We start from the raw sequence: 144,179 nt of genomic DNA on the forward strand, positions 1-144,179 counted from the left end.
TGTTTCTTGCACGTACAGATTAATCGGACGCCGCTTCACAGAGCCTCTTATCAAGGACACCGCGAATGCGTTCGGGCGCTAATCGATCAGGGTGGTAACCTAGCTGCAGAAACGAAAACCGGTGTCACCGTTATCGACGCCATCTTCGCTCACATACAAGCACCGGTGTTATTTTTAATGGGCATCTTGGATTCTCGAGTGCGAATTAACAACTTTGCGGATAATAATTCATGCGTAAGGACCAAGTATAACAACAAACAAATTGTCGAGATCTCTAACGCTAGTAACTTTCTCCATTGTCTTTGTTTCATGTTCTTCGAACCAAGATCACCGTGGACTTTGACGTGCTAGCGCCGAAAGGAGAACTACAAATGGGGGTGGTCGCGACCCTCATCGCGGCAGTTTCGGACATGGAGCAATTAACGATACTGCAACATCCACTGGTGGAAACTTTCCTCTGGTTAAAATGGTCCAAGCTAAAAGTATTCTTCTCGAGTCTGGTCCTCGTCCAGGCTGTGTTCGTCTTCTCCCTGTCCGGATACTCGATAAGTTTGTTGCAATACGAGACCGATCGTACCTCGTTAAGAATGATTCTGACTCTCTGTTCGTGCATCCTATTGTTCCACAACATGGGCCAGGTGTTGATGGTGCCAAGGTTCGATCGAGACACGTTACCAGAATATTTTTATTCGTTTCTGTATATTGTCGATGATTTCAGGTATTATTTGAGACAGTTTGAGACGTGGTTGTCGTTTGCATGCGCGACGATATCGCTGGCGGTTTCGGTAAGTAGCGGTTACGCGGTAGGAATTGTGATCCAGGAAAAGGGAAAGGTATTAAACGCTCTTCAGCAACCCTCGCAATGGGTGTTGCATTCCATCAGCGTGGCAATCTTGCTTGGCTGGATACAAATGATGCTGTTGGTTGGTCGTCTACCGATGTACGGATATTACGCGCTCATGTTCTCCACGGTATTGAAGAATATTCTCAAGGTCAGTCGGATAAATCGTCGGATAAATCGTCGGGTAAAAAGACGCTCGTTTCTTATTCGTGCGCGTGCATCCGTTAACAAAATTCTAAATGTTCCTTGTTCCTGCACGTAAATCTGGTGAAACGCGCACGAATAAAAGCCAGACATATTCGAGGCCGTAAAACGTTTTCACGGCAAGTCTGAACAGGGACAACGTTAACCCTGATTTAATGCCGAGGGAGGTTTTTAATTCCGTCTCTGTTACGGAAGATCCGTATTTAGTCGGAACGAAAGGTAAGAGAGCCCAAGCCGGAGCCGGAGCCGGAGCCCTTCCCTTCGGCGAATATCGTTAGAAATGAAAAGCCGGAGAGGAGGACCAAGGTTCTAAATGTCTCCTCCTCGGTGATACGGCTCTCCCGCCAGGACCCACTTGCCTACCCTTGCGCGCGAGCCCACCACCCTCGCGATTATAACAACGCGCATCCGGAGCTTTTTATTTCCTTTCAGGTTCTCCTAGCGTTCGTCTGCCTGATTGTCGGATTCGCGTTGAGCTTCGCCGTTTTGTTCCACGGGAACGACCAGTTTCGCGATTCCTGGAGGGCCGTCGTGAAGACCGTGGTAATGATGATGGGTGAGTACGAGTACGGGGCCCTGTTCTCTGACGAGAAGAATGGGAGTTCCTTCCTACCAGCCACGAGCAGGCTCGTGTTCCTCGCTTTCGTCATGCTCGCTAGTATCGTCCTGATGAACCTGATGATCGGTCTCGCGGTCAATGACATCCAGGGCCTCGAGAAGGAGGTACGATTTGCCAATATTATTCCTCGCGTATCCAACGGTCTGCTTCGACGATCAGCCGGCTGATTCATTTTCGGGTTGTGATCTATATTCCTTCTTGAAATTAACTTCATTATTATTATTATTACATATATCCAGGGCCACATTCGCCAACTGCTCAAGCAAGCCGAATTCGTCAGCCATTTGGAAAGGCTGACGTCACACCGAATCTTTCGTAGCAATTGGCTACATCCTCGGTTAAGTTCGCTACTAGACTCGAGACGCGGCATTCCCACAAAAATTACGTTTGGCTGTCACGAGCATTATTTTCATGAATCATCGCCCGGCATCCCGATGAAGCTGAAAGAGTCGTTGTTCCTGCTGGCTTCGAGCAACATGCGCGACACAGAAAGGTGAACAAATTGAACAAACGGACAAGTTCCGTAACGGCGCGGCGCGGCGCGACGCGGCGAACCACGAGCATTTTAATTAATAATTCCGCCGTAACGATCCGAACTTCGTGCACCTTAAATAAAGCGCCCTTTTTCTCTAGTTCGATAACGAGCGGTGATTGCGAGAACAACAACAACAACAACAACGCGGAATTAACGTCACTGTTGGAACAAGTGCTGTTACAATTAAGGACATCTTATTATCCATGCGCGACCAGACCAAAGTCTGCGAGGTCCTTTAATACGCGAAATCAAACGTGTCGAAGAAAAAGTACAAATGTGTAGAGTAGGATCAAGAATTTTACGTATACTTTGTGACTTAAGTAGGTTATGGTAATACGTATTGTGCAAATTAAAAAACAGGAACATGCAATTATAAAAATTGCATGAATACGTGCACGCGTTTGTACGTAGCGCCATACGTCGATACCGAAGATATAGTGTTTTACCGACGTAGCACCATGAGTTTTGCATCGGGTACGGATCTCTGCATAGATGTCTCTGCAAGACTTTATTCTTCCAGAATTGCACTTGAATTCTCGAATAGGATTGCGGAAAGTTGCGAGCAACTTATCAATTACTAGGAATTTCCTTCGTTGTGTCATCGATACGTATAATTCTTCGACTAAATTCGATGTGTCTTTCACGTTTGATATTTACAATCGTTTAACGCGTGCCAATCGTTGCAATTTTACTTTCTATACCTGTTTCGATCTCCTTGCTCGGCTCTCCATAATTAGTACTTTCCAAGAATGTAACGAGGACCCGATTCGTGCGACGCACCCAAAGATTCGGGCTGTTTTATGTTACAGCATAATCGCAGTTTGCGACGAAATTTATTGTAAACGATACATAAATTGGAAATACGTTAATTCAGGAACGAACACGCGCACGCGAACCGTGTTCGTTGTTCAAAGAATAATTAACGCGAAATCTAACAAAGCTAGATGTATCGATTCCGGTATTTGAGGTTATTAATATGGATGTAATGTGCGCGCCTAAGTAATCGCGAACGATCACGTGGATTGTATCAATAGGATAGGACGTTATAGCGGTTTGACCACTTGTCATCGAGTCGATCTTAAATTTATTACGATACTTTGATACGAGGTGATTATCTTCTGGTCGCGCGATTAACACGCACACGGCCCGCTTTGTTCGTTCCGATCCCCGGAAACGGCACAAAAGTCAGCTTTGTTACCAGCTAATAAGAGTACTCGTGTTTTTGTCCAGATTTTAATTAAATACGGAAATCGGATAGGTCGGTGGCGGGCGCATATATTATCATAAATTATCGTTCACCCGCGGCTATAAAGAAATCACGCGCACACCTGCCTTAACGGTTGTAACGTGCTCAACCAAGTGTTTTGCGACCCGGCATTTTTTTATTTTTCGAAAACGGTATCAAACAGCATCGTTTCGTTGAATTCAACGTGCACGCTAAAGGAAGAAAGGAGGCGTCGCCGAGCCGAATAAAAAGGTTGCTTTAACAGGATACATAATGTATAGGGTCGACTTTGAAACGCGCAACGAAACCAGAGAAAAATTCACAAACGAGTTTTCTCGATTCCAAAGATTTCCAGGTAACAAATAGTATGAGAATTTGCACCTCGTACGAAATCGTTCATCGTCGCTATTGAACGGAAACTCGCCACCCAAGATGTAAAGTGGCTACGATACAGTCTTTTCTCTTCTCTTAGGTTAATCGATCGTCGAGGGATGTTGGTATCGATATACTAAAACGGTCGTTACAAATTCCCGACTTGAACCTCATAGAGATGTAGAAAAATGTACATATACGACAGCGAAAACCAACAGCTATAGACAAAACGAGGAATTTTGTGTTACAACTAAGGATAGTAGTATTAATAGCCAGGTGTGTAAGATTAATTGTTTTACGGTAAAAATAACATTTAGAATTGTACGCAAGTAAATGGTCGCCAGTGTATATAACGCAGCACCCGCGATAGGAGTATCGATGGAGATGATAGCGACGATGATAAGTATAACGGCAGCGTCGGGGGTTGGGTTTAAAGGAGGCGATAGGGATAAGAAATGATCAGTATGGTCGTTATCGAGAGAAGGAAAGTTAGCGTTCGCGGAGGGTAAACGATGTTGAAGTTTGGCAAAAAGAGCAGAGCGGTGCAGGAATGACAGTGGCAGGAACGGTGGTGTCAGTAACGGGGCGACGCGACGGTGGCATCAACAACGATGCGGTGGTGGCGATCGCGGCAGCGGCAGTGGCGCGGTATCGTCGTAGACGGTGCTAGGAGTTCGGGTGAGCTCGCACAGTTTCGGGTGGGGTCGGTTCGCCGCCTTGCCTGCCATGACTGGCCGGTCGTGGCCTCGCGGGGGGTGAGGGTGGGGGCGCTGTGGCGCGTCGGCGAGGGAAGCCACGGCAGTGAATCCGGCGTCGTGATTGGTCGTCGCGTGGGAGAGCCGCCCGCCCGAGCTCACCGTGGCCGGCAGTCAGTACCGAGCATCCAGGCAGAGTACATCGAGCCATCGGAGTCGGGGTGAGATACGGAAACACGCACCTCGGGACCTTATCACGGGCACGATGGCCGTCCGGCGCGTGCACCGTCAACATCAACAGCAAGAACAACAACGTCGTCACCGTCGTCGTAGTGCCGTACTCGTCGCGCGTGTACTTGGCAGTCGTCTGCAGACGGAATCACAGCAACAGCATCGTGCGCTCGCCAAAGTATCGTGGCCACCATCGTACGGATACGTGGCGCGCGGACTATGTGCCTGGTGCACGCAATAAGAAACGAAACAGAAAGAGAAAGCACGACGCCCCGGAAATTTGCTGCGTGCTTATTTGACACACACGGTCCGCCACTACACACTACCTACTACATCACGTTCCTTCCGCCGTTACCTCCTCTGTCCTCTCGTTTTTAAGCCCCTGTAACGCACCTCCTTTCTCTTCTTCTTGTACGCCAGACGTCCCACGCGGTCCTCGTATCTTCGGTGAGATTACGTTTCAGTTAATAAACGAGGAAAACGCGCGTCGGTCGTTAAACCTTGCCCCATTGCCATGCGTCGTTTAAATTTCTGTTGTAGAACGTCGTAAACCGAAATATATATACATACATACATACATATATAGATATATATATATATATCGTGTTTTGACTGGTGGTGCGTTTTAATTGTTCTTCGTTTCGCGATTTCGTCGGTGCAACGTTCTTGTGCCCGTTCCGGGAAGTGTGTAGCCTAACCTCCGTCGACGACGGTGGCGACGGTGGTGCGGAGGCAAAGGTGACGGTGAACCGTTTCTCTGTGCTTCGTCGTATTGTATTGTCTGTTCTGTGCGACAACAGTGAGACAGAAAAGGGCGAGTGTCCGTCGGTGGCGTCGTTTAAAAGTAACGCGCGCGCGTTGTCTCTTTAACCTAGTATTGGATCCGACGGATCGGTCGTTGAAGCTGCCGCTGGTGCGTCGTTGGACGTACGCGGATAAATCGCGGCCGGCACGCGAACACCGAGTTTTGAAATTGCCGCGGTACTCGGATCGGCCGCCTAACCTCTCGTCAGTCCTGCGGACACACCTCTCGCGTTAAGTCGGTGGACGACAAAGACAGGAACAACGGTGGCCGTCGTTCGGCCAGCAATAATGCCGCACGTGAGCAGCAGCGGCGGCGGCGACGATCTCGGCAGCGAGGACGAGGTCAAGGTTTTCAAGGATGAGGGCGAGGACGAGAAGAGGTCCTCCGAGAACCTCACCGAGGAGAAAAGTTCCCTCATCGACCTCACGGAATCTGAGGTGCGTCGACACAGCCCCTTGTTACCGTCTCTAATTCTACAAATTGCTCGCGTCGTGTGCAACGCAACGTCGTCTCAGTCTCTTCTTCTTTTATCCGTCTCTTCGTTCGTGACAGCCTAAGGACGTCGGCATTAAGTGCGTGCATGTGTGTTGCAGGAAAAGGTCTCGCTCGCCGGTGGAAGTTACGCGACGACGGGCAAGACGTCGACAAGATCGGATCTCAGCCCCGTTTTCGGTAAGCCTTCATCATCCTCTTATTTATTTCACTCTTGCACGCGTACCAAAGAATATTTTCTTGCCTCGAGTGTCACGAAGTTTGTTCGAATCGATAGGCAGCCTTAATCGCGATGCAGACGATTCGGCTTAGTGCTAATCTCGCGTATGACGAGATATTTCTATGTCTTATAAAATTTCAAATTACTGCCCGCAAAGGATCGATGCTCGAGGTTAATTCGACACGATTATTTTTTACGCGTAGGCTATCGTCCGGATAAGCATTTCGTATAGCCCGATTCTATATATTCGATCGCGACACTGATAACGTAAAGATTGGCGAGTCGTCGGACGTAATTCTTCCGTCGGACGTTTATCGCTGCTCGGCTATGAAATCTGATAACGTGTTATGGTATTATATGCATGTCGTAGGGGGCAGCTCTGATTCATATAAATTAACGTCATTGTAGGTGGTTATCTTACGATCTGGTAACGTAATCTACTCATGGCAAATCGCTTTTATGTTCTAATGATAATTTTAGACAGCTCCCGTCAGGCTAAATCGTACGTTTTAACGTTTCTGTTCGCGCCACGATCAACAATACACGTTCCAGCAGCGATCAAGAACGAGATTATACCTATTGTATTATAGTTTGTTGCATTGGATTGCTGAAAACGACTCGGTCGCGTGTTTCTGATTATTTCGTTGCCGCGCTCCCGTTGAAAACACTGGCCCACGTTCGGATCATCTCCTCGCGTTAAATACACACGTGCGTTTATCGCGAATAGTTGAACGCAATTATTCTACCGTGATTGAATCGAGTAATTGAAATTACGCAAACGTTGGGACGAAAATACATGTTCGTTGAATTCTTTCCATTCTCCACTACCGACGGACTGGATCCGAATTCGTTACATTGTTCTACGGTTCGTTGGCATTACACAGAAAACGATTTTTTACAATTAGCCACTAATTAGACTAGCATTTTTTACACCCTGCATCTCGTCGTTTCTCTCTTTTTGTGTGTTTCAAAATTCAGCATATACACGCTCGTTTAACTCTAAAAAAGAAATCGAATCTCGAAGAATTTATTCTACGAAACCTACAGTGAGTCACAGCCAAAATCGTACACCACATATGAAAATATGTTTCAACTTTACCATCCGAATGAAAAAGATTAAATTTGCTTTCGTCGGGAAAAATAACTTCTTTCCAAAAACTAAAATCCTTAGTGAAATACCGTCTTGTAAACTTCAGTCTCCTTTTCTTATTTTTATCGCTGACAAATGGTTTATTTCTTGCTTTACGCCCATGAAAATCATTCTTTCTCAGTACTCTTCTTACAATTTTCGGATTAACAGACTTTTGCAAATATTTTTCCACCTCGTTCGACAATTTAGGTGCACTCAACAACTGTTCATCGTTCATCGTACGCATTAAATTTTTTGTTCGGTGTTGTTCTTAATTTATTTGTAATTCTACTTTCTTCTCTAATACTTCTACCAATAATTTTTGCAATTTCTCGATAGCTTTTCCCATTTTGAAAGTTCTTCGCAACAATTTCTTTCTTTTACGATTTTAGCTGTGAGACTAAATACTCATTTCTTTTGTCATTATTACACAATAAATACAGATATATTCACAATAATGTCTGTCTTATTTTTTATATGTGGTGTACGATTTTGGCTGTGACACCGTATCTACGGATTGCGGTCCTGTTTGAATGTTCACCAAGTATATTGTAAATAATTTACAAGTATGACAGCAATGGATTCGCAGAAGCAACCGTAAACAACGCGATCCGACATATCATTCGCGATACGTTCCAAACTTGTATTGTATTTGTCTCTCCGTTTTCTCGAGGTTGAGAAAAACACAACTTTTTCAGACTATGAACATAGCCTGAAAAATTGTTGATAATCGCGGTATATTTTAAATTAAATTCGGGTCAATTTATAATGAATAACAAATGGGATATTATCGATACGGTGTCGCAAAATTTTCTTTAAAAAGGTCATAACCCGTCGGCAGGTTACACAACAGCTATCGTATTAACTCGTACAGAGATGTATGTACTTGTTATTAAATAGAAACTAGCGAGAAACGTGCAAGTGTCGCGCGCGTGCTTGTTGTCTTCCTCTTTGTTTCTTTCTTCTCAGTCGCATTTTTCAGTTGATCGTGCGACCAAGTAAAAGTAACTGGAAGAATGGAAAGTAATCGCGCGCCGAGGGGAAAATCGAATCGACGTGGTTAAGAGCGAAAAGGGGTTTTCGGCGAGAAACCGCGGGGAAAGTTAATTTCAATTTGCCGAGGGAAATTGACCGAAGTTTACGGAACGCTGTTATTCTCGCGACAGGTTTGAAACAAATTGTAACTCGTTACCCGACGGTATACAATGAAACACGCCGGATCTCTCGGCTGCACGGGTTCCTCCCCGAACAGACTTTGTCACTGACAAATCGATGTCGTGCCGGCGAACACGCTGTCACTGTGTTGCCAAAACACTTTAACCAGTTACCTTTCGTTTTTGCTTGATTTTGACGAGTCGTCCAACGCCTCGAAGCAACGACCACTTTTATAGAATCTCGACCAAGTGTCGCTTTCGATCGGAAGAACTTTCTATTCGGTTATTTTTCGATCACCTGTTGTGTGTAATGTCTATCGGTTGTTCAACATCTTCCATTTGTTAGTCGAGTCTAGCTATCTCTGTTTTTACCATTGGTTCTGGCCAACCATTGAATAATTTTACCAGAAAACTATTGTAATAGGTTGAAGGTAGATGTATCTCCGCCCATAATTACTATGCATAAAATATTTAATGTTCGTATAGCGGCAGAATCTTGACAGAATTACGCAAGTTTCATTCATAAATAACTAATGAAACTTTTAGATTTTCTCGTAAACCGACTCTCGACGTGTTGCTCGTAAATTCATTCGGAAATTAAAATCCATTAATTAGTTTTTTAAACCGATATGTATACGAAGCCGCAAGCAGAAGCTACTTTACACACGAGTACACGGAACAAATTTTATTCGTTGTTCGTGAATAAAATATCCGCGACTCGGCTAGGAATCGATCGGAAATAATTGGTTTTAAGTACTTGTATATTTCAGCAAATTAATTTAAAGAAACTGAATACATATACCTTGGAAAAAACGACTACTCTTTATACTGTATCTGGGTGTGTGAGATCCCTATCGTTGTACCTAAAGAAAACAGTTGCGCACTTTTACACGATTATGACACCACTGAGATCATCATCCGCCTGCAAGAAAATATGTACATGTAATCCTAGCCCATACGTGTTTCTCATTTTCTTGAAGTAACACATTAAAATCCTTCAATCCGTTCAGAAGTTATGACATTTTAAAGATTCGTATGATATTTTCCAGCAACATTTCTGGCCATAAATTACATTTTCGATTAGGAATTTTTTTCTCGGGAATGGTTAGGATTTCGAGGGTATGTCTGTTCACCAAAAATGATTGTAATTGACCCCCGCAATCGAAAATAATTTTTCCGTGAGTGATTTGAAATTTTAAAATTTATTTTTGTTAATAACTTTTCAACGAAGCCTGAATCAACAAATTGATATTCTTGATTTTCGTCTTATTTTGGCCTCTAGAATCTCCCAATAAAATTTTTCCCAGGGGTGACCGAACACCCTGTATATCGTCTTAAACGTTGTTTGTTCATAGCCAGGTTCATAAAGGCGTAAACGAAACCGCGGAGTGTTAAATTATTGTAATTTGTCTTGTCCGAACGGTAGCGACGAGCAGCAGCCCCGACACGACACGAAAATCACTTTCTGTGACGTACAATTACGCGCAAATAACGCGTGGGGATCAGAATTCGTTGCACTCGCCGGCCGGGAGAACGTGCAAAATATTACGTCGGGATCCGTCGTAATCGCTTAAGTGGTTAATTATGGTGCTTCGAGGAAGGCTAGAGGAGGCCGAGGTGGGATTAATCTTGGCATCAATTACTTCACTGGACCCTTTTTTTTTTATGCCCAGTGAAACTAGTTTTCCACCAGGAGCTCGTTTCTGAATGGAGCGTGATGCGTTGGATATCTTTTTTCCATCCATTTAGACGCTGTTTGCCACGTTCGTATCCATCGATGGTCCGCGCGTACATTTCTACGCTCGTTAGAGCGAGTCTTTTATTTTCTCCAAGTTCGGTCGTTGAACTCTCTGCGTTTTCCGATCGACGACACACGATTATTTCTGAAAATATTTTTAAACCGTGTGCTGTTTTCCAATTCTTAACTTTTCGAGGGACACGAGGATGGTTCAAATATTTCCATCGCGTGATTCGTAGCAAACGACGCGTCGGTGTAATGGCAGGAGATATGCCTCTGGTTCTCGAATAATTTCGAAATTTACAAATGCATTTAAGATCCGTTTCCTAAAACTATTGCATAATTTCTTCAGTTGCCATTACAAAGCCAATTACTCCCTTATGAAAGTAACGTAATACGAAGTATGTCGTATCGGAAGTTTGCACAGACTTGCACAATTCGTGACTGGTCGGCGCGTGTCGCTGACTTGACAAACGTTTGCACCAATTACACTCGTTTTGTTATTACGCAGATTCACCAGATTTCCTTGCTTCGTTGCGCTCTCTGTACAATGGGCTGACTATTGCTAATTATCAGACACGCCTCGTTAAACCTAACAATGACCAAGTACATTTATGTAGCGTGTTATCGAACAATATCACTAGCAACGTGTATCGCTTGGCGTCGCGACATTGACACTAGGCACCATAATGGTACAGCAAGTCGTGTTCGTGCTGTATCTTATAGAATCGTGTATTCAGTTTATTATTATAAACAATTCCGTGTACACGATGAAGTTGTAAGTACACGCCTCCAAATACCAAAAACTAGAGTACGAAAATAAGTACACACATAGAGGGTCGTCGTAAATTTGATCGTAAGGGTCGTGGGGATGAGAAAAAGGAATGGAATTGGAAAAAATGCAAGTGGTAGGGTAGCGTCGCGACCCGTTCCAAGCGGTTTGGCCATTTTCCGAATCTGCGAGCTCGTCGGTGCACGGTGACGAGATTTTCCGTGGCTGGAGCTACGGGAATCCTTTAGTAGCGAGTCGCTGTTCGCAAAAGCGCTGGCTCACCGCGGCGATATACACTTTGTCGCTACTTGGAAACTACCTCCGCCTCCGGATTGCACCTCGCCGCGTGAATATCGGGATGCAGCTCCGCTCCGGCTATGGTGGGAAGGGAAAGGAAGAAGAGCTCGAGAAAAGCGGGAGAGCGAGAAGGAGCAAGAGATAGATATACCGAGGGGAGAGAACCATAAACGATGTGTCTCGTTGTGCGAAGTAATTGACGAGTTCGCGTGTAGGCGGTTGAGCGCCTAGATCGCCTCGAGCGTACCGTAGGCTTATCCTCAGAGACGAAAAACGAAACGAAACGAAACGAGCAGCCCTAATACCGACCGAGGAGCCGTGAGGAGGCGGAAAGGGCAGGAGGTGGGTTCGCGCGGGTCGACACTGGAGGAGAGGAAACGAGACGAGGGAGATGGACGAACAGACTCTGGCCAAGGAGGGAGCGAGACGGTCAGAAATTGACAGAAGAGTCGGTTAGTCGGAAAGGGAACGAGAAGGAGATAGAAATTGAGAGTGGGTTAGCCGGTGAGCTCGAGAACGAGACGAGAATATGTGAGCGATAGAGAATTAGCAAGCGAGCGAGCGAGCGAGCAAGCAAGCAACCGACCGACCGACCGACCGACCGACCACGAAGAAGGGAAAGAGGAAAGAGAGGCTGCTGCATCACCCTGAACTTGCCCGAATACCTTCCCTCCGAACCGTACGGTGTGTATCCGCTCACCAATGCACATGGCACCCAAGCAAGTTCTCTCTTCTACCCTCCTCTTCACGCCTCTCTTGTACACCTCTCTCGCTCCCTCTTCCTCGGTCTCTTCTCGTTCCTTCGCTCGAATCTCGCTCGCCCTTTCAGTCTGCTTCCTTTTCTCTTCTTACTTCGCCTCCTCTCGGAGTTAACCCACCCATTTCTTACGCTCCGCACCGTATACCGGGTGTCGGCGTAATATTTTCGGATATAGATAGCTCGGTCGCCGGGCGACAGGGCACACGGAACTTCCGGTGCAACACGGAGGAGACGGAATTATTGGTCTTGGGCCCTCTGTAGTCCTGCGGTAGGTGGAGAGGCCACGGATAGTTTGTCATTTTACGATGCTACCGAGAATCCAGGACACCGAAAATAGACTCGTTTTCCTAATCCGCTGCTAGAAATAATTAGAGGGTCCCGTGTTTGCACAACGAATCACACGTATTAAATCCTGGGCAGGCAAGACTTCGTCGCTGACGCCTACAATTCTTTCGCAATTTCGGTACGGTGTTTATTGTCGCGAAATTATCGCAAAAGTTTAATTCCTTTTTATAATTCGGAATGCACATGGTATTTTTTAAACGTGGAAAGGAGCGAAAGATTGCACGCAAATGAAAATAGGTAAATGAAAAGCGTAAGATTACCGGAGGGTTAAACGAGATCTCGATTTCGATGGCCGTAGAGGAACCACAACTGTGAAAGATTTTTACGAGATTTCTTGGATCGCGTGAATAATCGGAACACCCGGTGTACGAATACAGACACACCAACAACAGTCAGCATTATACACCTACCCTGGCTCTCCTCTACCTACCTACCTGCTCGCTAACGAGCCTACCTGCCGGACTTCTTGCATTCGAAGAGGTTGCCCGAGAAGAGGGCCTCATCCCTGTTCAGACCCATCCCCATAGATTCGGCAACTACACCCCGCGGTGGTGCTTGCACCTTCCTTTATAAACGGTTAAACAAATTTCCCTGTAAAACGGCTTTCCTGGAAACAGAGGGAGAGAGGGGGGTGTGGGGCCGTAGGAAACTGAGACAGGTTTAGAAAATATGTTTGCTTTTGCCCGGAGTGTTTCTGGTCACGGTCGGTTCTCGCGTGAGATCGGACTTTTAAAAATTTTTATAGCCGGGCATAAATCGAATTTATTGGCGGGTAAATTTTCGGTGAACTCGCGGCATCGTGGTTCTTTCACGCGTGTCCTTGGAAGCTGCTCACGACTCGTAGCAACGATTCGAAAATTCAAGTTGCTCGCGAATCGGTTTCGGCTTGGTTTCGCAAATCGTTGCGACCGAGCGCTCGCCAGGATCAATAAATGCAAAGTTCGTAAACACAGGCTCCCTCGACTACTTTCCGGCATCGACGGACGACCACAGATCCGGTCCTTGACCTGCGACACGTGCTGGTAACGTGGGTCTTGCGATTCGCGTAGTCACGCAACGATAGCGAAAGTAGGAAAGCGCACGACGTTGCGCGTTTGTACGCGACATCTGCCGTATGGTCGTCCTCGTCGTTCTGTATTGTCCAGCTATCGAAAGAGAATCGGTCAACAGACTTATCGCGGGCCAGAGTGCGTCGACAAACATGTTGAACATTCGCGGTTCTCGATAAGGACACCGATACGACTTGGACAAACATTTCCGTCTCGAGGATCCCCGTGGTCCACGCGACGCGAGATCGAGCGGAATCGGGCCGGAAAATTCGAACGAGTCGCGGCGAGCAAACGTTTTACCGAAGCTAATCTCTGCGTAGACGCTTTGTAATCGCGTGATCCGATCGAAACTGATAACAAGATAAGCCTGTTAGGTTCGTACGGTGCGTAACCCTCGGTGTATCTTTGCTCGATCTTCTCGCCAGGGATCGTATCGTGGTTCGCGAGGTCACGTAGCGACGTGATTTTCTTGGTTGCGGGGGATTTATCGGCGTTCCTGGCTCCCTTTGGTCATCCCTAACGACATTCTCGATGATTTTGCGCCGTTTCTTCGCGACAGGCTCGTTCTGCGTTCGCGTAAACGTTGCGATCGCTCGCACGTGCAACGTTTCCCGCTTCGAGGAAGACTACCTAGGTGGCCGTTTAATAACGTTGCGCGGCTAAATCGCGCATTATCGCGCGCCGCGACGCACGGCACGCGTTGTTTACAAGAGAACTGTGTACTTTGACAAGATTAATAATAGCTGGAATTGAATAACTTGTTACGAGCGCGCGCGAACCTGCGAGCTACTAGTTGCGTCACAGCTAAACATTAACGCTATTTGGAGGATGAGATTCATTCATTGTGTACACAGACCACGCACGTTTCCTGGTTCGCGCGAATGTGTACGAATTTGCGGTGTTCGAACGTGTATCATGATTTCGGATTATGGTCGTCGCGTTTCAGAAATATAAAGCAACGTACATGCGATAGCCACTATTTCGCGATCCAACCGGAACACGTTCTCTATTATTTTCATTAATCACCGGATTAAATCGTTATGCTGTAATATATTATTTCACAAGTGAATAGAATTTACGGAATAATGTGCTTGCATACTCGATCGTTTTATTCTATTTTATTATTTACCTTTGTTATTTCTTACTCTATACCTTGCATTATTAGAAATTTCGTGCGTAGAGCGTAGCCACGAACGTGATAATACATACACGGAGACGTATCACCGTCATTAAACTTAACGTTCCCTGTGAAATAATTATATTGCTCGAAATCGAACGGTAACGATCAGTCTGTAAAGGAAAGTAATCGTTAGCCATAAAATAGTGTTGTTGGCCAAGAGCAACAAATCTCTTTACGCTTTTGTAATATCAGCGATCATCTAATTGGTGACCGTGGTACCCTAATAAACGTATTAGCGTTACGACGCGCGTTTTATTTTGAAAGAAAATAAGAGGAATCGTGCCACCGCAGAAGAATGAAAAAGCACGAGGCGCGTATGATAATCAGGCATGCCCACCGAAAATACCGGTTTCCCACTCGGGCCCGTGGTTACGATTCAGGTTTGTCCTGGCTGTTTCCGAGGCTCTGTCGAAACGATGTTCGTCAAACAAAGTCGTTCGACCGTACAGCTCCTCCAGTCAATTAACGCCACAGAAGACCGTCGTCGACCTGTTGTCGAGCCTTCCTCCCTCCTCTCGTGCGTCTCCCGAGAAACAAAAAATTTCTAAGGGCCGATGGACCGAACGAAAAAACCGACCACGAACCAAGGTTCGCGTTCCGAACCGTCGACAAGAATTTTTCGAGAAGGACTGGAAAAGGTGGAAAATTTCGAGGAACTTGTGCCGAAATGGCCGAACGACGGTCGAAGAAGCAAAGAGGGAGGAAGAGGAGCCAGCAGCCGGGGCCGGCTAAATGGGGAAGCGTTTGGAAACGACAGGGTCAAACCACACGGCGAGGTTTAGCGAACGCGACGACGATACGTACCTACACGCACGAGAGTCGAGAGACGGTAAAGCGGAAAGAGCGAGAAGAACGGCGCGAGTAGAACGAGGCGAGCAGATCGAATGGAAAAGAGCGAAGAAACCGAAGATCACGGCCGAGAGAGACGGAGCAAGAGAGATGGGGAGAGAGAGAGCAAAGGGCGAACAGAGAGTAACGAGAAAGGATCGAAGGAGGACAGGGAACGGTCGTGCAGGAAGAGAGAGCGCGACCATCCGTTGAACGAAGGCTAGCAATCTGCGTAGTGTTTTACGACAACTATAAATATGGCTGTAAAGCTCTTTGTTTAGAGCAGCTAGTCCGGCTTTCGAAACTCTGCCCTTCTGCTCGTGCGGCCATTTAGGTTCGAACGCGGAGACGAGCCTGGCTGCGTTCGTGCAACGATATCCGTTCGGAGCCTGGCGTTGTCGGGCTACCGAACGAACAGTTAGTTTTCGATCGATAAATTCTCCCTCGATCGATCTCGCGAACCACGACGATTCGCGGAGGAGCGCATTTACACGTGAAAATTATCGACGACTGGTCCCATTAAAAGGAGGCAAAAGAAACCGCTCCGTCCAGTGGCATCTGCTAACCATATGCTAAAATGACTGAGCCCGGATAACACCCTGTCACGCTAATGTCAGGTTAAGCGGCGAGAATGATTTACAAGCGGCGAGTTGGAGCGAACCGGCAACGTTACACCGCGCTTTCGGAACGGCAGGGCTCACTCGCACCATGATACTCGTTACAACAACGTTATTGCTCGGGCGCAATTAACGTCCGCTAGATACGCCGCGTCGATAGGTTAAACGCGCGCGAGACACGTCGCGTGGACACGACGCGTTGAAATAATTTATGCCTTCCCGACGCGATCGGAACGCGTTCCGGATGAGTCTGTTTACGGACGTACTGCGAATACGGTTTCGACACCTTTTTACCTTACAGAAACCGCGAATCGCCACTTTGGTCGTTCCACCACGACCAAACGCTAACAAGGAGAGTACAAGTACAGATTTAGTTTAAATATTCCAAACTTGTACATCTAGTAATCCTGTTCACGAGAGTGTAACATCATGAAACACGACTCGATCATTTTTCACTCTCAATTACCATTTTAGTTTGTTGCTAACGTACCAAAGTGGTACTTACAGTCTCGGCAGTTTTCTTTTTCAATCGACCAACAAATAACGGATAACGAATATTTGGGATATTAGCTGTATGTAACGCGCAACGAAGGTATATACGCGGGTCTTGGACGATTCGTGCAACCGGCGTATATCAAAACGTGTCTCGTATAAAAGCAGGAAGCAGCGGTATGATAGGCGAGAGGGTTTGGGGAGGAGAGGAGCGCGCGAAAAAGGTGATACGGCGCGGAGACAAAGGCGAGAGACGGTGAAGAGGGCCTGATCAATCGGATCCTCTGCCATCCGGCGGTGAGTTAACTAGAACTAAATAAGGTAGCTGCCCGGTCTCGGTAAATAATTGTATCTCGTAAAGCGACTAGGTACCGAGGATTTATATGGGCGTAGCCGACGGGGCCAACACTTGCTCCTTCGGTACACGACGGCGCGTACCAGTCCTCGCCCCTCCTCTCCTCCTCCTCTCCTCTTTTTTCTTTCCTTCGGTCGAACATAACCTGCAAGCACCGCGGTGCACACGTGGCACGAGACGATCGTCGAGGGGGGGACCGCGGTCCCCTCCGCGCCGGGTAATGTTGTATCGAACGCTAAACTTGAATCATGCAAATTAACCGGCAATAACGGTGCGAACGGCTAATTATATTTCCGAGATTTGATCGTTTTGTTGCGACTCGTCGCTTCGTAGCGCGGAGAAAACGTACGATTATGATTCGGTGACGCGCGTCGCCGAGTTGTACTCGTACGCGGTGGGTAGGTGGCGGGAAAAAAATAGCTCTCGCGGGAAGAAAAAGAAAAGGCCTCCGATCGTTGATCAACGATCTGGGAAATTAATTATCGTGCACGAAGAAGCCTCTCCGGGAGATTATTAGTCACGGCTTGTCCGTGCGGCCGCTGCCTCTGCGAAGGTCCTTTTGCGTGTTCTCGCCGATGAGTTCACGCTCACGGACTCGCTAATCTTATCTGTGCCAAGATAGCGCCCCGTTCCACCGATAAAAAACTTCAGGTTTAATTCCGATCTTTAAAAGTTTGTCCTCCTTTGTGCGTCGTTAGGACATCGATCCCGCGAAGGGACACGGTGGTCTTTCATTCGCCAGAGACCGTTTTGCAAGCGTTTAATTTATTCGGTGAAAATCTATTCCCGTGTAGACGAACTGGCATGGCGGAAGTCACGCGTCTACGTGTCACGTGCCACGCCCGACCATCTTTTCTAGCTTCTAAGGTCCCCGATTACGTTTCCATTGTCGTCTCGGTGACGCGCGACTCGACGATTGCGAAATCCCCGGCGACATAACGATTACTTCCAGTTGGCCAAAATTCCAATCGAAATTTTCCTCGTAACGATACGCGCTCACGGACCGAACAGACTCCCTCGAAACTGGTTAATTCCGATACCCGCTGGACTCGCGCTATTAGGCCCCCGCGAGACCGGAAGGCTCTGCGCCGATCGCCGAACCGAAACCCTAATTTCGGACTTTATCCTCTGGTTATCCGAGCAGTTGGTTACGACGCGTAGGACAAAGTTGATCTTACCTTTTATTCTACGTATTTGTAATGAAACTTGTTGTTAATATGAACACGGTTTATCAGAGAAATTTTATAGCGTTTCGTCCGCGCCTTAAACGTCCAAGTATTGGGTCCTTTACCTTACTACGTACACGCGTACGCGTATAAAAGAGAGGGAACGAAGGCACACGGATATACGCAGAGAGATCGAAAGCGAGCGAATGAGAAAAAGGGGGAAGAATCGAGAAGGCAGGCAGGAGAGACACGCGAGCGAAGAGAAACAGAAACAGAAGTGGCGGTGTCGGAAGGAACGAGCTGCGAGAGAGAGGAAGAGGGAGTGATAAGTCCTGGTAAGAGTGGGTGCTCGTGGGTCCCCTTGCCCCTCCCGATGGACACTCGGACCCAGTGGGGCCCCTCGTACCCTCTGCTCGTTCCGCAGGCAGCCCGAGGCCAAGAACGCAGGGCCGTAGGCCCCGGCCACGGTACCGTCGGCTACTCGTACCTTTGCGGCGTTGCCGAGTCCTCTTCCGATCGGTCGCATCTTGCACTCTCGTTTCAAAGAGAAGGGCCCACTTTTGCATAAATTACACGTACGTGCTCGGCTAAGAGCTCTGTCTCTCGTACGTCTTCGTAGAACGCGCACGTTCCCTTCGGACACGAGAAAATCGATTTTCAAACCGTTCGAAAGATTCCTTGGCTACGATCGCGCGCGCTTTAGCTTCTCGACGTCCATTCGATCAATTTTCTGCGGAAGCAGAAGCGTTGCAAAATTAATGGAGAGCGATAGTGTCGCAAAACTCGGTGGCGCACAGCTGCAGGCTCCAGCAGGTGTGCGTTTGCGTGCTCGTTAACTCGTAATGGAGATTGCCACCTTAGATTCCCGACCACCCGGGTTTCCGTCGAATTTCGCATATTTTTATTTCACAACTACGACAGTCTGTCAAACGAGTTTCCTCCTAGTATGTACTTGCATTTAGCGACTCGTGGTCCTGAGGGGAAGACGCGAGCGTTCTCTTTTAAATTTCGCGATGGCTCTCGATCCGATCTGTCAAAACTCCAAACTCGTACGTCTGATCGGGCAAGCTGCCGCTACTTTGGCGACAATATGGCGAAGAAAGTGCTCCGTTCGAAGGGGCTTGTCGTGACGCGAACGACACGGATATTTCCGATAGATGCGAGGCTCGTCGACGAGGCGTTGAGGCACGCGCGCACGCGGTAGTCCAAGTCACCTTTAACACACCGTACACAGAGTTTTCACACAGGTTACAGCGTCGTTCTGAATGGCTCACGAATCTCGAACAATGGATCGTGAGTGTCGCTTAATCGGTGTATCGATGTTCGAAACCTTTTCTATTTCGACGGTGCGCCGGTTTCTCGGTCGTCCTCTTTTTTCTCGAATAAAAATTATTAAGAACGAAAAGACTCCAAGATCGAATTAGCAATTTCGTTGGCGCGAATAGCAAGGGCAAGCGGGGAGGTCTGGTCTTAGCCGGCGTTCACCCCAGGAAATAGGGAAAAACGTTAACCTCGAGCCTGGGTTCTCTTTGATCGGCCTAAAGAGATCTTGGCCGATTAAAAACTCATCGCTGAGCAATAACGGCTAGCTACTTTCCTTTTTTAACCGTTATCGTAGACGCGCGTCACGCTCTCGCTTTCTTCTTAAGGCGCACCCGGTTATCTCAGTTTTATCTCGCCCCATTACCATCGTAAAACCCTCGGCCGTGAACGGAGAGGGAGAAGAACGCTCCGCTTTCTCGTGTTATTACCGCGTTCTTCTCGTACTCTCCTTCTATCTTGATCTTTTCAGCGGAATGCGCACCGCGCGAATCTCGTAAACTCGTCAAAACGAGAAGGAGCGTGTAAACGCGCGTTGACTACATTCGTGTTCCTCCCGATCGGGCTGCTGGAGTACCCGGTGTCTGTTCCGATTCGATACTCGTACACCCCTCGATTCGTCGAAAACGCGTTTACGTTTGGAAGAAACGAACATAATTTTCTCGATTTTTTCGGTGTACTCGGTTTCGATCGGGAAACGACATTGTGGTTCGATTCGATAGCGAACCGTTCGAATATTCGATCTTTCCGACGCGTCTTGGAAGAACCGCGCGATAAATATGCAGAGGGCTCGCGGGGAGAATCCAGCGATTCCGGTGATTCCGGCAATCGTAGATGGTGTTTCGAATCGTTGCGCGGACTGGCCAAAGCAGCCTTGGCAGAAGGCGCTGCCACGGCACCCATTGTCCGCGCCGTCTCTTGTTACGAGACGAGACGAGCCGAACCAGCCTGGAGGAACAGAGAAGGCCCAACGAGAACGAGAGGGAAAAGGCCAATAGAGAGACAGAAACGGTCCCAACAGAGAAAGAGAGAGAGAGAGAGAGAGAGCCGGTCGACCGGCGGTCAAACAGGCAGACCCAGGCTCTTTCCTCCTCGTTCCTTCCTTTCCCTTCCATCTTCTTCTTCTTCGGGTTTCCGTTCTCCTCGTCTTCTCCTTCTTTTGTTGCTTTCCTTCGCGCGGGTCTTGCCATGCCGAGGACCGTGCCGAGTCAAAACCACCTCCTATGTGCCTGGTGAGGCCCCCGGCAGTAGGTCTGTTGCCTCGAGGCCCTCGGTCTCTTCTCTCCCACCTCCTCTGGACCCTCGTCCCGCGCGGGAGATTGCAACGAGGCTCCTTTGCCTGGCTCCAACTTGACCTCCGGTCAACCCAGGACCTCGAATTTTCGTATGCGGTTCTACCGAGACCGATGATAGAACTTTAATCTTCTTGGAGATATTTTTAATTTTCTGGTCCGAGCACGTCGTAATTTCTTTGGAATATCGTATTTCATATTTCCGAACATCCATTCGTGGCCGATCCACAGGACCTCCAACCCCCCAGGTCCAGGTATAACCCGTTTGAAAAATCTGATCGTGTCGAGGGAATCGATGGACTCGCGAGTGCTTTCTTTCGATTGCTTTTCGATCGTTGCGCTGACCGTGGCTGCTGAGCCGCGGTCTCTCGGATTCTAACCAACTAGCACGTCGCAGGCCTCGAGTACGTGACAGCGGGTCTGGCCTCGGGGCCTGTCAGGAATCTCTCCAGGGTCCCATTACGAGGGTGCGCCTACTTGGCCGATCTTTTATACGACGAAAACCCGTTTCGTTGTCTCGTGATCATCCGGCGCACGTGCGCTTTTCCGACCGTCTTCCATCGCGGACGTCATCGCGGGAACTAGTTTCGCCCGGCCGCCTTTATATTATGCAAATCCGCGGGCACGATAATGAGATTCCGTCTTCGCCTCGGTTGATAAATAATCGCGCGCTCTGTACAATGAAAATTGCAGCGCGGTTCTTCGCGCGGCTTTCGCATCGGGCCGACTACCAGCGATGCTTCGATCTCCGGAGCAGCTCGGACCCTTCGAACTCTTGATTTCGTCGATAGAACCGACAAAGGGGACACAGATTTCCGGGGAAATTCATCAGAGTCAACAAGCACGCCGTGACCACGACATGGCACTTGTTGCACAAAGCGTGTCCGGAGACGAAATCTGTGGACGTCCTTTCAGCCCCCTCTCCTATCCCTCGCTCGTACCCTCTGATTTCTTCTAGACGGACCTCCCGCGTCGAGGGTCACCAAGTTACAGGCTGCTCCTGCTGCCACGCATTTCACCAAAAGCGTCTCTTCCGTGCTAGTAACCTGACTCCTGAATTTCGGAGAATCGTTTGTTCGTTCGAGATATTGTATGTATATTGGTTGAAAAGTTCCTACCATCGACTTTGTAAACGTTGCATACTCGAACACCACCGGATACATATTCTATCTTTCGTACTTTTGCCTCCCGGATTTACATTTCTAGGGCTGCTGCATATTGATATCTTCCATTCGTAAACTAGCTATCGATAGATTATAATTTACGAATCGATCTGCAAATCCATGTACAGGGACGAAGGAATTTCAAATTTTTGTTCGTCGTACAAAGAGTGCTCGAAGGACGAAAATTCTTTTCGCTACTCCCGGTATCCTATCCACAAGGAACACAGGAGTCCCGCGTCGAGAGACGCAAGTGCAGATTTCTATTGACACGAACCAATAGGTTCCGCTGACCTCCGGTCTCCGCAGGAATCCGTGCAGTCCTTTTAACGTTGCAGCGTCCGAAGGGGGGGGTACCGTAATCCTTGGCCATTCCATTTTGTCTCCCGCCACTCTGTTCCTACGTCGTTTCCTCCCGTGGGAGACGGAAGAACCCGACAAACCTCCGGCCAAAGATTCTGTCAAGGAAATCGTATTCTCGGCACGCACCGACTCGCAAAATTAATTCGTATCCGTGACAAGTTTCACCCCCATCGCGTTAACACGCTTCGTGGCGAACCAATTTTTGGCAACTTTCCGTTCGCGCCGCGTGCCCCTGGAATTTGTCCAATTCCAACCGATCGTTCTGGAAAATTTACCGCGCAGGAGAGTTTTCGATCGATCGAATATTTCCATTTGTTTGCTCGTTCGCGTAAAAGTCCCGAAAATGATCGCAAAGGTTTCACGGGTCGGGCGTGGATTTGAGAACCGCCGGGCTCTACGGTGCAGTGTCGGCAGGTCGGGGTAGGTAGGCATATAGCGTTGATGGACCAGAGCTAATCTAAAAATCGCCGGAACTTCACAATTATAGTAATTTACCAGCCGACAACAAGCTGTACACACAAGCTCGGCCATAATGGCATTAACGGCACGCTCTTTCGCTCCTGTGTCCTTTTTAGGCCCTGGATTTCGGGCCTGATTCGAGGCCCGAAACAGACGAGACTTTACGATCGAGGTTTGACGCGACTCTCCCGTGTCCAGGCAACCCAAGTGCCACTTTACAACGTCCGAGAAACATCGTTTCCTCGAACTCCGCGATACTCGATCGGGACGGTGTAATTGCGTGTGGTTTTCGTCTATCGGGCAGATAAATTCGTTCAGTCGAGCGTCGCAACGCGTAGAACATTTTTGTAATCAGAGACATTCGTTGGAAATTCCTTTATCCCGACCAGTCATCGCAGCCACAAACGAAAGTCTACCTCCTGCGCCTCGTTACCGTACACCATGATGATCATTGTCGTCCTCTCAACGGCGGATTACAGGAGAGAACCGAGGGAACGGATAGATTTATCGTTTGTAACATAGCCGCGCCCCATTGTGCGCGCGCGCGCGTGTGTTTTTTTTTCCATCAAACGAAAATAATCCTCGGCGCAGACAATGCTCGCGAGAACGCTCGGCACGAAATCGAGGGCACTCGGAACATATGCAAATCCATAATAATCTCTTCGCGGCTTCCGCTCTTTGCCTCTTCTGTTCTAATGGCGCCTTTCCAGGAATCGTCGATGCAGAATCGCGAATAACTCGGGACGCGGATATTGTTTAAGTACCCGTGTACACCCTGCGGGATAGTTGGAATCCTCCTGTAGACCGTGTGCGATCGCGTGGAGCCCCGTCGAGGTATACTTACCCAAAAAATTTTATTCTCTCGCGTGTTTCTCCGTCGTTTTTATCAATTACGTATACTAGATTTTATCTTTACTATATTTTCATTCAATTCTGTTGGTTTTGGGATTAAAGTGAAATTTACGTAGTAGTTTTAATTAGATAAAAATGTAAGAAAATACTTTTCTTATTGGTATATATATCATAAAGAAATGGAAAAGGTTGAAAATTGCTGGCCTAGATCTGCCAGCGTTAAAGAAACATCTGAATCCGACCAATTCCCTGATATGTATTACGATCGAAATGTCGCCTCGAATGCATAAATTGTGATTCTTCCGGGGAGGAGATAGCCAGTCAGCCAAGCTGCCTTCCAGTTGTCGGCCCGGCAAACGCGCGACCAAGTCGTCGAGCATTGTGTGCCCGGGGTGTCTATAATTACCGTCCCATGGTATTATTCCAACAAGACTGCGAAGTAAACAAACCTGCAGGAGAGGAGCGAAAAAGAGAGCGTAGACCGGGCGGGCGAGAGAACACGGGCACGAAGTTTGAGTCGGTAGAACACGCTGCATGAAAGACCGATGGAACGCAGCAGGACGAGAGGCGTAGGAGGAGGAGGAAGGAGGGCAGGGCGCACACTGATCGTAATGGAAAGGTCGGTGGGAACCGAAAGGACGAAGGGGAGCGGGTCGGCTGGCAATAAACTTTGGCGCGAGTGTGGCGCACATGTGCACTCAGGATATGCATTCGGAAACAGAGCCTGCCGTGCCCGAATGCGGGACAACGTTTCCCTTTTCTTGCTACCCGAGCAAATATTCGATACGGATTCGTGCGGAGGATCTTTCCACCGGATCTATCGAGTCTCCAAGATTCTTCTTTAGACATTACCTTCTTCTTATAGGAAATTAATTTCGACAGGATTCGTGTACTGTGATTCGACGTTCAGGTTGTACTCGATTTATAACTAAATCGCTTGTACGCGGTGTACCTCGAGCGACCTGTCGTTGGTCATGTTTTATTTAACATATATGAGTACGATTTACCAAGACATCTTGGTGTGCATCGTGTTGTTGTTTTTCTCAATTCACTTCAAACGTAACTATTATAATTGTCCCCGATAATCTCCGATTTACGCGTATAGATAAACCACAAGTTTTGGACCCGCGCAAATACTCGAGAAAAATTCGGGAATTCCAAGATTCGATGACGCTTTTATCGCGAGACGCGCGGCGTGTTAATCCCGGGACCGTGCGCGTCGTCGTCGTAAACAGATAAAAGTTTCATTAAAAGCGAAGCCTATTTGCTCGCACGATCGGCGGCGCAGCGAAATACGGTCGGTCGGTCGGTCGGTCGGTTTTCATCGACGCAGTCGCGATAAAACGAGGATCGTGCGCGATTCCGTCGAAATACGGCCCCGGTATGCGTGCGTGTGTCGCGTTATTTATAGAGTCGCGTAGCTGACAATTTAATCGTCCGCAGTCGTGTGAATTGCGCCGATGCGTACGGTTCGGTCCCGTCCCGTCTCGTCGCGTCGCGTGGTAGCGCGAACCAGCGACGCGGACTCCGTTCGCGTCTTAATAAGTTCGGACGAACGAGTGCTGTGTGTGTCTCGCTACTCGGAAAAGGTCAATGGTCTCGCGTTGGGGGACGATCGAGATCATCGCGGAGAGGAGCCTCGAACGAAGAATTAACTCTTTCATGGTCGGTGGTGCGCGCGGTCAACGCGGCTGCTAGCGGCGGCTGCACCCGCGTGCGTGCAACCGCTCTGCCAAAGTATTAATTAAGCACGCGGTTCTCTGGCCGCTGCTACGCGGCTGATTTATCGCCGTTTACCGCTAGCAGTCCGCTCGCGTTGGTTTCGTTGCGGTTCGTTGCGCCGCTATTACGACCCATTTTCGAGCCCCGATAAGAAATCGCCGGCGCTTCGCCGGAATTTCTCTGGCCCGATCCAGCCCGTCTCGGACCAGCCGCGTCCATCCTCTCTTATCTACGATACCGGTCACGCGTTTATTCCTTGCAATTTTCACCTTGCACAACACACGATAATATCGATTGCCCTCCACCATTAGCTCCGCGGAGCTTGCGGTTCGAAAAGTTACGCGATGTATTCGAACGTATTCGTTCGTGCTCGTTCGCGATGCTCGTCTCGGTTTGGACGTGTATACCTTTGCGCGAACAATGCTCGGCCGTGGTACGCGATCGTTCCGCGACTCTACGACTCGGTAGAGAAACGCTTATCGCGGTTATATGGCGCAATATCCTTTGTGAATTTTTCTAGTCGCACGTGCGTGCGAACCTGGCTCGTTGAACGGGCCGACAGAGCCGTTTATATTACTCCATTGTCGAGCATTATTGCGGCGTGGAATCTATCGCGAGTTAATAGAAAGACGGGGAAATAGTCGTCGGCTACCGTGTTCGGGGAAGCCCGGTGATAGTTTCTCCCCGCGGAATAATGGCGTTGCCGATCACCTAAAGATCCTCGTTGACTCTGGTGATAAGATCTGGCCGGGACGGAGTCGGTGATGCTAACTCGGACTAGCCGGGTAGATCGAAAGGCGATACTTATCAGTTCGAATCCTGAAAGCAGGTTTCTACCTCTCGAAACGATCGAGTTTCGCAGAACGGAGGAACTCTCTCGGGTGGTGGTGGTGGTGGCGGTGGTGGTTCTCCAGCGGGGCAGGATCTCTGCGTTGAACGGATCGGGACGTGGTTCGACGCGACGCGGCGCGGTGCGGCTCGACGCGGTACGGAGCGGAACCGAGCGGTAAAGATGATCGGTATCGCTCGAAGAGTCCTTCGTGCGGATTCTTGTTGCTCGCTGCGATCCAGTTTCGCGGAACGGATAAACTCGAATGGTTTCTCAAACACCAGCGTCCGTCCTGAACGTTAAAGGACAGACCTTGGTGCGGGTAAGAAGGAGGGAAGGGCTGTGTGGGGCGTAGAGGTTGCACCGTGAAACGATCCCTATCGTTTCGTATCCTTCGAGCAGGTTCTCGCGCGCGCTCCGAGAAAGGTTTTCCGCGCGAGCAGGAATCGGTCTCGACCACGAGCCACGGGAACCGAGTCCGTTTAACGGAACTGGTTTAACGTAGACGTAATAGTGGAGGCGAGATTGCCGGTTAGGAAAAACCGTCCGAGTCTAATTACCGTTGGATTATTCCGAGCGTATTTGCGCGAATCCGATCGATAAACGTGTAAAAATGAATGTCGATAGGCGAAATAATTGGAGCTCGTCGCATTTCACGGCTGCCAGCCAGTTTCGACCGAGTTTATGAATCCTCGTTTTACGGCCGAGCAATTAATGCCGACGACGCGACTGGCAGCAAAGATTCATTTCTTTTTAATCGTTCGTCGAATTGGATGTTTATGCGTTCTTGTTGCGCCAACAGGTAAGGTGGATCCGACGCCGCATACCTCGTCGTTCAACATGGGCTACCTCGTCTCGCCGTACCCCTACCCCAATGGCGCCGGAGGACCCATTCCTGTCTCTATGGTGAGTGTTTATTACTTTATTTTATAACAACTCTTGCTACGCCTTTAACCACCGGGATACTTTAAGAATGGTAACGAGGAATTCGCCTCGTTTATCGACGATGGTTCGAGAACCGCGAAAAACTTTACCCCAACGTTCGATTGAAAATCGGATTACGGATATTTTGCTGTTTAAAATGATCGTTGATAAAACGTTTGTCCCTAGCGGGATCCTTTCAACAAAGATGTCGCAAAGTTATGGAACGGTATTCCCGATCCTATTAAAATTCTAATTGCGAAGATCACTTTCGGAGCAAACTGTGTCTCCTCTTTTGTTCTCCAAGACTCCAACTCCGAGGCGTTCTGTGCACCCTTTGAATCGTGATTCTGGTATTGATTTATGATGCCCGCAAATTGGATTCTCGATTTATTTACGAGCGAACGTTCGCGCGTCCGCGACCCATGATAAAGTGCAGTTGAAAGCGGCACTAGAATTGTTTCTCTTTCCGTGATGCGCGCGTACCCGCGCCTACCCGCGCCTCTTTAAATAATTAATCGCGCGTAACGCGGAGGTTAACGCCTCAGTCGTTGGTCTTATATCGGAGTTTTTCGCGCCTCGGTTCTTGGTCGACTCGTATATTTTCATTTCCGACGGGGTATGTCATCGTCGAACTCTTATTCAACCGTGTGTAAGCGTTTAACGGAATAAGGGGGAGGGTATCGCGGCGTGTCAGACGCGCGCAATTAGCGTTATCGGCGATTACGCGAATGCAATGCGCTCGGCAGTCGAGTGTGACCCACCCGTGCTCCGTAACTCTCTTCTCTCTCGGTGTCTTTTAAAGTTCCGCGGCGGATACGGCGACAGAAATTTCGAGAAGAACGCTGCTATTTCCTAGAACAATGGTAACAATTTTCGACCGTGCACGCGAACCGACCGATCTTCAACTTAGTTCGCTAAGTAAGGCGAAGAGTTAGTGCACACTCGGGTAAAACTTGTTTTGCGAATGATTTACATCGAAAGTACGCGACCGTATAGCAATTTAACGAGGGGCGGCGTGAAATCGGGAAGAGAGGAGAAGCGACGGTGTTGCCGGTCGATGATGTTGGGGAGGAATTAAAAAAGCTGCGCCGGTTGGGTAAAATCAAGAGGACGTCTCCCTCTTTCTGTCGCGCGACGGGATGAATGAAATTTGCAGATTCACGTGTACACGCTTGCGAGGGAGCGGTATTGTTGCACCGAATGGATTCGCAGACCGCGTATGCGCGTACGGACGCACACACGCCGTTCGCTGTGTTTGCACAGACGGCTAATTTGACTGCGGTGTAGCATGGCGTCGCTAAATAGTGGGCAAAATTGGGCCGATTCGGTGTTAAAGAGAGCGTGGTGCGCGACTGATCTCTGCGTCGCGCTGTTGCGTTTCAGAAAATCTGGAACATGCAAAGTATCGCTGACCATTGTTTCCCCTCTCTCTTCGAGCAGCGTGGTTCCGAACCGCGGATGCAAACGTAACCAGTTAATCAAATTATCGATTGGAAACGAAAAATGTCCAATAATCGTTCGGGATAAGATAAAATAACAGGAGACTTTATTCCCTCGTGAAACCGAATTAAATTACATTGAGTTTCTGCATCGTACTCGTTTGGATATAGAATATTAGCAGAGATATGTTCCAATAGAGTGGCTCGACGGGTGTAAGATATCATCCCTCGTTTAACGGCAATCGAGGCAAAAAATTCTATCGCTAAAAGAGTTTAGGCGGTTCTATTATCGATAGCATTTGCTACTCGTCCAGTCGCCACTGTAATTGGCTAGAAGACTCGTTCTTGCGTTAGGGAAGAGCATCGATTTCTAGAAAACTGGCAGCCAATGCACTTTCCGTGAATTTTCTAATGGGATCGCACCTGGTCATCGGTGGACGGTAATGAACCGTAAATAAAATTAGACCGAGTCGCCGATAAAGGGTTGCGTGACGTAGCCTCAGAACTCGAGAGTGCTTATTGAGCTCTCTTCAACTCCTCGGAACTTGATGAACCACTGGCCTACCCAGCGATGGTCAGCAACGCTTCCGACTCGCTGCGGCGGTGGTACACAAGCACACAGATGTCTCTCTCTCTCTCTCTCTCTCTCTCTCTCTCTGTATCTATCTATCTTTCTCTCCCTTCCTCTCCTTTCTTACTGGAAGTGTATCCCTACCCAGACCCAGGGACCCACTCTGGTTTCTCTTTCCTTCTCGCTCGTTTAATCCCTACCTCGTCTTGGATTTACCTACCTCGGGCACTCATCTTGTACCATGTCATTATGTCGTTATTTCCGACAACGAGCGTGTCTCGGCTGACCCTCGTACGCTTACCTCCAACAGAAATGGGCGCGAAAGCAGTTTCGCCCGAAATCCGACTACAAACACCGCTCGTGAATGAATCGCTTTAGCTGTCGTGCTCGATCTTTCGGAATAGAACTACTAGACCACGTCAATGGGGAACGCTCCCGGCGCCATTATTTCTTTTTCTTTTGCTTTGTGTCCACGACATCGGAAACGTTCGTTCTTCGATCCCTAAATAGGGATTCTTCTTATTGTTTCTACGAAGTTGTTTGATACTTTTTCTCTTCACGTTCGTGATTCGCGAATATGTGGTTTAATAAAATTGATATCTATACGTTTGCTCAACGATACAATTATGTAGAGCTAATATTTGAATTTTTATAAAAATATCGGGTCGAAAAACAGTTAGGGAACTTGCACCAGATTGAAATCGTCGAGAAAATAGCCGGTTGCAGGCAACAGTCTTTGCGTGAAACACGCAGTCGTTAAAGTGTTAATAACATTAGCGGACCTACCTCGACCCATAAGGTTACTCGATTAACATGAAAGCTGTTAGAAAAACATTCGAATACTTTAAATATACGATCAGATAGTCAAGCGTATAACCGAATGATATTTTGTCGACGTAATTTATTAGAAAATATAAAGTGAAAAATTGGTCGATCAGCCTTGGTCTCTCCTATTACAAGTCCCTTTCTATTTAACAGTGAATGGGCACGACCATAGAAATATATGTTTTGGGTTCTAAAACGGTTCTGACACGCTAACGAGGAGACCTCTAACTCGTAATCTCTCCTCGATGCTCCTTCGCAGAAATCCTACGACGGGGGTTGCACAGTTGATAAGTTTTATGTGCGGTCCTCTGATTGCTGGTCCGACACGGCTACGAGGAGACCGTCGGGAGTGGCGTTTTCGTCGTCCCAGGTTTACGACCAATTGTTCATTTTTCCTAAAAGGAATTCTTGCTTATATTGCCCATATTTGGGTCAACGCGTTATCTACTCACGCGTCCCCTACCGCGCGAGGGCCAGGAACCAAATTATAAGTCGCGTACTTTTAATTTAAAAAGCAATTCGTATCACTAAATTTTCTTTTCTAATTAAAGTATAAACGGACGAACCTTGTTTCGTTACAATGTCATTTTCTCCAAGATGTATCGCCACTTATTCTACTCAGTTTCCACTGCTATGGAGGTACAACAAACAACGATTTTACCTTTAATTTAATGTTATTCATCTTCGGTATACACGTTATGTATTTAATATTCATTCTGGTAATACTGCTGAATCATTTACTCCGTTCGAATGTAATAAATCTTATAAACGCTTCGGCAAGAAGTCTCGGCGATGCAGGCCATTTATTTTCTCTCGACGTGCAGAGACGAAGCCCGAGTATCTTACATTAACAGGCCGGAAAGGTTGATGTTTGGACGTACCTCGATTTTTTTTTTTTACTCGTATCGAGCGTGGGCTCCTAAATACTTGGAAAGTAGAGTCGTTTCGGAAGAGATGCACCACATTCCGCACTGTGCTTATAACTTTTTAAATAAAAACAACCAAAGATTCGAGCACGCGTAATTAAATATACGGTATTGCTTCTACCAAAAGTGTCGAAAGACATCTTTTTAAAATTTTAACTTGAAATTATTTCCCAAGTATAATCGTTTGGCCAGAATGGAGGGAAGAACGGAGGACTTGAGCCAACCATTGTTTCGGTATTGACGATATAACGAGTGGTGCACCACTCCTAAAATGACCCTCTTTCCTAAACAATCCATACGTTGATTACGAATCCGAGGTGTGCTCGTTTTTTGGCCGATTATCGTAAAGATCGATCCACATGGATGTCCGTTGCGCTCGAAAGAAAAAATTAATATTCCTGTCTCGTAAAAGGAGAAAAAAAAGAAGGAAGGAAGGGAAGAAGAAAAACGTTCGGTCCTTGAAGCCCCGGTGGGCCTCGTATAGCGATTAAAGGCTCGTTAACGATTCGACGCAGCGATTTGAACGCGCTCGAAAGGAATGTTGGAACACGCGCTATCTGAACCACGTGCGCTGTTTGGCTGCAGCGTCACGAGATCGAACTGTTTCGAGCGACTGTCAAGTATGTAGCGGTGTGTTCGGGCCGCAGGTGCGATCTTCGCTGATCAAGCACCGCGGTAACGACAATTTGCTAAACAACGCGTGTTCTGTGCCCGTGCTCTTTGCGGAATACAAAGTGCCTTGGCAACGCCATTGAGAGGCGCATCAACCGAGGTTTCGTGGCCGGAGCTTTCACGGTAAAAGACCTCGCGTGAAATGGCAATTAGGTGACCAAGAATCCGCCAGTGGATTCTTGGGAAATTGCGAGCAAATTGGACTTGCGTGGTTTTCCATGGTCGTTTTATTTTTTCCCCTCTTTTTCTTCTTCTTCTTCTTGTTCTTTTGATGCGTTCTTATATATACGAGGTGCAATGCATTTTACGGTCATTCGACCAAAAATGTATTGCTATTAATCGCACAACAGATGACGGTAATAAATTTAGATTTTTCCAATGCGAATTCAGAATGTTTTTAAAACTGCTTCGTATCGAGGTTTTAAATTGCTTCTTCGTCGATAACAAATGAATTATTTGAAAAAATAGTAGATTTCGAGTACGTAGCTCGAGTTTCGACCCAGCGTGCGATTACGGTGACTCTGTCGAATTCGCGACGGCATCGACTTAATGTTTCTCCTCGGGCGAGAAGGTACATATATGTATATGTAGTTCAATACGACCGGTGACAAAGCAGGAACGATGCCTAGAATTCGTGCAGCCGTCAAAAAACAACAGGGTAGAGAGAAAGGCGCGCGCGCGCACGACTTGGCGCGAAGCAGAAGAGAAGGGAGGAAACAAACACACGTACACCCGTAAAAAAGAAAAAAAAAAGAAAAAACCGAGGGACGCTAGGGCGTACGTGTTGTACGCGCACGGAAACGAGCAAACGTCCCACCAATTAAAAAGAACTCGATTCGACGGGGTTGCTGAAAATAACGGGCGTATCGGAGCGCAGTTTCGCGGGAAAAGGGAGGCGAAGAGGAACGAAGGGGCGCGAGGAGAAACGAAGAGAGAGAGAGAGAGGACAGGGGCTGGTCCGTAGCGTGGAGAACTACGAACGCAACGACCTGCCGGGGGTTGCGGCGCAGGGAACGATGAAGAGAGAGAGAGAGAGAGAGGAGAAGGGAGGTTTGGGGTCGGTGGATGCACGTGAAATCCAAAACCCTTATATTAAAACACAGCCCAGCCAACCAGTCACGGCGCGCTTAATTCAAAACAATATAATGGGCGCAGCAACACATAGCTGTTGTTGCTCCTCTCGTTCCTCTTTTTCTCTGGTCCATCGTGTACGTGCACGTCACACGGAACCACCGGTGAAAATGTTCGTATTAAGAGAACGCTTATAATGCTCTGTCGGGTTGCCGGTGGTTGGTGGCGAGCAGCTCTGGTTCCTTGGCCGAGCCAGAGCTGCTCGCCACGAGGACGAGTACGCGGACCGACGAGGATGGTGACGATGGCGAGGATGGTTTTGTCGTGGAACGGGGCTTTGTCTGTCCGCCCCGGCGGAAGACCAACGGCATTGTTCTCATTGTTTTGTGACACGAGCGCCAGAGAAGGACGCGAGAGGGACGCCGATGGGGGCTGTCGGTGGCGTAGAGGGGCCTCCGAGGTGTATCGTGCACGAGCAAAGATGTCCGCGCGATACATGCCTGTCCCGTGTTTAGTACTTCATCGTGCCCTTCTCGCACCGCGGCCACCGTCCTCTTTGCTAATTGTTTGCCAATCAGTTCTTGCGAGTCTAGCTCGTGGGAAGAGAGCTCGCTAGGCTTTTCTTAACCATATTGGGTAGCTCGTTGTATACCGACCGGATCGCACCGACTCGAACCTACATCTCGAGAAACTACGATCGAGGTTTCCTCCGGAACGCACCATTCGGATCGAGACCAATCGAAGTAGCAATTATTTGAATGGATCTATCTCAATACGCGACTCTTGTTTTCGTACAGGAAAAAAGTCTTTCCTTGATAAACGGCTCGCGAAAAAGGTTCTGAATCTTCTGAATTATAGATCGGAGGATGGAACACGAGATAGAAGAGCTCGGACCGATATTCTACGACCGCAAATTTTACCTGGTGCGAAGGCGCCATTAGTTTCGATGTTCGTGGTTAAGTACTTTTATGCTTAAGTACCTGACCGAGCTTCTCCGCCTTCCGTGGAGGCACACAAACCCTGGGGATTGTCCTTTTTCGAGGGATAATACCACGTGGCCCGTTAGTGCCAAGATTGCTGCGCGATACGCGACTCCATTACGTACGCTACCTAGTCCCCTGTCCCTGGAACCCTGCTAATTGTTGTCCTGTCCGTTCCTTTAACGTGGGAATGTTTGCGAGATGCGCATTCGTAGATACGAAACGCGCGACGTAAATTTAATCCCAAAACGATGCGCGCTGGCTTCTCGGAACACAAAAGATACAACAAAGTTCCATGCGTTCAAACGAAAAACATCTTAGCCAAGTTTCATCGATTCCTTTATTTCCGTACAACTATTAGTATACTTTGATTTTAATTAAAAGTTTGTCAATCACGTTTCCACTCATCTTTTTTATAACCTAGTTGTAACTTGCACAATCGTCGTTTCAGTTCTCGTTTCAGCCGAAAATTTGTGCGGAAAGAGAATTTATTTGACTTGGTTCGAAATTTACGTCGAGCGGTCGGCGCAAAGTGTTATATTTCAGTAACGTGAATTTCATCGAGAGTGGCGGGCAGCGGTTTTTTTTTTAAATTTCCTGGCAGTTTGTAGCGCGATTGTTCGGTTACCCAAAGTTATTTTTACGCGTAACGAGAATCTCGCCCGAATCGTCCGGCTTGACAAATTCTGTCGCTCGTTAGAAGCGACAATTGAAGGAGCATGCGCATCTCATCGGGAATACCCGGCCAGTAGTTTCCTTCCCGCGCTAGGATTGGATGGTCGTTCGTCTCGAATCGAAATTCTCTCTTCCTGTGGATGGTCGTTGGACGCAGTCCGCGAGCTGAATCTTAACTCTTCGGCTGCAGCTGTCGCGCGTACGTGACTTTACCGTTTACACCGACTTTATCGATAGTTCTACAAAATGTGTTAACATCGTAGTTGGTATTATAAACGCTTCAACATAGTTCTTGCCTCGCGTAGAACCGAAGCAACGCACGGTTAAAGTTTGTAAGTCGGTTCGATTCTTTTTAGTCCGATCGTGCAAAGATGATCTAGTTTTTAAAGAATGTTTTAAATTTTCTGGTTCCTTCGGCCGGAACGAGATATTTTTTTCGCTCGCCTCGCGTCGAAATCGACGAAATTTCTGGACGAGCGAACTCGAACGTCTCGCATTAACGTCGATTCGCTACTCCGTTTTTGGTTAACACCTGAATCCTTGGAAGGGTTTCGAGGGGACTCGGGAAGGGACCAAGAAAGGGTCTCGGTGCCTCGAGTCCGCCTCGAATGACGCGGCAGTTCCTACAGGACAAATGAGCCAGAATAAATACCGGGGAGGGCCGTGAATATCGGAGAATGTCCAGAACTAACCACCCTGAAAACGGAAGCTGAGAATGTTTGCGAACGCCAGGGTTACTTACGGACACTCGTACGAAAAGGGCAACGCAAGATCGTCTCACGATGACTTTTTCTTTCTAAACACAGTGTGACCAGTATCCCTCGTAAACAGTAATCGTTTGCGTTTCGATGGACCCTTCGAACCTTGCGTTCTCCTCGATCGAGCCTCCACACGATTCGTGCCAATTTAAAGTTTGTTTTAGTTTGTTCCTGTCCAGATTCATTTTCCTTAACGTCTAAAGAATTAATCTTGTTAGCTATTGGCACACGAACGGAATCATGTACGTTCGAAAGATGAAAAGTTTAGCGTACTCGTGATACTTGCAAGGGTTGCTGGGGAAAACGAGATCATTTTTACGTCGACGAGCAACTCAATTTAAACGAGATCCTTCGCTAAGCACCTTCTAGGAGGGCGTCGCAGTAGGAAGGATCCAGAAGTTTTCACCTGAGCGGCCAAAAGAGGGTTAGTAGAAGGGTTCTTGGAAGTGGTGGTAGGAGCCTCCGAAAAAAGGAAAGGAGAGAGTTTGTCCGGATGATGCGGCATTCTCCAAGGGACGAACGGTCCAAAACGAATACCAAGGAGGATCATAAATATCGTAGCGAAAAGGGATACGAGACGCGGGACTGTCCACTCGGGGAATAATTAATTTATTTACCTATCTGTTTAGGTACGATTCCAGGTTGGTCTTGGATGCAACCGAACATTATAAAAACTCGTTGGAGCTAGGACACCGGTCCGAGTATGCACGAGTTCATTTACATTTAATTGGGAAATCAATCTAGCGCGAGGCATCGTTAACGGAATATTTATAGGGGCCGGTGGCGCGCGGGTAATACGGGTTTCAATTTCGCGCGCTCGTTCTTCTTCGGCCGATCTTTTCGCGCGACTTCTTTAATCTCGCGCGCGAAACATGTTCGCGCCCTTTTGCCATTTTCTGATTAATAATTCAACGTACGACGAAGAATTACCATCGAATACGCGCGTACACACACGGACCCGTTGGACGTGTCTCTTCCGTGTCTTTCTCTCCGGGTGGCGCGCGTGTTTGTGTATGCATATGTGTCGCCATCGATACGCATGCATATTAGTCCATCGTGCGCCCTCCGAGCCATTATATCGGCGCGCTTCAAAGCAGCCTCGCCATTATTGTTCCTCGATGCATGGTATCGCGCGCGGCTAGCGTGTTGCCACCATCGCGTCGCCTCGCCTCGCCTCGCCTTGCATCGTTTCGCAGTTTCTGCGCCGGGAAATATAATCGTAATTCAATGGCGCGTTACGCCTCGTTAAACGCGACTTACCGGATCGGAGACCCGCGCGGCACGCGAAAAACTTGTCGTCGAGCGCCACGCCGCGAGTAAATCGCGTTATGCATTGTTGGAACGCAAAACGGAGAAGGGAATCCGTTGGTGTCGCGACTGTCCGGGAATCTGGGACAATGTCGACCATAATTCTAAACTGCCAACGAGCGCGCGATGCCGGGAATGCACTCGTCGCGGCGCTCGGCTGCCCGCCACTGCCTAGACCCGCGCCTCTACATCGTATATTTATTAATCGATCGGTCGATCCATCGATCGACGGCTACCGCTGCTACCGTTACCGCGCGTTATGGGCAGGATCAACTGGGTCACGTCCATGCCGGTCGTGGGACTTGCGGCCACGTGACAACGATACTCGGAGATAATCCAACCTCGACAGCTGCGAGCGCGTCCAACGATTTCGATCGATACGATTTCGCAGCTCGCTCGACGAGAGATGTACGTTCCGAAAGTTACGGGAGACCTTTTATCCGAGTTAAACAGGAATTTCAGTTGGTTCGTTGGCCGAGGGTGAACCCCTTTAATCGATGTACGGAGAACGATCCGCCTCGCCCTTTCTGTTTCTTATTTCTCGACGTGGTTATTTTAAGCCCGTTACCGCAGGAAGTTTATAGCGTCGCACAGTTTTCGGCACGAAGAGGCGAGCTTCCACTTTCACCCTTTCGAAACACGGGAGAAGACTGGGAATGCGTTTCGTACAGAAGCTGACACGTTCTCCTCGCGTAATCTCCGTCGCTGTTCGATACTTTTATTTCTGATATGCATCGTTGATAGTCACCGGACGACTATCTATCACGCCTACGATTTTTCTTCAGTCTTTACCGCGAGACAATATCGTATGACCGTTCCTTTCCCAAGAATCCCAAGGAGCCTGTTTTCGATGGCTTTTCCGATTGCGCTGCGAGCAAAAAACGAATCGAATTCCCGGAAAAATCGTTACTCTCTGAAAGATCCGAGCAGCTTGTATAGTCTGAGATATAGCGAATGCATAGATCGCGAGTAGGAATAGAGTAAAATGGTTATCGGTCCGTTTGATTGTTGGTCACGGAAAGCGTAAGAAATACCCTCGGTTCGATTCCGTCACGGTTCGTCAAGACCCTCGTAGAACTTGGCGGAGAAGGTAACGCGAGAGAGAGGAACGGAAGGACCGGTCAGTTTCGAGAAATCGTAAAGCACAGTTTTTACGAGGGGGACAGGTGGGTGAAAAGCAGCGGCAAGGTGGATGATTGTCAAGGGGTGACAGGGTTGCAGGGGGGCTAGACGTTTTACGCGGGACTTTGGCATTTTGCCTTGTTTAAATTGTCGGCCGAGCGTCGATACCTTCCCGTGGACACAAAACAAGCCCATGCTTGTAGCCGCTTTTTCATTCGAAAGGAGGAAAAAAAGCAGAGCGATCTCGCCGGTGGAAATGCTACTCGCCAAGTATACACAGAGGCGGGGTTGATTCTCCCTCCTACCCCCGGTCGGTCGCTCGTCCCTTTTCTCCTTCTTTTTTCCAACGTTTTGCAATGGAAACGGCTCGACGAGGCTCGGTTATTACAGCGCGAACTCCCAACAGCCCGTTTCGACTACGCGCCTTGCGCACAGAAGCGGTTTCAAGCCGCAGACACGAGAGAGGAGGAACACGGCAGAGCCTTTAAGGGGCTGTCGCGACCTCGGGAATCTCGAGGCGACAGCGGAACTGTCGCGAGACCATGATCGATCACCGCCTTCCGACACGGACGGACGAAAAAAGGCCGCCGTATCCCGGGCACGATTTCGACCATGGTCACCCCAGCGGTATCGGTTCTACGGAGGCGGAGGCGACAGGGCTGGGAAAGCAAATGGAAAGGACGCGTCGGTTATCTCGCGGAGCGGAGATTAAGTCGTTAGAAAGGCAGCAGAGTTCTAATACGCCTCGGAGACGAGGTTTGTTCGCGGGGATGTCGAGGGATCGAGAGGACCGAACGGTAGACAGACGGGTGCTGGCGAATCGTTTCGCGCGATTAGATAAAAATAGTATTGTCGTTTGTTTATTGGGTTCGCCGGGGAGAAGTGAACGGATGCAACGAGCCGCACGCGGCTGAAAGACCGTCGACCGCATTGGCATTTGCATCATTCACCTTGAGAAGTGAATATAGTACGGTGGAAAGCCTTGTGTCGCGCACCGGGGATTACGTTTGAAGGAATTTATTGTGCGGTTGGTAACGACCGCGCGCGCGACGTTCTCGACGCTCGCTCGGGAGCATGAGCGCGTGTACCACCACGCTTATGGAATACGTCGAACTAGCAGGGTAATTCGAGATCGACGCCGCTCTCGTCGACAGACGCGTCCGGACGCATCCTGGATTCCGAGTCGACGACCCTGACGATGCGAACCGCCGCTGAATTTAGCGAAATTTCTCCAACGGTTCTCGCAACGACGCGCTATCGCACGACCGGAAACCTCGATTCGATATTATCCGTGCACGAAACGGATCCGTTCCGTGTTAGGTAAACGCATAAAAATGCATCGAGCAAATGTTTGTCGTGTAATTATTATTCCCAGGGGGTAAAGTTTGATCGACGGGTATGGTCCAGCAAAAGAAAAATATGTATTCGTTTTCTCGCCTTTCAGCGATTTATTTTTCAAGAAATCCCTGCTCGTTTGCTCGCTTTGCGAGTCGAGATAAAGGCGCGACGTTTGATACCGCTCGAGTAATTTCGTCGCCCCGGTGTAAAAAAGGCAGCAACGGCACAAACAACACACAGCCCCGCGACGGCCGAGATTATTGTTGGCCGGGAAATAACGGCGTTTCGCGTTTCCGGAGGTCGCCGAGGGCTGCGAGAAAGGCTGCACGCGCGATGTCCACTTTGTTTGTGCGAATCGCAGATACCGACGCAACGCGCGGAATTACGTAAGCGCCCCGGTAACGCAATCGGGACGATCTTCCAATTAAAATATTCTGTCTGGTGGGTTTAAACAGTTTCTGGAAGGGGGGGTTACCGCTAAAAAAAACGCGCGCGGCATTACCGGAGGCGCGTTCCGCTTTCACGCAAGGGCGGATTCTTTTTGTTGGCAGCGAAACGACAGAGCGAGAGAGAAAGAAGTTTTGTCGGCGTGTAACTGAAAAAAGAATCGCGTCGCCTCGCTCGTAACAGACTTCTAACTACCGAACAAGTTTTCCCTCGCAGCCAGTTTTCTGTCGTGGCGCGGCGCGGCGCAACGTTTCAAGATCGAGCAAAAAGAAACGAAAAAGAAAAGGTCGGGCAAAGGGAAAAACACGCCGGAAAGAAATTTCCCTAACTGGCGGGTCGGATTATCCGTAGGGCCCCCGGGTGCAGTCATTTAAAGTTTAAGTCATTAGTCACATAACTACTTGCTTAATAACTGTGAAATTGTGCGCGTTTTTTGTCCCATTGAAAATTACACGGTATTGGAGCGCGACAAAAAGCTGGGCCGACACGGTACGCTAGCAAAATTATTCAGTGTCGCGGCCGAGTGGCGTCAATCCAGTTAAATGGTCCTCGATACGCGTTCCACCCAACTGTTTTTATACGTACTCGCGGAAATCTATTCCGCCGCGCCACCCGAGTTGCGTTTCCTGCCCTGACATTTCATTCTTACCAACAAATAACGCGTTTCTATTCCTGTTGATCCTGAAACCGAAATTTAAAATTAAAAATTTCCTACCACTTTCGATTTTGTGTGCTTTCCTCCTCCTTCGCGTTTAAAAAAGATTAAACCGAGAGTGTGAAATTTCGGTTTGCCGCCTTGTCCCGAACAGCGTAGCTGCATCGAGAAGTCGATGTACTCGCGATTACCGCTCGCGCAAAACTGTGCCATTCCGTTCGCGTTGAAAGATTCAGAAGTTCTCGGAATATCGGTGATATCGAATCGACACACGCCTCGGAGAGACGGCTACTCTATCCGAGGATCGGTGAGAAAATGTTGGTGGATGTAGACCTGTCGTGTAGATTCGCGAGAAAAATGATAATCGTTGGCGAGGTCGTGTCGCCGCCACGCCGGTAGTAAGGCGCGCACCGGGCCGAACAGAGAGCCGAAAGAGAAACAGAGCTACAAGAGGGAGCTTAAGCGACGAGAAACGTATATCAGCGTGTGCTGGTGAACGATGAGAGGGGCGTGCCAGTCACGGTAATAGCTGGTAAGCTGTGCTATTACGAGCAGCCTGCAAAAAAAGTGACGTCACGCTAGGCCACTCCTGTGGTTGACCGAAAAGAGAAGAAACAAAAAAGTGCATTACAATTCGTCGCTTCTTATTGTTTACCGCAATTGGCCGCTGCTCCCTTCCCCGTCCCCGTCCCCGTACGTGTTATTGTTCGCCCGTACGCGTTTTCCATCGCTTCATTATGCCCTTTGTCCGCGCGCGAGCTTTCCGTTGTCTCTTTAATATTTATTCCTTAGCGGGGTATGCTCGCGATCAATTCACCTGGCACCGTGCACGACATCGCGCGATCGCGCGACCGGCTTATCGGGACCATCTGGTGGTTCCTCGAAAATTCCACGATTATCGTTGCTTCGCGCTCCTCCTCGCGATTATTTTTGTCCACGCGCGATTGACCGTACGAATGACGAGGTTGGCGTCATTTCAGTCGAAACGTCAACTATCTTCGCGCCTAACTAACGCTTCTTCGGCGCATTTTTTATTCCAAGATAAAAGTTGAAAAGCGCTCGAACGATATCCGTCGCCCAACAGTGTCGGATCAATCTTTTCAACGCTGCTGCTCGAGACCCATCGGCGTCGGTGTCGGCAGTTACGCGCTCGTAACTGTTACGAATCGAATGCCAGCCTCGTTTCGCTTATGACATCCAACTTGCAAGAAAAAGTAAACCAACGATACGATTTCTCTGTCATCGATCGAAGAACGCCCGCCCTCCGCCTCCCCCCCTCGCACGGATCCTCCGGTACACTCGATCGGTTCGCCGGATAATTAGAAAATCGTTTGATAGAATTTTACTTGCATACTCGTAAAATTCTATAGCGTTTCGTCCGCACCTTAAACGTCCAAGTCTTTTACCTTACTCGGAAAACGTTTTCTTGCCAGAGAGCATCGACGCAAGCTCGTTTCTGCGACAGTTTCGCCCACGTGAATCGTCTTAAGGTTAACAGTCGCTGAAATTAGCAGTTTCTTTGAGAAACGTTTACGCGTTTCTTAAACGACTCGAAAGAAGATTACGACGGGGAGCCGAGAGTCGCGCGAATTAATATTTATAGAGCACCTCGACGAACCGCCCTCTCGTTCTTCGTACGTTCCCCTTTCTTTCGAGAATCCGAACGCGACAATGTGTGCCACGCTGTAGGAATATAAATCCCCGGTTGTTTCTTTACACTGGAACGTGGTACGGTGGATCCATTAAAACTGAATGCGTGAAAAATCGATCGGTCCGTATGTCGCGTGTGTGTACAGTCTGCGACGATACCAGCGAAGCTAAAGAAACGCTACCTTATCCGAACGATGCACGGCGAATCTTCCGAGATTTAACCCTTTATGGCCGATGGATTTTTGCGCTTCGTGGAAAGGTACGAGATCTTGTCGAGGCAATTTTATTGTTCTCTGTCACTGTCTCCGCGAACATTCTTAAGACGGACGCGACCATCTCGCGGGACAACCACAATATTTCCTAACCCGTGTTTGGCTGTTTTTGGTACAAGATCGAATGCATCTATTATTATTGTTCTTCTTCTTCTTCTTGATATGCTGTTTACCAGCGTTTTACAACATATTCGCATCTTTCCCCAAGGGTGGTAAAAGCTCAACCAGCGAACTTTGGATCAAATTTTTGCTTGGATCCTGGAATCTTTCGATTATGACAAGTCACAAAGGAACGGTCGTTTTCCCTTTCCTCGTGAATCGTGAAATTCATCATTATGCCGCTGAGAAATTAAATAGCCGCGAAGACCGTGGCGGGAGGTATATTTTCTTGCGCGACTGTGCGTAAATTACCGGCCGGCCGGCGTCTCGACACGTTGTTAGAAACAGTCTCACCGCGTACATTGCTGAATCGTTGAAATGCCGGTGCGTTGTTGACAAATGACTTAGCTGCGTCTCTCGAACGTGTTCGCCAAAGGGTCGCGGAGAGATCCGAACCCCGAGAGTCGAACCTGTCCTCCTGAACGCGAACAGAACTTTCCGACATACCGGTTTTCTGCGGACTAAACGTTTCGTATATAGGTGTTTGCCGCGTGACACAAAGATGACAGCTTGGCCGTCTTTAATTAACGACCGTCCCTAAGTCGATTAGGGGAGTCCCGGTGCCGCGCGGATGGGGTAGATTTCGAGGGGTTGTTCCGCGGTCGCGTGACTCGTATCTCTATTTCCCGGCGACTGTTTTACCTGTCCTCGCGTCACGTGACGCGTCCACCCTGTTCACGGAATCGCCGCGAAACGCGGAAACCGCGAATCGGATGGTTCGAGCGTCGATTCGTTAAATCGGCTGCGTCTTCGTGATCAACGCGTTAATTAATTCCAGAAATCCGTCGAAACATACGGAATTTGCACACCGTCCGTCCGGCTATCAGCGGGTCGAAACGTGACGGTGCTGTGCGGCGCGATCGCGGTTAAATTATATAAATTCCCGTTTAATCGGATTTTCGTATTAATACATCGACGGAGATCGTTACCATTCTCGTCGGTTGTAATTATCGCGGCGGTAATGTCCGTTTGCACGTCGCAGGAGTCATTACGTCCAGGTAATTACATTCGCGTCGTCGGCTTAATTAAAAGGGAGTGACAACACGAGCGCTCGCTGGGGCGTCTTAATTCCCCGCGGCCGGCCGGATATTGAAATCGAATGGCTCTCGAGCGTCTCCTCCGAGCTAACGCCAAGTTAATAAACGCCTCGAGAAATTTACCCCAAAACCCCTCATTTAAGATTGTTTATCGATACTTAAGTTGCGCCTCGCGGATGGGCTTGGACTGGTATTGGGTGGAGCGAACGGGGCTTTTTGGCGGCGATAAGAGCTATTGGTGAAATTCAGCGGTATTCCTGTCCGGGGTATGGGTGGTGCACGGGCAGCAAGCATCGTGCTCCGGTCTCGAAGCGTGTTCCGATGAGCAGCAACCGATATGGTCGCTATTAGTCTGGTGCTCAGAAGCACTATACTCTACGGCCCATCTCCTGTCCAAGTGAAACGGAGGATGAGGCGAATGAACCACCGAGGGACGGAACGGGGCAACAGGGCTTTTTGGGGCGTAGATAATAGCGAGAGAGTGGCCATTAAGGCCGAATTGCGTAGCAGGAAGAAGGCTTCGCGAACCTTCGCACCTGCCTTTCCACGCTTCGAAAACATATTCGAGAATCGATCGCTTGCTTATTGCTTATTACCTATTCTATTCTCATCCTTTGTTTGTTTGTTTGTTATTTTATAGCGAATCGGGTACGCGTTCCTGGTCGTTGCCCAGTCAACAACCATCCATTTTATCGCTTTACGATCCAACTTGTAAATACGTTTTTAATTCGGATCCTTCTCTCCGCGCGGAGCGCGTTCCGTAGTCGCAAGTGGCCGAGAATAATGATATTATTGCAGAGCCGCTTACGGCTTACAGCAATTAAAACTTTGGTAAATGCTGTGGCGAATTACGTAATTACGTAATTACTACATCGTGCAGTCTGCCAGTGCGTCGTTACAACGCCGTGTAATATCTTGTTTTTTGCTCGCCTTCGACTGCCTCCCGATGTCGTTTCTGATTACCCGCAACGACCGTCGTTCGTTCTAATTAAGACTGGCCAGCAGACGGTTTTATAATTCCGTCAAAACGAGATTTTACCCCTTTTATTCGACTTTGTTCGATCGCGATCAAACTGCTGCGATTCGATTTCCGTTACGCCTTCCTTCCTTCCGTTCTGCAATTTCGCGCGCGTAAATCGAAAGTGTTAAATAGAATTTGAAATCGAGAGATATAATCAGAGGATAAAACCTATAAATAATTCCGGCTTGCAATATTACTCGAAACTATTCGAGCTACCTAATATACGTATATTATCCGAACAAAAGCGTTTGTTTATTTTTCATATTTTTACTTCGTATGGATCGTCCGCGTTTCCGCGCAATTTTCATCTAAATCCAACCGATAAGCGTCGTGTTCGCGTTTCCAGGATTTCTCGCTCCGTCGCTCAACTATTCGGGGTCGAGACAACGCTATCGTTGTTATCAGGATATATGCCCTCCGACGACTACGTCATAAATGTTGGCAGCTTTAAATCGTTTCGTCTCGGCGAGAGACTGTTAACTGTCCTTCACGGTTAACCGGGACTCGCGCTGTACAATCGTCTCTTTGTCGATTACGCGACAACTCGCGTTAGGATCGAGATCAGATTCTTAAACCCGATCGGTCGCGATCGGCACGATCGCGCCGCGTAATCGTAACGATTTGTTGCGACGCAATTCCTGGAAAAACGTGACGAATTACTGTCCGAGGTGTCGGAACATTAATATTTCATCGCAGTCCTCGATCACTACGCGCGCGATTGAATTTCATCGACTCGTTGATTCGCTCGTGTCCGGTAATTATACGGGACCATGGAGTTTTATTTACGATTCGATGTATCTCGAAGAGGACAATGGATCGGAGACGTTGCTATCGATTATCGATAATATTAAATTGTTTCAATTTCTCTCGTATGATTAAAAAAAGTCGCGTTAAAGACTTTTTGTTCGTTCATGAAAGTTGTCTTCTTGACGAAAGGATCATCCTCCCCAGGTATTTGGAAACGGTAATCTGGACAAGCCACTATTTATAAAGAAATACCCGGAACCGAGGCACGAATGTTCAAAAGAGTGAAAGAGCGAAGGGGGAGGGGGCAGGAGGAGGTGAGAGAGAGAGAGAGCGATTACTCGACTCCCAGAATAGATGTTCGCAAACGACTTTCGACCTTCGATTGCGCGTACGCGAATGGCCTACCTTACCCCGTAGGTAACAGCCGTACAAAATTGTCAAGAGGCACGCACGTGTGCATGATGCGTGTACGCGACGACATACCACTCTCGGAGGTCTGTTTATATCGACGCCCGACGAACTTCCCGGCCACGGCTTTATCATTATCGGATGTGACTAATGTGCCGTTTAACGCAACCTCGTGTTAGTTATTATTATAGCCCTTGGCAACCGGGCCCCAGCTATACCCTCACCCTCTGTCCCTGTTTTTCTCTCGGCCTCTTTCCCTTTTTCGTTGTATCGCGCGTGGACGAAACGCCCTTTCGACCGAGTCCACATGGCCTCCAGGCCCCGTGCGAGCTCTCTCGATCTCTAGACACGCTGGTTTATTCATTCAGTGAACCAGGGACCGACCGGGCGACCGGTCGGCAGGTTTCGATTATTGTTTCTCGGGTTCCACGGGGGAGAAGTGAAAAAAGAGAACGTCCGTGGCTCGGCATCCACGAACATTCGGTCGCGGGATCGAGCCTCCTTGTTGGTTTTCGTCGAAATTCTACGCCCTGACGACCACGGGTCCCATTGTTTTTTATTGACCATGGATCGGTGACTCCGGAGACCGGTGATTTCGGAGATCCTTAAATTTTGCGGAAATCGAAACGATTTTTCGTACAGAGTACGGTTTACGATTACAGCCGTCCACATTGCACTTTGGAATTCGTAAATAACTCAAGGTTTGCGGGGTAGTTGAACAGCTTTGCGACACGTATATTTTATACCGTGCGAGGCTAATGATAGAAAAAATTATTCGAGACAAAATGAATCGTTCGATTTCATAGAGAAATTACTGTGCATCAAATTAATATTCGGACAGTAGTAAAGTTTGGAAAAAATTAGATTTCGAGCCATCGTCTGTATTCGTGTCCCTGTTTTTCGCTGGCCGCGCGTACCGTGCGAAGAGTGTTGTTTATTCATCGTCGGAGACGCCGGGGGACGTTAGCTCTGTTCCGCTTGGTGTTATCGAGCGTTACCGCTACTGTTTACGCATATCTTCCGTGTTATCGGCATTGAAACGAACGTGTGACGCGCGCTTATCGGCTGGAGTCGTTCGTTGAAATTATCCTTCTCCCCTCGCGCGACTCGACCGTTGGTTTCTTAGCGAGGCACCCGGTAGATCGGAGGGAGCGAGTCGAGACAGCGTGAAGAATCCTCACGCTACCGTGACTGCTAACACGGGTTAATCTTGCTTAATAACACCCGCAGCGCCGTGTATGTCTCGCCCTTTGGCATCGTTCATTATCGTTTGCATAATTTTTTTACGGTTCTGCCTGGAATAAACGATATTAATAATACCGGTAATTAGACCAAGATAATTACCGAGGTGCATTTGTTAATTATCGAATGGCATCGTACGATAACAGAGCAGAAGAGAGGGAGAGATCGAAAACGTAAGGCGATACCGCAACTTTTTGCGGGCTAGTTGAACTTTAAGGTGCTCTTTCGTCGTGACGGAGCTATCGTGTTACATTGCTCATGAACATTAATTACGCCCAATTACCGACCTCCGTACGTTTATTATACGTTTTTGATTAAATCCGTCGGCGATTTGCCATCGTAGTTCTTCGGCACCGGCAGGGTCACCTCGAGAATTAAGAATAATGCTGGAAGTTACGAGGTATCTCGCTTATGCCAACGTGAGTAAGACCCGAGCGTATGCAGCTCGTGGTTGCCTTGATTGTTTGGTCCGCACGCGAATTACGCATTCGCGTAGCAACGATTTCACCGGATCGAGTCGGCTCACTCGGGATTCTTCCAACCGTCATCGAGCGTCTCGACGAATCGAACAATTTGCGCGTGTCTGGCTAGCTGGCTGGCTGAAACGACGACGCAAGATATCGTCGAGGCTTTCACGGTCTCTTTGCCCGTTAGTACGGATAATCGCACGTTGCACGCGTTCATTCACCGACGTCTGACAAACGAGAAAATCCTCTCTGTATAATCGGTTGGATGATAAGTTGGCCGGTGGCGAGCACCTACCGACGTCTCGATGCCCCGCTAATTAGTTTAAATTGCTGTTTTCGTAGCCCGTCGTTCCTTCTTGTTCCGTTCATTACGGCTGTTTAACGTGGGAGTGTTCGAGGGCGTGAAGGGAGAAGAGGTTCGCTAGGTGGGAAACGCGAGAAGACGATGTTCGAAACTTTATTTCTCCAGACGGGAACCTTGTCTCGTTCGCTATTAATTGTCCAGGCATTCGCGAACCGCGTCGCTCGGAACAATTAGAGGACTTGTACGTTTCTGAACGAGTCGGGCGAATCAAGCCGGATACTAACGATGAAAGAACGCTGTATATTTAATACGTTATTTAACTATTATTGTCGTTTATTAAATTTAAACAAATACGAGATTGTTAAATACTTTTTTTTACCAAGATTTAATTAATTGGCATATACATTTTATCGACCTGAAATTTTGCATACAAAATGTGTGGGAGGGGTGGAGGCGTATTATAACATTTGTCCCTTTATTCATCGAACGGTCCTAGGTACGTAGACAGGAATGCTTCGCGAATTGATCTATTTTCGAACCGTTTCGATCGTGATTTCGCTCTACCGTTGCCGTAGATTTTGTTCCGCGTGACGTTTCTTGCGACAGCAGCGAGTTTGTCGCGGTTGAAATAAAATGACGCGTTACCAACAGGAAGTTGAAACATACTGTTCGCGCAAGGGTGAGGAAGAGAGGGGGGTGGGGTGTTGAAGAAAAAGGTCGCGCGAACAGTGCACCGCATAAATCCTTGGAGCTTATTACGACGAAGAACGTAACGCGGCTTACGCGGTTTATCGATATTGATTTATTCATAACCGAAGCTCTCCTCGTTTCAGCGTCTCGTTAATCTTCCGCGCCGTTGATTACCGATCGGCCGCGCGCGCTGCCCGTTGCTCCGCTCTGCGAAAATCTTTGCCCTCCTACACGAGGTTCGTCTTAAATCACTACCGTCCGATAATTGAGGGGGTCCTTGCACCGCAACGGCACCTCGTTTCAGGCGCACCCCGCGAAATTGGGAGAACGAGCGATGGCCGCGCCCTTGTCCCGCCCTTCGTGCGTCGGCGCCAAGCTTCCGTGATGCTGAACTCTCTCCCTCTCGCACACACGCGCACACACTCTGTCTCTCTCTCTCTCTCTGTTCGTAAAACTATGGCTAAATCGTTCCTCTTGGACGCGCCGGACATCTCGGGATACTTTGCTCGTTTCTCGATCGCGATCGAGAAACTTGTTTCGTTTAGTACGGTGGCATTCTCACCCTCGAACACGCGGACCATTTTAACGAATATCATAATTGCTGAAATTGTTACAATAACTTTGCTGGTGTCTTTCGGCGGGTAAACGCGCTCGAATCGAATATCGTTCCGATAACGATCGTCGCCAGGCAGCGCGGTTCTTTTCCTCGTTCTCGTTTCCCCAGTTTCCTCGACTCGTTGAACGGATAATAGAAGGTGGCGACGCGAGATCGCGTACCGGGGAATTTCACGTGTCATTAGCTGGCGATGCGTTTCTTCGGCGCGGTGTCGCAGCCAGCAGCCGGCGCTGTCGGTAGGACGAGGCGGAAACAAATTGCGAAAGCCGAGGAGGGTTCGGCCGAGAGGGAACCGTACGCAGAGAGGCAGAGAGGCGACGCACACATTTTTGCCGCTTTCGCTCCTTTAATGGCATCGGTGTGTGCCCCTCGCAATTTGTTCGTATCGCTGGTCCCCAGGTATTCCCGGTGCTCCCTTGCGCGCGTTTCCTTCGTTGCTTTTTGCCGATTCCGCCGCGCCGGCACGTGGTTACACGCGGTCGAAACCTGGTCCCGGTCGCGCCGCAGTCGGCCGACCGGGCACCCGGATCATTCGTACTCGCTAAAAAAGCTTCGTTTTACAGTAGACCTGCATTAAATGCTAATGATCCGCCGAGGAAGCCCACCGGAACAACCCACGCTTCTTTCTTCAGGCGATCGCAATCGCCTCGCGACCTTACCTCCGCACATTTATAACCCTTACACGGTGGTAAGCGATTATTCCATGGTTACGATAAAAAAGGGAAATGTCTATTTTCGGTTATTACCTACCGGAACCCGTGATCGTTACGTGCAGAGCACGTTTCTATGATTTCGATCATTATCATCTCTCAACATTTGTTATCGTTAGACATTGTTGAAATTATTAGGGAAATGTTTAACGCGCATCGTTGATTAATAAATATATTCTCAGACGGTGGATAGATTTTAACGATTTTAACGATTAACAAATAAAAGTTTTGCTGGTTAGTCCCGAGTTCTTTTGTAACCGGTCGACTCTTTAGGATTCCTGCCCCTCCTTAGACAATTTGCCGGTCGCCTCCATAAACGGACGCCGGAGTCCGCTCGCATAGTCAACCTATTTCCTGTCATTAACGCATTAAAGGTTCACCGTCGAGGCGAGTATCTATCGCGCTGCTATCGAGATCGACGAACGTGATTTTACCGGGCTCTTTCATCGAATTATTCCCAGTTCTCCTAATCGATTCCACCGTTCGGGACACCAATTCTATATCTTGTAACACAACAATATTAATAATGCTAAAATTTTTATTCAACGCTATTGTAAATTACTTAAATTGGCTAAAATTCATGAGTCTTGTTTTTAGTTTTCTTAACATCCTAACTCTTCAGGTACGATGCAACGCTCAATCTCAGGCGATATGATTAAGCTTGTCCTACTGCATAAAGAATATAGAAGTATAGGAAAGAGTTGCCTAGAATAGTGTCCCCGACGACGTATTTCAAGGCGGAGTCTCGTCCGTGTAATTATCTCAAGACGATCCCAATCTTGTAATTTCTCAACCCTCTGGAAAACCGTCGCTCGGAAGAGATTGCATTCCGAAGCATCGATCGCGAGTAGGGAAAAAGGCGAGAGGGAACGATCCAACGCGGGAAAAGTTGTCTGACGGAACGCGAAGAGGTAGGTCCGAGTCGAGTCGCGGTGGCGCTCTCCTGATGGCGGTTAGCCTCGGCGTTAGAAAAGCAACTAATTAATTAGTTTGCGCGGCGTGACGCTATCTCGCGCAGCATGTATCGCGGCGGCGGTGGCGGCGGTGGCGTCGGAGGTGGCGGCAGAACGACGGAAGAGAGGCGGCGGAGGCGGCGGAGGAGAAGCTAGGCGGTGGAATAGGAGGAGGAGGAGGTGGAGGAGGAGGAGGAGGAGGAGATTGGTGGTCGTCCGGAGTGCGCGGCGTTGCCATACCTCGCGCACGCACCAAATATTTGACGCTAACCATCGGTGAAACACGCTCTCCGATCCCCCTACCCGTCATACTAGCCAACTCGAAAACATCGCCGCCTCCTGTTATTTGCATTCCCCTAGCTGGCCGGTCGCGCGGTATGCGTGTCATTGTCTCTCGGTCCCCGAGTCTTAGCCTGTCCTCGTTGCTTCGTGCATCTTCCTCTCTCCGTCCTTAACTGGCCTCCTCCTTGCTCGAGCGTCGTCGAGCCTCCTCTTGGTCTTTCGAGTACACGCGGAGATCGCACCGCGCCGCGTCTCGACGAGATTCGCTCGCAAATCGAGTGCTCCCTGAATAGGAACAGTCAACGTGTTGTCGTTCTACCGAGAAAAGTCGCATCCGGGGATGTTCCTTTCGCCCGGTCCAGACTCCTTTCGATATATCGATGGATCGATACGGGGGTTGTACCAGCTTCGCGCAACTTTGCTCTTTAAAATCAAACATTTACCGCGATAAACAAATACTAATAGAAAAATCCCATTGCTCGGAACAGCTCGGAAAATGATCGGTTCCAATCGAGTCTGATTCTCGAAAGTAGATATCTCTCGACTCGAGAACGTCGGGATTCCCAAGAATTTCGAGAACCCGAATCACGTTTCGAGACTGTTGTTCATTGAATACGACTTTTATCTCAGATTTTTAATCTTTGAAATGTTTTCGAATCTCGTATGTCACAAGATTATAAAAGGTAGAGCAGAGAACAGAAATAGAATATTTTATTTAAAATTAATATAGAAAGAATCCAATTCTACTTCACCAGAGTCGAGTAAAACCTATAGAGAACTTGTTAAAATAAAAAAATATCAGCTATCGTAAAACTGACAAAATTATTTGCTACTGGCGAAAAAGGTTGAAATACGATAAATTTTCTGCGTTATTTGTACGACGGATATGTTGTAAATGCAATTTTTCTCTCGAATTTTATAGAACCTAATCACCGGCGCAAGTACACGTATAGAACGTCTACTCCAACGAAGCGGACGGTGAGTCAACGATCGTTACGAGCGCTGTTCCTGTCGTTCGTAAAGCGTAGACTCGATACAGGTTTTTGATTTCCGTACGATCGCACTCGGCCGTTTGATTCAGCGCGCATCGTTGGCGCGTTCTTGAGTCGAGTGCTGGCTCAATTAAGTATATTCGCGAGCAGATAAGCGGATCGATCGCCGTCACTCGTGCCACCGGTGTCGTTTCGAGTCAATTGCGCCTCCCGTTTTCGTCGAGCGCCGAAACAGGCCAATTAGTTGTCGCACGAACTTGTTACGTCATTATCGCAAAAACATCGAGTAGTCATTTACGACTGTTCGGCCGATATTTCGTTGCCGTGTGAGTTGTCACGGAATTTATCCGAGAACCACCTTGCCATTTGCTCTGTTCACCGAATTCACTGTGCTCGAAAAAGAAGACGCGTCCGAGCATACGCGAGACGTCGATGCACCTCGAAAATTGCTTGTCCGCGTGTATCGGTGTCAAAAGAGTAAAAAAAACGAACCGCCTTGGATAATTGAACTATACCTGCATATCAAGTGATAAAAACGAGGAATTGGACCATTCTTATGGGTGTTAACGAACAATTTTTCGAACAATCTTAGAATTTCGAACCATTCTTCGCCAAAATACGCGTGGTTTGCATTTTGAAACATTAAAATCCTCCAATTCGTTCAGAAGTTAGATGAAATTTCGGTAGAATATCCTTTGACGTATCTTTTGGTCAGACATTGTATTTTCGGTAAACAATTTTTTTCTCTACAATGGTTAGGATTTCGGGGGTATGAGTATTCGCTAAAAGTGATTGCATTTGACCCTCGCAGCCAAAAATAATTTTTTTAGAACGATTTGAAATTTTTTAATTTCGACGAAAAATTTGTGCGCCTGTCTCCTGTCGATTTTCTTTTTCAATTAGTTTTTCATTTTTAATAAACACAACCACGGGGTAATGTAGTAATAGAATTTATTAATTTAAAAATAAAATATAACTTGTATTGTATTAGAAGTGGATTCGTTGGGTTTTCTCGAGGTCTTGGTTCGGTTCGAATTTCGAACCGCTCGAACCGTATTTATGCTCGCGCGAACTGAGAGGAGCCGGCTATAGTAATTTACGAGCGAAACGTTGGTCGAATTCTCGGATGATATTTTGACTCGCCGGGCAAGGTTTCTCGGGGCGGACGGAGCCGGTCGACACAGCTGCAACAGCGCCGCGTATCGCGCCTCCGCCGATTTCGACGCCTCACGGCAAACCCACCGAACTTTCGAGTTTGCGTACCAAAGCATTCCGAATAAGCAGACGAGCGAGTCCGCAGCCCGACTATCGTTCGATCGATGCAGCTTCGACGAAAGATCGGAGACGATACGGGGCGAGGATTTCGAGCGAGGACATCCGGCCCGGGCCGAGTCGATTTGGCCCGGCCCGGCCAGGCCCATGCCCGGAGGCCTCGCGTTAATCGTTCTTGGCAGATGTCAGCTCGCTAATTTGTCCGGTCAGCGGCGTGGCTAATTACGACATCTTCTTTGTCTCGCTAGCCCCCAAGGCGGTGCGCAGATTCGAATCGGGCAGGTTTTGATTTCTGGGCCGGTCGAACGCGCCTGGACAGCTGCGCGACGCGACAGCTGGACGAACTTTTCGCTTCGAGGGCGGATTTCGATGGTCGATCGGACGACACCGTCGCAATATTATGGCGCCGACGAGAGGTTAATTAACTGCTAAATTAGTCGAATTCGACGCTCTTCCCGTTCAGACGTAATCGCTAGAACGAGTGGAATATAGTTAATGGGATTCGCAACTCGACGTCAGTTTCTTCGGATGCGTTCGGGTTGGCGAACGTCGTCCGGGAGTTTGACGATCCATAAACAACAGGATCTCGATATTCCGTGGGTTTCCTCGCGCTTAGAGGGAAGGGAAATGGTGACGCGTTTACGGTCGAGCCCGCGGGACAACGCCGAAGATCGTCCACTCGACGACGGTCGTTGGACAGCACTCGGAACACGCGGCACTTAGGCGGAGGAGTAAGAGGGACGAGTGCAGAGGGGACGGATAAAAAAGAAGAAAATCTGGTAGCTTCTGTCAACGTAGGGAGAGGAGGGGGTGGCTCCGCGAGCGTGTACCAGCCAGAGTGTCGCGCATTTAGATAATGCGCGCGTCCCCTCTCTCTCGCGCGGTGCTCTCGGCCGATAAACCTCTCTTGGTCGCTCCGTCTCTGTTCACACTTCACCGACGGCCGCCCATAAAAGCTCGAGGCATGCATCCTTTTATCCTCTTGTAACCATTGGTGCCTTCGCACTTTTCGTTATGCAGCCTCCTCTCGCGGGGAGTCGTGTGACGCCATAACGCCGCGCCATTAACAGGCGTAATTGCGCCGAAACACCGGAGCGAAATGCAGCTGTGCACACGCACGACCGCCGCGTCGCGACGCTACGTGTCAAGATGTCGTCGCGATACGCGATACGCGATACACGATCCGTGATTCGCGATCCACGATAATCCACTCGTCGATAGTCGCGCGGATACAAACGAGTGTCCTTTACGTCGACTAAATTTCCAAACTTTGCTTTGTAACGGCTTCATTAGCGTTAATAAGATTTCCAAACAATTGGATTTGTTTGCTTCGTATACTATGTACCTGCGACCAAGTTATTTCCGGCAATTTCCGAAACTATCGACACGGTCCGAGCCGCCGTGTTATCTGCAAGTTGTGATCGACGATGGGTCAGGTTACGCCCCCGACACGTGTTTATAGGCACGAGTCGCGCCGACGATCAAACGTTAACTGTGTTTTATTCACTGTCGCTGTATCTCACAGTCGTCCCCGATGCGAACAGCAGCCAGCGTACCGGAACAATCAGGGCGATAAGTTTCGTCCATCTCCCTCGCAGGCTGCGACAGCCTGGTCCGGCCCGAGTTACAACCTAATTTCCTACCTATATTTGCGTCGATCATCGGTGACCGGAGATTCGCGATAAATAACAATTTAATTCTTTCGCTCGTAGCTCGGTTCCGATCGTTTTAACCGTTACAACCAAAATTAAGAATAGTTGCGTGGAATCTGCGTGAGAAATGGCATAAACGCTATTCCCCCTCACCGGCGAGAAATTGTTTCTATCGCCCTCGGCCCAGAAATGGATTTGTCCTTCTTCCTCGTACCACATGGTGGTCGTTATCGCGCCATACGTTCCATAAATTGCATCGTACTCGTGCGAAAGCTCGCGATTTATCTCGCGAGCGCTTCTTCGACGCGCAAATGGCTCGTTGTCTATTCGCTTTTTGCGATCCCGATCGAACGCTTCTTTCAAGTTGGCGAGGATGCTTTTAAAAGTGCCGGCCAGACCTTTGAAACCGATAGTGGCTGGGGATGCGTATCAAAAATTTATTCCCGTTGCATCGAGTCCGCGGTTCCCACCGTCGCGCTTCTCATTTTAAAGTTGCTCTTGCTCTTGCTCGAGGGAGCAATTACCAATGACAACAGTCCTTATACTTACCAGAGACCTTGCCTTTGCATATGGTATCAGTGACATTTGATTTTCTCTCGGCTAACGAATGGATCATCGTATCGTCTAACGTTGTCTGCTGTGGGTGTCTTGTCGAATTCGAACGCGAGAGTCCATCGGCGGGGTCCATTGACGAACCGAGTTTAGCGGACTTTGAAGTGGGTACGGATTCGGTCGATTAACATGCATCGAATGGCTGGGGTAGTCTTTCAGTTTCGTTAAATCGCCGGGCAAAGAAAATACGTGGTTCCGCTGTTCTTCTCGCACAGCGATAAATCCCGTTTTAACGAAGCAGTCTCGGTTTCCTCATTATCTTTGATCGAGTGCGGCCTTTCGATGCAGATCGCGCCGGATGAAAAGCCGCGAGTATCTCTAAACATGGAATAAAAACGGCCGGTGAATACGTATCCATAATGGAAGCAAGGAAAAGCGGATCCGTTGGAGCAACAACAACCACTCTGCGAGGCTCAATTATATCGCATCTACTCGTAGTCGAGCGCAATTGCGAGTTCCGTCTCGAGTCCAGAACCGACGGATTGTTAAATTTCAAGAGATCCGCTTCGAATCGAAGCAGAGTCTTTGTGGCCACGTCCTCCTTTCGTCTCGTTTCGAAGACCCTGGGGATAGTGCACGCGCAAATCGAACGCCGTACACCCGTGCATAAACGTTCGAAAGTTTCCATTCGAGAACCGCACGGATCTTTGGGTCCAACGCGGTTCTCGCGCGTCGTGGGCTACCTTTACGACCTTAGTTTTTTAAGAATTTAAGAAGAATTGCCGATCCATTCACAGTTTTACTCTTAAAAGATAAATCGACGTAAAGCCATTGAAAAACGGATAGCTGGTTACGAATGTTAAGGGGTTGCCCACCTATAGCGAAACAGGATATAACGTAAGTAAAGTTCGTGGCTCGGGGAAATCGTTTGGAATCCGCGCAGTTAGACCGAAGGCCGTCGATGGAAACGAGTCGTTGTAAAAGTGCGCTCGTTAATCGCGCGGGCATTGTTATTCGGGCGTCGCGTTGACAGGCATGTGTGGAAAGGAGTTCGCGTTTCGGTTTCGGGTCCGGGTCCGGGTCGCGGGAGAGACCGCTGGCGTCGTTGCCGGGTACACTTTCGCGTAATTGCATTTCGCTCGCCACACCCCGCTTCTCTGGTTCCCTCTAGATCTCGACCTCGACTCGCCTAATGGTAATAAGCGGGGCTCGGTTCGCGAGCAGTCCCGCGCGGATCGCCGCGCTTTCAGCGCTGCTGGCAAACGGATCGCTCGCCAAATCGCTAAATCAGTTCCCGTATACCGAAACGGAGATTAGGCGATCCAGAGCACTCGCTGCACGCGTCTGCTCTATGTGATCTCCAACAGAACGGATGATACTTTATCTAACTTCGTAACTTGGTAAATGTTCGTTAGTCGGATTTAAAATAACCTTGGGACTCTCCACCGCGATACAATAGATGAGAAATAGATTTTTCCCTCGCAGCTGTGAACAGTCGAACTGAAAATTGTTGGGCCGTGTCGTGATTTTTTTTATCAGGTTCGCCCCTCGTTCTTCCACGTCGACCTTGTCTAGGAGTGGCACCTGCCTTGCGATTTCGTATTGCGTAACACAGAAACTGGAGTAGTCGGATGGGATGGGGGTGGGGTTGGTGGTGGGGGTTCCGATGGAAGGCGCGACGGAGGGGGGTTGTAAAGGGAAGAACGGTGCCGAGAGTCGAAGAGGAGAAGAGCGTAGGTGTCTCGTTTCCATGTGGGCCCCACCGGTCGAACGCTATTATTTGGGCCGAGGGTCGAGGGATTCGCGTTATAAGCGAGAAAGAAGCGAAGAAGGGTCCCGTTAGCGAAGGGTCAAAACTCCTCCGCCCTCTTTTTCGAGGATACCTTTCGTGTTCCTCCTACTTGTATCGTTCCTTCTCGTTCCCGTCGACTCCGCGGGAGAGGCCGATGCTTTCTCATCTCGTTCTCGAAGGCGAAGACTGAAGGCCCCAAGGCAGGTATAATATAACCTCTTGTTCCCTCCTTTTCTCTCCCGTTTCCATCGCGCTTCTGCCCTTGTTTCTCCGCCTCGAACCCGCGTCTCCTCTTCCTCCACCGACGGTCCCCTCCTCGGCTAGCCGAGAGGTTATTTATTACAGGTTTGGCGTTTATATTGGATTTACACAACTTAAATACCGAGACCCACTGGCGCGCAGCATCAACATAAATATTGTATTTCCTTCGTCGTCGATCGGCTCTCGGTCGGAACCATCGTCGAAAGATTCCCGTCACGCCTCCTCCGCCGAATCCCCTGATCGGACTCGTAACTACTTCCGGTAAAAAATCCACTAAAATACTGGATATTGACTGCGCAGGGACCGCGCATAGACGTTTCGTGGTCCGTAGTGAACTGGCGAACCCCCGCACCCCCTTAGCAAGCAGCGAAATAAGACCAGACAGGTTTGGTCCGATAGGAAATTAGTCGTGACCGTGTCCCAGTCACGGTTTCTCACGATCCCCTGAACGCGTCCTTTCCGATGTTGCACGGGCGTCGTTCGATCCGCGGTAAGTTCGCCATCTCCGACAAAGGCGATGATCCTCGAGGGCTCCGTTCGGTCGTCGGAATCCCTTAAACGGGTGCGCTAACATATTCCACGGGCCAACTCGCGTGGCTCGGGAACCGCGTCGGATCAGTTTTTGCGATAAGTGGCAACAACGACACCGGCTACCACCGCTGGGAGACATCGGTTGCGCGTAACCAGAAGGAACACGTCGGCGATCCGAGTGTCTCGGTTGCCGCGGCACGTTGCTAAGGCAACTGCGCCAACTGCAGCAGCTGCAACGGTGCGGATCCGAGCGCACGCCGAGAGAGCAGCAGCAATTCCCTCGGCGCGCGTTTAGAGCAAACCAGCCACGTATAGCAATCATTCGTCTCCTTATCTAGCGACGGCGGCAAACGTGTAGGCATTCATCCATCATCCAGTAGCGTGGAAAGCACTCGTTTAGCTGCTCCGCTTTCAGTGCTCCGGCAAACCTCGAGTCCCGCGAGGGATATCCGGCACGAGGCGAGCGCGCGCTGCGTACAACGCGCGTTCTACGGACCGCCGATACCGCTCCAACACGCCGAGGGACGAGCAGAGTACGCAGCCTCGCGTCGCCTCGGGTCGCGGGTACTACCTGGCTGCTTGCCTGCTCGTGTTCGCTGCAGGATCGTTCTCCTGCCGATAGACCCGAAAGAAATGCCTAACTATCCAAGCTTCGATCGAAGGATCTTTCCCTTGTAAAAAGCACCTAGTTATCCGTGCTCCATGGTCCGTGGGCACGAGACAAGAAATTTTCTACGCGGGTCTATTCGATCGAACCAATTTGGTTACGTCTGCTGCGACGAATCACAGACATCGAGTCGGTTGTTTCGTTTATTGGTTCCGCAGCTTGGTCGACTGCACCCGTATCGTTCGTTCGACGTTCGTCTATTGTTTTCCGAGGCATCGGCAAAGAGACGTCGTAACGATGCAAGGTGCACGTGCGCCGCGCCGGTCGAACGCGCTTCGGTCTCTTTATCGACGAGCCCAAATAAACCTCGGATTTATTTATCGAGTCGAGTAACGTGGTTTCGTGTTCCGATAAACTGTTACGAAGTGGCGACGCCCACGCGGCTCGAGCTTGCGGGCTAGCCGCACCGTGTCTGACGCTTCAGAAAAGTTCGATGCGCGTTAACACCTACCGTTTCTCCGCCAGGTTAATCTCGTTCTCTCCATCTGTTTGCCTCTTTCTTCGAAATAGTGTCAAGAACGATCGCTTTGTCGCTGGAAAATGTAAATGAACTTTAACCGTTAACCGGTCGCCCACGGGTTTGTTCGGTTCCGCCTTGGAAAAGGATCGAACCGCTCGCGCGAAGGATCGTCGGGGACCCGACCAAGACGGTGCCCCGCCATTCTAAAACGGTGATGCCAACCCGGTGGTAATTACTTTTATTTCGATATTGCAGCAAGTTCGGGGCGAAAGATTGGTAACGTGATTACGATAAGAAGAGAAGTTAAGTCCAGCGTGAATGACAGTTATTTCCAAATAATCGAGCAATGTCTTTGCAAGAAGATCGAACGACCCGTCGGTCTCGGACGCTTAGCGACCGTCCTGAAAGAATCTCGTTGTTAGTTCCTAATTCCGGCAAGTCGTGATCCGCTGGAAGGCTCGAAGCAGCCTCGAACGCGATCCCATCCTCTCTCGGGCGAGCGATTCAATTAGCCGCGCGAGCGCAGGCGTTGCAAATCGCGAAGCACGAGACGAATCTGTGGAGTGGCACTAACGGGCTGCATACGCCCCTGGGTTCGCGGCGGTGCCGCGCGTCAGACGCGGCAACATTGTAAACGAGCAGAGTATCGGCCAGTCTCGCGCGAGAGATAGCGAGATGGCGTAGAACCGTAGAGAGAAGAGAGAAAGAAGGAGCGCGCGCGCGATCGAGAAGAGGACCAGCGCGAAAAACAGAAAAGGACAAATTTCGCGGACCGACGAACGGTAGAGACGAAACGAGATAAATGGTAACGCGCGAAGAAATATGGCTAGACCGCGTGGAAGAGGCTCGTACGGAGAGAAAGGAAGGTGCCGAAGAAGGAGAATATGCCGGAACGGAGGCCAGGCAGGCAAGCAGGCAGGCAAGCAGGCAGGCCGGTGTGTGTCTTCGACGAAGGTGTGTGGACGCGTAGTGGGTGTCGCCTCTGCTGCTGCTGCTGCCGACGTCGCTGCCGTTCCTCGTTACCGACGCAGTTGCTGGACGCCCTCCGCCAGCCCTCGCGACACGATCTATCAGCCTTTTCTACAACTACTCTCTCCTCTTGTCCCTCTTCGGTGCGCTCTCTTTGTCCTCTTTCTTGCACGCTCGTAAGCCGCTCCAGGCGGCGGCGGCGGCGGCGGCGGTGGCGGCGGCGGCGGCAGCAGCAGCGCGCTTCTCGCCATCCTCTTCTCTGCACTCTCCAAAGCAGCAGCCACACTCCGCGGGCCTCTCTTCGGCTTGAAAATAGGGAGAGCTTGATAAGCTCCCTCTGCTTCGAGATTTTATTCGGATCTCCCGGTAACCACCACGGGGCTCTGGAAGGTGGTAATTGGACTCGAGGAGTTTCGTGCCGAGGGCCACCCGTGGGGGAGGATCAGTTTAGTTATGCTTTCCAGATTATGGGATTAGTCGCGACAAACTTTAACTTGGTCGCGACGTTGCGAGCGTAACAGTACTTTTGTACGGAAACTCGAAAGGCAAAGGATCGGTTCGCGGAAACGTCGCGCGTCGGTTCTCTTAACTGCTCGCGACGCGACGTCTTTCTCGTATCGCTCGTCCACTTTGGAGCAGCGGGTCAACTGCCACAGCAGCGTCGCCCGCGACTCGAAATAAAATAATACGTTACACCTGCCCCTCTTTTTACACGGTGAAAGCGTATCGTGTAAAAAAAAAATGTTATGCAAATACTGATCAACAGAAATATACAAGTCTTGTTTTAAAGGATGCAAACTACACGAGTAATTTAATTCCGTGTAACGATATCGAGTAAAAAGAGAGACAGGTGTACTCTCGTGCACGGTGAACAACATTGAATTTAAGAATATCTTAGGAATACGCGTGCCTCGATTTGCTATATTAGGAAAGGTCTTATACGTTCGAGTCCATAAATCGATGGAAAAAGTTGAGTACCGTCGATGTTTGTCTCTTCTCTACCTCGGAAGCAACAATCTACTTGGGATGATCGATACATATTCTAGCCCAAGGTTCAAAGTGACCAAGCCTTTCGGAACCTAAAAGATTCGTTGCGAGAACGCGAGTACCGCGCGTTAGGAGGAGGGTCGTGAACGAAACGAAATTAAATGCGATAATCTGAAGATCGTCCATGTTTTTCGTAACGAAGAATGCGTTACAGGCTGGTTAGAAAAGTAGAAAAGAGGAGGGCTCGCAAAAATCCGAGCACGGGCCTGCGCGGTTCCTCCCGCGTTGCCCTTCCCCTGTACCATCGTACTTTGCCCCTCTCCCTTGCCTCCCTTTTCCCGTTTCCTCTGTTCGCCTCCGCGGACGTCTCCTTCGGCCCTGCTTCGACGAGCCAGTCCCCACCGGACGTGCCGTGCAGGGGTTCCCAACCGCGGCGCCGAGGGACCACGAGACCGACCAGACCGGCCCCGGCCGTGTCACGTGCCGGCGAACTCGTTAACTACCCTAACGACCAGGATTCCACGTGGCCGGCGCGGTCTCGTCGACAATTGGCGACGGGCCGGCAAATTGCTGCTTTTTCGATATATATTATACGAGCGCGCTCCGGTACTTGGCGACACGCGGATTCGTTCAGGCTGAAGAGAGATACCGATCGCTCGGGGGAATCGTCTAGACGTTTTCTTTCTGCTTAATTCTCTATACGTTTGAAAATCTGTATTCCTAATGCCCCTTTCGATGAGATTTCTATTGGCAATACAGCGTTTTCGATAACGCGTACTCCATGAATTAATAACTGGATGCTCTGCCTGTTCGAGGCACAGATCGGACGTGTTTCTCGGCTAGCAAACGTCGTCAACGATGCCGATAACGCGTCTCCAGGCAACGGCGCAAATCGGGGGAGAGCCGCGCGAGGTCGCGAATATTACATACGCGAAACGCATAAATCTTGCAGCGAGGTAATACCGGCGACACGGTATGCGCGCCTAGTCTGAGAGCTTTCGGTGCAGTCAGCCACCGACGGAGCAAAATCTATGGCGCAGGCCTATTAATTCTTAATGCTTAATCGGTGCACCTTATCGCGTCCGCGCGCGCGAGCGAACACTCGCACACGCTTTCGCCTCGCCCCGACCCGCCTCGCTCTCCCAGTCTATCTTCGTGGCCCGGCAAGCCCGCCTTGTAAATAGAGGAAACGCGTTTGCCGCCTATCTGGCATCAAAGAGACCGACACCGCGACGCTTTTATATACTTAATTTATGAACAATATACACCGATGTCGACCTACCTCGATTCTGGCACCTTCTACCTTTTCTCTCGCTCCCTCTTTCGCAAAACACTCCAACCGAGAGAAACCCGTGTCTGCCGATAAGAAATTCCTACCCTTTATCATTAGCCGTACACCGTACGGCGTTACCGTACGACGCCCAGTTATCTCGTTGTCTGCCGCGTTTCTCCGCCCGAGCGTGGCCAATTTGATTGCCGTCGCGCGCGCCTGCCGGTTCCGACGCCGGCTTTTGCCGTCGTTATTACGTTATTCCAGATTTTGACCCACATATCGGCACATCGATCATTCTTCTTTCGAACACGGTTACCGACACTGCTCGCGATCGCCGCGCATGTCGTCGAATTTTTGCTCAAACGTATTCCGGGGCCGCTTCGATTGTCCACGGGTCGTTTCTGACTTTTTTTTTCGCGCAAAACGATCCCGAAACTCCGTTAGCTTCGCGATAAACGATAATTGGGATTAATTGGAAGGAAAAAAAAAAATTTGCTCGCTGCGAAAAAGACCCCTACCCCCTACCCCCTATACCCGATCCCCGAGCCCCGACTGCTGCCCTTTGCGTACGTAACACGCGCGCCGCGCCATTTAAATCTGCATCGCGGATAATTAATTAATCTCGTATCGTCATTTCCATCGGTGCGCGTAAAGCGCGGTAGTGCATTATTTTAAAATTCTGTTTGCATAATTTTTCAAACGTGAATAAACGAATTCCGCGCCAGAGTCGTTCCCCGTAAAAAGCTCGGCTGTCGAACGGGGGTGCTCGCGTTTTTCGGATCCGCGGCACCCCGCGGCCGATTCTCTCTTGCCTACGCCGCTGGCTTTTATCGAAGGCCGTCGACTAACTGGCTTTTTGGCGCATTTTATTATATCGCGTAATGAGTCCCTGCGACTCGCCCGGTCGCGTTATGCCCCGCATCTCAAAGGGACGCCCCATTTTGCTCGAAAAGTAGCGCGCGGACCGAGACGGGCGGGAGGGGATCGGTAACGACGGCGATAAAATATGATGTGCCTCGCACAGTTTCTCGGTCGTAGCCTCGCTGGAGCCAACGTAGCCGGCGAAAGCAGCGTCGAGGGTACGCGACCCCGTGTTCCCTTCCAACGGGGACCGGTCGTGTCCGTTTCCATTGTTCGCTCGCATTGTTTCGCTGGAATTTCGACGTTTCTCGGCGTCCTTAACCTTTTGCCTTCTTTATGTCTGTTTCAGGTAAGTGCTTCGACAGTCTTATTCGTACAACGTGCGCCGCTACGAAGCTCCTCTCGGGTAAGCGACTCTTACACTTTCGACGCCCTACGTGCATAACACGCGTCGTTGAAAACTGATTCATCGGAGGCTTTCGTCCGGACGATGCTCGATCGTTTTTACCCCGTCTCAGTTTTTTTTTGGCAATTTCCCCTCCAAGATAGATACACTGGCTGGGTGATCATCGAAAGATCCATTAATGAAGGGAAGGGTCGTAGAGTTTACTCGTGTTACGCAATCTCGAGCGAATCTCGATTCTAAATATTTACCTATGCGTCGTGCGTGTAACGAGCTTCCAGCACGAATCGAATAGAAACATAGAAGCCTCGGCTGGTCGTTACGATTCTTCTGGATGATTGCGAAGAGAAGAGATTCGGGTATCCCACGACGAGAGGGTATTAAAACTATAACCGGAGCAGCAGCCTGGTCGGTAATACGGCTATGGGGGGCTTTGTCCAAGAGTCGATGGACTCTTACTTAGCCTCGATATAGGTTCGTCAGACCGTAATAGAATGAGAGGCCACGAGAGTGTTGGTCGAGCACGGTGGGAAGGGTGCATTAGCCTAATCCCGACGATCCTCGTCGACTGTGAGAAGTATCGTATTCACCCTACCGAATCAATCAGCATCTATCCGTAACGTCTACCTTCGTGGGTGGCCGAGCAGAATAGTAGTTTTCTCCAGCGTGCTGTAACGGCTGTTAAGTGTAACCTGGTGTGGTTACGAGCCTGTTCCGTTTCTGCGAGTTTTGCTTCGAGGGTCCCGATTTGCATAGAGTCTCGATACCGTCGCGTCACGTCGGTATCTTCACCGAACACGAGACGCCTGCCGTTTCGTTGGAACTTCCGGCATTGTGATTCGATCGATCGATCAAATTGGTTCTTTGATCTAAAACCTTTTTCGCCTGGATGAATTTGTCGATTTAAAAACACAAGATGAATCGTAATTTACGAACGAATCGAAAAATTTAACCAATCTCAGCTTATCGTTGACCGTGTGTCTATCTCGATGCTGTTCCTGAACAGCATATCCAAGATCGATTACGTTTCCACGAACGTTTGCCCGTTCTTTCGGCGGGTTTCTACTAATCCGAACAAATCGTTCTTTTTCTCCCCCATGTATCGTTTCTCGTTCGACCGACTGTGAGAAGTATCGTGTTCACCCCAACGGGCGTCAAAACGGCCCACTTTGCGTGGACTACAATGGGACCGTATCGGGCAAGGGAAGAGGGCACCCTAAGCCACCAGCAGAAATAATAACTCGTGTAATAGTCGCGCCCACGGAACCCCCTTGGCCCGGCCGCGTATTAAATAAATATAACACCCGCGTAATACGGCTGTTAGGAAAGGCCGTCAGGCGCGGTCGACCCCGTTTGCACCCCATCAATTGCATGCGGTTGTCTATCATCCCCTCCTTTACGCTCTCACCGCAATATAAACCACTATCCGCACGAGGCGCTCGACGGGGGTGGATCGTCGCGCAGCTACTGCCGTATCCATCTCGTTTAACGCCAAAATACCATCGAACGGAGTATAGCTATCACGATATTACCTGAACCGAGCTCCTCGCGACGCATTGCTCGAACCTCGAAACACCGTTTTCCTCTATCATAAGTTGAACAATTTTCCCATATATTTATAATAAATATAGATAGTTGAGGTTAGCAAGATTCGCTTTCTATCGACGAGGTCGTTGACATCGTATCGCTCGAGCGATGTGTGTCAGGCATGATACGGAAAGCCTGATACACGTATAAGTTGCATCAACTTCGTCGAATCGGATCGTTTACGGAAGATTAGGGAAAACGTGAACAAGTAGAATTATTCGTAGGAGGCCGACAGGTTCTCAAAAACTGTATTTGGTTTATCGAGTAACGCGCGTTAAGGCGCAACCGGATGGAAAATTGTAGGAACCTGTCGTAGAGCACTTGTAATTTTCGCTTGATCTGAGATCGCCGGGTCGCGCCGGCACTGTCCCACGAACGGAACACCGAAAGCAGCCGGGCGGAAATGGTCGTTGTGTGCCCCGTTGTTGGCCCGTTCGACGAGCCGTCACGATTATTCGCGGCGATCCGTGATCCATGATCCGTGAATGGGAGTCTCGGGTAAATACGGCGTGTCGGGGTGATCCACCGGTTCGCCACGATGCGCGTTCCCCTCTCTTTCTCGTGGAATATGAATATGATATCGCACCCCGCCACTTACGAAATGATTTATCAATTGAGCACCGGCAACCCCAGGGTACTGGTGTTGAAATATTATAACATCATTCCCCCCACGGCTCACCCTAATATTATCCCCCCCGGTCGTTCGCCATTAACATAACAATGGTCGACCTAATTGCGGCCTAATCGGCGCCAGGGGCAAAACTCTGATCGGCTACGCCGTCGAATCCTCGTTGTATTTCTTTTGCTATCTTCGCTTCAGTTTTCTCTTTGCCGTTCTCTTTTTATCCGCTTCCTCCGATTTAAGTGTTTCCTTCGGTTCGGTAAGCCGTTCCCTCCAACACACGCCGCGGCGTTTCTAATTACGCGATCTCTCTCTTTTTCTCTCGCGGTCTCTCTTTCCAGTCGGTCGATCGACCGATCGCGAGGTACCAGCCTTTAGTGACAAAACAACATCTGGAATATTTATTACCGGGCTCGTAAAAGTTAATCGACCGGCCATTTAACGCATAAGGTAAGTGCACCGAGTACGGTCTCTCGGTAGTATTTTTCACGCGTGAAATTACGCGTCGAAGGAAATCCAGCCTGCCGTGCCGATCCGATCTCGAACGATCCGTTTAGCCGTTGGGTTTTTCGTCGGGAACGGAGGAAAATGAATGCGTGGTCCGCGGAGGAGATGATCGATGGGAAACGGTAACAAATGGAACGTGGTATATAACGATCGACGAAGAGCATGGGCACGAGTTTGCGGTCGCGCGTACTCGCAGGGAATCAGCGTTGCGGCGAGGTCGAATAAGAATCTTTTCGCAGCTCTTTTCTTCTTCCTCTCCGCGACGTTTCTTCTTCGTTTATTCGTACCCCAGAGACCACTTACCGCAATTCCAGCTGCTATTCCCGCGAACCTTTTTCCCCCCTTTTCTCCTGGTCGACAATCATAATTCGGAATTTTTCTCGGTTTGCCTACCGCCGGATAGATATCTAGCCGCGGTAATAATTCTAGCCAGGTTCTTTGCTTTTATCCCCCTCGATTTTTGCACGTAACTGCGGAGCTTGGTTTCCGATCGCGGAGATTTTCCCTGGATTTTACGAAGCAGAAAAACACGCCCGTCGCGAAAGCCTCGCGAACGGAAAAGCAGAATATTTTTCTTCGTTGTCGCTTTTTTCCACCTTCTGACGGAAATAAATTTCTGCGCGGGCGAATTAAATGTTGAGAATCGTCGATTAATATCGTTCGTTTAACCACTGGTTCCCTCTTCCATATTTTATTCAAAAAACTGTTGAATATTCTTAAAAATTATTATATCGGTACGAGGATCGTGTTGGACTTTACGAAACTGAGGTTACCTTCCGTTGTGGCTGGCCTGTACGTAAAAATGGTTGCGCGTTCGGTGTCGATCGGACAGCCCGCGAAAGCGTCGATAAAATTTTTCCAACCATTGTCTACCGTTCGGTATCTTCCGGCCGGAAAACTCATTACCAAAGACAAAGCTTATTTGGAACGGCATACTGCACGCTCGATAAATCCCTGTAAAATTCATACCAGTATCGGGAGGAAAACGCGTATATCTGGCGGAGCGCGTTTATGTTGTAAACACTTGAATAATTCAGCGCAGAAAATTTCGGCCTGCCGGGTGCCGTTGGGGCGATGCAACGTCATTAAGTTAATTATTGTCCAGTAATCACCCGTGTGTTACGCTCTCCGCTGATATTTTTTTTCTATTTTTCGTGCTTTTTGTCTTTTTTTTTTTTTTTTTGGTCCGTTGACCGCTTCTCCTGCACAAAGAACGAGCAAATAAAAACAGTCGCACCGTGTTAGCCGCGTTTGCGGAACAGAGAGGGCACGGCCGAAGGGGAAACGGGGAACAACGGGGTCGAGTTTAACGAGTCAACGGTGTCCAATAAATAATCAATTTAAACGTTAATGTACAAAGTAAAGCTCGCGTCAAGCGTTTCTAACGATCGAACGCGGAAACGTATTCTGCGTCGTCGGTCGGAAACGGAAGAGAACGTATGCACGAATCAAAAATGAAACAGATTTTCTTACGAACTCGATACTTTGCTGAAACGTCGCTCCATCGAGTTCCGTTCGATCTTTGCTAGCAATAATTTTCCAGGTTACGTTTTATCCGGTACCGAATCCGTTAACCGGAACCAACACATTTTACATGCTCCCGATTATTCTTTCTTTGATCTGCCGCCGCAACCCTGGCCAATTACGAAACGTGGCCAGGCCACGCGAGGATAGACGGTTATTTTTACAGAGGCAAAAGTGTCTTATCGACTTCCGTGGGCTGCGCGTCTCGTCTCGGATGCGCGTGTCTTTGGGCCTGCTGTTGCAGCGCGCATAAATAATCCCGGAGAGTGCGCGCGTTTTCGGGAAACAGTCGGCGTTTTCCCCTTTGCGACGAACCGAACAACCGGGAGGCTCGTACTTTAGCAGCGACTCGCGAGCTCTGCCGTCCCATTTCGCGGCCCTTTTCGTACCGCGACAACCCCCTTTCAACCCCTATCTTCTCGTTTCGAACGTTGCAATTTTTATGGAATCGAAACAAAATCCATCTCTCGAACCTCGCCGATTCTCTTGGCCTTTCAAGCAGGAGGAATGGCATCGCAAAGTCGTGTTTCCAACATTTGTAATTTGTAACCATCGATCGGGAATCTATGTAGGAATAATTTGTTATTCCGTTACGCGTCGTTGCGAAGAAGAAAGTATCCGGTCGTTACCGTTCTGTATTAATCGGTGGATCGGGCTGGTCGATCTCCGAGACGACACGCCCAGCATCTCGAACGAGCTTACCGTCGCATTTAATCTCGGTCGCGCGACGTATACTCGCCTATTCGAGCCGATATACGTGTACCAGCTATCGTCGTATTTAACTCGGGCGTCGCGAAACGGTCGATCCGCGCGAACCAAGTGGATCCTGATCGTCGATGATTCGATTAATCCGACGTAAAGCATCGCGAGTTCGCGCAACGATCAAGCTCCCGAGCCGTGATTTATTATATCCTTTGCGGATGTGGCTGGGGCTGTGGTCGCAACCTACCGCTACCAGGGCGACGTTTATATCTTTGGCGACGTTTACGATGACCACCGGACGGTCGATCCTAGAAAGAGGACAGCGCGTAAGAGACGAGACGAGGCGAGGCGAGGCGAGGCCACGAGCACGTTACGCTCGCATGATGTATCCCCGGTATATATGCAGATAATGGATGCGGGGGAATACAGTCGGACGTATAAAGACCCCACGCAGGAGATACGACGGAACGGAGACCATCTCTTCACCCTCCGTCTCCCTTCTTCGCTCCTCTGCTTTCCTTTACACTCCTCCTACGCGTTTTCCTCCTTTTCTATCCCAAACACTCGTTCTTATACTCTTGCTATTCCGTTTTCTCTCTCTCCGTCTCTCTGCCGCACGCATACTCGTTGGTGCACTCGTGTTTATATATAGGAAGCAGAAGATCAAAGAGCGAACCTTCGCTTAGCTTAGCATCAACGCCGCTTCGCTCGGGGAACCGGCCCATCGTCACCGAGATAGCTTGGGTGCTGCGGATGATGACGATGGGTGGTAGCAGCGTCGGTGGTGGCGACGGCGACGCCTTCGCCAAAGGGGTTCGGGAGGTACAGGGTTACCGATATAAATGTTACGTCGGAAGAGTACAGGTTCGCGCGCGCGACAAGAAGAGGGGAACGAATAAATGGGCGGCAAAGTCATTGATCTAACGAGTCGCACACATCCGTCGGAAAGATTTTGAAATTGAAGCAGACATCGCGCCGTCGCGTCGGGACGCTGGAACACCCGGCTACTTCGCCGTTTCTAATTTTCTTCCGCCATCCGCTCGCTCCAAAGGGGTTTTACTTTGAAACTTTCGGACGAACCCTCCTCCTAGAAACTACTACTACCTATCGATCAGAGCTTCGAAACCTTCCCAAAATAACTGTTTTAAACTGTTGTGCAGGGTGCTACCTCGATTTTTCACCCTCTTACAACCACTCGACGAAAATTTAACCACTTTGGTTCCACGAGGCATACTTTTCGAACGTAACTTGGCTTTTGTTTTTTTTATCCAGTTGAAAAAGTTACGAATTGGAAACAACTAGACTGATGTTTTTTTTTGCAACGAAACGATAGATTTGCAATTTCGGTATTCGACTTTACACATGGTCGAAAAATTCTCTCGTTGAATACTTCTGTATATTGAATCTATTGGGATTTGCCCATTGAAAACACGAAACAGATTCGATCGAGTGGCTTTTAAATATACCTTGCAATTCTCTACGCGTAGGTTGAAAACTTGTTTTAACCGTGCAGCGAATCAACGTAACGATTAGTGTTTCTTCGTCGAGAACGTTTTGGTGCAAAGAAGTATAGTCCAGGCCGCGATATAGCAAGGCCGTAAACTCGGGTAGGTGTCAAAGTTTACACGTTTCAGCTCCCTGAACAAGTGAATTGACAGAAATACGAGCAGCTAGGGGCCGTACAGGTAAAGGTCTTACTCAAGTCTTTAATATCTTAATTTACCTGCTTATAATATATGCACGTAGAAAATGAAAAACGTAGTGGAGTTACGGACACAGAAAGCCATTCAGACATTCAGCCCTAAGTGCTGCAGCAGTAGTCGGTCCCAAGCCTCAAGATTTTAGTTCACGACCTCGCTATATCGTGGCCCGAACTACACATCGTATACTTCGTTCTTCTTTCCATCAGGCGTATTTGTCCGATACGAGACGTATCTGAACAAGCAATGTAAACGAATCTTTAGCCATTTCGGTTTTCGATCGGCCGCTGGATGGCCGGTTAGGTTCGTCCGTTTGAGATTCCAGCGATGCGTTTCTTTGATCTTCTCGTAACGCGCGACACTTGGTTCCAAACGCTTAAGTCGCTGTACTTGGTTAAGCCGTGTTCCCGGTGACGCGACGCTCGGCAACGCGCGTCGCGGGGCACAATTAAGACGCTTCTTTGGAACGCGATGCCTTTTAAAAGCGATCCTTTTAAAGCGCGTAACCTGTGTTCCGCGGGAACGCAGCCTTAGAAGCGCAAACGTGGCTTAAGAGCAACGAGCGACGGGTTCTTTTCCGCGATCGCGTTGCATGTTCGCGATGATTATACCCGTCGAAGCGGTTTAACCGTGCGTGAATTCGAGCGGGGAATTAGCCTACCATCGCAGTTGGATTACCGGATAATGGAGTTGTAACGCGCGCATTCCTGCGCTCCCATTGTTTATGCAGATTGCTTGGAACGGCATTGGTGGTTACGTAAGTTGGAAATTAACGTCCACCGACACCGAATATAATCGGATGCGCGGCTATAATTCGATGTCGCCGAATTTGCGCCGCGATACGCGGCTTTTACGACCTCTCCGCGGAGTAAATCGGTAATTCGAATCGTCGATCCCGGGCGAAAAATTCATTTACACCCGGGTCCGCAAAAATGATTAAACGGGCCGGTCGCGCGCGCGCGATCCCACGCTCTGGAAAACAATATCTACGAAAACGCCTGACCGGCCATGAAATTGAAAATCAACGTTTTAAATCACTCCGCGTCCTCGCTTTTTGTCCGTTAATCTTTGCGCGTCGAAAAACATTCGTGCCCCTCCAAATGGACAGCGTGTGCGTGCCGAGTAACGTTATTATTCGTTTCGCTCATCCTCGAATTGCTAGTCTCTCCGTGCTTTTACACTTTGAATACCATAACGAGTTTCAGGGTGAGACCAAGTCAAGTTGTTCCGATATTCTTATTTTCTATTCTTAACACGGAAAAGTTCCTCACCACGTATACCGCGCAATAAGCGATAAAGTTATCGCCAAAGTGGAAAGTACATCGTTAGCGATTCGCGAATTGTTCGAAGAAACAAAGTACGAGTAATTTGGTAAATCTAGTGTTAATGTAATTAACAACTGGAAAAACAACTCGATATCGAATTTGGCGCAACACAAAGAAAGAGCGAGGGGTGGAGCGTGTTGGAAACGCGCGATAGCTGCGAAGTGGTTGCGGGGGTGGAACGTGTGCGCCGGGGTTGCGCGAACCACGGAATACGAAAAGTTTGATCGCGGCAGCCTGCACGGAATAATTCGATATCGTTAAAAAAAAATCGAGGATCGCATTCCGGCGCGTCGCACGCATTCTTGTTATTTTGTACGCGATTCTTTGTCGATCGGAGATCGGTACGGTGCATAAAATGTGTCGGCAGCCGGGCAGCGACGCGACGGCCGGATCCGCCCCCGTAATTGCTGGATTAATTTCGGGCGAAACTCCTGGCACTCGTGGAACTCGACAGAATTCGCGGCGGCTGAAAAACGACGGAGGGGCGTACCGGTGGGCGAAAATAAAGCGAACGAACGCGAACCTGAACGCGAACGCGAACGCGGAGCAGCAGCAGGAGCGCGCGGGTCGGTCGGAGCGGCAAACCCCGAGGAGCTTGAATTTTAAAGCTAAATGATTACGAAGGGTTCCGCGTAGGCGGGCATAGAACCGTTTCCGTACAAAACGGAGAATAAAATAGTCACGCGTTTGTATTTATTCATCCACTCCTCCTTCCGACGCGGATTCTATTCCGTCGATTCTAGCTGATGTGTATTCAGCAGCGTTTCGCCGCCGGAATGAATGGCTGTACACATTCTGCTGCATGAATCGGTCCTATTACCGGGCCGTTTCTCTCTTTTACGGGGCCGCGGCTACTTTTTCGCACGCGTCTCGCCCGGCGCTGCCGGGTTCCGGGCACGTCGTTAAAAATACCGTTTCAAGCGGTATTCGTCCAAAGCCTCCGGGCTTTGTCGATCGTTCGATCCCGTCGTACGTTAATAATTGTTGACTAATGGGGCCGGCACCGCGAACGCTGTACTTTAAACGGGCGCGATCCCTCCAACGAGGAAAAGTTACACAAACGTCGCGAACCACTCTGCACACGTATATAGTCCATCGGCGCGGAGGAACGCGCATCGTCTCTCTAGCGAATTAATTAATATCGAGTCGGACTATGCTCGGCGGCGGGAAATCTGAGGGAAATCCTCGTAGCGAACGATTCGTTTACAAGACCCTATGGCGGAGAAGATAAGTGCGCGCGCGCGAGCGCCTCGTCTGGAGACCGGGATCTCAACGACGTGCTAATTACACGATGTTCCGCGTAACGAGATGCGGGTCCCGAGGGGGTTGCCCTTTTCGAATTAGATGCCAGCCAGCCCAGCCAGCCAGCCAGCCCGAGAGACGGAAGGAGGAAGGCCAGTCGGCAGCCCTAACAGTTCCTGGTATATACGTATCTCCCCCCAGCCCTCGAAACACCGAGGACGCCCACCTACGTCTTTCTTTCGCGGCCCACTTAGGCGAATATCCTTTTACTCCGGTTCTCACCGTGTGTTTTTCGGTCGGATCCGGTGCCGCGAAAAAATTCGCATTTCGAGCGAGCGAAATGATGGGCTACGGAACTCGAGAAACGCATCGACCGGGTCAACTCGGCCCACGGGATCCTCCTCTTAGCCGTATAATTTATAGCGGAAGAGCAGGCGTACCTCGACCCTTCCTTCCTTCCGTCGCTCCTCCGGAGCTGTTGCCGTCGACTGCTGCTGATCGTCCCTCCGTCCCCGATCCTAAAACGCACAATTGACGCTGGCTGTCGCGAACCGCTGCACCTATCATCCTCGAAAAGTCTATCGGTTCGATTAAAATCGATCCCGGTCGCGTGCAATTTTCCGACTGGAGACTGTCCGAATGGCAGCGTAGCAGGACTGTGGAGCGTCTGGGCCGGGTCCCAGGGTCCACCGGGTAACGGGCACGGCCCTGGACGGCCTCTCGGAAGCCGACAAACAACCTGCTGCTACCGACACTGCCGATGGAGGTCGCGTATTACCCTCTATTAATATCATAATATAAACATAACTCGTGTGTGCGAGTCAGCGAGCCCAACGCGAGCGGAGCCGCACGATGAAGCGAGACGTCGTTAGACCGCAGGGAGAGGAGCGCGTACAGCCGGGTTGATTTTCTGGGGTCGATCCCAGGCCGAAGGGGCACACGGGAGGGGAGCAAGTGGCGCGTGATGAGTAGGGTGTGTTACACGCACATTATGCGTGGTCCTGGCTGCTGCTCGCACTCCCGTCGTCTTCCCTCTCTTTTACGCGCAACCCTGATCCTGCGAACGCGAGCCCCCTACGAGCCCTGCTCCTCCGTCGCCAGTTTTATATATCGATGAACCCTCGAGGGTTACGACTATATCGGGTAATCGTTTCTGCGCCGGAACCCTCCACGGAACACGCGCTACCAGACCGACTCGGGCCCCCGAAATCCTCGCCTACCCCCTTTATACGCCAGACGATGAATTTATTGGACGATCGTTCAGGTGGTTTATCTTTTATCTACAGTGATTTCGTAAAAGTCCATTGATCTTGGAAATTTGGGGAGCTGGTCGATTCATCCTCGCGGATCGAATCGTAGCGGTTGGTCGTATCGGATCGTACGCGTAAATGACGGGATAAATGGTCGTGCTGGTCTATGCGCTCGGTTCATCGTCGCGTTTCACGGTTTTGCCTCGACAATGCGACCGCTCTTCTATTTGCCATTGGAAAATTAAACCGATCGCGTCGCAAGTAACACGGGCTCGCGTTCGAACGACGAGAAGTATCATCGACTGTCGCGTTCCCGCAGCGCACAGCACGCGCTCGAAAAATCTGGATGATCTCCACTCTCGCCCCCTCTTCCCGTCCGCGCGTTGTTTTAACGATCCTTTACAGTCACCCGGTACATGAGCTCGCGCAGTGGCGCACTTGACTGTAGCACGCACTCCATGCACGCAGGGGTTGAGGGTTCCATACGTTGCGGTATGGATTAGTTAGGCGGACACAATAATTTTGCCAGCACCCACGGGCGATATTCTCTCTCTCTTTCTCCGCGTCTCCGCGTCTCCACGCGTCTCTCCGTCTCTCCGTCTCTTCTCTTGGTCTCTTGGCGAAGCCGCAACCTTTCCAAGGGGTTCTGCCCCGAGTCCGCCCCCGCGATGGCGCGCACCGCGTCCCGCGTGGCCACCGATTTATCTGGATCCGCAAAAATGCATTAATGTACGCGTCAACCCCCATCGATGCTCCTGCTATATCTACCGATCCGCGATCCTTCGACGATTGGCATTTTATTTGTTTCAACGTGTTTCCCCGTGACGCCGCGACTCATCGACAAAATTAATGAAACTCGAACGATCAGCGTCGTGAACTGCGAGAAAATTGCGACGGAAACAATAAAATTACGTACGCGTGACAGTGGGCAATAGAAGCGTCGAGAGTCATTATCGAGAGTAAGAGTTGTTTCGCGCGAACAAACGCAGCCGCAGCAACAGCAGCCTTCGTGCTGTAAATTACCTCTCGTCGCTCGTAAGGTCGGCTCCCGCGAATTCGTACGAAAGAACATTTACTTATTGTTACCGATGGGCTGTTCGAATCTCGGCTATTAACTCTTTAGAGTTCTCTTTTACCCGTTAGCCTGTTTCGCGTTTCCAGCGATTCCTTGGCCGCGTCCGCCATAATGTTCGCAGCGAGCGTGGAAAGTTTGGCGGATGGGAGGCAGAGGAGTGGACGACGGCGGGGGCGTCGATATCGCGAGTATTCGTTACCGATAGATGCTCGTGTCGCGATATTCGGCGAAATATCTATCCGGGCGACGCGTCTCCATAGTGTGGTCGAGGCGAGCCAAAAATAAAGTTGCAAACGGAGGGACGGTGCTCGTTCGGTCGTTCGGTCGCGCGCGGCAGCTGCGGGCATTTGGTCATATAGGAGGCAAAACTTCCGCTTGATAATCTTCATCTGGCTGGACGTGTTCGCGGGGAGAAAGGGAAAAAAGAAAGAAATCGGCAAGAAGGGCGACGGTAGTCCCCGACGATACGAGTCTCGAAAGAAGGGACACGTGAACGAACCTGGATCGGTGAACCGAACCAAGAAGCGGGGGAGAACCCCTGGCCACCCCTTATTAAGATTCCAGCTGTGGAATTCTACCTGCGCCGAGCTCGCTACTGGTCTTAAGTAAATAAAACACGACCGAGCCACGTCGCCTCCGCAACGGCTTCGCTCTCGCTCGACCGGGTTGCCGTAGCTGCTCTTCGTCGTTGCTGTTCCTCCGGGTGGTTTGCCTTCTTCGTTCCTTTCGCCAGAGACCTCTCGTTTGCTCTTTCCGTTCGTTCCTGTTGCTCTTGCTTCGCCACGTCTCGCCTCGCCTCGCTTCGCCTCGCCTCGCCTCGCCCCGCCTCGACTCGACTCGTCCACGTCTCGTTTTCTCGTCCATTATTACGGCTGCTTTGCCTACGTTTCGCTCCTCTCCCTTTCTTGCTGCCCCTCTTGCCCTCTCTTTTGCTCCCTTCCTGTTTGCGCTCGCGCGCGAAACGCCCTGAGCGCGTCTCTCGACCGAGAATTCGGGACTTCGATTTGGCTCGATCGACCCTCAAGGACATACCAGAATTCCACAGGATCTGGCCCTCCTCGGTGCGTACCGGGCCGATCGGAAGCGTTTTCGCTCAGCGAAACGCGCAGCCCTTTGAAGCTGTCGCGCGCCTAAACTCTCAGCCGAATATTAGAACACAGCATTCCTTTCCGCCGCCGACGAGGAGTGCTCGTTCGTGCCATAATACGGTTAATTGTTTTTCAAAATCGGTATGCACTTGATACCGGGGTGCGGTATTCGGTTCGGAGCTCTACCGTAGACCACAAGGAGAGTCAGATTCTTGTCAACGGTGAATTACTCGCACAACGTTTACGCTTCCATCGAGTCCAGTCGTTGGTTGTTCGTCGATCTCTGCGTGATCGCGACGATCGAAAGTTCGCGCGAACGCATCGTCAGGCCGCGGCGTCAGGCTCTCGGCGAGCGGATAAGCATGGACGTCGACGCGCGTTACACGTCCACGGACGAGTTTGCTGGGAACCGATGGCGATGACACAGAACCGCGGGGCTTGTTATTCGTCATGCTTACGTGTTACGGCAGCGGTGGCGCGAACGCCAGCATCCCTTCCTCCTCATACGTCTTCCAGCGCCCGACGGTGTCCCACGGAACGTTTTTAATATTCCCCGGGGCGGTGTTTGCGCCACTGTCATTCAACGTTTTCCCTGGTACGCCGACGAGAGAGAAAGAGAGGGCGGGAGCGGGATAGCCAGAGTCGGAGCCGGAGCAACAGACACGTCCTCCGTGCACAATGCATCGGTCCGTGACGGTGACGACGAAGGACTGTTGCTGATGCTGGTCGGTACGCCTGCCGCCTTTAGTAATGCCAGTTGCTGCCTGCTACTACCTCTACCTCTACTTTTACCGCTACCGCTGCTGATGCTGATGTTGATGCTGATGCTGATGCTGATGCTGATGCTGATGCTGATGCTGAAGTTGATGCTGAAGCTGATGCTGATGTTGATGCTGATGCTGATGCGCGCGAGGATCCGCTCGGCTCGGTGTGTCTCGATCGCTCCGGGCTCTCGTGATAACGGCACGGCAGCGCTAGGCGCGCGTGTCGTCCTTCTTACACAAGCCTAGCCTGCCACCGTCCCTGCACCGTGTCTGCCTGTGTTTGTCCGGAGAATCAGACACGGAGGACACACGAATACCCCGGCAGATAAAGAGAAGACTTCCGGGCATAATCCGGAGCGTCGCGCGGCGTGGCGAGGCGAGGCGAGGCTAGGCGCTAGAACAAATCAAGCCGCTTCATTGTTCCCAGCCCCGAAGTCAGCTTTTCTTTTTTTCTCTCTCTTTCCTTTTTTTTTTTTTTTCATTTTTTCCCCTCTTTTTTTACTCGCTACGACGATTGGCGCGAACAGGACGGGGCCACCCGTTTCTCTGCTCCGCGAGCGACGAGAAATTTCGCGCTCGCTGTCTTGGCCTCCCTGAAACACTTGACGCTCGATCGCGTTCGTCGATTCTTCGATGTTTCGCGAAATACAGGGAACTCGTGTATCCAATTATATAGAAAGAGTTGTACGATTTTTCCAGCATTCGCGTTGATCCGATGAAAAAGACCTTACAACTATCCGCCGTACAATGATTTTTCCTAGTTTCTTCGTAAGGTACAGAGTCGATTAATTCCCGGAAATGTCCGGCGGACCGTCCAACGTTTTACAGCGTTATCTTTCGTCGGCAGAACGCGAGTATAAGTGGTTCGTCGGTGTCGATCGGACTCGACAAAGCGACGAAAGAGAGCGGATCCGCCATGCGTGTCTCTTCTCCGGAGCTAGCTAATTGCCATTCTGTCTAGAATCCCGCGACGGCTCTCGGAAGATTTCTCCGCGCGGAAGATCGACCGTATAAGGTCGTCCCCTCGTTCGATGACATTCTCGATATCTCGCCGAGGCGAACAGATAGATTCCGAAACGCCTTCTAATCTCCACGGCTTTGTCTTATATAGATCTATCCAACTTGGTTGCTTTCTCCGAGTCATTCTTCGACGACGCGACAGAAAAATTCGAATCGTTTATCGACCACGCATTCGATCGAGACGTTGGAGTTTTACGGACGAGGTTCGATCGATTCCTCGAACGTAGCGATACTCGTTCGTCGAATTTTTCGTCCGGGAGAAAGCCAGCCAACTTCGCCTAACTGTCCCATAAAAAATGCGTAGGACGAAGGACTTTGGCAAACGGTAGGGGAGCGACCGTGACACGGGATGGGGCCACGGTATGCAGCATTGTGTCCCGACAACCGAATCGGCGAGGGGCCCCGAAGGTTGGGACTCGTAGGAATTACGGACGTTACGTCCAACTGGAAACGTTGGAGGTTTTCGAATTACCTACCGGAAATATCATCGCGATGGTGCTCGCTCGGTCCGTCCATGTACCTATATCCCTTTACATAGAAGCCTATTTTTTGTTGTTGGTCGTCCGACCTCGTTCGGATCGCGGATGCCATCGTATTTTTACCCTGGCGGGTGACGAGTGCTCCGAGAAGGCTGGTGATTAATAAGGACGAAACGAAGGAGCGAGAGGAGGAGAAAGACGGCGTGTAATCTTCAATCAACGACGAACCGACGGTAGACCGTGCAATTATGAATTAAGGATGAATCGCGACAAACAGAAAAGTAGGCAGGCGGGGCCCGAGATACTCTAGCAAGGGTTCGCTGCTACGGACAGGGAATCACGATACGTCGGCCCCCGTAACAGTTTTATTGTCCGCGCGAGCGCTCCTGGTTCTGTATGGGTGAACGTCTGATGCTGCTGCTGCACCCTCGATCGCGGTGGAGCACCAGCTCGGAGACTGATTGGGCATCACCTTGCGAGGCTTCGATCCGCTCTGCTCCCTATAATAAATCTCCGGAAATTTCTCATCTCTTTGCCTCGTAGATCGGCTCTCCTTGCCTCCTTCTGCCCCCCCCTCGCCCACTTTGCTGCTTTGTCTTCCAGACGGTCGGCTATTATCCGCCACGCGAAACGGAAACAAATAGAAAAAGCACGCCAGGACCCGAACACGATCAATTTTAAATAAATCTTTCTAATCCGCGTCGCGTTGGTACGTATATTCTTCGAATCGGAATCGATGGGATAAGAAGCACGAGTCGTACGATCAGTTTATAATTATGCCTTACCTTTGCACCGCAACGAATATCAACCTAGTATACCGTAGGGCCCGAGTACCTGCTGAGACCTGTTCAAGGTCTTCGGTTCGCGTAAACCCCCGGACGGGCGATAACGCGGCGTTTCCCGCGTTGCTCGTCTCGTTTAGCTTTCATCGAGCCGGGAAGAAAGAGCGATAGAAACTTGTAAAAATAAATGGGAGAAAAAAGCGTGTACCGGTAGGTAGAACTAACCGGCGCTCTCGAGCATCGGGAGTCTGGTATTTTGGCAAATTACCGCCGACGGCGCTCTCGGTTTGAAAATCAATGCCACCCTCAGCCTCTGGACCGGCGATATGGTGTAACGAGCGCACACAGAGGGTGGAATAACGTAGGAAAAGAAAGGTGGCGCAAGGGGTAGGTTGCGAGGGAAAGAGAGATAGAGAGGGGCTGAGAGAGCGGAGCGGCGTGGTCGGTATCGGCTGGGGTACTCGAACGAGAACGTGCACCAATGGCGGGAGGCTGGGTCAGGAGGGACGAGAAGAAGAAGGGGTGGCAGCAGGTCGTTGAACATAAAAGTGGGCACGGAACGAGTCACGTGTATCGGGCGCATTGAGACGGATCGACAGGAAAACGGTGCGCGACGTTAGCAGCGGCAACAGAAGCGGTCGAGTGCCGTTCCTGCACCGGCAGCTCCACGAGCTTATGCTACCAACGTAGGCTAAGCTGGCTGACTGGTTGGTTGCTTGACTGACTGACTGACTGACTGACTGGCTGGCTGGCTTGCTTGCTTGCTTGGTTGCTTGCTTACTTGCTTACTTGCTTACTTGCTTACCTACTTGCTTGCTGTTAACTTCTCTCTCGCTTACTCGCCTCCTCCACCTCCTTTTCCTCCTGGCCCCTGACTACCCCCCTACGCCCCTACCATAGCGGTGTTTCTCTCGCTCTTTCCCTCGCGAGACTCACGAGTCCCCCTCCGGGTTGCGCCACCAGTAATTGCTTCCTTTGAGTAGCTCCGGAGGTGTAATTTAGTCCCAGACCAACAACCTTAACTAATTAACACACCGAGTAGCGAACGAGTAAGCGAGCGAACGAGCGACGGAGAACGAGCCGCGACGGCTTGACTGACGGACTGGCTGGTTGACTGGCGGGTTGGCTGGCTGACTGATTCCTTCTTCTTTTCCCTTTTACTTCCCCGGCTCGATGCGTTCCATTTCTTTTCACCTTTCCGCGTTCTCCTTGGACCGTCTCCTTCTTTCTTTCGCGTTACCGCTTCTCGATAATCGAAGCCAGACGAGAGTCCAACAGCCGCATCGCGCCACGCCACACCACGCCACGCCACGCCGTGGGGCGTGCGTTTTCTCTCCCTGCCAACAGGCGCCTTCGACTTCTCTCGCTACTCGCCACCTTTTCCATAAACGAACGCGCCTCTCGTGACCTCGCGTGTCGCGTAACCGCGGCACTCGACGCTAATCGGTTGCTCGTCGGGCATCGGTCGAACCGCGTCACCGCGACGTTCGCGTCCCATGATAATTGCAGGTGTTCGACACGTCACTTCACCGTCGTCGGGCTTCTCATCGCAACTGGCTAGTCTTTCTTCGCTTTTTCTTCGCTTTTTCGAACCATCGTTTCTTCTTCTCCTTTTCGTTTAACGTTACATTGCCGAGAGATTACAGAAATTACTTGTATCGTTAGATTTGCGAGAAAACGCAACCCTGTGGCTGGGTCGTGCCAAGCTACGAGCACGTATTCGAATTCGTAGGTTCGCGCCTAACGATCCGAGTGACGCACCTGTCGGCCAGTGTGGCCTCGGCTTAAGTTCCTCCTTCCTCTGTTCGTTTCTCGAGGACTGGCAGTGCCGATACTCGGCCTCGTAAGAAAACGAAGGCGAGGCGCACGCGGCAGAAAGTCGGGCATCGCGGGACCAACGAAGAGGGCGATCGCCAGAGAAGAGAGAGAGAGAGAGAGAGAGAGAGAGAGAGAGAGAGAGAGAGAGAGAGAGAGAGAGAAAAGGTACACGGACCTCTTCGATACGCCGTGTGGTGGGAATACTCAAGGTGTGCAACGATGCTCGTATTTAACACCTGATTAAAGTGGGAGAGAGGGGTAGGGGTAGCGTTGGCGTGACCGAAGCGATTGCTGCGAGATGAGGCCCCCTTTCCCCGCCCATCGTCCCCCGTCCCATCGTCGAACCCACCGACCGTTTCGTCTTTAGCCGTGGTCCCCCTCGCACCTCGGTTGCCCCTCTCACGGCACCGCTCGTCCCTCTTGGCCGTTTGAGGACATAAGGTGGTCCAGTCGGTTCATCACGATGTCGCGGTATGCGTTCGTAGGTGCACGGTGCGCTCGGTTGTACGGGAATCTCTCTCCGGGCCCGGCCGGCGGAGCAGTGGAAGGGGACGGGCCCCGAGCGACAGCGTAATCACCCGGACGAACTACCACACGGCACCGTGTGGGCCCCACAGTGGCGTAGCCCGAAACCGAACAACCGCACGCGCGCGCGCGCGCGCGCGTGTGTGTGTGTATGTGTGTGTGTCGTCCGAAAATTGCGGACCGTTCACCGGCCCCCGGGACAATTTACGAGGGGTCCAGACGTTTCGTGGCCGACGAAACGCGACGGGGACACGGCGCGCGTGATTCAAATGTAAATTGGACGTCGATCGCAGTCCGTGAGCCGTTCGGTATGACGTCGGCGCCACGTGAATCGTGTTTCGACCGACGCCCCGTGCAACAATTATCGTCCAACGTCGCCGTTCTCGTCATTTTCTCCGTCGGGACTCGCCTCGGTTCGTGGGTGTGCGCGCGCGTGCATGCCATTTTGAGTAGCTGGCCCGTTTTCGTCGACCGACCGTCCGCCCGCTCGTCGGTAAAGCGAGAGAAAAAACGATGCTTCCGTTTTATGCGCGATACATAAGTATCGCTGGAGGGGGAAACCTTTTTTACGGGTAGCAGGGAAATCGTTCTCGGAAGGGTTTCTTTCGTTGAACGTGGCAGCCAGCAGCCAGCAACCTCGTGTCCTCGAATCGAAGGGGTCTGGAAACAGAGAAGCTGTTCTCGTTCCATCGTTATATCCAGCCGCAAAGTATAAGAACCCCCGAATACGACGGTAGAGAACCGACCCTCGGAATCGTCTTTGCAAGCGATTACGATGATGCATCCATCGACGAACGCGAGGCGCGAGCGAGAAACACCGAGAGAATCGGAGAACGAAAGAACGAGAGAACGAGTCTTCCCTTAACGCTGCCGTTAATCCACGTTAATGACGTCGTCGACGAAATTCATGATTACAAAACGGAGACGAGACGCGCGATCCGATGGAAGAGGAGGGTGTATGTGGGTGTGTGTGTGTGTGTGTGTGCGCGTGTGTACGTGTGTGTGCGCGCGCGCACGCCTGCCCGCGAATAAAGTGGCAAACCGCTCGTTCGCTCTCCCTCCCTTCCTCCATCATCCGAGTTTCTTTGCCCGCGCGTTCCTCTCCCGATCCTTTGAAAATAAAATATTCCCTCGTTAAATTCGCGACCGCGAGAAAAGCGTCGCGGGGAAAAACGCGTGAAACACAAGGACACGCTGGGAACGGAGCCGCCGCGTGTCCTTCCGCGCCTCGTCAAAGCCACCCGGGGAAATCCGTTTGCTTTCAGGCTTTAATTTTTCACGCGCAAGTACGCCAACGCGCACGGCCAGCTTCGTTAACGACGCACTTTCTTCGGTTAACGGCGTTCTCCGTGTATCGTCGCTTCGACGGAACATTCGACGTTTCGTTACGCGACGCGCCGCACCCGCGCGTCTTGAGGGGTGGTTATTCTCATAGAAACGTTGCAAAACTTCACTATACTCGTTAAATTTCTTTTTAAGGAGACGTTACATCGAATGACTCGTTCTCGTAATTTATTTAACTATCCTTTAGGAATATGTAATCGTTTTTTAGTAACGTTTCGCGTCGTTATCTTGCTCGTAGTAAAATCTGTCCAAGTTGACTAAAACAAAGTAAAACAAACTACAACGCGTAGCGTGATACCAGACAATCCGTAATTTTTTTTATTCGATTTGTCTTTAGACGCAGATTAGAATACCCAAAAGAACTACGGAGAGCAGCGAGGAGCATTTCTCTTCGGTTCGAGGAATAAATTATTATACGCGCGAACATTTGAATGGCAGAGAATGTCAACCATGTTAATTAAACTCTTGTCACCGGGGCTGCGTAGCGCAGACGGTAGCGGCAAGCATAAAGTCATGAATCCAGGTTTCGTGCAATTACATTTGTTATTCTGAACGTCGTATGAAAAAGCCACCTCGTTCGCATTTAAAAGGAAATTACGGTTCGTAGGTTTATGTCACGAACGCGACTTCTTTACTTTGGGTGTTTGTTCAAACGTAATAAACAATTGCAGGAAATGTTGTTGAATCGTGTATTTTGTGGAAATTGTCTCGCAAAAATGATCCTTTGTCGACAAAAGTTCAATTAGCACGGTTCACGTTCACCGATTGAAATGTTGGCACATTTAAGAATTTGTTTATCGCAAACGGGACAAAAGTGCACCTTGTTACTCGCTCGAGGTTGTTCTGGATACCTGTCCCTGGTATCCAGAACTCTAAAATAAAAATAAAAATATATCCAACGAAAGATTGTGTGCACGGTTAGTTTGTGTTTTCCCCTCGAAAGTTCACGAATAAATCTTGAATTTGTATTAGTTATCGTTGAATAAGATTTGGCCAATGCACGGTGACTTTGTTGAAACGATCGTGCAACGAGGAAGCGGTTGAATATTCGAGCGTTCGGCATTGTTTACTGGGAAGTCGGAGATCCAGGATCGGTTCCGAGCGGTGGCCTCTAGATCGTCGCGTCAGGACCTTGTCCCGGGACAATAACCGAGGTCGAGTCGCAGGAAAGAAGAGAATCCAACGCGCGGCGTGATCTCCATTTCGTAGCGCAGGCCAACGAGGCGCGGCACCGAAGTTTCCGCGCGGCGTGGGCCATGGATCGCCGTGAAACAATGCATCGCGTGGGATCCCGTTCCCCGTAGATCATCGCCGTGCCACTTAATACTTCTCATTTGTCTTCGCGACCGGAGGAGCAACGCTCTTTGTGCCGCGTTGTCGTCGTCGTCGTCGTCGTCGTCGTCGTCGTCACCGCTCTTTGACCTTTCCTCCTAATTAAGGATCACAGTCTCGCGTTCATCAGAGATACTATTGGTCGTCTCGTAGGCGATTTACGATCGCGGTACGACCGCGCGTCGGAAAACGTACGCGTTTCACTCTATCCAGTCTTTGAATACCGCTGGTTGGTCGTGATTCCTCCAGTTGGTTGGCCCTGGTTTTCGCGTAGGGCCTTGAGCCTGATTTTTGCCCAAACGCAGGCAATCGTGCCGGCAAACCGCGACAGATGTTGCTCAAAAAGATTGCGAGAGGGAGCCTAATGGGATCCCCGTACTCTCCAGACGAGAACGCATCGAAACGAACTTGGAACGTCGCTTTTGATTTTTTACTTAGAACGTTGTAAAAAGATCGTTTTACCCCAATAGAATCGTATTGCGAGCGTTGAATAATTTTTCTACTTATCGTCGACACGCTGATTCGAGTGAATGCTACGAGAACGCCCAGAGCGTTCATAAATTCTCGAGGAGAGATACGTTCTCTTTCTTTCTCTCGATAAAAACAACACCGAGGCGTTGAAAAAGTTTTTCGGTGGAAGCGTCGATCATCGATTATCGGCAATTATTACAGAGTCGGAAGAGTGGTGGGCGTAATTAATGTTTTTTTTTGTTTTTTTCTTTCGCCAGCTTGGCTGTCAAGGTCCCTCGATGCATACGCCATTGAGGGCCCCTGGACTCAGCCCCTTGTTCACCGCATTAACAGCCATGACTTGAAAAATGTGGTTCCTAACACCGTCTCGTCTGTCCGTCCATCCGTCCGTCCGTCCGTCTCGGTGGAATGACCGACGAGATCGTATTATTAATGCGTCTTCTTGCCTCGTTTCGTTGATAGTTTAGCCTCGGAGAAGATCGAGGCCACCGGACGATACGAACAAATTATAAAATCCAAAATTGGTGGGATTACTCGGCCCGATCGTTCCTCCAGATAATTATCGACTCCCCTTGGCGACGATAATTGAATCGCGACTCGAAACAAGATAAACTTGCTGCTACGGTCACCGACGACCCCTCTGCTCGAAACATCCCAATTTCATACAGAGAACGCGTGAAATATTCATGAAAAAACTAAAATTATAATTGCCTCCTGACGAATATAGTTATATAGAATTAGCATTAAAATATTATACATATTTTTTAAAACTGTTACTTGGACTATCCGTACGTAATCTTTACTGTAACGTTTACTGCGATTCGCGTCGAGTAGTTGGTAACCGTTTCGAGACCATCGATAGCTGTCCTCGACTCGGAGGGAAAGGAGAGGGCGAAAATCTTGGATATCGTAACACCGTTAACCCCTAGAGTTTCTATAACCTCCGTTGAGGCAGCCCCACAGTCGGCCAGGGCACGCTTTGAAGAGGTATCGTTACCTGACCTGCCCTTGCCCTCGAGTCGAGTTTGCCACCACCGCGGCTTGTGTATCTCGTAAATTTCTTATCGCGACCCTATTGTCCCGGTGAAAGAGTCGCGCAGGAGAACGCATCGACGAACGTATTCCGCGTCGCTCGGACAATTTGCACGAGCCAGGGGGGTGGGTGGGAGTCCTCCTGGCCCGAGTCTCTAGCCCATTTATTATGGAACGATCGTCCTCGGGGAGGGGAAACGGGTCTGCGATTCCGCGACGACTTTTCAGCGCCGGGGAAAATTCCCCTTGATCGGTCGGCCTGAATAATGGATGCCGATCGAAGCAAACCAGCATTCTCTTCCGTGTGCCTTTAAACTTTTAGCCGCTCTTACGCGCGAACGTTGCCATTATCGAGGACGCTCTTTCTTTCCTCCTCGACGAGGAAATCCTCGCTTGCCAGGCCGGAACCAGGAAACCAGGGAACCAGGGAACGGGGGAACGAGGGAACTTTGAGAATCCGATTCAACGGGGATCGACCGACCAACACTTTCCTCCACGCTTTGGATAGCAGCTCGAAGTAGCTGCTTCGCTTGGCTTCTCCGCGAACCGAGTACGACTAACCTTGGACGGTAAATTATTCAGCGCGCAATTTCGGACGCTGAAGAAGCTGGTATCGCGCGTCGTCTCGCCTCCGGTGCTCTGTCACCGTTCGCCCGCTACTTTCCACGAGATGTTTCGCCTTCGAAAGAGCTTTTACGTAAATCGGAATCGAATCGACTCTTCCGCGAACCGCGTTTAGTACTTTGTCGCGCGAACGTTTCCCCCTCGATCCGATATTTCGAAACGGTTCGGGTTACGCTAGTCTGACTGAACTTTGATGCACCAAACCCGATCGTCGCATCTGGGTACGCAACCAGGTAATCGACTCCGGTAGTCGATCGTTTTAAGAAAGGCGAACAAGGTTTTTACACTTCAGAATATGGAATCCTTAAACGTGAAAATGAACGATCGACTCGCGTTCGCTAACGTCTGATCAAAGAAACGACATTTTTATTCGTCGCTCGAAAATTGGATGCGTTCGACGACAGAATTTTTCACGACGCAAAGTGGATTTCTCGTGCAAACGAGTCTCGTTCTTCGTCACGACACGCTCGAATCCGAGCCTCTGTTCCAGAGGTGCAACAACGGTGATTGATTGTGGGTGGTGGATTACCCGAAGGGATTCCACGCCGCAGGTGGAGAGTAGGTTCGCCGCGGACCTTCCGTCGCTTTTATTCCATTCGTGTACATATACGCGGCTGTTTGTACGCGGGGCTCGTTTGTGTGCGCGTTCGTCGTGGTCGGTACGTGAAACACATTCTCGATGCCTCGTGTAATCCGGCACAGGACATTAATGTTGCATCGCCGGGGACGACTTTGTGCCACGAACGAGTGCGACAACTAAATAGGCGTTATCCTTGGCCCGGTCCTCGATCTCCGAAACCACCCCGTCTTTCCCTAAAAGCCGTTCCAGCCACCCCTTGGCGTTTCTTTTCGCGCGTCGGGAGACCTCTGATTTCTTCGATTACTCTTCCCATCGTGCATCGATGTCTCTTTTCGCACCTTGCTCCCTCTCTCTTTCGTTTTATCGTTCAATCTTTTCTTCTTATTTTCTTACTAAAAAGTAATTCATTCCCTTGGCAAATCTTGTTCGACTTTAACTTGGAGAAGCATCGACTTGGTCTTTTTTGGATCCGTTCGATCGGCAAGGCGCCGACTGTGGGAGGCAGCGAGGAGATCGCCGCGAATCGCGTTTCCTCCGCGGCGGCGGTTTGTATTCGTCGGTAGGCGAGGCACGCGCGACGTTAATCGTAACCTAACGCGGACCACGCTTCCGCCAGTAATTAAATCGTCGACGCGCGGACACTGCGGCCCGCGTTTTGGCATTAATTATGCAACGCGGAAATTGAATCCCGCTGTGCCCGCGAGTTTTGTTAATACCGGTCGCAAAGTAACCGGCCGTAAAATTATTCTGCGAAACTCCGCGGCGCGGCGGATGTCGTTTGAAACTCGACCGCTTTCGACCGGCGAAATTAATCGCTAGAAGCCGCGCGATGATTTTTAATTCGACGTTCCCTATCGAACGCGCGTTTGTTGTAATCGCGGAATATTCTTCGCTCGAAAAATCATTTCTATATCGACAGACGCAAACAGAATTCAATACCGGATGGGTAGAGAATTTTCGAAATGCAGAACCCGTTATAGTACAAGGACCTTTGGTACACCGATGTTACGGCTCGCGTCTTTCCCAAATAAATTAATATCTCAAACGAAGGATAGTGAGTTTTGTAACTGTTTATTATACAAGATGCTATTAATGTACGATGGTTGGCGATGATAGTTGATATGTGAGAAAGATGTTGATGGGAACAAACTGAGTTTTAGAGAAATCTCTCTTCCAAGCACCCTTGCAACGATGCCCTTGAAAAGGGGGTGCATGTCACGTTGGAACGAAGACGTCGCTTGAGGACGTTGGGGAAAGTTGCCGTTGTTTGTCGACGAGCAGGTCAACTTTCCCCAAATGTGCAGTTAGGGAGGCTCATGGTAGGGTTGGTGTCCAGATGTGAAAATTGAAGAAAGAATGCTTCTTGAGCGCGAAACGAAAGAGAAGTCGATTCCACGCTCAACAACCGATTTGGTTTAAAGTTTGCGCAACGATAGATCCGGTCCTCCAGTTTATCGCGATGGTTTTAAATAAACGGTATATACATCTTGCTGGAAACCGTAGAAAATGTTATTTGTTTCGGATGGATCCAACGGGTATAACGCCTGTCCGTTTCGATACGAGTCTCCAGGTCCGAACTTGTATCGGGAAATTTGCAGAAACGTCGCGTAGCGTCGAGTCGCGGAGAGGAAATAAGGCGATAAGGACGCGAGAGGGAAAATTACATATCGAGCTGCCAGGACGCGGCGAGGGCCTCGTTCGTGTATCGCCCTCGATTGCCCTTTCCACCCTCTCGCCGCTCCTCTGTTCGTTGTCCGCGAGGGTGCCTGTCGTGTGCCCTCCAAACGGAATACTCGATCGCGATTAAACATACATAGACACACCTCCGTCGTTCACCTTTAATTCCGTGCGCGCTCTGTCTTTTGCGTATCCGCCACCACCGCTGACGAGTAATTTCTTTCCCGCTTCTGCTTCTTGCACGGTTTTTTCCTTCAGCACGTTCGCATGGCCTGTCGATCGGTACCGTGTAATTTCATCGCGTATTATGCATCGGTACCCCGCCTCCGCTATCTGCCTTTGTCGCGATTCCTTGATCGGATTTAACAGGGTGGTCTTATTGGCTTTGGAGATTTGAAAGAGAACAAAAATATATCGCAAGATCGACCAACGCGAGACAGCTAGTAGACCAGAAATATTTTCGGTTTCGGAGAATCGCTACGTACATACAGGGTGGTCGGCCACCCCTTGGAAAAATTTTAATGGGAGATTCTAGAGGTAAAAATAAGACGAAAATCAAGAATATCAATTTGTTGATCAAGGCTTCGTTAAAAAGTTATTAACAAAATTAAATTGATAAATTTCAAATCATTCACGGAAAAATTATTTTCACCCTGTACATTGACGTTAAGAAAAATGTTGGATTCCAACACTTTATTGAAGAGAGAAGAAACTCGTACAACTAGTACGTCGACTGAAGACTAGACTCTTTCTGTCTGGTTTTTGGTATTGCAGGCGTTTATAAGTTATTGGTAGAGATGGGTAGGGATAGGGACGATGATCAAGGGATAGTGTGACTCAGGAAGGGTACGAGGTTCAGGATGAGTAAGGATTAGAAATCTGGATTAGGATGTTTTGGATGAGTAATGTTTGTTTGGTCGTGTTGGTCATCCAACAAAAATACGGTTCAAACAGTGAAAGTGTAGGGGATGGCCCGGTGATTCGGAGAAGGAATAAAAAAGGAAATAACGGGCCAACGTGTATATATGTAACAAAGGGGTGGAAATCTTCGTCTCTCGACACCTTCTCGAGGTTCGAAAACGCGGCCCAATTGTAGGGATATGGGGTTACTGTCCAAGTCGGCGTGCCGCTTATAATGTTGCGCCGATAGTAAAAACAAAGGACTGACCGTTGCGTCGGGGTTCCCAACGACCCGATATTAACAGTATCTGCTTACAAAATTAATGAATTCTTCGCGAAGAGAGGAATAGTAATCTTGGTCGGTAATTTTAACCCCTTCGTGTACTTTGACGAGCCTGACTCGTGACAAAGATTTTGGCCCAGACGTAAACAGCAAATCACGATCGTGATCGAGTTTTAGTTTCTGTCGGTACGCCACAAGAATTGGTCACCATTTTGATCTCTGTTACAAAGCAGAGTTCGCGCAGTTTACCGCGCGTTGGCGCCTACCGTTTGAGTAGGGGTTGAAACTAAAGTTGAATAGAATACAATGTCATTTAAAATTGAAAGGTCAGAAAGATTTAGTCGTGGTGTTTATAGAACGTAAACTGTTGTAAAAAAAAAAAAAAAAAAAAAGGAAAAAAAACTGTATCGACTCGAAACGATGTAACGTTGCGATCAATTTGGTGAGTCGGTAGGCGTTGGACGATCGAGGGCAGAACGGGCAGAGCTCAGCGACAGAGAACGACGAGACGGTGGTGGAGGGAAGTCGCGAGGGTGTTCCGGGAGAGAAATACGGGAACGAGGACCGTGCAGAGGCGTAGAGCACAAACGGAATTTTTGATGGGGAACGATCCGTTATTCACGGATCCCTCTCCGAGCCATTGTATACGATCGGCCGTGTCGGGGCTCTTGGCCGGCGAAGCAACCTGTCCTCTGGGGTTGATCGATGCCTACCTCCGGTGTTGAGCGGAAAAAAGCCGCACAGAGGCGAACGGGAATCACTTGCGCGCTTCAGAACCCGGTCGACAGGGCTGATAATAGCACGAGATCGGGGATTGAGCGCATCGAGCGCATCGAGCGGCTCGCTTAGGAATTCGGGCCCGCTCTGCTCGCCCCTGTGCGACGAATCTTTGTCGCCTTTTACCTCTCGGTCGTTAGGTTTTGTCGCGTTTAAAATTCTTTTTGTTTTTATTTCTCGCTGTTGGCGCCTTTCAGCGTGGAATTCGATCTTTCGCCGGCTCGACTCCGGAGACGCGAGCACGGGGCATCGAGTCGGGTTGAATTTTCTCCTTCCATGGACCGGTGATTCCTCGATTTCTCGTTGTTGGATCATAGTCCAAGTTTGAGCAGCGAATTTTTAGATCTCCTCTAGATCTCTATCCGTACACACGTTGCTCTGGTCACGATATGTAACGCTAACGCGAGGTGCAAAGTTCTTTCCCTCTCTATCAACGGACCGATCATCGATGCACATAATCTTCGTACAACCAACTGCAGTAACGTCTTTCCTGTTCGTTAACAACATGCTAATGACACGACGATAAGAAACGTCAACGTAGTTTCTTATCTTTGCTCGATGGTCAAACAAAGTATGAGTACGTTGGCTTGGACACCCACCGACCCATCGATACGATTACCGTTTTATCTATTGGGTGTTTTGGTATCAGTATTACAGAGATTATGTCGAATAATTACAGTTGTCTCGCAACAAAAGAATTATCAGCGAAGCTCAATAGCTTGCTCGCATCGAGTATGTAAAACTTGTCAACGATACGGCGACATGTTTGTTTCATTGGAAATCGTTTCTCGTGGTACGGTGCAAGTAAGAAAACGAAACGTTTTATAGCTTTCCGTCGCGCGATAACGTTTGATACGGTCGCTATAAATCGTCGGGGGATAGAAGAGACATAATAGAATGTCGAATGGAAAAAACGCGACGCCCACCGCGGAACTCGATATCGGTTAAGCCGTACGATTACGGGGGAACGCGTTGCACGCTCGACGCCGAGCATCGTTTGGTTTTTTCCCGCGGACGCCACTCCGTCGAATCGCCGCGTACGAACGGAACGGAAACCGCGAGGCGACGGTCGCGTAATTCGATTTTCTTTCCGTTGTACGGCAGATTAGGCTTGGATCGCGGACGAGCCGTGTAAAACCGGTACGCGTAGCTGGCTCGCCGCGTATAATCCGCTGGTTTTCTTTCTGCTTGGTCGCGAGAGCGGCTCGGCTCGGCTCGGCTCGCTTCCACTTCCTCGAGACGCGGATCGAGCGAGGGATCCGCCGTGAGAATTTTAAGGCGCACCTTTAGGAGAAGCTCGACTTTTTCCCGGGACTCGGGATTCTTGGATCAGCTCGCGGTCTCCGCGGCCCGATGTGCATGCCAATGCGATCGATGATCGCGCGTCGCGCCGAGCATTTCACGGGACGCATTAACGACGCCTGCGATAAATAACGAGGAACGCGCGGCGTAATCGGCCAACGACTATTTTTAGCGCAGCTTCCAGAACCCCGTCGGTAATTTCATCCACGGATCGTTGTTCGCCGCGTCGATGACACCCTTCGTTCGTTTCTGCGGTCGTATCTTGCGCACGACTTTTCAATTAGTCGCCACCGACCACGTAGACGCAATATCCGAACGGCGGCGGCGGCGGTTCCAGTAAAATTCGACGAAAATTTAATGAATTTATACGAATTGCGTAATTGCATTACGAAACATCGCGGTGAATTATTGCGACGGGTCGGGATTAATCCGGCATAAAATAAACCGGATACAGTGGGAAAAAGTGGGAAAACCGTGAATATAAATATCGCTCGGAGGTTCGATTCCGGGGGTTGGAAAGTTTGTCGCGACACGCGCCGCCACCCCTGGGCTACCTCGATGTTGCGTGAGCGGCAACGAACCGTGGACGAAAATACCGGCGCCCGTTGAAATAATTATGCGCCGCGATTACGATCTCCGGACCCGGATGGAGGACGATTAGCCTGCGTATGCGAGGCCGCGTCGCGTACCCGCTCGCTCCTAGATACCAGCTTGATCGTTATTAATATTCTACGGACGCCGCTCCTACCGGCCATTCCTTCGCGTCCTCCCGCCGCCCGTGCACAACGCGAGTATTCCCCCCGGCTAGGCTTCTTTCTTTCACAACGTTACAACAAATTCCACGCAGGACGCTCCGGCGATTTCCAGAAAAGCTACGACCGCGTCGTCTCGCTACGGCCTCGACGAGAGCCCTCTTTCCTTCTCTCGGTCCTTTCGGGCATTCGCGATCGAGGAAGTCGATAGCCGTGCCGTAAATCTCGACCGTGGCCGTCCCTAAGTCCCACCAGCCTTCGACACCGTTCCCTTCGACATTCCTCCCATTTGCATGCCTACGATACGAGACTTCCGAAACGCTCGCGTAAAAATCGTCGAACGCTGCTGGCAAAAAGTTACGTGCCCGTGTTTGTGGTTTCTTTCGGTTGAAATTCGTTTTCGGTCGATCAAGGTTTCTTTGTTCGTTGCGTTTTTACGGCTGACAGCGTAAAAAATATATCAAACTGGGTGGGTGGTTGGTGTTCGCGCGTCGACCAGTAGTTTTGCGGTTAGTCATCGAGTGTTTAAGCGCAGCTTCTCCACAGGTTTCGAATAAAGGGAATAGAAAATAGTAGTTACTTCTACCACTGTCCTTTCGTCGAAGGTACAGTTTAGCTTCGTCGGGAATAAATCTACCGAAAGCGTATCTTCCGCGTATCGCGAACGAGCAGCTGCCAGCGGAAAGAAGAAAAACGGATTGCACGAGACCGTCTTCCAATTAGACAACTAGCTTCGCCGTTCGGATTCGCATCGCGAACGGACCGGACCTCCTCTTCCTCCTTGCCTCGTCCGTGGTTTGCGCGCGTGTCCGAGTTTTCTTTTTCCGCGCCTAGGGCGCAAACACCGGTAAATATTTTCCGTCTTCGTAATAATTCGAAACACGAATCCCCCCTTAACATCGTTACGCGAAACTTATCCCGATCCGTTCGCCTCGCAATCCGCGATCCTGGTCGACGTCGTCTCGAACCTCCTTCCGTGCAAAAGTTTCGACTCGGCTCTTAGAAAAAGAGATTATATTTATTTATAGAAAATAATTTATTCGTTCGACCAAGAGCTGTACCGTCCGGTTATGCGCAATTGTTTAATTGTGTGGGTGTAAGACCACAAACACTATTCGATACAATCTAATTCAGTTTATTTACAATGACTTACAACTAGTTAACACTTCAATGGCCGCACGTACCACGCGAAGATCGTTATCCATCACCACTGTGATTGTAGACCAAAGTGAGGTACACAAAGATGCTAGGAATTATAAATGTAACCTCAACAAACGTAATAAGTTGAATGTATGATGAAATGGTGACTGATACAGTAGAATACGAACACGTGACAGTGGCCGTCAAAGTGTTAATATAGGAGATTTGAATAAGTTGGTGATAACGCGTAAGAGATTTGGTTGTTGTATTGGGCCCGATTGACGGATTGTCGGAGTATTTAACTAGCTGGATTCGTGGAAGGGGAGCGAAAGCTAGGGGGTGTAACTCTGTTGGCTGGAGGGCCCGCCTCTGCACTTCCAAATGAAAATTTGTCGTGAGTTGGCAAAGAAAGTGATCAGGGTGACTCTGTAGTTTGTACGGTCAGAGGCAACGGTCGACCCCCTGGGGGTAAGTGCCGGTCGAGACGTACGCAATAAAGGCATAGGTCGCTAGATATGTAGGCCATAAGGTACAAGGACGAACGAGTCGTAAAAAATGGAAAGTTTTGCAACGTCTTGAAAACACTTAAAAAGGGAAATTGCTATGGTTTTCTGACTGTACGAAGGTTCGGAACTGAGCACCAGTTGTGTCTTTAATAACGTTTTACCGATAGCCGACTGGCGGGTCAGACCGAGTACGCGACAAGCAGATGCATACACATATGTATATAGCTGTCGTGAATTACTTTGGCGACGAATTCTCTTCAATTAGCGCTACGAAACGCCTGCACGGCTCCGCGTGCCTACGCTCGCCGTTACTCGCAGGCGCGTGCACGCGCACGAGACGCTCGTACGTGGGTGCAAGGTTAGAGGTGACCGTGCACCGCGATACGAGAAGCCTCATTATTTTCTAATGCACTCGTTAATTGACCAATCGCGGCAACTGCGCCTCCCACACCGAACCGGAGGCCTCTCTCTCTCTCTCTCTGGCGCGCTTCTGCCTCTTCCTAGTGTTAACCGGGGCCGGAACAATTTAATGATCGGCTCCCGTTTCCCTTCGCCGCCTCGTCCGGGATTATTACGAAGCTGCTGGCTGCTGGCTGCTGCTCGCGCGAGCGACCATTTTCCTACCCTGCTCCAGTCGGTCCCCGCGCGATCCCCGAACCACGGGTTTTTTTCCCACAGACGATCCCGCGAACGGTACGCCTTCTCCACCGAGCGATCCTCTCATCCGCGAGGACGCGGGGACCCTCTTACCCGCGCATCGTTTCGTTCGAATGGCCGAGAAGACCACCGATGCGACGACTCGAACGAACGACTCGATTTTAACCCCCTCCGCCTCGATACGGGATAAATCACCGCGATTACCGGGGAAACTCGGATTTTATCCAGCCGGATTCGAGAGGTTCGTTCGTTTTACCACGGAGGAACGCGCGACGGTCCTCTCGCGCATCGTCTTCCCGCCGGAGTATTTTTTTTTTTATGTTTTATTACGGGGATGGAAATATTTTTTAAGGGGCACCGTGTGTTGAAACCGCGTATGCATCCGCGTCTGCGTTTTTAAACGCGATCGTCGACGACGGAACGTCCCCGATCTCGAAATGGACGCGGTTCGATCGAACGCACGAACGACAGCGTCGTTGCGGATGGACTTAAGTTAGCAGCGCGACAGACAGCGGATGGAATAATGACCCGCGTCCCCCAAATGACGCGAGATGCATATTTAATGGCTCACCTACCTACCCACCGTCTTATTATTCCTGTTTGCGCATGCGGTAGCCGGTGGCCCTTAAACGCGTGTGCGTGGAGCGTTCGTGGGGCTCGCGGACCGGCTAACAAATCGACGGAAATAGAAAGAAGAAGGCGGATAAAAAACGTGCTCGTGAATGTCATCGTCGCCCCCGACGGAGGAAAAGACACGTTGGACGCGCGATCCAGAACAGGAAATAAAACGACCGGCGACGGTCTTAGCCATGGAAAGACGACCGATCGGATCGAGTTTCGTACGCGATCCTCCTAAAACATCTTTTACGCAATTTTCTTGGCGTCGCGTTTGCTTAAAAGAATAGACACCGTAATTGGTATTTTATCAAGGTGAACGATAACGAAGAAATCACCGACAGGTCCGAGAATTCGATACTTTCGTTGGTTCAGGTATCTAATCTAATCTGATTGTTCGAAATTTAGGGAAAAAACGAACCTGGAACGTTCTTTCTCGTTTCTTACAAAATTCCATTTCCCGTGTACATTCTCTCGCTCCGTATTTTCTCAACCTCGATCTAATTATGGATGGAAAGCGCTGCTCCGCTCACAAATTGGTCCTCCGTTTGTTTTCCTTCTCTTTCGATTTTGTCTGGTTTTAATAAACCGACGATTTTATTTCATTCCCGTTTTCTAGCTGAAATCGTGATTCGACGGAACGAAATCGAGGAATTTCAACGTTACCGTGCTCCGCTCGTATTTATTCTCGATTTAATTTTCGAGAAAAGAATGTTATCGAGATTCTTATCTCGCGTTCGCCATCTGGCTACGAGATCTAAAAGTAATCATTTTTCCAATAAAAAATATTGCACGGAATTCTCGGAGCAACGTAACGAGCATTACGAAATTCCGCTCGACAAAGTAATACTTTACGTGGAAGCTATAAAAGAAGAAATTCGAGTACGTCGCGTACAATGTACAGAATTTTGAAAAATCGTGAAGTAACATTGAAATTCGTTTGATCGTTTCGACGTGCATTATTTTCTAGTTTTCGTTTTATTCTGGTTTCTCCGTGCTGTGCCCCTCTGTACTCCCGTCGAACGCGAAAAGAATTAGAAACGCGCGCTCGGCGTAAGTTCGCGTGGTCGCCCATCTTTCCCGCAACCTTCTTTTCCCTTTCTTCCGAAGCAACGCTCTCGGGCCCGAGGCGGGCGATATCGAGTGGCCTTAAGTGGTTTATCGCTCCCCGACCGTCTTGTTTTTATCGAATGACGAGTCGTGATGCGATTTCGCTCGAGCGAATAACCAATCGATTTACTCCAAGACATTAGGAGGGTGTCTTTCGGTAAACGTCTTTTAATTTCCTCGATCGTTTTGTCCCGGAAAACGATCACCGCACCGCACACAACGACTCGTAGCCTTCACGTAGCACGAGACACCTTTGGACGAGTCGAAAACATTGATTTCGTATATCATAAGTAGCCACATAGTAAGCAAAAAGACTGGATCGAAGATTCCTTTCTGGTTATATCTCTTAGCTTGTTTCGACCGTCGATACCGTACACTCGTACACACGAAATCTTTCCAAGAACGCTGAACATTCGTAACATCGAGTATCTGATATTTGGAAACTTTGTCGGCGTACTCTTTGAATTTGAACAAGGAAATAATGTTGTCGCGAGTACAAGAGAAACGTAGCGGAGAAAAATATTTGTAACGATTACGCCGACAACGGACACGAAAACGTCGAGAGAGCGAGCGAGCGACGCGTAGGAGCTTAATCGCTGATTCGAAGATCAATGACAGAGCCGCGGGAATTACAATGGGGGTTCCTTTCTGTCGGTGGTCTCGACGTCATGGAAAAAGCACCAGCTCCTTGCGGTACGATCTGGTTTTCGCCAAATCAGCGAAAACCGTCGAATTCACGGCGGCCAGAGCGCCCATCGTGTGCCGGCTTTACTCGGAGGATGAGCTGGTTTTATTAATCTACCCTGCAAAGAGCTCTCGCTTTTTCGTAAATACTCGCAATATCGGTGACTCTCGCGACCAGAGAAAGAAAGAACCGTCGCCCCTCTGTTCCATTGTCGGATGTCAATATTCCGAAGATGCGTCGCTCGTAACTGCTTCGAGTTCTGGAGAGGGGCCCCCCGACGTATCCCGTCAAAAGCGTTTCGAAGTAATTTCGAACGAGGCTCGCACGCCAACTATTTTACGCTGATTTCTCTCCGTGAACGTTAATCGTTTTATATAATTATCGTCGCGTAAACGAGAAAACTAAACATCGTTCACGGTAGAGGAAAGGGAGGGGGCAGATGCAATTTGTCGGGAGCATTATATCGTTCGAGGCTCGCGCTGCTCGGACCCTGTCACCGATTCATCGCGCAACGTCTTGTCTTACAAGGAGAAGCAACACCCAGCACGATGTTCGCTTTTTAACGAGCTTTTGCACGGTGCAGTGCTCGAAACGCCGAAGCTAACGGTGTATGGATTTATGGGCGGCTGCGAGGGTGCGAAGGTGGAAGAAAAGGAAAGAAACGAGTTTCGTGGCGGGCCTGTCGGTGTGCCGGGCAATCCTAGCACAGATCTTGCCTTCGTGCCTCGAGTCCATCGGTGGACTTTTTCTCCTCGGAGTCAAAACGCGCACGAACAATGGAAACTGACCGTGCAGGGTAGCCAAACGACTACCAATCTGTTGATGTACCTAGATCACGAATACGAAAACGATCCTTTAGGAGACGCTGATTTGCAAAAAGTTGAATTTCGTGCAATCGCGTCGTTATGAAGCAAGCCGAGCAAGCGTGTCTGTTTAATTAATACCGTGCGTTTCGAGCGGCGCGATACCTTATCGGCAGCGGCCAGGTTACTTTATTCTTAACACCTTAAGCCGTTCCCTCCGCTTCCTGCTCGCGTGTATTGCGACGACGACGAATGCGAGATTCCCGTTGACAACGAAACTCGTGTTCCCTCGGCTCTATCGATGAATACTTGATGGTCCCGTGTCAGCTCGCCACAGCCGTATTCCACCTAGAAAATTATGCGGCGGCGACGTCGATTTCATGCGTGACGAGGCTGCAATTTGCGAAATGCCACGTATCAAGGGCGAATGACCGGCATTTGCACACTTCACCGGGAAATGATGAATAGGTTGGCCCGCGTTTCTAGTGTCGATGCGACAGCTTTTCCCCGGTTCGGCGCTCGGTCTTTTGCGAAAACTGGCTGGCCAATATTTTGCTTCGTCGTTTATAATAAATTAGCAAATAATACGCACGGTTACGTCTGTTTTCCCGCCTCGCCCATGACTCGCGTTCTAATAATATTGCGTTATCTCTCTTTCTCTGCCATTTTCTTACAAACTAAATCCACAAAATCTCGTTCGGAGCACGTACTAGCAATAAACTCATATGTCATTCGATGTTCCAGCAATCTCTCTTTTTAAGTGTTTTCAAGACGTTTTTTACGATTCGTTCGTCCTTTTACCTTATGGCCTACATATCTAGCGACCTATGCCTTTATTGCGTACGTCTCGACCGTACAAACCTTATCCCAGAGTCAACCTGATCACTTTCTTTGGCAACTTGCAACAAATTTTCATTTGGAACTGCGAAGGCGGGTCCTCCAGCTAACAGGGTTACACCCCCTTCGACTCCCTTCCACGATTCCAGCTAGTTAAATACTCCCTCGCAACCAAATCTCTTACGCGCTATCACCAACTTTATTCAAATCTCCTATATTAACTAGTTGTAAGTCGTTGTGTTGAATATTGATTTGTTAAATAAATACAACAGAGTTTCGATCGAAGATATAATAGTTTTACAAAACGGAAATGCTGTTCACGGTTTAACGGTTTTCTGCTAACTGAGCTTGAGGCTCGGAAAAAGCCGAGACGCTCAACGGGTACCATAAACGAGTGTCCTCTTCAGGTAGTACTGGACCTTGGCAATGATGGGGACTGCACTACTAGATACAAATTTCTATTAAAAATATACAGATGTAATGCTTTATCCTCGACACATTGTAAATAGTTGTGTTATTGTTGCGAATAAACTGAATTAGATGGCATCGAATAGTGTTTGATACCATCCTGACCGGTTATGACCTTACATCCACGTAATTAACCGTACGCAAAAGCTGAAACCTTCGATATTCCCTTTGTTCAGCGAACAGTTTTTCTAGAGTCGACCCAGTGATAAAATTGTAAGGGTTCGAGGGTCTGGCGCGTGTTCGAATTTCGATCCACGGTCGGGAGGATGATGGAAAACGGCATAAAGCAGCTCGAGGTATGCCCGGCGCCAAGCCGATGAAGCGAGCCACGGTCATTCCGGAATAATAAAGACGGCCGCGCACGATCTTTTGACGAGCGAGGGGAGGCCCTCGTGGATATAGATTTCGGGCAAATATTTGGACGTCGGTCGACGGAGCCGGAGAGAGGATACTCAGGGTCCAGGACATTGTCCGGCCGCTTAGCGGACCGCGATAACAGAATTATCCAGGCCCTGGCCATTGTGAGCGCGACTCCCGCAATTTATAAACCGCATAGTCGTGCGAAAAAGACGAGCCTCGGACCCCTCTCGAGAACCAGCCGTCATCTTTCTCCCTTCCGGGACACCCGGGAGAGCGTCGCGCGGCATTGTGCGTCCGTTATGAAGAACCAACGATGCGTGCCACGGGATTCGAGATTCCTCGATTCAGCCGTGCCACGGTCCCAAGGTTCCGGCGCGTTCGAACCTCTCGCAAGACTAATCAGCCGTGGCTCCTTTCGGCCGTCGACGAGGAAGCCAGCTTTGACAGGTTGCTCGGCTGAAACGACAAGTGCCACCTGTTCGAGGCACCGTCCATTGTGTTTACCCGATCGTGCTCCGGTTGGACGAAATTTTTCTAGACAACGCAAACTTTCCAACGCGCGCTTCTTCCCGGAGGACGCATTATTTATCAGCGACGCGTTAACAGTCTCTCTGCCGTTTACTTTGGTACTTGGGCCGTCGATTTGCCATTTCTTTGCACCGATTCGCGTTCCATTGGGCGCAAATGTTTTCGCCGGGCAGCAGACTTCGATGCGGGTTACCGGTCGCGGTATCAAAGCCTCCCCGTCGCTCTCGAGGGAAAAAAAGAAGTTAAAGTCGCGCGGACCCCAGTCCTCGACGCGTGACTGCGGTGTTTGCTTTAACGTCTCGGCGGGTCCGCGGCACGGCGATTCCTCAGCCAGCTCGGTTCCCTCTTCTTCTTTTCCTCGTCTTCTTCTTCCGCGGCGTTGTCTCCGTGTCACGTGGCGCGTCTAGTGTTTGCTCGGGGCACACAACTTGTGTTTTCGCGGCGCGTATCAGCGTTCCGAGGTTAGGGGTTTTCAGGCCCGAGCGCGCTCCGTCGCTCCCGACCCCTCGATAGGAGAGAACCGTGCGTAGATCGTGCGAGGATGACGGCGACAAAATCGTCGGATAACGTCGACGACGAGGATGCGCGTTGGGGTGGTAGCTGCGCACGGACCGACGGGAATTTATTTTTACGAACTATGCAGGAGGGATCGAGAACCGCCTCGTCTTTGATGTTCGAACCGACGCATAGGCATTACCGTATAAATATTTAGGCCTCCGGTCGTTGGCCAGGATACATGGGCGTCTCGATCGACTTTCACCCGGCACGATATCACGCCTTTTGCCGATCCCTGCCTCGAGTCTGCGCGATTTTTAACCCTTTACGGCCTTGGCTCGTATTTCCTACCAAGTCGAGTTTTACACGGAACCCGATAAAGACGTAAAGATCAAAATAATATCGTCGCTGTTGGATCAAATAAATGGTGCTTTACGATCTTGGAAAGATAGTAGAATCGATTCGATTTGATCAAAGTTGGGACAGATGAAACGAAAAGGAATGCAAAGGTCGTCGAAGATGGTTCGTTGGAGGAGTTGGTCGACGTTGCCGGCGCGGAAATTAGAGCGGCGTTCGTTGGGGAGGTGACGGAAAAACAGAGATTGGAAACGTCGGTTCCAGTGCAGCGTAGAACGAACAGGGGGATAGAAGGGGTGGGTTTAAGGATCGGAGGGAGACGCGTATGGCTAGGGTCCCCGGTACGCCAAGTTTGACGACGATGACGAAAAGAGAACCGGAGCGAAGGTAGCGACGGAGGAGATACGAGATAGAGGGTGGAGGCGGCTGGGGAGGCTGGCTCGAGGTGGAAGAACGGGGCTGGGAGGGTAATTACGAAATATAAAGGGTGGGTTGGCCCGCGCCACCGAGGCAGGCAGGCAGACTGATGAATATTTCACCGCGCTGCATTAGCCAGCGAGAGGCGCTTGTGTGCGTCTCTTTCACTTTCCTCGTACACCGGGTCTCTGTGTCCCTCTGTGCCCCTCCTCTTTCGACTCTCTCGCTTTCTAGCCCCTTGTATTCTTGCCGCGAGTAGGATTCTTGCGAGTGCATCGTGCGGTCGTGTCCGGTGACACCGTCCAAGATTCGAACACCCCCCGCTCCCCGATGCAGACATGCTTTCGGGCCTCTGTCGATCTTCTCGATCGCTCGCTTCCGTGAATGTCCGTCCTTTTCATTTACAGGGCTAAAAAGCTAACTCTGAAAACGATTTCGTCTATTTACGTTAATATGAAATTCTCGTTAGGTCGAATAACCCGGATTCTCGAATAGTGTCTCGAGAAACGGGGCAGCGAATTCGAGCAACATCGGAAAGCGACCGAACGCCGCACAAGGGTGTGCGGGAGAAATTTGTTCGGGTCTCCTTCTCTGTTTCTCGAACGAGAAGCTCGAGTCGACAGGGGGTGGGTTCGAGAAGAGCAGCAGTCGGGTTTCGACGGTGGTTCTTGGGCGAATACGGATACCTGGCTCTCTTCACCTTGGAATATAAGTACGCACACGCCTGCGAGTCCACGCATACATGGTTCGGTAACGCGTGCATCACCCTTTGCCGAAGCCCTACCAGACCAACGGGCGAGCCTATCGACGGCAAACGGACTACCACTTCACGTCTGGCGACCCTTCCGTCGTGCGCATTCGAATTTATTGGCGCGTGTTCGAATATTCATAAAAAAAGGGTCTCCGCCGACGGAGCAACCGGGTTTCGTGCATCCAGCCTCCCTTCCTCCCACCCTCGGCCTCCCTTTCTTCCTCTCCGACTCCCCCCCTCTCTCTCTCTCTCTCTCTCTCTCTCTCTGTCGATCTCACCACGCTCCGAAATCCCCTCGTAACCCCGCCGATCGTACCACCCCCTCGTTCGTCCCTGTCGCCGCGACGAATTATTATACGGATTTTTTAAGTGGCGAGAGACGGCTGGCTGCGGTGACTGGAACCGGTACTCGCTGTTATGATCGAGAAATCGATTGTTCGCGTGGACAAAGTGCTCACTGACTTCGTGGTACCCGCCGAGGGCCTCGCGTGTGTTTGCTTCGGTTCAAAAAGGCGCTGCAGTTTTATTGCGCCACCGCACGCACACACCGTTCCGTCTTCTTTACTGTTTCTGTCCTCTTCGTACCCCCCCCACTGTCTTTCGTTTTCGTTATGATTTTACGAGTCCTCGAAAATATGCAACGGGGATTCCAAGAATTTGACAATTTTACCTAACCAGCCGTAGTAAGCGTTTCGAATATTTGTAACAGGATTTAAAAGGTGTGCCCCCCTAATCCTTTGCGATATCCTTTCGATCGAAAACGATCGACGGTTGCCCGACTCGTTATCGATGATCGTTTATGCCCTTTCCTCGGCCGGCAATGGCTCCTGGACGCGACGGGTGGGGAAAATGGGATTGAATAAGTAACCGCCACACGGAAATTGGCGGGTCGTTGTCGAATTTGTTTTGACGAGAAATCACGATTTGTTTTTCGCTTTCAAACTGCTTGGCCGTGAAATTGCTAACTGGTTTTTTATGCGAGCCACGTCGAGCCGCAGAGATTTATACGCGTGTCCGCCTGTTATAGGCGCGTCTGTGTGCCCGTGTACGTGCGCATCAAAGGGTCCGTGACGTCAGTAGCTCGAGAACGAAGCTTGAAAAATTACTCTCACCCCCTTGGCGAATTTATATCGTAACGGTGTACTCGTGAATGATCACGAGTCAATTATCCTTGCGGAACCTGTTTTCTTCGTCGATCGGGCCTCGCCATCACCGGCACGTCGTAGCTTTAAATTAATCGATCCGCGATCACGTTACGGTTATTATCGACCGCAATTTCGGGGACGTTTATTGCGTGTGTGTCGGCAAGTGAAATCGGTAACGCGTTTCGGATACGAGGTACGCGATTTAAAATAAAAAAAATAAACGTAGGATTTTTCTAGCGTCAATTAATGGGCAGAACGATGGAGCGTTTTGGCGTACGTGGGCTTGTTTAGGTAACGAAAAGGAAGGGTGTAAGGGAGTAAGGGCACGTGGTGGTCGGTGGGCGCACGATTCCCTCGGTTGTCGCGTTCTGCGCAAGCTCGACGGTGACTCAGCTAGCGCCCGTATTTTGCCAGTGGAATTCAAAGGCGAGCAGGGTATTGTTTTTGGCAAAGATCAGTGTGATCGGTTCGCTGGTCTTCCGCATGGAAAGCCCGACTAGGCTCTCCCTGCTGCATTATTTGCTCCGCTAAACCTAAAGAGGTCCATCCCTGTGCGACTCCTCCGGCCTACTCCTTGTCTCTTTCCTCCCTCCTCCCACCTCCCACCACCGGGGCCGGTGGTTGCTGGCTCTTTCCATCCAGCGTTCCGTGTATCTGGCTTCTTTGCTTCTTGAAACGTACACACTCTGTCTCTCGGTTTCCATCTTCGTTCCCTCCGTTCGCCGCTCCCGTTCGTCTCACCGATTAGTACAATCTGGCCAGGAAAATAATAGATAGGCACCCGGGTACGATTCTCTACGAGCGGGTAGTCGGAAGCAGCATCGACGCTAGCATTTTTAGGAATAATTATTTCCCCGTCGCGCGGTGGCTCCGCTCGCGTCTCTGTTGTTTTGCGTTTCGTTTTGTTTCTTTCGCTCGGCCGTCTGCTACCCGGAGCGAGGAGGCTGGAAAAGAGGCGACGCGCGAAAATGAGAAACGTTCGCCCGGGAAAAATGCATCGCCGGCGACGATGGAAATTGAACCGGGAAACGGTTGGAACGTTTGTCAACGTCTCTTTATCCCCCGTGTGTTTCGTCGGGGGCTGTCTCGTTCGCTTGACCGCAAACGGAATTTATCTCCTTCGGGCCTCGAGGGCGGAAGTGATTTTTTTCCACGGCCGTGAGGGATTCTTCGCGGTAGCCGCAAACGGAATTAATTTTTCTGCGAGACCGCCACGGACGTGAACGGACGACTCTTCTAGGACCGTCTCTCTGCTCGTCTCTAGGCCGCGGGCGGAATTCATTTTTAGAAGGGATCGAAACCCGAGCTCATATTTTTCCGCTTCCCTCCCAACCAAATACCTACCGCGACTAGGCTTGTTTTATCGCCGAGAAGGTCGTAAATTAATTAATATATGATCTACTTTTTGTTTCACTCCGCGGCGAACAACGTCGTTTCTTCGGTGCGTTTCGAAAGCATTGGAAACTTTTGATCGGACAGCGACCAAAGTCGCGAGCAAATTGCTCTTTGCGTAACGTAGCCCGGTCTCGAAATTAAACATCGAGCTTCTAAAAGTTTCATTTCGACGCGACGCGTCTCTCTGACAACAAGACACCGAAATCCGATCCGTGGATCAATCGTCGCCAGCCGACCGTCCTCGCCGGCGACCAAACTAATAATGTCGCGGTCAAAACGGCCCGAGGCGAGCGCAATTAACCATCCGAAAAGATAGCCCCGGCCGATGAAAGGAAGGATCGCGCACAAAAACTACCGGAAGTGTACTCGGCCACGTAATCGGGTATACTCGAACAAGAAGACGACGAGATCCGCCGGCTGACGAACGCGGACGACGGGAGCTGTTCGCCCCCACGGGAAACCGGGGGAGGAAAAGGGGCGGGCGAGATCCGCGAGAAGCGTGGAAACGTGCGGCGCGGCGTGGCTGTTCCGCGCGGCCTCTTCGTGGCCAGCAGAATTCTGTAGCGTTAATATAGCGAACGCCGAGCCGAACTGCCGAGCTCTTTGCCACTCCACCGAGCAGAAATTGATAGGATAAATTCCGGGTCTGAATTGGCTCCGTCGAGCTGGAAACCCTCCCTCTACTGCCGCTCCCTCCTCCGCCTCCACCACCTCTTCCGTTTCGTCCTCCTACACCCACGCTTTCTTCCCCTCGACCCCCCTGGACCACGCTTTGCCGACCTCTCCTCTTATTCCCGGTGAACGCGAACGCGAACGCGGACGTTGACCAACTATAGGGTTGTTCCAATAACAGCGATGGAACTTTGAATCGTCATGGCCGCCATATTTATTCTTTGCTCGTCGAGTACACGCTACTACCTTTCTACAGTTTGGCCATCGAGCAAGGACCACTCGAGGATCGTTAATATTCGTAAAAAAGCCATTACTCGTACAGTTTTCCACTTTCTTCTCGCCTCGGTTCTCGAACCGGAAGTCCTCCTCTCTCCTTTTCTTTCTCCTTCCTATCGCGATTTCAACTTTCCATAGGAATACCGGTTGTCGTTGTGTGCAGGAAAAAGTAAAACGTCCTAGAATCCTAACGTCTTCCTAGATTTATTGATGCAGGAAATCCTCGATAGGTTGTTACAGCGTGTACGACACGCTCGGTCGATGGCTGCGGTGCAGCAAGCGGATTGATTGGCTGAATGAAGCGATCATCGGAACGCGAGACGGAGATTTATTTAATGAGCCGACTCGGTGTTAAACTGGTTTAAGGCGGTGGGCCGTGCATACATTACGACTGCAGGTTCGCTTAGTTTTGCTTTCCCGGTCGCGGATAGAGCCGGATCGGTGCAAGTAATCCCGTTGGTGACGCGCTCTCGTTGCTCGTCGCTTCGTTCGCCGGACGTGAATAGAGATTGATCGTCGATTCGGTAGCCGATAAAGCTGCCGAGGAAACGCGTATACATACGCGCGTCTCCGCTCCTGACAGTTGGCTGACGTTGGCTCGGTTACTCGATACCGGACAAGTTGTTGACGCTTGTTACGACGATACTACTGCGCCTTATCGCGGGAAAGCTCGTCGCGCGATAGTGCGTGCACGATCCGACGCGGATACCTTTACCCCAATCTCGAGTCAATCCTGCATGCGTTCGAGAATCGGTTGCATCGTCGATCTATAGTAAATATTCCCAGATAAAATTGTTTACAAGACTTGCAACAATTCCTGAGATTGAATCTCGACTCGCTGCAAGTTCACCTAGGAACGTAAATTGGAATAAAATCACGGGGAACTCGTTGAATCCGTCGAGTAGCGGTAGAAACGAGCCGAAGGGGGGGGGGGCGGTGGATGTATCCTTGCACAATACGCACAACTGTCGTATCCATTATGCGCACTTAATTAGGCTATGGCGTGTCGTACATGGGGTATTAACGGGGGACGCAAGCTTCTCCGGACTAGAGACAGCGAGAAAAGAGACAAGAGACAAGAGTGGAGATGGGAGAGAGGGTGGAAGGGAGACGGCGAGCATCGGGTAGTCAATAGCCGAACAAGATACACACGGGCCGACGTACTTAGCTATCATGTAGACAGGCAGGGATAGGGTGAGCAAGGTGAGGCAGAGACACGCGGCTAGGATAGACCGAGGATGACACGGACCGACGGGGACCGAGACCACCCCTAGGGGGTAGACAAGATTATAATCGGTCCCATTATTGTGCCATCGACGTCCCGGGGGGGATTTTTCCATTGGACAATGCAGTTACACTTTTGTGCATTTAACATCCGTGCACTGTCCCACAGACAGCCCCTGCAATCCCGGCCAGTGGATCTCCGTCCTCGTTACTCCCGTGTCCGACGGCCAGGACGGATCCACCCCTTGGTGCGCGCACTATGATCGAATCGGGACGGATCAGCGTCGCCGGGGAGGAGGACGGAGATCGGAACGTGGCCGTGCAGAAGTTCATTCGGGCCGTTGCTGGGGTGGCTCGGCTCGTCATCCTACTAAACCGAAAAAAGGGGTCGCCGGCTATAATCCTACCTGCATATGATGTTCTCAGCTTTGTTTGCCACGGTCACTGCGACATACGCGCGGCTCGTACAAGGTGGGGACCCACCCGCCAGGTTCCCCCTCGGTTGACAAAATGTGCTTAAACGGCGCTCGCCGTTGGGTGCTCGCTCGCCTCGGCACGGGGGTTGCTCGCGGATACGATGCGACGAGGGAGTGATCTGCCGCTGCCCGACCAACACCACGACAACCGGTATGCAATTTCGAAGGTTTCCTACTCCGGGAACGTACTGATTTCAGGCGAATCTATTGTTCGCGGGACATATTAGGTTGCCGCGCACGAAACCTCCTTTTCCCGATTTCTTTTCGACGAGTTTCTTCTGTACGAAAGCAAAAATAGCGAGCAACGTTTCCCCGATGTTTACCTGAAAGGTAAAGAAAAGGCTCGGCGGGCCCGCATGCCCGTCACCGTGGCTGGCCACTGTCCTGGAACTACGCTTAGACGGTCGATTCTGTGGGTGATGGTCGGTAATGCGTAGGGCAAACCCCGTAAACGGCCAGGCCATATCTAATAACCGTTATTGTGCGTGCGCGCGTATATTGACAGTGGTAATGTGGCGTGTAATAGGGCCGACACACGAGACGCGCGCGTGCTTCCGAGACGCATCGTCGCAGATCGCGGCTTCCCCGTCTGCAGAGGTGCCAGAAAAGCACCGACGGTGCCCTACTCACACATGCCAGATCACGCGTACGTGACCTCGTGGAGTTACGGAAAGTCGACAAAGACAAACTGACGCATGCCCTTTTTCTCGATTCTCCGAAGCTGCCCGAAGTATTTTCGGTCCGCCTCGTGGGAGTCGAGAGAGGAAGGCTCACATTTGCCTTCTCGATCTTGGACAACTGAAATTCGACCTCAAGTCTCGACTGCCCAAGTATTTTTTATATGTACATATACATATGTATATCATTTCAGATATCACTTCTGATACATCTGGCAACGTATAACCATTATTGATGGCTACTACCAGCCTCTCACAGCCTCTGCTGGCTTCTGCTGGCCACTGCTGACCACACCTGATACTTCCGACAACGTATAACGATTACTACTGGTTACTGCCAGCCTCTCCCAGCCTTTGTTGGCCTCTCCTGACCTCCGCTTATATTTCTGACAACGTATGACGATTACTACTGACTTCTGCCAACCTTCGCTGGCCTTTGCCGACCGCTGCTGACCTTTCCTGGTATTTCTGACAACGTATAACGATTACGACTGGCTACTGCTTGCCGCTGCTTGTCAATGCTTGCCACTGCTGGTCTCTGCTGTCCACGGCTAGCCTCCGCTGGCCTTTGCTGACCATCCCTGATGCTTCTGACAACGTATAACTATTACTACTTGTTACTGCTGGTCTCTGCATGCCTCTGCATCCCTCTGCTGACCACTGCTGACCACTGCTGACCTTTGTTATTAACTTCTGACATGATGTATAAGTATTCAAGCCTTGTATAATGTAAATCTATGGCAATAAATGATATAATTTAACAGAATTCTATGTCTTCTCATCATTTTAACCTTTCTTTTCCTCTCCAAATCATTGCCTTAGTTTTAAGAGACCGTTTTTCTGGTTAAAATTGGATTCCCAAAGTGTCCAGCTCTCGTACTGGCTGCCAAAGTCAAAAATTAACTTTTAAATTTTTTTTCTGTAACCGTCACTCTCGTACCTGCTGGCAAAATCGAGAATTCATTTTTTTCGTCAAAAAATTTTTGCTCGAAAATTTCGCCGATTTCCCAAAAAAGTCCTGAAACAGCTGGAAAGTCCTGAAACAGCTGGAAAGCCCTGAAACCGCTGGAAAGACCTGGAACAGCTGGGAAGTCCTGAAACAGCTGGAAAGCCCTGAAACAACTGGGAAGTCCTGGAATTTCTTGGAAACCCTGAATTTTTAGCAAAGTTCTGAGTTTCAGGACTTTCCAGCTGTTTCAGGACTTTCCAGCTGGTTCGGGACTTCCTAGTGGGTTCAGGGAAACCAAGGAGTTTTAGGGAGTCTTATAACTAAGGTAATGATTTGGAGAGGAAAAGAAAGGTAAAAATGATGAGAACACATAGAATTCTTTGTAATTATATCATTTATTGCCATAGATTTACATTATACAATGTTTTAATACATATATATCATGGCAGAAGTTGTTAACAAGGGTCAGCAGTGGTCAGCAGTGGTCAGCAGGGGCCAGCAGGGGGCGCAGAAGCCAGAAGGGCCAAGCAGTAACATATAGTAATCGTCACACGTTGTCGGAAGCATCGGTGGTGGTCAGCAGTGGTCAGCAGAGGCCAGCGGAGGCCAGCAGTGGCAAGGAGTGGCAAGCAGAGACCAGCAGGGGCAAGCAGTGGCAAGTTGTAATCGTTATACGTTGTCGGAAGCATCAGGGGTGGTCAGCAGTGGTCAGCGGAGGCCAGCGGAGGTTGGCAGAAGTCAGTCGTAATTGTTATACGTCGTCAGAAATATAAGCGGAGGTCAGGAGAGGCCAGCAGAGCCTGGGAGAGGCTGGCAGTAACCAGTAGCAATCGTTATACGTTGTCGGAAGTATGAGGTGTGGTCAGCAGTGGTCAGTAGGGGACAGCAGGGGACAGCAGAGGCAAGCAGAGACCAGCAGGGGCAGGCAATAGCAAGTTGTAATCGTTATACGTTGTCAGAAGTAACAGGAGTGGTCAGCATCGGTCAACAGAGGCCAGCGGAGGTTGACAGAAGTCAGTAGTAATCGTTGTGCGTTGTTAGTAATATAAGCGGTGGTCAGCAAAGGCTAGCAGAGGTTGGGAAGGGTTGGCAGTATCCAGTCGTAATCGTCATACGTTGTCAGAAATACCAGGAAAGGTCAGCAGCGGTCAGCAGAGGCCAGCGGAGGTTGGCAGAAGTCAGTAGCAATCGTTGTGCGTTGTCAGTAATATAAGCGATGGTCAGCAGAGGCCAGCAGAGGCCAGCAGAGGCCAGCAGAGGCTGGGAGAGGCTAGCAGTAGCCAGTAGTAATCGTCATACGTTGTCAGAAATATAAACGATGGTCAGGAGAGGCCAACAGAGGCTGGGAGAGGCTGGCAGTAACCAGTAGTAATCGTTATACGTTGTCGGAAGTATCAGGTGTGGTCAGCAATGGCCAGCAGAAGCCAGCAGAGGCTGTGAGAGGCTGGTAGTAGCCAGCAATAATGGTTATACGTTGCCAGATGTATCAGAAGTGATATCTGAAATGATATACATATGTATATGTACATATAAAAAATACTTGGGCAGTCGAGACTTGGAATCGGTATGCCGTCGACGTGTGGTCGAATTTCAGTTGTTCAAGAGCGAGAAGGCAAAAGATCACTGTCCATTCTAAACTGTTTCGATATTGTGTACCGGGGGCCGATCTCTTGGATATCCCGTGCAAAGAGCGTAGCGCAATTAGGTAATCGTTAATAAGCCAGAACAGTTAAACGTTTCACGTCGGGCGGGGTCACTCCCGTGAAATTTTATTTCCACGGTGACACACGGGGGTGGTGGTGACAGCGTTATAGATACACGAGCACCGTGCAACTGCAACGGTCCGGCAGGAGTGTAAACCGGCCCACGGTGGGTAAATATAAACGGTTCATCGTGCTTAGTCCGAGCGTAGAACGCTTGTCAACATGGGAACGGCAAACACAGATCGGTGCGGATATAGATAGTATTGCAGCCGAGCAAATAATCGCGATCCCCCTCCTTCTTCTCCTACTCCTCCTCCTCCGACGCGTGTATTATGTAAGCCCAAGCACGCGAGACATCCTGGAGGATGACTCCCCTTTGAATATCAAGCAGAGAGGGGAATAGTCGTCGTTACCCTTTTCATTGCAAGCTATACTCGCAGTCTGCCACTAGCAGGTCGTCAGACGATCCGAAACAATTAGCGTTTTGTTTCCGGATCCTGCAGGCTCTCTAGACGATTGTATTAGGCGCTTTGGTTGCTCTCGATGGGGAACCGACGGATGAATGAAAATTTTTATTTCTATCCGTTCGGCTCTCGTCTCTTCGAACCAGCGTTCTTTATTATCGAAACGCCCCCGACGATTCAATACTTTGTTCGTAACCTACTGCTCGCAACGGACAAAAGATCGACGAAAGATCTTATTTCCGTCGATCGTTTACTTTTTTTTACGCGTGCCCTGTGTGTCCCCAAATTTACAAAATTTTTACATTTTTCTCTGTCAGCTACGCGTCGAAAAATGCATTTGATAACGTATTCGTTTAATGTCCATGCTCTCGTTAACGCGTTACTAACGTTATGTTTCGTCTGATTTCAGGTGAGTGAAAATGTTATCTCGGCCGCGAGCGGAGCGGAGCGTAGATTCGCACGGACCCGTAAGTAATTCAAAAGCCAGTAGACGCGTTATTCGTTTTTCAATCTCTCGGCGAAATAGTTTTATTACCGCAAAGCGAGCCGTAAAACGCGATATCAGCAGCTCTTTCGCGGATTGACTCGAATAAGAGCGCATAAATCCGACTTTGGCCGCTTGATGTACAATTTTCGCGCCGAGGCGAGCCCCGTTGCGCCCGAATGGCGAAAATCGCGATTAGTATCGTTGAATTCAAACCTATCTGAATGCAGAACCGCGCTGCTCGAGTCAAAGCGACCGGATTAACACGTCGACTTCCGAGTGTGGTCTACTATTAAGGTAATTCACCGCGAGTTGCGACGCCACCGCCGCCGTCTGCGTCCACATATTCGATATATTCACGGTGATTCGACCGCCTGGAAATAGCTTGCCAGGACGCACACAGTGACTCGCAACGGACATTTCATTATTTTCTGATCGGATCACATTCTGGACTTGTTACCATTGCCGGTAGTACCTATAATTTTTATTTCGAATTACCAATGGAGATGATCGTTGGGTGGGTATGGGGCGAGTGACAAAACTAGGCACGATAAAGCAAAGAGCGTAAAAGAAACAACGGGCCGAGGCCCGCAGAGCCGCGTGTTTGGCGTGCCTGGTATACTTGGTTCCGAAAGAGGCAGACCCCTATACCTTCTCCAGTAATTTGGAGCCCATTAATTTGAAGGGAAGAAAACAGGGCGTCCAACCAGGAAATACCAGTTTGTACACACATTCTCAGAGGCCCAATTTAGGCTTCATTCACAAGCTATTCCCTATAAAGAAAACGAGAGATCCCGGGACCCTCGAACCCCGAGGAATTCCAACTTGAATTACAATCTATTTTCGAAAAAGGAGAAAATATATAGATTATATCTGTCGAGCGGCGAAATCAGTGGACCCTCAGGAAAGGTACGTCCAAGCACTTTAGACTTTCTCAAAGTCACGCTACGTCTGATTTAATTCGGAAGATGTCGTTCTCGGATAGGGGAGGGAATTAAATTATACCCGTGGACGTTGGCCCGTTTCGAGCATAACAATTTTATATGTTGGTTAACGCGTTAGGAGGGGCGTTCGCGACATTTCGACCAGGCGGTTTATAAAAAGTTCGTTAGGGAGACGGAATGTATATTAAAAAAAATGGAGGAGGAGGAAGGATATCGAGACACCTTATTCGTTGTAAATTGAAGCTCTTTGATCGCGGCCCCCTCGATCGCTATTCAGCGGCGTGTGCATCGGTAGCGGGGTCTCGTCCCATTCTACGACACCGGGTCGGTTTCATTAGTCCGATCCGAGGCCACCGGCACGTCCGGTGGACATTGTCCAGTCCACGTGGCGTTCCGGCGTTATTTCGTTCACGTACGCCGGCACGCAGTAACCGATACACTTGCGCGACGCCTGCGTGAAGCCACGGAGAGGCGAAACGACCTACGCGACGGGCCGCGGCGTCGTCAAGAGAAAGAGAGACGAGACGCACTGGATGGCGGCACTGGTAGCTGCTGCCAGCACGATAATGAGCTAATGACCGGTGTCTGGCGTTCCGCGGCGCCGCAATTTTCACCCCGCAAGGACGCCAGCTGATCGTTTTCTCATCGTTGCCGGCCGCCTCGATGCTTGTCCTCGCGATCTGTACGAAGTTTCGAAAGTTTAGCGAGCGATTCGTTTTAATTTCCACTTTGTCCGGAACGGTCAGGAGAGTCGGTAGTTTCGCGGTTCGTCGGTCGAACATGAAACAAACTGGTCGACGCGCTGGTTCTTTCCGCTCGTTCGAATCGGAGGCGTGTAACGCGTGGCATATGCCGTACAAGTATACTCGTCGATCGGGGTAAAAAGTGTTGTTCGCCGGCCGCGAACCGTTTCCCTTCTTCGTGATCACCGCCAGGCAAGAAGCCCGCGCTCGAGTTGCGTGAGAACAACTCGGGACGGGACGAGGAAAGAAATTTTATGGCTCCCCGGGGTCTACCGATTGGCATCGCTAGAAAAACCCACCCCACTCTGCATACCCCTCTTACCCGATTGCCTTTTTCAGCTACTGAAATTGTAGGTGTCCGCTAATGTCGGAAACGGGCCTCGTTCGTGATCGCGATCGTCCAGAATCCCCTCGTATCATTGAAATCTCGCGAAAGTGGAACGACTTCCGATCGGTGGCGGTTCGAACAAATCCGCGTTCAGGAAAGGATTACTTTGCTCGAGTTGAATCGTTTCGATTAAAATTAATCGATATTCTTCCGGTAGAGTACCCGAGGAAACGACAGGTATTCGTTTCACGCACCGTACGCGTATCAGCGACCATAGGAAATTGCAAGGGGGGCAGTGTTTCGTTAAACAGGGTGTTGCAAAAATCGAGGTTCTCCATAGAACATAGCGAGGTCGCGTCGGACAGGATCGTTTTTAGCCGGTGATCGGTCGACCCAGATGTTCGGAACAACGGGTTGTCCGGTTGGTGGCGGGGAGGACTGCTTTTCACCTGGTCGCCGGTCTCACGTGACGGGACGCGGCGGTAGACTCGTGGGTGGGCCGCTCCGCGTTCGCGGCACGCCGCCCGTAATTATAGGTTCCTTATTTACCGCCTGTTACACACTTCGTTAGCACATCGCTTATAAAGTGGTCGTGTACCACTTAGTAGGGTAGCCGTCGTCGCTCTTCCTCGCTTTTCGCTTCTTCCGAAGTCCGGTGCTCGGCATCGCGACCGACCACCCCGGCGAATGCCATCGCAACCACGAGACGACGGCTCTCTACGAGCCTCGAAATAACGTGCCCCGTGCTACGCACGGTGATCGATCGGCCAGGACATCGCGACACGTCGATCGACCGTTTACTTTTCCTTTTTTCTTTCTTCGATACCAAATAAGGCTTCGTTTCGGCGTATTAATCGCATTCGACCACCCGATCCACCAATCATTCTTGGCTACCTTCTACTTGTTGTTCGTCTCTTTCGGGAGAATCGACAAACCACATTCTTTGAATGTACAAGAGGAACAATACGTAGGAAGGAGCACAGTTTCCTTCCGTTTGACGCGATCGTTGCTCGATACGGTAGACAGGAGGAATGAACGCGCCGCGCGCGACTGTTCGATCGGGGCGCGTTGTTGCAACGATGCCGAGGATTTTATGAATGAATCGCGTGCGTGCCAACTGGCCTATTAGCGGCGGGCCCCTGCCAGCGGTAGCCAAGTCGTGTTCGAACACGAGAGCGTTTCTCAATTACTCCGCAAAGCCCCGCGATACACCTACCGCAGCGATTATTACCGAACCATGACGCGCCTGCTCGCCATCCAGACCTCGCTAAGGTCTCGGCCAACGCGATATCAAAACTCTTTTCCGATCGTTTAACGTTAGAAATAGACAACCGGGGATCGTTGCGTCGAGTTTGAACAATTTTTCTTGGCACGATGCTGGATACGTTTGAAAGGGTAAATCTACTCGGCGAGTGTTTTCAAGCTCGAGTTTCTCTCCAAGGTTTCCGGAGTGCCGAAAGTTGTGCCGACGCGGTGGCGTTTCTTCGAGTTCGACCGGGACTTTCCGCGGTGGAAAGTTCCCCGTTCAAGTATCTCGCGAAACACATACGACCACCGGGTCGGTTCTCACCGTCCGGGACAAAAAGGTGGCTCCGAAACGGAGGAGCAACAGCAGCAGCAGCACTTGATCTTCAACGAGCGTAAAGGCAGACAGCCGGGTCTTGAGTCTTTTCAGACTTGGACAGAAGTCGAGGAGGAGTGGGAGGCGGGAGGGGGCGGGGGGTGGTAAGCTTGATTCGGGCCGTGCAGTTTCTTTCCACTTCCGTCGTCATCGTTCTCCTCCTACGGCTGTTTCTCTTCTTGCTCGAGGTCCTCGCAAGTTTCCGTCTAGCGGTAATGAGGTTTAAAAAAAGCGAAGAGAAAGAGGCATAAACAAACGGAAGAGGGTACCGGTTGGACGAACGGCGGATCAGACCCGGTTGCACGATGCATGCCGCGGCGGTGGTCGTCGACGTCGTTCAACGCCTTCGTCCTCCCATTTGTCGTCGGTGGAAAGATGATCACCGTCGGTACGTGTCGTCGGATTATTAGTCCGCGGGCATTCAGGCAAAACTTTCTTGGGGGGATAATTGCGATTGTAATTAAAATTCTCGGGGTGAAAAGGAGCCAGGCGGTTTCCGCGTAGAAATGAGCAAGATAGGAAGGAAGAGCAAGGGATAGAGAGGCGATGGGTCCGGGGGATGAGAGTGGAGAGCAACCCGGTTCGAGTCTCGACAAGCCGGAGTGCCATAATTGGAACGGTCGCGTGCGCCTGCCGCAGGACAATGGACTCGTCCGAGTGCAAATTATTAACGCGCCCACCCCCCAACCCCCTGCTCCTCTCGTGCGCTTCGAGCCACTGGTTGGTTCCTTCCAGAGCCCTCTTCCACTGCTTCCTGCTATGCGAAGCTGCTGCCCGGAGAAAATTGCGTTCTTCGCGCGTCTATGCTTTGCTCCTCTCCGTTCGCGTTGAATCTACCCGAAAGATTCCGTTCCTCAGGTTTTTTTCGATAAGTTTGCTCGATGGACCGAATACAGCGAGTATTACTGAAACATCGACCAGTGATTCGCGCAACTTTCGCGCTTAGGTAGATCAAGAACGTCCAAACACTCCATATAGAAATAATTTTCGCTTCTCTCGTTGCTAACGCTTGCTGATTACGAGAAGAACCAGTAATAGCGTGAACATTCTGTACAGAGATCCCGAATGGAGGAAAGAAACGATGGGCGAACGGGTAGAATGATTCCCGTGTTCCAATACCTCCTCCGGCGATGCAAAAAGGCCGCGGGGGAGGGCTCGAAATTCGGCCGGTTTCGAAGCAATCTCCCGGAAATCGAGAGCCGATCTTGAATGCGTCCGCGGAGCTCGAACGCGCGCGCGTTTCCCGTGTATGCGGGTTGCATCGACGGTGAAAAGACGCGCGGGAGCCAGCCGAACGAGAAAAATCGAGGAGCGCTAGCTTTGGAGAAAATGCCGAAGCAGAGAAGCCGCGCTCGCGTTCTCGATACTTAGAGTCGAGCAGCCGGGGATGGTCGGTGGTCCTTTGTTTATCCGGGGATCAACGCGAGGAGAGAAGCGATGGATGTGCAAAAAAGAGGCGGCGCGGGGGTTGTGGGGGCGCGGCGGGGGTAGGACGGAAGAGGACGGGAGAGGACGGGGGACCGTAAACGATGAAAGAGGGACGAGCAGAGGAACCGGTGGTGGTTCTCGCCGCGCGGCACAAATCCAAGCGCAGAATCCTTCTGACCCCTTGCCGGGCCTCTCTTTTCTCTCTTTCGCCCTCTCTTCTCGTCTCTTGCTCTCTGTCTCTCCGATCCCCGTTTCCAAGCTCTGGCGCTTTATCCACCGTTCCCTCTGCCTCTCTCTCTCTCTCTCTCTCTCTCTCTCTCTCTCTTTCTCTCTGCTCGCCGGAAAAGAGTGAATGACGTCGAAGGTGAAGGAATGCGAAGGAGCAAAACTCTAGCGGGGAGTGAGCTAGGCGTAGGCGCCGTTTCGACGCTCTGGTAGCTAATGGTGCCGGTGGTTGCCGGTGTGGTGGTGGCGGCCAATCAGGGGTGAGTTCCATTTAAGCCGCGCTCAGGGTGCTCAGCCGCGGCTGAAAGGCATTTAGCCAATCCAAAAGGCCTCCCCTTTCATTAGACATCTCACTTTGTCTCTCTCTCTCAGAACCCCCGGCTCCGAAGGTTTATATTTTAAATGCTAATTGCAAGTTTTTAATGGGCCGTGTGCCGAGGCCTCTGGCTTTTCCTTCATTGTAGTTGCTCTCGCGCTGCGTTCAAGGAAGCGAGAGAACGAAAGAGACCTCGATACAGATATATATACGGATATATATATATTCGAAAATAGCGAGAGAGCGAAAAAGGGACGAAGGTGGTCGGCGGAGTGGGGTGGGATTGAAAGGTAAAAACGAACCGGGGCGGTCGGAGCGAGGGAGCCGACAGAAAGGAAAGAAGGAGAGGACGGAGGAACACACTGCTTGTGTGTGCCGGCGTTGGGACGAGCCTGAGCGCCAAGAGGGCGCTTCGCCAGAAACCGCCACCGTGCGCGCCGGTGCGCCTCTGCGCCGGGTATTTGTTCCGCCGACGGGGATATAATGAAAAAATTACGGCTTTCGCGGGCATTGTGTGTACGCGGGCGCACGCAGCCAACGCGTTCATAATTTCCGTCCCCCGACCCCCCCCTTCCTCCCCCCGCCCCCATTCATCCTGCCCCCGGAACTTGGCACACCGGCTCGAATTAACCGCGGTGCGAGCACACGCGTGACGCGCTCCTCCCGCCGACGCCAATTACCCGCGCCAAACCCCCACCCCACCTCCCCTTATTTCTTACCGTCTCTGTTTCTTCCTCTTTCTCGCCAGACACCGGATTATGTTAATAAATCGGGCGAAAACAATTAGGTCCGGTTAGATCGACGGATAGGCGCGTCTTACGGTGACCGGCCTCTCTCTATCGTCTCGTTCGCTCTTTCGTACTTTTCAATGAGAACCCGACGTTCGGCGTCCGCCAGCAGGAAGACGCCTATTCCTACGAGTATCGTTCTTCTCATCGCGATCGTTAATTTTCGTTGCATCGTGCAACCGCCTAATTAGACGGCTTCGAATGATTATGTATGACCGATTACGAATGATTCCATTACGCCGGAGGCCTGGAATCATGAGAAACGCGACGGGACCATGAAAAACGAGATTCGCAAGCACGGTGCCGGTGCAGCGGTATCATCGAGATGCAATTTTTCGCAAAATCGGAGCGTCGAGATATTTTACGAACGTTTCGCGGCGTGAAAGTAGGAATCTCGGAAGCTCGGTCCAAGAAACTCGAAGAACGAGGGACGAAACTCTTTCCGCGCGTTCTTATTTCCCGGGTGAGGCGAGATCCGTTGGAAGATGGCTGTCGGGCGTCTCTCGAGCCGCGCGATCCTAGTCCGCCTACCGCGCGTGTTTCTTTTCAAATTTATACGCGCTGCGAGCGGAAAAGCGCGAGACGAGAGCCAGGCGGCGAATAAAAGGAAAGATGCGAGGAAAGCAGAAGGAGATGGGCCAACGAGGGAAGAGCGATCCGCGGAGAAAACCGGCCGTAGGAGGGGCTGAATGCAAGGAAGTGAAACCGACAGCGTAGGAAGCCGGAGAGAAGGGAAAAAAGAAAAGTCGAAGAGAAACGCGACACGGACGGGCGCTCGCATTATTAGCACGTCGAATGCTCGGAAACTTTAGTTAGAAAAGCACATTCATATTTCAGGTTGAATGGTATTATGAGAACGAAGGGACCCAGGGCTGCGCGAGCGAGCGATAACGAGGTTGTCGCGACGCGATGCGACGCGACGCTCCCGCCCAAGGAACAGACGAGCAGCGGCGGCGGTGGCGGGACAACGGGAACCGGGAGCGTGTGCAAGGGGATCGAAAAAAAAAGGACAACGACATCGACGCGAACGACGACGTCGACGACATCGATGGAGCAGAAAAAACGACCGAGAGAGGGAAGGAAAGGCGACTTCTTCGGGATCCTTGCTCGGTTGCAGATCCCTTGCCCCCCAGCCCCTAGCCACGGTACCCCGGGCCCCACTGCTGAAAGGAACAACTCTCCGAGGAGGAAGAGGATTGAAAAGTGCCGCGACTGAAAGCCCGATTATTTTCCGCTCCTTGTCGTTCCCGCCTAATCAGCGAATTAAAGCAAGCCTGCAGGGGCTAGCATCTGTCTTCTCCTCCGTTCTCCTCCTCCTTCTCTTCGCTGAACACACCGACGACGTCCTCGTCCTCGTTCTCGTCCTCGTCGTCGACCGCCGCGCAACCTTCTGTCCTGTCCGTCTCTCCTCCCTCGTTCTCTCAGTCTCGCGATTCTCCCTCTCGCGGGGAGGAAGTCGATTGTGTCGGTTTCCACGGCCACGGAGACGAATCGACCCGAGAGGAAACAGGCTACCCGGGATTCTTCGGTGAAAAGTCGCGTCGGATGACCATTGTAACTTCTCCCGGCTGCACTCTAATTTCCTTTCGGACTCCGTCGCGGCCCGCTTTGTTCGCCCACGGCGGATTCGGACCAGTCCGATCTTTGGCGCGCTCGGTCGCCGCGGCGGTGATCGTTCCTGAAATTTTTATGGACGATTGCCAGTAGTCGAACAGCGTCTGCCTATCGGTCATCCGCGGCTGACTACAGGCTAGGCTCGTTTATCACAAACGTCTCGAATATCTTCGTTATTCTATGTCACTCCAAGATGCACGGGACTGTTCGACGAACTCGCCGAGCGTCCATTACAACGTCGTGCGATCGTTTCTTGAATAAGTGACACGATACGGATCGAACTCGAACGAGGAAAATAGAAACAATAGAGCGAGGAAAAAGTTGAAAGCGTAGAAGAGAAGAATTCTGGGCGCGCGAAAAGAATTTGATTCTTCCTGGTGTTTACTACCGCGGCATCTCGTCCGGTGCACTGTATCCGCGTACTTTACGTGAAAACGCCATATCTTTCGGCTCGGCTCGACGCCACGCGTCGTTTCACGGTTTGAAAAAAACTGTCGTCTCTCGGATCAAACAATGTCCCGATTGCAATTAAACGGACCCGTTAACGAGCGCCGGGACGAAATTTCCACCGAAGGTCCGATGTAAAGGGGCGACGAGGGGTCGGGGGCTGGAACTCTTTTAGCTCCGCGCCATTACGCGGCCGCGTTAAAACATCTCTGCGACGCGAGAGGAAAAGTCGAGACGCGTGCGTTGATTCGGGCGCGGATCAGCGGCTCGTGAACCAACGCGGTTTAAACGTCTGCAAGAAATTGCTCGACGACGAGAGTTTTGTACGGGGGGGTGGTGGTGGTGCGTCGGGGCGGGCGCGACTCGTTCAGCGCTCGCAACCCGCGAGGGAGGCGGGGGTGGCTTTAACGGCTCGTGGGAGTTTTCACGCGATAGCCGGAGCCACTCGTGTTTAATGTAAATTCGCAAATTGGAGAGGCCAGGGTAATCAACTAACCGCCAACGAGCGAGCAACTCCGGTAAACTCATTGAAATAGTTCATAACTTCGCCGCTAGTTTTGGAGTTTCGGAGCGCGCCAACTTCCACGGAATTTCCCCACATCATACCGACCGACCGACTGGCCCTGCATTGTTACGACGTTCCTGGCAACTTCTCTCCGCGCCGTTTTACCCGCAGTACGGCGACACGCACGCGGACCGCCACGAGACAGACGTTCGCCGACGCCAAGACGAATCGACCCTGTTACGAAGACCGGTGCAACCGGCAACGAACGATCGTTATTCCTTACGGGAGAATAGTTAATTCGATCGTAACGAGGGACAAAGGTGGAATCGTCGAGACTCGGAATCGTTCACGGGGAGTATAAACGAACGTCGGTTTCACGGCTCGGCGGAAAGAAAGAAGCTTCCGAAACGGTGGTGCGAAACACCTCGGAACGAGACACACAGACTCGCGCGAGCAAAGCCAATCGAATCAATTCGCGATCCCATCGCGGAATTCTTGGCACGGTTCCAACGGCCGAGCTCACCGGGCCACCACCTCCGGGCGGCGTGTAAATGAATAAAACCGTGGTCCGCAGCTGGATAAAGAAACCGAACGCTGCGGGAGAAGAAGAACATCGGCACCGTTCGAGCATCGCGAATCAACCGACGAGAAAACAAACGAGCCAGCGGTGGATCGGCGATAAAATCGAGACGTTCGCGAGGTGTCCGAGCGGAACCGCTTCTTGTCGTCGCTACGAACGATAAACTCCGTCGCGAGCTTAGCCTCGATCGAGAAAAATCACGATACCCTTCCCAAAGCCCACCTTACTTTACGGTGAACCGAATTAAAATATTAACAAAGAAACGTAGGAATTTTTAGTTGCATCGCTCGTTAAATACTCGGTGCACTCTCGGTGGTAATTGTCTCTATTTACAACGAACGGTGTCCACCGGTTGAGTAAATAAATAAATTAATTAATGCGTATTCCGAACTGGCATAATATCCTCCGAAGCGGAGGAGTCCGCCGGCATTATTTGGTAGCCGAACTGGAGTGTCCCGACGAAATTAAGGAAACCGAGAGCAGCCGGCTATCTCATCGGATTAAAAAGTTCCAGAAACGTAAATAAATGGGCTGCCGTGCACAATGAGAGGACGCTCGACGGGGGATAGCGAGAGCAAGAAAGAGGAAGAGCTGGAGGAGATGCTAGGTGGAACGCTAAGAGTAACAGCGGCAGCAACAATGGTGGAAGCAAGCACCAGCAGCGACAGGCGGCGAGCAACAGCGACGCCGAACAGCGGGGGACTGGCCGTCGCGTCGGCTGCGGGTTTGCGGATCCGCTCTTAGTATATTGGAACGAGACTCTCTTCAGCATCCATAGCGTGTTCCCTGTCGTCTCCTCCCGTCGGTTGTCCCTTCCGTCGTCTTTCCTTACCATTTCGCTCGCTCCCTCTTCGTTCCTCTTCCCGCGACTCCCGGCCCTCTTGACAAGGCCAAACTCCTGCCCGTGCTTTCCGATTCTCCCGTTGCTTTCTTCGCGGCGAATCTTTTTTTTCTCGGTCCTTTTCTTCCCTCGCTTTTCGTATTTCATTACGCGCCTCGTTCCTCTCGTTTCTCTCGCGGTGTTTTTACCCGTTTCTTACTTCGCTGGGTTACTTTCTTCTTCGCGGTCTTTCTCGATACAAACACGTTGGAAAAATTTCAACGGTACACTTTTAACATTTTTTCCAAACCGTCCGTTTCCGACTCGCAATACCCCCTTAATTTCTCTTTTTTTTCCACCTTGCCTTGCCGGTTCTCCGCGCTCTGTCTCTCGTGCCCCCTTTTTCTACTCGTCCCCGACGTCAGGACCCTCGGCCACGTACACAAAGCCAACGGGTCTCCCCGGCTTTTATTATACGAGATACGAGATACGAGATAGCCCCGTCCAGCCCATCCCGGGCTATTCCCTCCTTCCCCGTAGCGAGAATCACGGTGACGCTCGAGACCGCGCCACCGTGCAAGGCCTATTGGCAAACTTTGCGAATCTTGGATCACGCCGGATTACGTATCTTTGCCAATATCCTTCGGATGCTCGTGGAATTCTATGAAACGGTTCGGCCCGATGGGGGAGGACCTGCTCTTTGCCGTTCTCGTTCCATTGAAATCGTCCGATTGCCCGCCTTTTGCTGTGTGCAGCACGCACACGCACACGCACGTGGCCGCCGTACAGTGTTTTACTAATTTTCTCGAGAATCGATGGTAAGATCCGACGACGTAGCTAGACTGTATCGAGCCAGGAAATTTTCTTGCCCGTGTTCGAAAGTCATTCTTGATCTTTGGATTCGGAATAGGGAGATAGGATGGGACACACGGGGGGAAGGGAGGGCCGCAATACGGAATAACAGTGCGCGGCAAAGGCAGACTTAAATCGATTACAGGATCGAGTCCATGAGACGAAATCGTGTATGGGAAACTGATAGAGCATCGAGATTGGATAGAATGGGAAGCCTTGCAAAGTGGATGAGAGAGGGCCGCCCAGGACCGTCTACGAGAAGTTGCACGAGTAAATTACGCTTCCTTTTTACCACGATCCTCGGATCTACGAATCCCCATCGATCACTACCGCGAAGAGATGCGTCGGTGCATTTAACCGAGTCCCTGATACTCGTTTTAATCAGAGCTCCTTTTTTTCCTTAAATAACTCTCCCATCTACTTTCGTATTCCTGGAAAAATGAAAACTCAACTCGGTCGAAGAATCGAGAAACCAGACCCAGAATCTCTTGAAACGGTTCCCAGAAAATCTTGGGAGCCATCGTTTCATCCCGTTGAATCGATTGCTCCGTCGAGCTACGTTTCGTATCATCCAGCTGTAAATAACGAGACATAGTTGCAGGGATGTGTGTATATATATATATGTATATATATCCGCGTATATATTGAGCAGCGTGTTCATCGGAGCCATTTCCTCTGGAGCGCCTGAAAACGCTCGAGTGGCGAGCAACACACAAAAAACGACGCTACGTAAAAATTCGATATGCGGTTTTCAGAAGTTCCTCGTGCAATTTTCACGGGGCAAGGGACATAGGCGCGAACAGAGTACGCGATAGACGGAAAAGGAGGGACGATCGGATCGCGGCAACGATCGAGAGAGAGAAAGAGAGAGGGACAAGAGAAGAGGAGAAGAGGAGAGGACTGACGCGAAGCTGTCGGGTGCGAAAGCCAAAACCACAGAATGAAATTACTCCTGCTCAATCGTTTATAACTGCAGGATAAACGGATTAAACCGTCGGCGCACGGCTCGCAGTTTATTTGTCATCGTGCGCGGCGAGTTCCGCCCCGTGGCCACTCGTTTGCGTACCAAAAGTCGCGCGACCTTGACATCCGGCCTCCGCGGTGGTGGCGGAGGCGCTGCCGGAGTCGGACGGCGACTCAAATAGTTTTCGAAGCTGCATAGATCAGTGTTTGGTCGTTCGCGTGCACCGATACCACGCTTTTCATCGACCTTTCTCGGACGACATATTTATTTATCGTATCGTACACAATAAATTTTGATAACGCTTCGAGTTTCGCGACAACCAAAGCTCGAATCAAAGTTTTACAGTACTTTCAATAAGATCCCTCCGTCCTTCGTATTTTGTTACTTCTTGGAATACCGATGCTGTCGATCGTTGATCGAAAATCGTCGGTGAATACCAATATAAGCGTGTAATGTATGGATACGGTACTCCACGGAGATTACTTTGGGGATTTACAGCTTGCTGCGGTTTCGTTATCGTACGCAGGACTCTTTTTATAGGGGGTTGTAATGCATATACCACCCTACCGCTCTCCTCGGCCATTTAAGTGGCTCGCAAACGGAAAGTCTCCCCCTGCTGGAACGAAAAAGCCCTCGTGCCGGCTTTTGTAATATTTCACTTGAACCGGTAGGTTCGTTACGTACACGTGTAATGCCTACGATGCTTCACCAGCGGTCGGCTAAATGATTCTGTTCCCGTAGTTGGCGACGCGCGGTACGGGAACTCGAGACGGTTCGAACCACGAAAATGAATTAAATCGTGCCCGTTAAACCGACACTGTTAACACACCTTGATGGCGGCAGTTTAAACGTTTACGAATCGATTTTGATGGATAAATAAAAGGGAAAAGGGATCGGCGCTGTTCGTCGGTTTCTCGAGCCAATATTCGCGACGCGTGTCAGTCGTCGAAAGAAAACTCGGTGGCCCCTTCGGCCGAGAACAACGGGGGCCTCGGATGCAGTAATGAAAAACGCCGCGAAGGGATGGCTGGCTGGGTTGATGCGAAAAGGTAGATAGGCAGTGACAGAACGGGGCCGTGAGAGGGAGGAGGTGTTCGTATCAGGGCGAGCGCGTGTGCGAGCGTGTGCGAGCGCGAGGGTGCAAGAGTAGCCTGGGCATTGTTTGAAACGCGAACATTTAGTAAAGCGGCAAGCGAAAAGAGACCAGATGAGAGAAGGAAAGACACTTCGACAGAGGATACGCGCGTGCATCATCCGGTGGAAGAGAGAGAATAGAACCGAGCAAGAAAACTCCATCTCTCCCCTCCCCCGTGCAGCCATTCCCCCCCAAACGAGTGGCCCCGGCCAAAGGCTTTTACTTTACGCATTGCAATTTTCCCGTCGGAGCTTCCTCCGGGTTTTTTCTCTCTCTCTCTCTCTCTCTCTCTCTCTGTGTTCCGTTGAAATGTTGATGGAAACGCGATAACGTTATCACGAAATACCTGTAACTGCGGACGATATTTTTTTAAAACGCTTGTAACCAGCCGCGCTTGGGCAGTTTTGCTTTTATGGCCCGTGCAGAGAGTGTAACGGCGATGGAGGTAAAAAAGAGGTCGAGCGAATTTGGGCCGTGCTGTTACGTCGAACGAGATTGAAGCTACCCTCTTTTCGTGGCCACAGTTTTTTTCATTTATTACACGCGGGAACGCCAGGGGGTTCCCATATTTTCGACAGTTTTAATTGGGAATTAAATTTAATTGGCAAACGCAACAGAAATATCTTCTAGGAGCTCTTTGTAACAAATTAATATTGATCTCTGAATACGTAAGAATCTAACGAAACAACCTTCGTCGACCATCGCCCTCCGCCCCCGGTGTTTCAATAAAAAAGAAAGAGAAAAATGGCAGTCGATTAAGGACCCCGGGTCGTTCCACATTCGATATTTCGTCCTGAAGGAGCGAGATCGAAGGGAGGGTTGTCAACCCTCTAGGCAAACCAGCCGACGTAGCGGAAATCCACGTTTATGGCTTTCGTAAGCAAGCATCGTCGAACGACAGAAGGGGGTAAAGGGGATGGCGGATGGTCCATCGCGGAGCATCTTATGGATCGAGAATCTGCGACGTTAAACGCGACGTTACTTGTGTGCATACCGAAAGGAACGACCACGATCAGCGTGCAGCGTCCGTTCAACAATGACGAGCGCGTGTTCGTTGCGGTATATTAAGGTCTCGTTTAATGCACGCGCTCTCGCAACCGTGGCTGGAAAAACGAGTACGGCGAAATAAGGAGAGGCAGGAGGGCCGATCAACAATGGGGGGCCAGGAAAATCGTCGGACTACGGCTTAACCGTTTCGATTTTCATTCCGCTGGAACGAAGATCCTCGATGAACACTGATTTCCGCCCGCGAGATTATTCTCCCGTGGATTAACGAGAAGGGAAGAAAGTAATCGCGGAAACGGCGCAGCATGATCGCAAACAGGGTCGCGGAAGGTATTTTACGGTAGCCAGTTTTACGCAGATCCATGCGATGATCGATCGAGCCACCTTCCTGTTCGTTTACAGGTACGGGGATTGATAAAAGATAAAGAACATTTAAAACTCGATAATCGGGGTAGGCATTTTACGCGATCGGGAAAGAAACAGTTTCTTCGTGGCTTCCTGTTCGCGCCGGCCGAGCTTGAGTTCAATTCACCGTGACACACGATTCCGTCGCACGCACGCACGCACGATTTACATAGTCGGTTGAACAGCGCGCGACAGAGAGAAACGAAAGGAAGGCATCGTCGGTTAATAGTAAGAAAGGCACGATGGAAAGAGAAGAAGGACACAGGCGCGCACGCGATAGCTCCGTGGACCCGCCATTTTCTTTTTCGGGGTGCACGTACGGCGCCGGTTTTCCTTTTCCACCCTCCGGCACGTAGGACGCGCGTTGGAGGTTGATGGTTGTTCGCGCAGTTCCACACGCCCCCTTGTCCATCAGCACCGATCGGCTCTATCGACTCTTACACTCTTGCCACGCGGATCAATTCGGTTACTTCGCCCGCTTACACGTTCCCGAAGAAATTGCCACGGGATTCCTGTCGCGTCGCAAACAGGACGTCGGCGATGTCTCCAAAAATCGGATTGGAATTTTAAAAATATTTTCAGCCGATTCGAAAGATCGTCGTTTCGCGCGGGTAAAAGGATACCGGGGATCGGCTGTCTCGGTCGCAGTGCCTAGCAAGAGAATTGCTGGTGACGTTGGTAGCGGCGGGGCTGAGCCACGGCGCTGTGTCGCCGCTAATGAGCGAGACTTCCAGACACCCCCTACGTCGAACCACCGCCGCCCATCGACCCGACCGGGAGACCAACCAACCCTTGGAATATGAAACCACCTGCACGACCATTTGCATTTGCCAGAGGATTCGGGTTCCGCTAATTCGGCAAACGGCCGCTTTCTGGCTCGACGTGTTCTGGTCAGACCGGCGCTGATTGGGGGATTAAGGGAACGAGAGAACGCTAGCGCGACACAGGGGGACCCGTAGTCAACCCACCATCCGACCATCCGACCATCGGACCATCCGACCGTGCGCCCGAGGAAAAAAGCTCGCGCTTTTATCGCGAAACTGTGCTCAGCCACGGTCCACCGGCTCGCTCGAACTCACCACAGACGAGCTCTCGCGATTATCTCCGATTTTCCGCTTTCTTTTTCTTCCGTTTTCCAATCTATGCGTTCTCGTTGCGCGAGATCATCGCTGTCTCCTGCGAACTGCACCGTCGCACCGGGTCAAAATCCGTTCCTCTGCTACTCGTTACGCGACCGCGTTCTCGTTAAGTTCCCTGCAAATCCACCTCCTCCCTCTCTCTCTCTCTCTCTCTCTCTCTCTTGCTTGCTTACTTACACTGCAAGCGTCCTTGCATTTCTAACCGCGACCAAACGATTCGTAAATATCCTTGTTTTACTCGAGAAATACCCTCTCCGAGGGAATATCCTATTCAAACTGCTGTAGAAGGATGCGTAATTAAAATATTATAATGACGAGCAATAGCCGCGAATAAAACACACCAATCTCATTACGCGATCAATTTACTTCTGTTACACAATAACTTTTTCGGCACGGCCGTCGTCAGGGAACTCAACTGTTCTCACTGTACCCGTACATTCGTTCGAAGCGTTACGCGGGGGCACAGGAGACAACACGCAAACGGTAAACGGCAAAATTCAAACATCGCATGCCTACACTGCTATATTTTTCCCGTTGATAAAGTTCCGAGACTTTGATCGTTGGTCGAGAGGATAGAAAAATAGTCTCTGATCTTCAAGTATGTCTCTATTCTATTGCAATTTCATCGGATTACGTGCCCCCTCGAAACCAAGCAACTATAGTCCGACACTTTCTTTGCTGGTGTTGGAAAGAAACGAGTTATTCGGGTGGAGAGTTTCGAATACTTTGCTCCGTATAAAATGACAATTCATCGTACGCGAAGCAAAATAAATAATATTCTTCCGTACGACTCCTTGTTTCTTTGAAAGTTTCTCAGGTACGCGCGTACGGTCGACTACTTGGCCGACGCGTCTGTCCATTACGCAGACATTCTACTTGCGTTGGTATTCTTGAGGCTTTCAGCGCCAGAGATTGCATTTTGAATACTCGCGGTATATAAATATAACAGGGATATAATTTTTGGTAGGTCATATTGCAAGTACCTTCGCCTAGATAGAAAAGTCATTTTAACGCTCGTCTCCAAATGGTTGTTACAGAACTTGTTAAAAGCCACTGTAAATTACGTACGTATGTATGTACGTAACATGGACGGAAAATACGAAAAGCCGTTGTACGATTAAGATTGAATTAAACGATCGTAATAAATAAAGTAAAACGAAATACCGCTGTCTTATTAAAATAAAATCCGTATAAATAACAGAAGCAACGCCTGTGAATGCAAATTCTCGAGGACAGCAAAGAAGTTGCGTCCCGTCCTTGAGGTGGAGACTTACGATTTAAAATTCAGCATTACACGACCGGTAGAGAAATCGCGAACCGATGAACAGGGAGGACGGCGAAGGAATCAAACGAAACCTCGACGAGCGTCTTTAATACGTAAAAAGGTAGGGTTAACGACCCGCGTTCGAGGACTCTCGTTCAATTACCGACGGAATTAAATATGGCATCGATGATGCGAACCATCGTTCCCGGGCAAACATGCCGGGGGTTTCCTTTGAACAATCGCGAGGCAGTGCTTCGCGTTCGGGGAGAAAAGGAACAGGAGCGGCGGCGGGCTGGGGGTGGAAAAGCGCCGCGAAATATGCGTCGTTCGCGGCTATCGGGGAACGGTTCCGTTTGACGGGACGAATTCTGCATTAAGAGTAAGTCAATTATGCCCGGGGAATCGATAATTACCGAACTAATTGAACGAGCCCTTACCGGGGTAGCCTGGTTATCGATCACTCGTGAAACTCGAACGCGCGGGGCCAGTGTTTTTCCGCGCGAGTGTCCTCGCCCGTTGAAACCCCCGCTGCTTAATCTTTCCTGCTTCTTTCCGCCGCCGCCGCATCGAGTTTTCCCTCCCACGGGGCGGGGGGGAGGGAAACGCGGCGATGGTCGCGAGCGGAAAGTGCGACAACTTAATTGCCATGGCGTATCAAACGTGCCAACGTCGCCCAGCACATCGTAGCTGCTTCGTAAAGGCTGTGTTCGCTCGAGGAGGAGCAATTCAATGGGCAACGAGAAACGCCGGGCGACGTTGACTCGTTATTAAAAAGATTTGTGAATAGAGGGGCCGCGGAACGGGGACGAGGGGGGGTGGCGAACCAACGCGAAAGAAATATAAAACGAGCATTGTAGCAGCAATTAAAGTAGCTGCACGAACAGACTCGTGGCAGCGTTAACGTCATTCACGCGGTCACTAATTTGTGTTTTAACGTCGGCCCGCGAAACGCGCCACCGAACAATCAACGCGGCCATTACGCGGCCGCGGTTCTTTCGCCGGAACGACCGAGCCTCCCCTGTTTTCTATCGAATACTTTCGCGCGACCGTGTCCTTTCTTCCCTTTATTCGCGGCGACTTTGTTAACCGCGATACTCGCGCGCCGCCTTTCCAAACACTTGTTACCGCAATTAGAATCGGGAACGTTTACCGATTCCTCGTAAACAACGGTGTTTCCTCGCACGACTAGAAACGTAACAAAAGGGTGGTATAAGAGTAGAATTTTTTAGGAAAATCGAGACAAGTAGATTGTCAACTCGACGTATATGGGATACAAGCCTCCTAATATAGAGCAGAACTGGTTTCACACAAATTTTAAAATCAGTTTTTTGAGAACAACATCCGGATATCCCATCTCCTCCTCGTTCCATGTATTCCCGAGCGAAGAACGAAGCACTTGCCAACCACTACAAAGGCTCACCCGAGGGCGTAATTCTATCATCAACTCGACTACTGTTGTAACAATTTGTAATAGAGAAGAATATCTGGTGTACCTTGACGAACATAACGTAGACGTTGCTGCAAATTACGTTGCAGAATTGAAACCGCGTTAGAGTAAGAGAAACGAGCGTGTCGACGGAACAGAACGAAGGGATTGGAAATTTTTTCGGCTCGAATTCTTCCGTGTCTCCGTACTCGACGCGTAGAAACTCGCAGCGACATCGTGGCCCGCGCTCGCCTCGTTAATTATTCAATCCGATTTCCCACGAATGAACGATCGAATCGTCAAAGTAGTACGCGTCACAAGAATCATCGAGCTTGCCGCGTTCGGGATTGCGAGTGTGGATCAAGCATCGCGGCATCACTCGTTAATTAATTCCTTCCATGGTCGTTCCTCGTCCTCCTCGTCATCGTCATCCACGCTTTCTCTGTCCTCGTTCGCGTCGCTCGAATTCCGTCGAACTCGTCGCCGAGCGGAGCGTAACAAACAAACGTTTGCGACGGAATCGCCGAGAAACCCGTGGGTGAAGAAGATGATCTCGCGTTTCTCACCCTTCGTCTCTAATCCGGGATTTGCGTATTTTCAGCGATACTCGAGGGACGCGATTCACCCCCCCCTCGTTTCCTCTCCCCGAAAAGACGTCGGTAGCAAGACGAAAACCTTACAAATATTAAGAATAAACCCCTCGTCGTCGTCGTCGCGGGACCACCCCCTAGGACCGAGCTCCCGGAAGCCCGGCCAAAGCCGATTTGTTTTGATCTTCGTCGTTGGGGTTTCGAGACGTCCCTCGTTTCACCCTGCGGACAGCATCCGCGTCGCCGCGACGTCTGCGCCGGCCTGGAACCGCTTCAAAAGCCCGGTCAGATCGTCCGGCGAGCGAGAATTCAATTAAACGTTCTGCACAAGTTCCCCGTGAACCCAACGCCACGGAATGTCCTCGTTTCGAAGAGGGAGACGCCCGCCGAATGCTGGTAAAACGGACCGGACTCGCCGATCGACTGTGATTTCTGAATCTATAACGCATTCCGTGGACCAAGAACCTGTTCGAATTGCATACCGATGCCCCGCGTCTACCGTTTTAGCACATTCGACGATCGTACGCTATTGGAATCGGAACCTTTTACCATCGCGCGGGACACGTATGTACTACGTGATTCCGATTTAGCGCATTCCGGGCAACTACGGGAAGAAATCGTATGCGCTCCAACGACTATTATAATTATCCGAAGCGTCGTTCCACAAATTTACTCGTCGCGATTAAGTCGAAAGCTCGAAATGTTCCCATCGAGTTCCTCGAGCTCGGAGCGAAATGGTTCCTCGGCCAGTTGTCGCGATCTTCTCCAACGTTGCGGTAGGGGGCGACGATTTTCCATCGGGTGAAGGAGGGTGGAAATTTGGTGGACGGGGCTTTGTAGCGGGCGAGTCCGCGAACGTGACAAATGGAAACCGGTGGCCGTTGGCAGCTCGTTCGTCGGTGGCTGGCCGGAGAATGACGCCGGCGGTTGTAGTTGTCGGTTGATGGTGTTGTTGTTGCCGGTGTTGCTCGTAGACGGAGAGGTTCGGTCTGCCCTGGGCTCGCCACGGTACAAGGCTCACGGCTACGTAACTAATTACCTGATCCCACCGTGAACAACTGAGCGAGTTCATTGGCGAGGAAAGGGACGAAAGAGAGAGAGAGAGAGCGAGCGCGGGGGTGGGCAGGGGCGGTTGGGCGCACGAGGCTGCTGTTGCTGACACCAAAGACTTCTCAACTTCCAACCGACGCTCGACTCGGTGCCAGCCATAATACAACTTGGTCGCGTTATACGAATATTTTGTCGAAAAGCACGCTCGGTGCTCGACGGCCAACGTTCGCGGTATCTCGATCTCGATGACCGCTGGCTCATACTCCTACTCATTACTCCTGGTCAGGAAGGTACGCGCGCGCGTCTCCTCCGTGGAATATTAAAAAAAGTATCGTTTTGCGTGGTATTTGAATGGTCGGGAAAGAACGCGACGGGAGTCGTTGGTCCGTCGCTCGTCGAGGTTCTTCCACTCTGTCGAATTACTACTGGGACACGTAGAGGAATGACGACGACGCGAGGCCCGCGCGAACGGTAATTCGCGAAAGCTTTCATCCGTTAAAATCCGAAACTCTCCTAAGGCTCTTACGAGCGACGGGGGGTGGGGGGGGGCGGGGGCGGTATGTGTAATCACATCGCGGTCTCCTCGAGCGAGCGTGAACGAGGAGCAGCGTATCCAGCAGCCGGCAGCAGGCAACTTCCCGGTCCGTCCTTAAACTGGAACGCCGTTCGCCGCGGATTGAAATCACCGCAAATGGATCCGCGGCAAAGGGAACCGGTCGCCGGCAGGGTCGGGGGAGAACACGACGACGCACGTAGGGGGTAAAAAAGAATAGCAAGAAATTCCTTTTCAATGACAAAACCATCGGTGGTGGCCGCCGCACGGTATATGGAACTCCTCGTTTCTGGCCACATCAGACTGACGCGTTGTCATATCGACCTCCCTTCTGTCGGAATATGATAGGAAGGTATTTATACCGGACAGGCCGGAGGAGGAACCGAGGGTGAGGACGCGCGGCAAGAGCCGCTGCAGGAGGTGCGCTCGACAGCGGAGAAGGACGGAGGATGCGAAGAGAGAAATACAGGGAAACGAGCAGAGGGAGATCGATCCGATTTTACAATCTCGGCTCACCCTCTATCCCAGCCCGCTCCGCCACCCCGTTTGCCCCCCTCGACTGTATTTGAATTCCAGCCGGAGCCTGCTCCGTCCACGTATGCCACAGTCTTGTACCTGTCCAAACGCATTCTACCCAGACGGTCGACATGTACGCGTCTCCGAGAGGTGGGCCGACGTGTCGCGACAGCCTGCAGGGCAAATGTTTAAGGTTGTCGCCTAACGATCCGGATCAATGTTTTCTCGGTTCTGGTTACCAGCATCTATCGCGTCACCGGACTCGCCGCTCGATCGAGACACTGCTGCTGGCCTCGTCGCATTCTTCGGATACGTTCCTCCATCGTGCTCGTTTCTTCCACGGGTATTTGTAAAAAATCGAAACTAGGCGAGCGATTGCCAACAACCGTGCGATCGAGTTACGATCAAACTACGAACCTGTTGTAGCCGAACTAGTACCAAACTCGAGCGCAGTTTTCCCCGAGATATCTATATTATGGAATATACCAGAGACAGGGCAACCTTAACGCCGCGCACTTCCTAGTCCAGTAAGACAAAGTTTGCGCGAACGTGGACTTTGAATCTCTGGCCGAGTAACCGCCAAAGCGAGGACCTTCCGATAACCGGTAACGTTTCTTCCGTCGACCACCAACTCGACTGCACTAGGCGCTTGTTACATCGTCGAGAAACCGTCAAGATTCCTCGATGAAGAATTCGTAACGCGATAGAAGGACTTGGGGGATGATAGAAGCGAAAAGAAAAGAGAAGAGACGGTCGGGCGGGACGTTCGGGGGAGCTTGAATGATCGATCGTATTTTCCAATCTCGGCGGAAACCTATCTAGCCCGGAAAGCCCAGCAACCCCCGCAGTCGCTCCCCAACGACTGTATTTGAATTCCAACGCGTACCTTGAACGCGATCCGAAGCGCGATCGCGAGCGCGCATAGAGCATAGAACGAACCAGCTGGTCCACTCCAACCCGGTCGACGTTCATCCTTCGTGGGTGGTCAGGAATACATCGTTGGCCACGGTGTGTCGGGACCCGGTAGGATCCTGGTGCCCGGTGCGATAGCTTGCTCCAACACTGACTCGCTCTTCTCTACAGCCGAGCAACCTCCACCCCATCGACAACCCGTCTCCTCGTACCTCTCTTTCCTCCTCTCTTCTCCTCTCTTCTCCACCGCCTCCTCCACCTCGTCCACCTCGTCCACCAGCCTCCCCCTGTGTTCGCTAGCTCCTCGTCCTCCTCGATCCTGGTCCTCTCCCGCTCGCTTTATGTGGGTAGTTGCGGCCGGTGCTGCGATTGAATGCTAGGAATTTCATCATGAGTTGAGACTCGTGGAGGAGACGGTGGCGGCGGGGTACGACGTCGGCGGAACGAACGGAGGATGAGGATCGTGGGGATGCTGCCGGAGAACCGCCCCCGGGGGTTACTACCCCGTCGAACCCCCCCGTTCTCCCACCCTCGTACGCCGAGCCGAGCGGACACGCTGTTCGAACTAACGGGGCCAGGCAGCAGCAGCCCTTGCTTAGCAGCCGGCCGGTTCCAATCATGATTCCACGCTCCACCGTTTGAAGTCTCGATTGAAAAGGGGCGGAGGTTTGACTAAAGAACGAATGCTACGGCTATCGTTTATCCCTGAGCTCTCTCGCGCGTCTATGCGCCCGCCCGGCCACATACACGCGCAACGCCACGCTGATGGATCCTTCTCGACCAACGGCCAACCCCGATGGACATTCCGGTAATGAATCCGCGATTCTCGCGATGCTCTAAGATTACAATATTACGACGACTACGAACCACCGTTATTTGACAACGATCGATATGCTCGTAAACGCCACCATTATTATTGGGGCTCGTCTTGAGCTGTTCACCCTCGGAGGAACGCAATTCCGTTCTCGAATGCTTTACGATTACGTTCGATGCACCTTTGCCAATCTAATATACAAGAGCAAACTTGGGAAAATTGTATTCTCGACAATGATGCAACAGGTCTACGCTCACGAATTAACATATTTTTTTTTTAACATTCTGTTGCATTGTCGGAATACACGAAGCAGTGCTTGCAGTTTTCGCGATCGTAAAAAGCGGAACGACCTTTCGAAAGTTGTCGTTGACCCCGGGTGTATCGCGCGCTTGATTTTAAGAGGGTAAAGTCCGGCGGCGATACTATCGCCGGAAGTATTTCAAGCGAACACCGATAGAATCGTCCCTGGGAACTCTTGCCGCGGCTCTGGAATCGGGGATAGCCGGGGATTCCATCGAAACGCACGACTCCCGGGAACTGGAATTATTGGGGGCCCGCGCGCCGTGAATCAGCGAGTGATAGCAGCGGTAATAACGCCGGCTGGTAAAAGCTGGATGCCACCCCATTACCGATCACAGGTCAAATCAATCCATAGAGAAAAAAAAAAAAGAGAGGATCCCCGGTTCGACGAAAAAAAAAGGAGAAACCGTACAACTGGTAACATCCGCATGCATCGGTCCCACTCCCATTAATCACCACTACCCGGAAGCGAATCAGTGCCACAGTTTTGATCTCCGGAATCCAGCGATTCTTCCGCTTGGCCCCGTGCCGCGTCGATTCATAACGCGCGCCGCGCGGAGCTCTCGGGAAACGCCTTATTAGCGAAATGGGCTGGGGCTGGTGCGTTTTACCTAGGGTCCTTGGAAAAAGAAACGGGGGGGGGGTTCGGACTTCTGGTGTATTGCGCCGGGCGTATATCGAGAGAAGCCTCGGCCGTATCATTGTGCCAGATCTCATCACAAAGAGTAGCGATAGCATCGTGCCTGCCTGCTGTCGATCTCTCGTACCAACCCCTCCTGCCTCCCAACCCCTATCCTGCCCTACCCCACCCTCTCCGCTACGTTCCGCGCGTTTCTTCGTCCATTCATCCGAGTTACGAGTTCCCCTGTCGTTTCCGAGAGAAGCACACACCTATTCGCGCGTTTGCTCCGCGTCGACGACCAGGCTGGATCACGGGACGGGGGACAGTGGGGGTTTGTTCGGTAATCCGGACGAAATTACATATTATTACGACGTGTTATTAAACGAGTAATAACGGGCCGACGGACGGGACGCCAGGTGGCCCAGAAACGCCGCCGCCGTTGATGGATCTCCGCGCTGCCCCGGAACGATCAAAATCTCAGACGTCGTTCGACGCCCGGGAATTTATGGGGCCCCCCTTGCCGCGTCGCGTCGTGAGAACAAACTCGATCAACGACGGATAGCAGAGATTTTAACATGCATTGCGATTGCTTGCTTTGCTATTCGTTAAATACGATACAGACACCGATCGAACGACTAGCAAAGCCCAAAAGAGATCATCGGCAACGTCTCTCGAACCTTTTCCTTTCTTGCACCGTTTCGAGAAGAAAACGAGCACGAAAACAAGCTCTCCCTCTGTTTTTCCATCCCTCGGCGACCACGAGGAGGAGAGACAAATGGCAGGGAGGTGTATCGGAGGTCGCACAAAGTGCCGAGCTAGTTTGCGCTATAATCTACTATCTCGTCGTTTGCAATTAACTTCTCTTGATGATGTCACGTTTCGTTCGCGCCTCATTTCCAGCCGTGCCGTATAACAATCTGCCGGCCCGGGTACCCTCTTCTCAGGACGATCCTTTTAACGCTTGCTTCTAAATTTCGTAATCAAGTTTTTCCTCGTCGAGGAAATTTGCGAATCTCTCGTTGCCTCTCCGTCTTGTCCCTTCTCCCTGGCTCTCTTTCTTTCCGCACCACCGTTCCATCCTTCACGACGGATACCACCCTCTTCGTGTACTTTGATGTCAAGCCGTGAACATTGCCAACCGACCGTTTAATTTATCGGTCGATGCGTTCGACAGACTCGCTACTCCCTTTTTAACACCCATCAGACATCAGTCAGTTTGGATCCTCGTTGCTCCCTGTTTATCATCTTCTCGCCTCTCTCTCCTCTCACTGGGAATTTACTACGTTCCCTCGAAAATTCCATGTCGATACGACGCGTACGGAAATACTTTCGAACAAGTAGAAAAACAGACCGATGGTCAGCCGCGTCAGCCAACTATCTTAACATCCAGCAGCTATTGTATCATCGAAAAATGTTACACCGACACGATCGATGAGCGACAGTTTACAGTCCAAGTGGTATAAATCTCCCGACGTTGTTCGAACTACCCTTAACTCGATGCACTTTGATCGACGCCACCTGCGGAAACAGGTAGCTAGGCGCCGCGGCCCTGGCGTTTATAGACTCGTCGAGGACTATGCACCGTGCAACTTGTCCATTAATCGACAGAATCACAACAGGTGTATTAGCAGGTGGTTCGCGCTTCGCCTGGCAGCCGCCGACAGGCTAGAGGATATATAAACCTTGGCGAAAGTTTTCAGTGTCGTTGGTTTCGCCACGCCATTGAGCCGCGTCCGGGGAATCGATGATACCCGCAGCTATCTGGCCGACTGGTTGCTCGTCCGTTCCAGCTCCTCGTCCCGGCGCGGCGCGGCGGCGCGGCGTATAATTTACTCGGATAGGCGTGAGCTTGGATTTATGATTAACGAGCGACGCGCGGCGACGCTTCGTGGAAATCAATTACCATCACTCGTTTGACGGCTGCGGATGCCGATGCGTGTACGATCGCCTCACGCTCGATTCGTTCTCGCGATCCTCTCCGACTCGAAGCGGATTCGCCTTCCGTTCGCTCTGCTGACTACTTCTTGCCCCGTTCACCCTCCGCCCATCTCCTACACCGCGCCGGGACTAAACCAGACCCTTGACAACGTATTTGTTTAGTTTTAGAGACAGTCAACCCCCATAGAACACGATGGTTTCACCTTAGAAAGTTTGCTCGATTCGCGACACTTGCTAAATTATTGCGTCACGTTATCACGTTACGTTAAATATCGTTGGGAGGCGTGTCTGGGTAATTGGCACTTTGAGATTTTCTTGGTTAACGAGACCTCCTCAACTTTCTTTTACCAGTTACGACCGGAAGAACGGTCGTGAGGGATTCTGGACTAACGATGACGTTCTTTGTTTTTCTATTTCAGGTGAGTGTCTTTGGAGCTTTCCGGCGAATCTCTAGTCGCTTGGGTATTATCCGTGTACCGTGAGTTCTCTTGCACTATACGTATATACTCTTTTAATAACTTGGTACCGTGGAGATGCGTTTCAAATATAAACCTAATAAAAGTCTATCTTCTATAAATCTAATAAAGTCTGTGAAAAGTAGGCGATACGTTGTAAAGAGATGAGAAAAACCGCCACACGTGTGTCTGGTTTATTAAAATTTATTTAGACGAACGTCTAATAGACCGATCAAGATTACGATAATAGAACACGCATCGCGATACAGTATCTGTGATTTCAAGTATCGAAATCGAAATCGAAATCGAAATCGAAATCCTTTTTCGCCCCTTTCAATTGCGTGTGGTAATCGACTCTGAAAGAGAAGCTCTCGACTTTTATTAACACATTCTGTATCCTTGATCGGTCGGAATCACATTTTTTCGTCGTGATTGGATGGAGCTTTTTAATTTTCGTTTTTCGACGGTTCGCCGGAAGTTGCGCCGTGTCGGCGTGCTCGCGTGAAAATTGATTTTCCATTAAGAGGCGTATAATTCGTACGCGTGGTATCGGTTCAATTTCGATTTCCAATAATTAAACTGTGGCCTTGTTCGTCCTTCCTCAATTTAACTGTCTTGGCGAAACGAACGCGACCGATCATCAATAAATTAATACCATACTCGAACGCGATTAATATCTAATTTAACAAATTTAAAAAGGGAATGTGTACGGTACTTTACTTCCAACGTAGAAACGAACGCTATTCTATTGTTAGATTTGGTTATAATTATAATCGAGAGTAAGACGCCGTATCGATCTAAAAGTCTCTCTCGATCGGGTAAAGAAGGCCCCGGCGTTTGTTGGATCTTTTCCATCGAGTGACCTTCGGTTGGCCTTCGTCCACCGCAGTCGACCACGGAACGCGAGAATATTAACGATGCGAGCGGAGAGAGAGAAAGTTGATCCAAGTTTCGCGTTTCGATACGGCTCGATGCTCGAGCTGTCGGCAAAGTATGCCAAAGTCGAGGCCAAGCTAGGAAACGTTGCTACGGAATCGGCGAGGAAAAGCGAAAGGCGGATTGGTACCGGCGGAAGGGTGGATGGCGTTAGAGGGGAGGGCGCGGCGGAGGGACCCACAGGCATAGCAAGTGGAGCGAAAATCAGATTTGCTCGTTGTCGCCTCCACCCACGAGCATCGCCACCCACCTACCTCCGGTCTCCCGGCTCCATTCGAACCCCCTGCACCACCCATCCGACCCACCCTACAACTGCTACCACCCTATCGTTCGCCCCTCTGGCCCCGTTCCCATTCCCGTTCCCGTTCTATCCCTTCCGACCCGCGCCCTGCACCTACAAACCTCCAACGAGCACCGCCCTTTGATCCTGCCGACAGCCACCCTCTCCTCGACCCTCCGCCGCCCCGACCTAACTCCATCCCCTACGGTCTCCAGGCCCTCGAACCGAACCACCCTTCTTCCCCTGCTTCCTTTTTCGCGCGCTGTCTTCCTCGTCGTTCGTTTCTCCGTACATTTTCTGCGCTTTCGCGGAAAACCTTCGCCCACCCTCCGCGATTCCTCGCCTCTCCGTGGACTTTCTTCGCACCTGTCTCCTAACAAAGCGACGCTCGCGCCGGCCTCGAGTTTCCAAGGTGTTGACGCTTTACGTGCCGGAGATGTGCGTCTTCCCGTTCGTTTACTGCCTGTTGCCGCATTTCAAAACTCTAAACAATACGTCTTTGGATAATTAGAAAACTTACCCTTCGAGGTCTTACTCGTCTCTGCACAGTTTCCAGGCGAGCGACAAATCGAGATATATTAATTTCCTTTTTTTTTTTTCGATCAACCGATCTTTAACGAGCACAGAGACATTGCTCGGCGCGTGGAACAAATCGACTCGACGTTATTTTCGAATGCATGCACCAAGCGACCTTTTAATCGCACAAATGGGAAAACCAAGAGAAAAAGACGTCGGATAATTAGAAATTTTCACCCATCTCGATCGGTCGGCGTTATTGTTTTCTCTGTCTCACTGCCGTTCTCTCTTTCGCGCGATGCAATTTGCCCCGGTGAAAGCCTTACTGCGCGACAGCAGACGATAATTTGTTTAATTTTTGTTAAAGTTTCGCCGGGCGAGTGGCCGAACAATTTCATTCTTTTTCCGGCGGGAAGCTTTTAATACCGGCGGTGACCGGTTTTTAAACGTTCCGGCAGAGTCAACAATGACATTCGCTGGTGAAAATGCGCGCGAAAAAAAGGGGTGGCCAGTCCACGGGTATTTAAATGGCCATTGGCAGATTACCGATATCGGCGTACTGCTTAGTTAAACGAGTTACCGCGAAAACTCAATACCGCTCGAGCATAGAGGAGCGAGCGAGGCCGTGGCAAAGAGGGCCGAACGGAGATAGAACGAGGCGGCTGATAGCGAGCTATGAGAATCCAAGAGGCGCGATCTGCGTGATGAAATCACATGGCACCATTACGAAACCACCGAAAACTGTTGCCATTTAAAACGTTATATAAAATACCTTCTGTTTCGGTGATTTTTTAAAAAAATACAATCCAACCGTTCGCATTGCCGAACTTCACCGTGATTTTATTTTCGAACGTTCCTCTTCGAAACCTGTCGGTTTGTTCTACACCTATGGTCAAGAAATTTTTAATATTTATGTAGGATATTTGTGTTGAATATTTGTGTCACGCTGTAGTTTGGTTAAATGTTAACTTATGTGCAAAAGGGTTGAGAGTGTTACTAGGGACAGCGAGACAACGGGCAGAGAGTAACGAGTGATTGGAAAAGACAGACGTGATTTGAATTTGTGTGGACAATTAATGAGATTTTGATTTGTGTAAAAAGATTGTGTGCTTGTTGTATTTCAAATTCGTTCATTTAATTATATTATTTGTACATTTGTTCCAAATACAATTCTCTTTTTTAAATCCTACATTTATATTTTTTATTCGAATTGAAAGGACATTTTCCGAACCGAGCACTCGTTTTGTTTTACATCATGCGCCAGAAGGCGACAAACAGGGTGATCAGAAATGCATTGAAAATCGCGGGAAAATAAGAAAAGGGAACGATAAAATGTGCACATAATTGTCAAAAAATTATACGTCGAGCGTGTTGGGTTGGGAACGGAAAGTGTCGAGGCTCCTAGGCTGGTTGATCCTTTTCCATTGATATTGCATATTTTTCGCTGCACCGTGTACAGGTAAAAACTATCGCGTACGCGTAATCAACGCGACACACGGATCTCCGGGCGAGGAAATTTCCATCAAGATCACGCGGAGCCCCGACACGGCTAAAGAAAAGTTTAATATGTTTGTTGCGCCCGTGCGTCGAAGTTTGCGTTAGTTTGCACAAAGAACGAGCGAAGCCGCGCCGATCAAACGCGGGAGTTAATAGAGGTTCGTAGCAATTACGGGCTTAGCGCAGGGCTCGGTGCATTTTCGTTTCCCGGAGGTTTCCTTGACACGACCTACGGCGCAAATAGCCTTCGCCTGACGTTTCTTGATAAACCCTTTCCAACGATTCCAACTATTTTTCAGCGCGGCTGTCAACCTTTCGTCGACGCATCGTTTCCTATTTCCTCCCTGTAATCTCTACCATTGATAAAAATCCTCTCGACGGTGGTCGAAAGGGGTGAACAGGTAACCTTGGTAAAGATATTTCCATGGTTCCTATGTGTTACTGCTAAATAAGTTAATATCTCGGATGGAGGATAGTGAGTTTTGTGAGATTGAGCTTTCTAACTGTTTATTTCGCACGATGCAATTAACCCCTTGCCTTACGATTTAATTTCCAACTGTGCGTGCGAAAAGCGACACCAAGGTTTGCTCCAGTAGACGTATCGCGTCTCTGAGACGTCATTGTAAGCTAAGGGGTTAATGTACGATGGTTGGCGATGATGTTTGATATGTGAGAAAGATGTTGATGGGAACAAACTGAGTTTTAGAGAAATCTCCTCCCTTCCAAGCACCCTTGAAAGGGGGTACGTATCACGTCGGAAAGAAGACGCTGCTTGAGGACGTTGGGGAAAGCTGCCATCTTTGGTCGACGAACAGGTCAACTTTCCCCAAATTTGCAATTAAAGGCTTTGAGGAAAAAATGTTTCTCTACCATGATCCCTGTCTTGAGCGATCTCATAATCTGTTGGTCGTCAGAAATGGACAAATCAAGAACCACGTTATTCAGATAAAATATACACGTCATTGACGTCATTGTAAGCTAAGGGGTTAATGTATGATGGTTGGCGATGATGTTTGATATGTGAGAAAGATGTTGATGGGAACAAACTGAGTTTTAGAGAAATCTCCTCCCTTCCAAGCACCCTTGAAAGGGGGTACGTATCACGTCGGAAAGAAGACGCTGCTTGAGGACGTTGGGGAAAGCTGCCATCTTTGGTCGACGAACAGGTCAACTTTCCCCAAATTTGCAATTAAAGGCTTTGAGGAAAGAATGTTTCTCTACCATGATCCCTGTCTTGAGCGATCTCATAATCTGTTGGTCGTCAGAAATGGACAAATCAAGAACCACGTTATTCAGATAAAATATACACGTCATTGACGTCATTGTAAGCTAAGGGTTAATGTACGATGGTTGGCGATGATGTTTGATATGTGAGAAAGATGTTGATGGGAACAAACTGAGTTTTAGAGAAATCTCCTCCCTTCCAAGCACCCTTGAAAGGGGGTACGTATCACGTCGGAAAGAAGACGCTGCTTGAGGACGTTGGGGAAAGCTGCCATCTTTGGTCGACGAACAGGTCAACTTTCCCCAAATTTGCAATTAAAGGCTTTGAAGAAAAAATGTTTCTCTACCATGATCCCTGTCTTGAGCGATCTCATAATCTGTTGGTCGTCAGAAATGGACAAATCAAGAACCACGTTATTCAGATAAAATATACACGTTTCGCAACACTTTTAATTCCGAGAATCCCGAGTCTTCGAAAATCGATGGAAAATTTAGAGTGCATCGATGTCGCGTGATCGTGATATTTTGTTCGTTGGGGGGGAGGGGGGGGGGCGAGCAATAACTTAAACAGACGAATCGTTGGGAGCTCGATTTTCGTCGTTTGAAACACGTTCCGCGTCTGCCGCGGAAATCGCATGAAATTCGAAGCCACGACCGGCCAAAGGAAATCGCGAAGCAGAAACGAAGGGAGGAGAAAAATGAGGAAACGCGATCGCAGGCGTCTGACGGCGCGCAGAGTCCCGGATCAAACGCGCAAGTTAATTGAGCCTCGTGGCAATTACGAGCTTAGGTGGCCGCGCTTAATACATTTTCGTTTACAGAGATTTTCTCGACTCGCGCGCGCGCGCCTACGTTACAGATACGTTCTTCGCTCGCTTTTCGCGTCCCTCTCCCTCCGCTTTCGAGCCTGTGCACCGCCAGCCCTTTTCCGCGCCGCCAAAGGAACCGGAACAGGGAGAAACCGACATGGAAATTCTGGGGAAAAAGACACGAAAAAAATTAGAGTGCATGGAAGAAAGGAGAAAATTGAGAGAAACGAATTTAAAAGATTTACGGGGCACGGGCGAGGGGGGAAGTGAGAAAAGAGACGGCGCGTAAAGAGGGGCAAAGGATCGAGAGCGTGAACCGCGAAATAATAAAAATACGTTATTGAAAGAAACGCGGAATCAACGAAAGTGGTCGCGGGTAGAATAAACCGGAGGTGGAACGAATCTCTTTTTGAAATTGAAATTACGAACGCGGAGCCACCCGACGTTCGACAAAGTGAAGAAAACGCGAGGAGGCTCTCGTAGGAACTCTAAATACGGAGAAAGAGTCGCGAAATATTCGCCGTGAGAGTAGACAAGATGAGAACACCGTGGAGCAAAAGCATTCGGGCGCAAGAAGCACGAAACAAAGGAAAAAATTTACCGTCGCGGATTTAGAACGAAAAGAGAGGAGGCCGGGGAAGTTAAAGGAATGGAGAATTCCGCGAGAGGAAAACCGAATGGGGTGGTCTAAACTGGCACGAAAGAAACCTCGTTTGCGACGAGCCGCGATTTCGCAGATCAAACGCACCAGCTAGGTGGCTGATTGCTCGGCATCCGGGGCACCGTTCTCGATCCAGCAGCTCTTCCTTGCCCTCTCCGGAGCACGCGAAATGCTTTTCACGCCTCGCGCGAGGAACGCTGATTGCGACGACGCGCGACTTCCGGCGCCGTTCAAACACTCGCGCGACATTCCCGTTCGCGCCCAATCTTTGCAAAACGAAACAACCATCGCGCCTATCGACGATACATTGTTTCCGCTAATTCGATTAACTCGTTAACTGACAACTAATCTCCAAACATATCTTACGATAACACTGCTATAAACCTATTATGTCTAAACACGCATCATGATTTCGTGCAACCTGACGACACAGAAAATCGACCTAGTGAGCTAGGTAGTTTCCTAGCATTGAGAGTGCTAGGTAGCTCGCTAGTATTGAGTGTGCTAGGTAATTAGCTTGCAAGGAGTGAGCTAGCTAGCTAGCTAGCAAGGAGTGAGCTAGGTAGCTATCTAGCAAGAGGTCAGCTAGGTAGCTACCTAGCAAGAAGTGAGCTAGGTAT

At 50.2% G+C, this 144,179-nt stretch overlaps 2 protein-coding genes across 2 annotated transcripts in view; both read left to right on the plus strand.

Annotated features, from left to right (window-relative positions):
* Positions 1 to 2,484, plus strand: part of LOC122396752 (transient receptor potential channel pyrexia-like) — a 3,530-nt gene extending 1,046 nt beyond the window's left edge. Inside the window, exons 4-9 of the mRNA XM_043395405.1 lie at positions 19 to 234; positions 327 to 655; positions 719 to 992; positions 1,478 to 1,768; positions 1,904 to 2,157; positions 2,298 to 2,484. Of these exons, the coding sequence (XP_043251340.1) occupies positions 19 to 234; positions 327 to 655; positions 719 to 992; positions 1,478 to 1,768; positions 1,904 to 2,157; positions 2,298 to 2,481 (1,548 nt within the window). The 3' untranslated portion in view covers positions 2,482 to 2,484. The remainder of the gene's footprint in view (positions 1 to 18; positions 235 to 326; positions 656 to 718; positions 993 to 1,477; positions 1,769 to 1,903; positions 2,158 to 2,297) is intronic.
* A 3,017-nt stretch (positions 2,485 to 5,501) lies between these two features.
* LOC122404579 (protein pangolin, isoforms A/H/I/S-like) lies at positions 5,502 to 108,046 on the plus strand. The gene is made up of 4 exons (XM_043408666.1): positions 5,502 to 5,964; positions 6,121 to 6,199; positions 26,921 to 27,024; positions 107,932 to 108,046. The coding sequence occupies exons 1-4, from the start codon at positions 5,815 to 5,817 to the stop codon at positions 107,971 to 107,973; spliced, it is 375 nt and encodes a 124-aa protein (XP_043264601.1). The 5' UTR covers positions 5,502 to 5,814; the 3' UTR covers positions 107,974 to 108,046.
* The last annotated feature ends 36,133 nt before the right edge of the window (positions 108,047 to 144,179 follow it).

This window comes from Colletes gigas, unplaced genomic scaffold, assembly GCF_013123115.1.
Source record: "Colletes gigas isolate AHSC1104 unplaced genomic scaffold, ASM1312311v1 Colletes_gigas_Sc00001, whole genome shotgun sequence".
Lineage (NCBI taxonomy): Eukaryota > Metazoa > Arthropoda > Insecta > Hymenoptera > Colletidae > Colletes > Colletes gigas.

Excerpts from the sequence above, each read along its gene's own strand:
- LOC122404579 (XM_043408666.1), top strand. The coding sequence starts at position 5,815 with ATGCCGCACGTGAGCAGCAGCGGCGGCGGCGACGATCTCGGCAGCGAG. Across the intron at positions 5,965-6,120 it reads TCGACCTCACGGAATCTGAG|GAAAAGGTCTCGCTCGCCGG; the intron begins GTGCGTCGACAC and ends TGTGTGTTGCAG. Across the intron at positions 27,025-107,931 it reads GACCCATTCCTGTCTCTATG|ATATCACTTCTGATACATCT; the intron begins GTGAGTGTTTAT and ends ATATCATTTCAG.